Source organism: Mauremys reevesii, linkage group 8 (assembly GCF_016161935.1).
Source record: "Mauremys reevesii isolate NIE-2019 linkage group 8, ASM1616193v1, whole genome shotgun sequence".
Taxonomy (NCBI): Eukaryota; Metazoa; Chordata; order Testudines; family Geoemydidae; genus Mauremys; species Mauremys reevesii.
Window position 1 is genome coordinate 5,986,569 of NC_052630.1, and position 132,574 is coordinate 6,119,142.

Genomic DNA, 132,574 nt, shown 5'->3' on the forward strand with positions numbered 1-132,574 from the left:
TGATTCATTCCCCACTGGGCAGAAATACTTCCTTGGATACATACAGTTGGGCATAGGAAAGCGTCGGAGGGCCTGTGATCTGGGATGACTCACTGAGCCCCAGGAGAGCTGCTGCGTGTAGGGACACAGCTCAGATAGAGGTCACGGCAAGGTTAACACCAACCAAGAGAGGTGTGCTTCATAACCATGAGATTTCACAGGCGGATCGGGAGCAATGCTCTTCGCAAAGACTGAGAACGGAAGCGACCTGCAAGGACAGAAAGCAGAGACACAAGACAGGAAAGGACCAGGGATTGACTCAGTGTGAACAGGAAAGCAAACATCCCATGCCGATCAGCAAGGCGTCTACATCACTCACGCCTACATTCTGAAACGCTGCCGTAATTCCTACCCTAGCCAATCAGTTCGGGCTCTTCTGATTCATTGCACTGGCTTGTGTGTATGCGCACTGCTGCCCACTACAGAATGGGATCAGTGCTGATTAGCTGTGGGTCAGATTTAACTGAGATTTTCCTTTAATTCAAACGGCAGACGCCTGTGTTTTGGGGAGCAGGAGAATGGGCTTTAGCCACATAGTGAAGTTCCAGGTGGCTGTGGAGTTGTTAACATATTTTGAGTACAATGAAAGGCTAGAGAGGGTGGTACAAGCTGTTTGCCAAACCGCCTTGCAGCCAGGGATGGATGAGGTAGCTCAGATGAAGAGCCAGATCCAGTGGCCACTCTGTGCATGGAACTCCTGAGTGGAAGGATACCTCCAAGCCAGCACCACCGGTGGTGCCAAGCTCCCGAGAGAGGGTGGGTGTACAGTGCACCCAGACGGATGGCGGCGGTATGTTAATGTAGAGAGAATGTACGGGCTAAAGATATCAACATAGCCCAGTCATTGCTCGACATTAAACAGTGTTAAACGAGGTCCAGGGTTTGGTATACACAGACCTCAACCTGCTTGGTACCATGGCAAACACACCATTAACGATCCTTTTAACCTTTTATTAAAGATTAAAAAAAAGGCAAAACAGTAAAAACCTTTGAAATGTAAACTATTAAGTCAGGCTTTCATTGTAAAAACATCCCTTGTTCCCTTCTCCCTCTAGCTGGAAAGAGTTTTTCAAAGGAAAAGCCCCTTGTCCGACAGTCTCTTAGGTGGTATCAAAGATGGTGATAACCGTCCTTTGGGGGAAGAGAGATGAAGTTAGTTGAGATGGGCTGGACCTCTTGCTATTGCCTTGTTGTTAAAGTACGATTCTGTTTTATCCCAGGTGGTGTCTGGACTCAGCTGGAGCTGGCAGAGGTGGCAATGGCACTTGGGTCCCTCTTTCTAGCCTGGTCTGGTCAGGACATCTCAGGATTAGGACAAAGAAGGTCCAGGATCCCAGGTGACGATGGGGGTTAGGGTGGCAACCATGACCAAAGCTCACTCCAGCAGCCAGTTTTTCTCCCCAAAGTCTCTTTCTTTAAGGACCCGAAAGGGAGTGATGGATAGAATAGCCCATCCCCTCATTATTTTGTCCACCAATTAGGCCTAATATCCAAGACACTAATTTTGGTTCATGAATTCCGGGTCCCACATTCTCTTGTTTACCAAGCATGATCTCAACACAGTCTTTGAGTTAAATCACTAGGCCTTTTTGTTCGAACTAATTCAGTCTGCCTCCCTCTCGTACCTTTTCCCATCAAGGTATTTGTTATTCTAGATTATTGTGGCATCATGAGAACCTTCACACACTTTTTACAGTGGAGCTCACGATTCAGGTAGATTTGTAGGCCCAATTATTACAACAGTGTCATTGAATCTGTGAGTAGTGGCATCCCACCCCGGGAGACGTTCCTGCACTGCCTCCATCAGGGGTAGCATAGCACCATCCCATCCAAAAAGCTCTCTTGTACTGGGACACTTTAGCCCAAAAACATTTTTCCCCAGATGAATAATGTGTAGAGAAAACGGAGATGATGGAAGAATCCTACATCACAGGGCCAGATTCAGGAGGGATCTATGGTAGATTATGCCAGTATCAACCTTGGCAAACTTCCCTAGTGTGAGAACATCTGCTGTGTGTGGGATCATGCTGTGGCTGCACAAAGCATCCGCCTTCTTAGTTACCTGGAGAAGCCAAGCCCAAAGGGGCTGTTGCTGCACTATAAGTGGGCAGCGTTGGCCAGAAATGGGGTATGGTCGGCGTGGATGGAGATCCCACTGGTTCTGCATCTCTGGCCATTCTCCTGCCAGCGGAGCTTTTATGGATTATTATGGATTCTATGAATGATTATTTAGTGTTTCTACTATGGGATGATCCCCAGTCCTGGGTCTGGATCCCATTGTGCTGGCAGCTGTGCAAACATAGACCCAAATTAGGCACCCAGGAAGTGAGTGGGAATAAAAACACGTTATTGCCATTTCGGCTGCAAAGCAGCTCGCCCTGAGCAGAATTACTAAATGGATTAATGAGCTGAACGGCGCCTGCAAGGTAGGAGGGCTCTCCACTCCCAGAGAAGCTAGTGGAGTCAGTGGAAATCGAGGATGCTCAGGGCTTGCTAGGGAGCAGGAGTGCTAAGACTTAATGTTTGTTTTTAATGTTCAATAAAACTTGGCAGTATCAGGCCCTTAAAGTGGAATTACAGCGTGCTGTGTGCCTGTCAGAGGGGCTGGGCACTCTACCTATGCCCCCAAGCCAATCTCCAGCCTCTCAGTGCTGCTGGGAGGTGGGGGAGTGAAACACCAAGCAGTAGCCATGGAGAAGGCGGCAGCCAGAGAAGGGAAAAGCAGGACTGGAGGAATGTCCTCTGGTCTGGAGATAGATGTGAATGGGGTGGGTGGGATTCGGGGGCAATTCCATCCCAGGGGCTGTGGCTCAAGGTCTGAGGGCACAACCCCGGCACTGATCGAACAAGCAGCATCTGGAGGCCACGGTTGCTGTAAGCCTGGTGGGGTTGCTTTGATCTCCTCTTTGGCTCCATCCCACTGGCTTTAAAACCATCACCCCCCAGGGTCTGGCAGGAGCAGTTCTAAGTAAACTCCCCTCCCTGTTTTAATCACTGCAGTCAGATGACTCTAGGAGACAGGAATCAAAGCAGCCAGCCCAGGCACTGCGAACAAAGAAAGAAAGAGCATTACAGACCCCTCTCCCTGCTGTCCTGTGGTTGTTTCGGGTGGGAAATTGCTCCTAATGAAAGATAGATCGATAGGCCCACGGCTTACTGGTGGTGTGTATGAGCATGTGTGGAAGGACGACGGGAAGTGGGTGACTTTCTGCCACCAACTATTTTTCATTTGTGAGCTAGTTTTTAAGAAGAGGACTCTTTCCAACACCTCTGATCTGTCTCCGGTGCACGCCCAGTAGAGTGGGTCTCCTTCAATCTTCCCATTCAGATATTGTCCAGAAAAAGGGGGTCAGGAGCGGAAAGGAATGTACCCCAGAAGGGAGGTCTCACCTTTAATTCCCCCCGCCATCCCCAGCTATGCTTTGCTAATCTCTGGTCATTTCAGGGGATCGTGGAAAGTGCAGGGCAAAGATATAAAGCAGCCCTACCACAAAAGCCGTTTTGTACCATACCCCCCAGAATATTCTCCAGTGTAACCCTGGAACGCTGGTTAGAGATAGCTCTGTTGTAATAGGAAGTTCACAATTGGAGCACAAGTTATTACTGGAAAACAAAATGTTCTGGCACGCTGCAAATAAATCGGAATTCCTGAGGCTGGTGCACAAAACAAGAAAGTAAATAAACCCAGCATGTTCATTCCCAGACCCACCAGAAACAGAGGGAATAAGACAATATGAAGGTGGAGGGGAATAAGGTTGGTGAGCTAAAGCAATCCCAGGAGGGTATTTCAGACAATGACTATTAAATTAAAGCAATGGAAGACTTTCTCAAAGGAAAAAAGCCATGAATTTTAATGATTGACTGAGAATCCTTAAGACTGAAGCCTTGTACCGACCAGCCATAATATGAACAGTGGTGTTGCAAACAGTCCCAGACTGCATCCTCAGAGGACCCTTTCCATGCCCTAGGAGTGACAGGACTGTTTGATCTCTATACCCATCCAGTCTATGTCTGTGCTGAGCCAGCCAGCCAGGGTAATCACTGTGATGGGGTTTGCCATGACCTGACAATGGGACTGAGCCAACTGGTTCATTTCACATACTGTCAATGCCGGTTCTACGTTTTGGTCACTCTTTAAGCGGGCTAGATATGAACTAGCCATCTTAAAGGAACAGGATCTATAATGAGCCATCAACCTGTAGCGCCCTCTATGTCACCCTCCGAGGACTCGGAGCTACGAAGCCGAGAGTGTATTAGACCCCCCCCTCCCCACACACACACACACATATCCCGTGCCCAATCTACAGTGAATTTGAGTCAACTACAGAGCCTCGGGTTTTAGCTCAAGCTGTAGTGACTAATGATCTGCGCTTGGGACGTCAGTGTTTCAGTCCCCAGTGTCAGCCCAGGAGGATGGCCTATGCAAGAATGTGACCCGCCCCTTTTTCTTCCTCTTACAGATACCGCTGGCTGTCTTTCAAAGTGAACATTTGTTGCACACCCAAGATTTCTTTTTAAAGAAAAGCAATGGGCTATCAGAGCAGAGGGTTTCACTCACGCATCGCTCACCTGGGGATTCTGCGCCTATCCTGTATCATTCCACAGCTAAGCCCTGATAGTGTCTCAATCTGGGACAACTTCCTCAGGGAGGAGAGAGACTTGACATAACTGGATTGCACAGTGCTGCTGCCAGGGGTCCTCGGTGAAAAGTGTCCAGACTATCCCTGCCAGGAATCTGAGTGGATTGTCTGAACAGAAACACCGCTTTGAGGATGATGTGCTATTTCCTGATCCTGGAACTTAATCGAGCCTTTCCTGGAGGTATCTGCTCCAGCCCTCACTTCACAGTAAGTCAGAAAGAGGGACAGGAGAAAGAAGTTAACGGCCTAAGAAACCTGGGCTGGTTTTCAGAGATGCGGAGCACCTGTAGCTCCCACCTGACTTCAGCAGGAGTTGAGGATGCCTGGTACCTCTAAAAGTCAGTCAGCAGATTCATGTGTGGATTCAAATGCTTACTATTCCACATCCAGGTTTGCGCATGTTGGCCATAGGGCCGAGTCCTGCTACTGATGTCAGGGGAGTACAGTCATTGAGTTCGGTGGGAGGTGCTGAACTCCTATCAGAAGCCAAGGGAAGGCTTGACTCCATTAGGGGTGTTTCATGTCCCCGAGAATACCATGAAAGGACTCTCTGCTTGTGAAACTAAACTGGCCCTTCATTAAGGGAACTTATTCACAGAGAAGCTGCAACTGCACATGGCATTCAAACCACCTGTGTACAAGTCCCTCATGCCTCCTCCAAACTCTTCCCTTCTGCAACCTGTGCTCCTCCTCATCAGTTCCATGCAGGTTGCTACAAAGTACATTGGAAAATCCCTCCCTTAGCATTGCAGGGACCTGCTTACAATACATCCCCTCTGCCGCAGCGTGGTTTAGTCTTGTGGCAGACCTGCCCAGGGGGAACGAACGATGTTGTAATTCTGACCCCAGATTCTGCTACCCTCTTGCACTTTGCAGGACTGGAGCAGCTTGATTTGGGCACTTGGCCTATTCCTGACTGCACTGCAAGTCCCCGCCACATTTTAACACTGTCAGAAGACCATTATTTTGTAAGTGGGTTCCCCACCAAGGGCAGTTTTGCCTGGGAGGAAGAGCCCAAGCCTTCACAAAGAGTTTCAGAGTGACCAGGGCCTATCAATGCTTCTATAAACATCAGGTGGCAAGACGCAGCCAGTCAAAGACCAAGTCAATTGCTTAATGGAGTAACAGAGTTATACAATTCAGCCCCCACCTCCAGCAGTCACATTAGCATATCTGCTGATCCCAGATAGAATCATAGAATGTCAGGGTTGGGAGGGACCTCAGGAGGTCATCTAGTCCAACCCCCTGCTCAAAGCAGGACCCATCCCCAGACAGATTTTTGCCCCAGATCCCTAAATGGCCCCCTCAAGGATTGAACTCACAACCCTGGGTTTAGCAGGCCAATGCTCAAACCACTGAGCTATCCCTTCCCTGATACTTTCCTATTGCATGAATACAGCCTCCCTATCTGCACATGTTCACCAATTACTGTATTTATAAAAGGCATCAGCTTCAGGCCATTTATACACACTCACTCTCTCAGGCTGCAGAGCTTGTATTTAAACATAGAGGCTGGCAGACAGTTCTCAGGACAGATGGCTCCCTTGCCATGCAATTAGGTCCCCATTTCCTCTCCTTTGGGGAAACGTTAGCACTTTAATCTATTGCTGCAGGTAGCTGGCTTCTTCACTGAGATGGTCCCTGTAAATAACTGCTAGCTCCTCATCCCATTCCAAAGTTGCTCCTCCTACACCTGATTCATTAAAACACAAAAAACCTTCACCAAAAATATACAGGAACCCTCCCACCTAAACCTTCATCCCTGGCTTGGTTCCATTCAAGGCTCCTTCCCTCAAGACTAAGCCAGTCCAAACCCACCTCCTCACTCCAAAGGAGTAGCATGCTCACCTCCCTTATATCAGGTTGTTAATGACCCAGCTGTACTAGTGATGACATCACTTTCCTTAACCTTTTCTTAGCCAGCTCTCATTCTTTGCTAACAGGGCGGGTATGGTAGGCAATATAGGTCCACACTGAAACTACTTACATGAAACTTACCCCCAAACTTTGGAAGTTCAGATGAAAATAGGACTGTGATCCAAACTATCCCCCCAGGCTTGCTTTGACAAAATCCAAACCAATCAACTCAAAATCAACCAAGGCAGTTTTGCAGAATCAAAACCACCACTTTTATTTCATTTCTGGTTTTTAAAACAATGTCCCCTGGTTTTTCAGAACATCTTAAACACATGCCCATCTTTAAAAAAGGGTAGAAAGAGAATCTGGGGAACTACAGCCACACCTCAGTCCCTGGAATAATCATGCAGCAGGTCCTCCAGGAATCCATTTTGAAGCACGTGGAGGAGAGGAAGGTGATCAGGAACAGTCAACATGGATACACTAAGGGCAAGTCATGCCTAACCAACCTGATTGTCTTCTATGATGAGATAACTGGCTCTGTGGATATGGGGAAAGCAGTGGATGTGCTATACCTTGACTTTAGCAAAGCTTTTGATGCAGTCTCCCACAGTACTCTTCCCAGCAAGTTAAAGAAGTATGGGCTGGATGAATAGACTATAAGGTGGATAGAAAGCTGGCTAAATTGTCGGGCTCGATGGGTAGTGATCAATGGCTCCATGTCTAGTTGGCAGCCGGTATCAAGCAGAGTGCCCCAGGAGTCGGTCCTGGGGCTGGTTTTGTTCAACATCTTCATTAATGATCTGGCTGATGGGACGGATTGCACCCTCAGCACTGGAATGGGTTACCTAGGGAGGTGGTGGAATCTCCATCCTTAGAGGTTTTTAAGGCCCGGCTTGACAAAGCCCTGGCTGGGATGATTTAGTTGGTATTGGTCCTCTTTGAGCAGGGGGTTGGACTAGATGACCTCCTGAGGTCTCTTCCAACCCTAATCTTCTAGGATTCTATGATTCATTTGACAATTAATCTGCTAGGAATATATGGCACCTCTTACACATCAAAGAAAGACGTGCGTGGAAACCAAAGCAGGGGTTGCTGCAGGTTTGGACTAAGCGGTCTTGGCAAAGCTGCATGTGGAGGGCTCAGGGCTAGGAGAGCAGTGGTGCCAGAGCTCAGAGTTGCATTTGCAAAGCAGAGTGAGCGATTCTGCATGGTACCAGCCTGTACCATACCTGTCTTTGGCCAGCGCTGTGAGTTGCCCAGTATCACAAGCATAGAATTCACACACTCCTATTGCATGAAAGCATGCTACAAAATACGGGGAGGGAAGGAATCACGTCCATTTTCTGCCCCACATCTTCATTGGTGTGTTGGAGGAGGACTGTGTGGGCTGCTTGGTGCCAGAACCACCCACATTACTTAGTTTTTTCCTTCAGCATTAATGATAATCCTTTAATGAATTAAATGGAGCAATTAAGCAGGATTTTTTAGAAGTGAACTGGCATAAAAATGGAGGCTGATATTTTTGCCACTCAGGCACTTACTATGATAATTAACATGACGCCTCTGAGCTTTAAGGATTCACCACCCCTCTCCTATCCATCCCTTTATTTAGCTTCTTGGCTGTCTTTATTTGATGAGCTCGGATCCTTTGCTCTCTCATGAGATATCTCAGGGTGCATCTAGATAGAGCAGTGACATTTCAGTGCTCCCGGATGACTCAGCACAGTCATCTAGCAGGGTGCCCCATACCACAGCCAGCTAAGAGATCAGGAGGTTCTGGGGGGAACAGGACTAGACCCTGAATCCACAGGACAGCTGATGCTTCTGCGCTGCCACCCTGCAGCCGTGGTAGGGCTGTCAGCATTACTACATAGACTCTGCAAAGATACACACCACAGGAAGTACTGCCTGCGAAGACTGGACTGACAGCTTCCCTCATGACTCCTGATTGGTCCAGCCCCCCTATTTAAGCCCCGGAGGAATGCCAGGAAATGTCTGTGCAATGAAGTGGATGCTTCTATCAGCTGTAGTGATAAACCTGCATCCTGGCTCACTCTTGGGTGCTGGACTCCTGGTCCTACCCATTAGGCCAGACTGTCCACATCCTGGTTGTGACAGAAAGTGCCAGAACTCAGAGGCCCACTCCAGAGCCGTTGAAGCCAATGAAAAGACTCCCATTTGACTTCAGTGGGCTCTAGATCAGGTTCTAAGGCAGCTCCTAGTCCAGGAGCTGCCCTCACTGTGGGTAGGTCCTCACACCAGGCCTGTTGTGTTTCAGGGGTGGCTGCTTATCCGCACGCGCCTCATGCGCTGGCTGGTAGGGTGTTACGCTTCTGTGTCACTAGGAGTCTCACATGTACACGTCCGTTATCCAGCTCCGCTCGTTAGGAAAGGGCTGAATGTTTTAGTCCTGTTGCTGGGACGAGGTCAGTGAGAGGCTCACAGCAAACCCCTAGGATGTGAGGATTGTATCTCTGCTAGCCAGGCCCTTTACCTCACTGGCAGACTTGTCAGCCTCACACCTGAGCATGCCTGCACTGCCTCATCAGCTACAGCCCCTAGCTAGCCCCGCACCGTAGCTCATAGACTTGAAGGTCAGAAGGGGCCATTATGATCATCTAGTCTGACCTCCTGCACAAGGCAGGCCACAGAATCTCACCCACCCACTCCTGGAACAAACCCCTAACCTATGTCTGAGTTACTGAAGTCCTCAAATCGTGGTTTGTGCCCCTAGTCCCCTGCTCCATAACCTCCCTTCCTCTGCCCCCTCCTGTGCCCCCCACTTTCCTTTCCCCACCTTTGGCTTTAAATATTTCATACTTTATAGGAATCGCTTGGTGCCTCAGTTTCCCCATGGGGATGATTTTTCCCTACCTCAAAGGGTGCTGTGTGAAATAAACTCATTAAGGTGCATGAGATGCTCAGATATCATCCCTGTATCATATCACCCCCATAACAGCCCCTGGATAAGTACCGTGATGCTCTCTCCCGCTCTTGTGACAAGCGATTGGGTCTCTGTGATTCACATCTCACTCAAAGGACGGTGAAACCTAGTAAATGCCACAGCTGCACCCTGGAACAACTAGTGCTGCCAGAACCTGGTACAATAAGCACAAAATGAAACCACAGGAATTGTTCATTGAAAGCGGCTTAAGTGAAGTCTGGTGTTTTGGGGAGAGGAAATTCCCTTTAAAGTCTCCATGTGTATTCTACAGGTAATTAGCAGCTAGAGCTCATTTGCTCACTGCCGGTAATGGAGCAGCCAACATCTGGGAGCCAGCCAACGGAAGCTAAGGTCTTGGCTACTACATTGGGTTGATTTACAGACCAGGGGATGCTGCAGGGACAGGAATCACTGTTTAGACCAATGCAGCACACTGACACCCCAGCGTTCGCTCACATTCTTCCTCTTTTCCGGACGGGATTTTCATTTTGAAATTTTCCGACAAGAAATATATAAATAGATATTTACCAAAACTAAAAATTTTCACCAAAAAAAGTTGTGGTTTTATTTGAAAAGCGTTTTTCATCCAAATGAAAATGTTTGGACTAACCCCACTCACCATATTGGCTTAGGTGTGGGGCCCCTCCTGCCTGCTGCTGGAAGATGACAATGCTGTTCCGGCCAGAGGGTTGCCAACTTTCTAATTTCTGAAAACTGGCCACTACAGCAGGAGAGCTGGAACCTTCCCCCTCCCTACCTCTTCCCCGAGGCCACGCCCCTGCCCTGCCTCTTCTCCCAAGGCCCCACCCCTGTCTCTCGCTGCTCTCCCCCCTCCCCCTTGCCCCATCCTGTCCCCCTCCCGCCCCACCACCAGTTGGGCTCCCTCTGCTCCAGGGCTAGGATGGGAGCCTGCCTGCCCATGAGATGCAGGTAGGAGGCAGACCCAGCTGAGCAGGGGCTGGCATGGGTTCAGGACCCAGCGCCTTCTCCCTTGTGCCCCCTCCCACCTGTGGTAACTGGACTTTTGGTGTCCGGTCAGTGCATGTGACCGGACACTGTACAGGTCCCTCTTCAACCGGACTTTCTGGTTGAAAACTGGACACCTGGCAACCCTAGTTCTGGGGTCCAATAGTTACTACAGTTGTGTGCTTCCCATTAGGGAAAGGCAGGCTTCCTCGCACCCAGCAGTGCTGTCTGCTCGATGTAGGTGAATCACTCTCCCCTTCTGCAGTGCAGTCAGCTGCTGTATTGCTCTCTCCCTGCAGTGGGGCACAACCATAGTTTAAGGCCAGCAGGGGCACCAGATCATCCAGTCTGATCTCCTGTACTTCACAGGCACCAACCCCACCCAGCACCCGCACCCTGAACCCAACAACTGAAATTAGACCACCGTACTATAACCCATGAGGTGCCACAGGGTGTGTGTGTGCAGCCCTGGCTTCTCCTAGCGCAGGAGGGACTTCTGGAGATGTATTACAGTCCCCTCGCCCTGCAGAGTGCTCCAGGAGCTCCCTGAACAGAAACATGTGCTTTGAAAGCGAAGGAAGAAGGTGGGGACAGATTCCACCAGAAAATCAGCACAGCAGTCGCCACTCATTATTACCCTGGGCTGTTCTATTCTGATTGCCTGTGAGAAACTAGTGGTAGCTTGAACAGTTTGACAGGTATTGCTTGTGTTACGGGTGATTCAGGCTACTGATAACGGGTTCCATCAATGTACCCAACCCTGCAGTCCATGTGCTCCCTAAGAAACCCAGCCATTCCCTGTAACGGTGCACAAGGGATGCAGGATGGGCCCCTAAGCATTCCGGGAACAACAATTTGGCACCAGTGAATGAAGCAGAGGAACCGTTCTTTATTGGTGAGTTGAGCAATAGGAACCACTTCTCCCTTTGGGTGGTTGTGCAAGAATCTTCAAAATGGGAAAACCGCTCGGCCAGATTGGGAAACCTCCTGGACGCTCCATCCACCAGTGCCTGCACAATATCATCCACAGGGAGACAATAGCAAGATACCCTGCCCTGCTGCTACGTGTCCAGACAACATGCTCAGAATTACTGTAAACATAACCTGTTTAGTTCTGAATGTTACCTTTGGCTCAAGCATCCCTTATTGTTACTTGTCCCTGCTCAGCGACAATAGCTTCAAGCGAACCATCTTGGTTATTGTATTCCCTGTAATGCACAATGGACTCAATGTATAATTCCTATGGAGCAGGGGCGTTATCCAGCATCTCTTTCTGCCATCAGCTCTGGGCTCCATTCAGAAAGAGAAGAGGGAACTGAGAGGAGAGTGAGAAACTAGGGGGTTGGAGGGACCGATTAATGGGGGCAGATTAAAAGCATTAAATATAAATCAGTTGGCTAAGCAAGATCTTTGGATGAATGCCAAGGAGGGGAGGAATTATGTAGTGCAGTAGCTGAAGATACGACTGAGAGTAGTGGAATGAAGTCGATGAGGAAAAACGTCCTGACAGTGAGACATGCGGGATTGCAGGATAGTCCCCCAAGGGAGATGTCTGATGTGCCATTGCTCACAATTTTTAAAGCTAGACTGGAGAGAAAGCTCCAAAGCATCCTGTAGGAAACTCAATGTCTTGACTGCAGTCATGGGATGGGTGTGACTGTAGTTCGAGTAGACATACCTGGGCTAGCTTTAATCTCGGTAGCTTGGGTCCCAGACCCGGGAAGCTACAGCACCACGCACCAGGAGTAAATAACCAGATGGGCTTGCATAACCCATACTGAAGCCCATGCTACCACTGCTTCACTGCTGCAGGGCCCAAGCTAGCTAGATTAAAGCTAACTCGAGCTGCAGTTCCATCCAGTGATTGCAGTCTAGACAGACCCACAGTGCTCAGGGTGGAGGAGACTCCACATGGGTCAGGTAGCGTTAAGTCCTGCCGGGGAATCCCCTGAGCAGAGCAGGAGAGGGTGCACAGGAAGAGCGGTTGATCCCATGCACCACTCATGCCTGATCCCACCTCAGCTTGTGCATGCAGTGCCCACAGAAGGGCATCCACGGAGTGCTGGGGAGGGGGAAATGATGCCCTCCTCCACAGCTTCCACCACGCCTGGGGCAACCCTGGCCACCCAGCATTCCTGCTGAGCAGCGTCTGGGGCACTGTCCTTCCACTCTGGTGAACTCTGCTTTTTCCAGTAGAAGGAAGGAAGTAGGGCAGGAAATCCCTTCTCCTGAACCACAGTGGCCCATTAATAATCACCTTAGGAAAGGTGCTTAGTTCTGGCTCCATGGGAGAACTGTCTCTCTTGTGGGTGGTGGGGTGGGGGAGGGAAGCTTTGCCAGGGGGCAGTGGTGGTGGAGAGCAAGCTAGAATAACTCCTAACCCAGCCCGCCAAGGCTATCAGACAGACCTATATGCTGATATGGGCAGATGATTGGTGGCAGGGGGCTACATCAGCGTTAGTGAAACAAATGTGCTGTTTTCTACCTCCTCTATTCCATCGCCTCCCTCTGAAGCGACATCTGATCTCATGCTTGTAAAAAGAGACTGGATCTGCCTCTCACCTGACTGAGCACAGAGCAGCAAGCTGGGCAGGAAGAGATGAGTAATGCTTAAGCACAGCTAGCATGTGCCAGATGAAGGAGGAGAGAAGGCCGTTCCTATCTCCAAGGTATCAAGGTCTCCTTGAATCTCATCAAAAAGTGACATCTTTATACAGCCGCATCGCAAAGTCTGGGTCTGAGGCTGGTGAAGAACCAAGCCCTGACGAACATCAAATACATGGCCCTTGAAGACAAGTTTTCCACTACAGATCCATAGAGTCCCTCCTCAGATCCGTTTTGTGCAGCGCGTAGAACTGGGTAAAAATGTTCATATCAATAGTTTTTTTGCTGAAAAAATGCAGATTTGAGTCAATCAAAATTATTTTCAAATTCCAGTCCTATTCAGCAAAGAGTTCTGGCAACAACAAAAAAATCAGAAATGTGTAAACGTTCTGACTTTTTGTTTCGGAATCTACTGACATTTAATTTTTAAAAAACATTAACAATATTTTAAAACCTGAAAATGAAACATAAAAGCCAAAAAACCTCTTTCAGGTCAAGTGAACCATTTTGTTTGATCTGAAACAAAAACAAAAATAGGGTTTTCATTTCATCAAGAAAAGCCCCCAAAATTGTTTCAGTTTGATCCAAAACTTTTTTATTCTTTTTTGGTTCAACCACTTAGACAAAAACCTGGTTATTTGCCCATCCCTAATTGCAAGTCACTGTTCAAATAAGTGTAGCACTGCGCAATAGGTCTGTTGCAGGCCTTTTGCAAGCTGGCAAACTTGACTGCCTATTCCTCTTCTGCTGCATGCTGGTGTCCTGTGCCAAGATCAGCTCAAGATGAAACCCTTAACCAGAGACAAAGTCTTCCAAACATGTGCGATCCAGAATCCCTGGGCAAGATCTTCCCAGGAGACCAATCAAGGTTGAGTTTTATGCACATATCTCCTGGGGTTTACATGTGCTTGCTCATAGGTTCTTCTTTCATTGCATGGGAATGTTCCCCTGCCAGGTGCAAGAGCTTTGTGTTGTGCCACAAACTAATGATCAGACAACACAGTGGATCAGATTGATTCTCTCTTGTGCAAGGTCAGCTGATGGAGCTTTGTGGAGTAGAAGGTTTTGTGAACCTCTCCAGCTCTTGTTTCAGTTTGCTAAGCTACTCTGAATGGCCAGGCTCCCTCCCCCTCCCCTTGTCAGTCAAATTCATTTTTTCCCATGGGCAACTGGCTCTTGGGATGCTATAATCACACTAGAAGAAGTGAAGCAATAATATTTCTAGTGGGAAAAACCAGCAGAAATCCCCACCTCCACCAGCCAGGTGGTTGGTATCTGTCCTAAAGAAGCAAAAAGAGGGATAAACACTCCCTTTGGTCTGCTTTGCAGCTCACTCTGAATGTAACTTGTGCCGAAGAGTAAACCATAGGAGCCTGGGGTGTTTCCAAATCAAATCCCTGCTGCATGTCACATGCATTATCCAGTTCCTTCCTACGCCCTAGAGGGGTGACAGGGAAATCCCCACTTACTGAACTGCTTTGGCAATTTCTCCCTAACATGCATCTTCAGGCCTTTCCCTGAAAAAGGACTCATCAAAGTCATTAGGGTCACAGGTTCTCCTGATCCTCAGAGATCTATTGGCTTTCCAAAGCCAGGGCTGCCACCTGGCCAATCCCTGCTGAGTGAGCTGCCAACACCTAACAACCCAGGGCTTGGGGTTTCTTCATCATCACAGGTGCAAACTCGCATTTCACACCATCCTTCAGCTCAGCTTGCCTCTGCCGTACGCGGAAAGCCCTGGCCAATCGCCTCTCTAGTTTGGTTTGAACCTTTGCCTCTGCAATCAATTTTGTGTCCCTCTACATGTCTTAATATAAATGCTTTCCTCTTAGTTGTATGAGACATTCAGAGAGGACCTGTTGTTTGCAGATGATGCAGCCCTTGTGGCTCATGGTGTTGATGCCCTACAATATCTTATTACCAAGCTTTCTGATTCATGCAAAGTCTTTGGGCCAGCAATAAGCTTGAAGAAGACTGTTACCCTGCATCAAGGCTCTTCAGAACCAGTTCCAGATATCACCTTACATGGTATTCATCTATATGTTGTTAACCAATTTTGCTACCTTGGCTCTACTGTTACCAGCAACGTAGATCTGGATGCTAAGCTTACTAGCAGCATCGGCAAAGCAGCCAGGAACGTTGGTCTTTTGCAAGACAGAGCCTGGAACAATAACACATTGTCAGCTAGAGTGAGAATCCATATTTATGAGACATGTTTTATCCACTCTTCTATATGGCTCAGAAACATGGATGACTTACAGCAAACATACCAAACAACTAGACTATTTTCATATCAGATGATGCTTGGGTAAAATTCTTCGACTAAGATGGCAAGCCAGGGTGACAAACGTGGAAGTGTTAAATTGTGCTGGTATGTCATTCAGGGGAACGTTGATTAGTAAGGTGGCTTGGACATGTCAAGTGAATGCCGGATTACAGGATCCCGAAGAGTGTACTGTATGCTGAAGCTCGCAAAGCGTCTTCAGGATGCTTGCAAAGATGATTTAGTGTCCTTTGGCATCTCTGTGAATGCTTGGGAAAGGAGTACAGAAAGCTGCTCTGGTTGGCAGACGATCAGCTTGTAGATAGAGTGAGGTGGACTGCACCAAACTTTGTGATGACCGGTGTCAGAGGAGAAAAGAATCTGCTGCTCGGATTCAGAGCATTGCTAGTGCGTGGGCATGCCCGAGCTGTGGACGGGACTGTCATTTGCACATCGGACTCGGCAGCCATCAAAGAACTCATCGGCACACACACCATGCTCAGTAAAGAGCGACAGTGTCAATTTATATATATATATATATATTTATAAAGGTTTCCTACCCCCTGCATCCCTCACCCATCACATTTCTAATCCTTTCCTATATTCAATTTATGTTTGTGGTTCAACCCTTTGCTTCCCCCTTTCCTAGTTTAATTAACCCTGACCTAGTAACCCATCATTTCTTCCAGCCTTCCCCCTCTACACTTTTCAGTAGCCATCCCCTTCCCACCACTGTGCCCCAAACCTCTTTCTTTTGCATAAATGGCTCACTCAAGCCTGGTTCCTCTGACCTCAGTGGGATGCTACAAGACACCGGGGGTTATGAAGATACAAAGATTTGTCTCTGCTGCTCCAGCCAGCTCCTCCCAGGGCAACCAGGCCACTCAACAGGCAGCCACTGTGATGTTGGTGATGGGAGTCCTGCCTTGTGGAGTGTCAGGGGGCAACCAGCGTTGAGGTCTGCAGAGGGTGGCAGAGAGGATGGCTGGCGGGTCGTGTATGAATCAGAGCTCCAGTATATGGGTTTATTCATGATATGTGCGTTAGAAATAGCCTTTGTACAGTGCATGCCATAGATCATCTCACAAAAGTTTAAGCTCATTTAAGGTTGGTCTGTGAAGTGGAGGATGTGAGCAAACATCAAGTTTGGACTGGCTAAATTATTGGGTAAAGGACTTCAGGGCACTGACAACAAAAGGGAGTTAGGGATTCGAATGAGCAGTGATGTGAACGCCACGGGCAGCGTGGGTACCAGCAGTACCTGGGGATGGGATCAGAAATCTAACAGCAGGGATCCATGCTCACAAACTCACAGTGAAACTTATTGCAAAATTTGGAGTTAGCTGAGAAGCAGTTTCCACCCGGATGAACTGGAAGGGTCTTTTCACCTTCCTCTGGAGTATTCAGGGGAGACCATCACTAGGACCAGGTGGGCATATTGCTCGTGACCATTTCCCCGAGACTCAGGGAGCTGGCGATCCCTTGTCCTTCCCACTCCTGTCTCCTGCGCGCCGAGGGAACGCCCGCCAGAAACCGCAGCAAGAGAACACTCTGTTTTCAGTGACAATGACTGGAGCCAAAGATGACATAAGCATTCCGGCAATGGATGGAAACCGATTGGCTGAAAGTGAGGTAATGGTTTATAAAGGAAGACTGATGGTGGAGAAACATGCTGACTAGCCAACCCATCCCACAGTGATGTCCACGGTCAAGCTGTGTCCTACCTGGGAGAACGGTGCTCAGGGGTCCATCATCCTGGCACATCTCTGCTTTGAATGGAGGATAAAAATGAGACTGCAATGTGCCCAGATGCCCAGTGCCAGCAGGTCTGCTGTGTGTTTGATTGCATTCCCCACAGAGTCCCGCCTTCTCCTGGGCTCTATTGTGGCATCTCTCTTTCTCTCATCAGGGTCCCATCTGTTTGCAGGAGTGATGACATCCCCCTCAGCATGCTGACATCCCAACCTGCACTAAACCTTCTGTTTCTCCGAGTTCCTGAAGCCGTCATGGTGCCAGATGGCTTTGTCTGCAGATGACTTCATCTCCTTGAAAAGCACAGCATTCCCTTGTGCAGTGCATTGTGGGACCTATTACGAATTTTGGGTTGGATTTAAACTCCTTGCTCATTACACCTTCTAAAAGTCTATGACCTAGCAAGGGAGAAGCTGATCTAGGGAAACACGGTCTAGCAATTAGGACATTGGACTGGGGCTAAGAAGAACTGGGGTTTATTCCCAGCTCTGCCAGTGACCTACTGTGTGATCTTAGACAAGTTACTTCCCTGCCTTGTCTATTTAGGTTGTAAACTCTTTGGAGCAGGGGCTGTCTCTCGTTATGTGTTTGTAGTGCACCTCGCACAGTGGGTCCCGATCACAGCTGGGCCCTGTTGATGCTTCTGCAATATAAATAATAAAGAGAAGGGAAGATCAACACAGTGAGTTTAGCTCCAGGGACCAAATTCATCTCAGTGGAACCAGGATTGGCCAGGGGGAAATTTGGGAGAGTTTGGTTTGCCTCCCATCTCTTTCCTCTTCCAAATCATTATTATTCACTTGTTTATACTTACCTTGCACCCAGCACCTGAGCAGATGTTCCCCAAATTAACCAACTGCTTCCAGAAATCAATTAGCACTAATCAAACCCATCCCCAACCACTAATGAGATCATTCCTGCTGGATCCCAGCCCACAGCCGGAATGAACAAAGGTGCCTAAATGATCAAAGGAGTCTTGCTCTGCATCCTAAGGCATCCCCAAACCTACTGTGGGTTGAGGGAAAATTGAAGGGGATGAATCTCAGAGCATTGCTCTCCTGCCCACCCCCCGACTGGGCCCTATGAGCAATTTAGAGGTCACCTTTATAGGGAAAAAAATGTGTGCATGCCATTTTTGCTCTTCATAATGAATCAGGAGGCACCACAAGTTACCATTTTCTGCTAGTCTTTTACATTAGGAAATTAAGTCTTTTCCTGGAAGACCCTCTGGCGCACAGGGCAACCGGTAGATTTATGGTTTCAGAGACACCCATCCGAGTGAAACCTGATTGATTGAGAAGGGAGCTAAGTGTCAGTGAGCCTCTGCTTTTTGTTTGGCTTTACACTCGGCACGTAGCCGGATCAGGCCCATGGACAGTTGAAACCTCTGTGCCTACACTGTATGGGGAGACGTTTCCATCAGAGCCAACTCCCCAAAGCCCAGGGGCAGGAGCTCCACGAGGAGTGACAGATACAAAGCGCAGCCCAGGCCTACTCTAGCTGCACCTCAGGAGATAAGCAACTGTTTTATCCTTGGGATGTGAGCAGGAAGTAGTGTTACCCTGACCTGAAGCTGTAGAAAAGGGAGGGTGCATGAGCAACAGAAGCTCTGTTTTTGAAAAACACCCCCCCCCCTCCTTTCCCCTTCTTCTCCAGTCCACCACAAAGCTAATCTGTTCCTATTGTTTCACTCAGGCAATGCCCCCTGCCCTGCATGTTCCCGCAGGCTCACACACTGCCTACATACAGAGCAGTAAAGTACACCAGAGGCTGAGGCTAGTAGGCCAATCTGGTAGAAATGATGTACAGCAACAAAGAAAACAAGTTGTCTGTCCCTGAGAGGTAAAGCTCTCCCTGTCTGGTTGGTCTTAGTCTGTCTCTGGTCTCCCTAAATGCTTATCAGACAGCTGACTGCAGCTCCACATGGGTTGTACTACCACGTAAGACATATCCTGTGGGTTTCGGGCCTAGCTGACAGGTCAGCCTTACTAAAGTAAGACCTCTTTGAAGAACAAAAGGACACAGTACCACTCCACAACTGATCCGTTACAGGCAGATCCTGGGTTAAGAAACCAGTTCTTACCCCCAAATCCTGCCGCCCTAGGCGACTGCCTAGGTCACCTAGTGGAAGCACTGGCCCTGGCCCCAGCCAGAATCAGACGGGATGGACAGGCTCTGTTCAGTCTTCCCACTCACAGCCTGGCTAATGCCCTTTGCTTGCAGTCACTGGTAACTTTGCAACCTGCATGTTTCTGCAGACACAGGAAGAAAGAACTCCGGGTTCATTTATCAAGCCAGAGCCAATGGGTGTCACTTGGATTCAGTACTGGTCTTTGCTTTGATAAGAGGATGTACCCAGGGAGGGGAGAAGGCAGAGTCAGATAATTGCAACAGGAACCATAGTCCCACCTGCCACAAAAGGTCAGTGTAACGACCAGACCTCACTAAAGCCCTGGATTCTCTATGCAGAATTTCTCCTTCTCTCCTACAACTCCTGTCCCTGCCTTGAGGACTGGGATATCAATGCAGGGAGACACTAAGGACTGGGGTTCCCCCTTACCGCAAGGGCAGTCTCCAGTCCAAACCATCCATATCTTGGGTCTTGGTTGCCTTTTCATGAGGGATTTCCCTGAGCTGGTCCCCTCATCCTTGTCCAGTGGATACGAGTGCTACTGTCTCTGCCCCCTTTTCACTTGGAGAGAGAAGAGGAGTGGCTGACACTAGTGTTTGCACTGATGTTCTTTGCCTGTGTTAGCTAAGTCAGACAAGGCCCCCTCAGTTGATGTGAAGCTTAGAGACTATCCTCTGACCCATAGCAGGGGAGACAAGGCATGCTGCTCTTTGAGACCTGAGACTAAAACCCACCAGCTGCCCCACTGGGAGCACATGGCACCAGCAACTTGCTCTGTCTGGGAGCCACTGGTTAAGAGTGCGCGGGGGATTCTTGCTCCCTGATCTAGTGGAAACTGGGTGGGTGTCTCAGTGACGTTTTTTGCTTGCCGTCAAGGAAGTCTGTGTGTGCATGTGTGTTTCTCTGAGTATGTGTTTGTATCTGAGAGCATGCATTTGTGTAACATTAATATGCACTTGGGTATGGTGCTAACCTGTGTTTGCCCATGGTGCAGCATGGGAACTTCACGCATGGGACTATTATGCCCAGCGCTTGCTGAAATGGCATTTTAACACAGAAACGTGGCAAAGAAAAAGGACAGAAATAGGGAGACTGACAATCTAGGGTAGCAAATATACTATGCAGGTGTTAGAGTTGAGGGCGGGGGTGTCTCACAGATGGCGCTGCATTGTCCAGAATGGTGTTGCCAGCCATTCTGGCTGAGAGCATATGATTCGCTATACCAGATCAGACCAGTTACCCATCAGCTCTAGTATCCTGTCTCTGCAGTGGCCTATCTCGATGCTTCAAAGGCTGGTGAAATAAAACAATGCACCTGGCCAATTGTGCAAGACTTTAAATGTGGGAAAATCACCTCCCAACTCTTGTGGCAATCAGCTGATGCCCTGAGGCCAGAGATTTGATCGCTCGTAACTTAGCACGTCAAAATACAATGTCAGTATTGTTCATCAAGTGAGCTAACCTCATTGAAATCTAGGCACCAACCCCGGATTCTCTCACTTTCTGTGGCTGTGAGGGTCACAGCTGTGTGCAGTACCGTGGCCTTCCATTTGTTTTCAATATACCTACCCTTATTGTTACTGAGTGAGCCCTTGTTTTCTTCTTCTGAGACATCCCAAAAATGAGGGGCTGATTGTTCTGTAAACCCTGTCATGTTTGTAACCCTTCTTGGGACTTATTCAGTCCAGGCCGTTCCTTAAAGGGCACGATCAACTTGAAATCCGAGTCAGTTTCAAAAACTGAGCCAGAAATGTAAGTTGCAGGGCTCACACCGTCCTCTGCCATTTTTTGTAGCTCTCCACTCACCTTTTCCTGCTCCCATGGTGCTGTGAGAACTTCCCACACAAACAGCAAAGGTTAAGGTCCTGGTCTGGAACTCTTGAGTTCAATTCCCAGCTTTGATGCTCTCCTGTTGTGACCTTGGGCACCTAACTGAGTCTCGCCATGCCTGAGGATCCCATGGGGATAATAATACATCCTTCCCTGCCTCACCAGGGTGTTGTGGGGATAAACCCATAACTACTTGGGAGGTGCTCAGACAGGGCAGTGCTGGGGGCTATATGAGCAGCCAGAGAATTAAAGGTTGGGATCTCCATGGAGGGACTCTTATGGCTCTGTGGAGTCTCCTTGACTTCCTTGGGACTCTCTGTGCGGATAAGAGTCTCTGCTTGTAGGACAGGCCCTTATCTGATTATGCAGGGGAAACAGTGAACCTGGCTATAGACAAATGTACCGCCAACCGCACGTGTTCAGAAATCATGAGTCAAGCCCCCGAAATCATGAGACTGGCTTAAAAATCATGGGATTAAAAAAAATAACATTGACATTCTTTTTATTTGCCTCCTGGCACTGGTTCATTTTCAAGCTTCTCTCCACATCCATGAAGGCCAGAAGTTTCCTTTTTGTTTTAAATGAAAGCCCAGCTGCTGAGGGAATAACCAGATTCCAGCAGCTGGGGCTTTAAGATCCCAAGTATCATGGGATTCGGATAAAATCACAAGAGCTGGCAACAAGGATGGGGTTTTCAAAAGCCCTGGCCAAGTTGTGCTTCCATTGATGTCAGTGAGAGCTTTATGACGGACTTCGGGGAGAGCAGAAGACTCCAGTGCTGAGGGCCTTGAAAAATCCCATCCAAAGTGTTGATAAAAGAGAACTATTTTTCTCTAATCTCATTAGTTTGTAGTGCTGTTTGTGCAGAAAAAAAAAGGGAAAATATCTTCAGACTCCGCTGTTTGTGCTCAGCAATACATGTAACTAAGCTGCGATCAGCATTGGTTGAGCTGATTCTGCCACCACTTTAGAGCTGGTCAGAAAGTGGTGATGATTTTTCACAAAATTTTGAAATTGTTAACATTCTGCAGACAAATCCATTCAGAATTTTTATCAACATTTGCTGGTTTTCATTTTGCAAATTTCAGGTTTTTTCCTACCACTGGTCAGAAAATGAGTTTATTTTTCTGCAGAAAATTTAGATGTTTCATCCCAAAAAAAAGAAAAAAAAAAGGGTTTTGGCTTGAAAAGGAAATTTTCCGAGGAAAGCAGACATAGTTTGTGAAGATTTTGTTGAAAACTCAAGTTTCCACTGAAAAACAGCTTCAACCAAAAATGTTCATTAAGCCCATGATTTTACCCCTTTTTTCCATTTTCCCAGTAAAAGTGATTGAAAGGGGGAAAGAAAGAGGGGGAAGAAGGGGGCAAATGGAATCCAAACATCAACAAAAATTCAGTTGTGGTTTCATAAAAATAATTGAAAATTTAAAAAAAAATACTTTTTTTACTGAAAACCCCCCATTTTTCAAACAGCCATTTTTCAACAACAAAAAATTCACTGAAAACTGCCAGCCAGCTCTCCCTGGCATGTCGCATAGTCAAAAACATGAGTCAGGCATGTGGCCCTAGGTGCAGCTACCCAAGGAAGACTGATAAGCATTTTCCAGCACAGGTGCAGCTGCAATGGTGCGACCAATGGCAAAACCTGTAGCGTAGGCAGGGTGCAAACAGTAAGATAATATAGTGGTAAAAACACCTGTGTCTTGTCAACACTACAGCTTCCATGTTGATAGCCACCCCAATGCTTACAAATTTTCATAGGCCGGCTGTGATCAAAAGGTGTATCTCCCCACTATGGCAGACCAAGGCAGATTTCTCACCTACTGGCAATTTTAGGTTAACAAATTGGTTTAAAAAGAAAAATGAATTGAAAAACTCGGGGCTAAGATCTGCCCTTAGCTGTGCAACCCCGCTGAGATCTAGGGGGATGTCTGGGAGGTGGGGGTGGGGAAATGAAAAGCCTTGGGAGCTAGAAAGATGTAACCTACCCTTTGGCTTCTGTACAGCTAAGACTCATCAGAAGTTCCAAAAAGCTGCCGTTTGTCTCACTGTTTCCTTGTGTAACCCACACTCCTTCTGGGTGTGGCACTTGTAATGCCGACAGATCTTGGTTGTCGGTGGGTGGGGTTGAACCAGGGACCTCTGGAGCTTTGTGCATGAGCCTCTACCACATGAGCTAAAAGCCAACAGCCTGTTAGCTAAGGCTGTAGAGCAGACTCATTTTCTCTCTCTCTCTAAGTGGTCTTGGTGCCACTAGCTAGGACAGAACACCACATCCCAGAGGTCCTGTTGGTACCCAGGAAGTGGGCGGGTTACATACTCTCCGCACTGAGGAAGCACATCCTGAGCTTCAGACAGGGCTGACGGGGGGGAAGCTGGTACAAATTACCAGGGCCGGGCTTCCCTGGCTTTGTCAGCCCTGTTTAGCCGGTCCACCCTTGCTGGGGGGCCCAAAAATTTTTTTTCATGGAGGCCTGAACCTGCTCTCAGTGGCCCTGGCTTCAGGAACTTCCCAGTTGAAATCCTGGATGAGCCCCCACTTGCAATGCTGACAGACCCAGGACATTAGCAAGTGGGACTGAACTGGGGACCTCCGGAGCCTAGGGCAGAAGCCTCTATCGCATGAGCTGAAAGCCAGCTGGCACTGAGCTAAAGCCGTAGAGCAGACTCATTTAACTCTCTCGCTAAGTGGTCTCTGCCCCTACATAGGACAGAACACCACACTCAGGAGGTGTGTGGGTTACACTTGTATTCCGCTGTCCACCTGTTGTATCCCCCGTTGTCTCTTATCTTATGCTTAGCTTGGAAGCTCCTTGGGGCAGGGGCTGTCTTTTTGTTCTGTGTTTGTACAGCACCTGGCACAATGGGGCTCTGGTTCATGCCTGGGCTCCTGGGAGCTACCACAACACAACCCATCAATACCAGTAACGTCCCAGGTGCCTTTTCAGCCTTCAGCTCCTCCATGATCAGAACAGGATTCTCCCCCCTTTCCCCATCCCTCCCCCCCAGCACCTACCTGGTTCCTAGTTAAAAACAACCCCTGCTCTTTTAAGCTGCATTTCTGGATTTCATGGCAATGCTGGCTAATCTAACAGTAAAAAGCTCTGCCATTATTTGGCTCTGAGGCTTGGGAGTCTGCCCAGCTCTGACACACACACACACACACACACACACACACACACACACACACACACACACACACACACACACACACACACACACACACACACACACACACACGTGTTCCTTTCTCCAGAGTGAGAGCAGTGCCTCTCCTCCTCCCCTAGTCGGTCAGGGAGGGCTGGAACTTCAGGGAACAAGTTACACCTACTGCAACGTTCTTGCTAGCTGCTTTCAACCTGTGCTGCAGGGATTTCAGCCAGCAAAATCTCCTCTTGCCGGAACTTCTCCGAGCGTCTCCACTTCACAGCCACCATGGATCTCCTGCAGCTTATGGGGTGCTGCACAGAGACCGAGGACTCGGCTGAGGGGGCAGCAAGAGGATAAATTTCAGGAGAGGTCTTTCCTGCTGCAACAGGTAAGGGCACGCTGCTCACTGCTTTTGCAAACTCAAAATGACTCAGGAAGCCCTGTGCAGCATGGTCTGGGGGGAAGCCCAGGGAGGATGGACAGATCTAGGATTGTCAGAAAACCGTGCTTGTATGTGAGTAAATAGATTTAACCTTCAATTTGAAACAAACAGCCCAAGCCTAAAGTTATATACGTTTAGCAGAAAAAACACCCAACCCAACCAACACCTTTTTGTTATTTCATTCTTTCCCTTGCTCTTGTCAGTCCTAGTAGGAGGAATTGTGAAGTGGGCTAGGGAAAGCTGGGGTGCGATGTTTGCATTTGTTGCCCTGGGTTCGAGCAGGGCAGTACCTTTTCAGTTCATTCCTGTAAACTTTACCAAGAGTTCGGGGCAGACCGTCACATCCGGTGAATGGACTCCGTACAGCAGCTCAGATTGAATCCCTCAGGGAATGCGAGCGAAACGAAAATGATTTAACGATGCATTGTGTGCAGGCTGTATCTACACCATGCTTTTCCTTCTCATTTCCCTGTTACGCTACCACGAGGGCCAGCTCTGCTGGAGCCCTAGTGTAGGCAAGGCACTGGCATTTTTGCTACCCTGACAGCTAACTGCACTCAGAGTGAATCTAGACAGCAAGGTGGTGAAGATGTCAGGGCCCCTCGCACCTTGCCTACCCTGGCGCTCCCACCTCTGTCACTGATAGGGCTGCAAAGGTGGGAAATTAAGGAAAAAGCTCAGCGGAAGCAAGGCCTCGGTGTTTGCTCTGCATTTACGTAGGTGTGGGCACATATAATGTGTGTGTGTGTGTTTGTGTCAATGCATGTATGATTCTTTGGGCATTTATGGAGGCCTGATAGCAATCTACACCTAAATCCATTTGTAAATGCAGATCAATGGACATGCAGCTGTTCTTTCCCCAGCACACATGTTGCACTGCAGAAAAGGGAAAGAAGAGAAAAAGGGGCACTTGTGCACTTGCAGCATGGAGATAATATATGAAAGCCCTTAGCAGCAGCAGCAGCAGCAGCAGCAATCAGGTAATTAACCTCCTGAGGGAATTAAAAGCAGACCAGGTGGAATGCAAGAATCCATAAGGACAAAGATCACCTCTCCAATGACATCTGTTGCTTGGGATAGTTAGAAAAAACCTGACTCAGTGGAGCTTTCTTCTAAAAAAAAAAATGCTATAACATTTACAAAAGTTTGAAAACTCTTTATTTTTCCGTGATTCCACCAATTCACAGGTTGATGGGCACTGGCACATACACCGGTGGCAAGCCCTGGGGCTGCTGCCAGGACTCTAGGTTAGCTCATAGTTATCTGGGCCTAAAGTGGTTAAAAGTGGCACTGGGTCTGAGGTGGGACGGGGAAGGTGTCTGCACAGGTAGTATGGGTGCTTCATGGTCCCAGCAGCATCATTTGCAGTTTGCCGCTTAGAAGCCTCGCTTCTCCCGGCCACTCCTAGATCCAGGAACCTTCCATGCTGCGGAGGGGAAGACGGCCGGGTGACTGAGCCGTCCAGCTTGCGAGCTAGTGAGGCAAGTCCCACTGCGAGGTCAAGACTGAAAAGCAAACACTTTGTATCCCACCTTTGAGGAAAGTTGGGCAGTATCAGCATTTAGTGATGCTGAAGTCATTTGACTTCTCGTTGTGCTACCTTATCACCTCTTAATATCCAGCACTATCTGGCTTATCTGAAGTAGTTCAGGGACATCAGACTTTGAGATAAATGAAGTTGGGGTAATTGGGGGATCTATTGTGTAAAAGAACCAGTGTAAGATTTTATTCTGGAGTTACAGGCTGGATCTATACACTGCCCTAGTTTGCATCACCTACACACGCCCACAACCCCCTGAGAATCCTGAACAGTTTTTTAAAAATGAACCCAAACTGTACGCTCTGCAGGGGTCATTCTTTGCCAAAGCACTTCCCACCCGCTAATATTTTTACTCTGAGGGAACTTTAAAGAGGAAGCTTTGGCAGAAGTTGCTGGGTCTCCTGGCCCTTTCAACAAATAAGCATCATTCTTGGGGGGAGGGGAGAAAGGAGTAACTAACTCACACCTGGAATCAAACATCTATTAGAAACCAATTCATTTTGCATTGTGCTCGGTGGACTCTTGGCTCCAGTGCAAGTCACACAGGATCATCGTGCCAGCCCGTTGTAACCAAAATGGTATTTTTGTTGTGAGCATGTGTTTATTTGTGTTCACCCCCTGTGCATAGGTGGGGTGTGTGTGTGTCTGTGCATATATCAGTGGGTATTCGTAAGTCTCCACCAGTGCAAACGCATAATAGGATTAAGAAGCATCAGACCTTTTTTTGGAAAAGCCAGTGCCCCATTGTCCTGCTAGAAGTCTGATTAGCTGAACAAGCAGTTTGTCCTCTCTGCTGCGGTTTTCCTTGGCAGGCGGGCAGGTTTGTTGCAAAGAAACTTTCCTTCCTGGTTCTTGGAAGAAAGAGCTGGGCGGTGTTCGAAGAGGGCAGAGCAGATTGTGGGGTATTTTTAGGAAGCAGAAAGGTTTGTAGCTAGGAAATATTATGGACTGATCATGGTTTAGATAGAAACTGCAAATAAATTCTTTAGGTAGAGACACTGTAGATATAGTAGGTATGTCATACTTAACAGGTAGGCAGAGACTGCATTATAGTTATCGGTATATGAGATACTTATATCTGTTCCGAAGCAATAGGTCGATGTAGAGAGAGTGTGAATAGATATCTACTGCTCCATATCGATCTACTCTGGATAAATATTGTTGGTAGATGGCTACGCTTTAAAAGCCTATCTTCAGTAGACAGTGCAGAGAGAAGTCCCGAGGAGACACCTCTTGCTATTGTAAACCAGGTTGATAAAATCTCATTAAGACAAAGTGTGCCTGTGACAAGCAGCCCATTGTGACTACCTGCAAACATACCAGTCTCTAGGGTTAGCTTGCTGTCCCCACCACATTTGTCACCGATCACACACTGTCACATACCCAGATGGTGAACTGTCTGGGGCAGGGACTGTCGGTGTTATTTGCTTGTACAGCATCTAGAAATACACCTCTACCCCGATAGAACGCGACCCAATATAACACAAATTTGGATATAATGCAGTAAAGCGGCGCTCCGGGGCGGGGGCAGGGCGGTGCACTCCGGCAGATCAAAGCAAGTTCGACATAACGCGGTTTCACCTAGAACGCGGTAAGATTTTTTGGCTCCCGAGGACAGCGTTATATCGGGGTAGAGGTGTAACTAGTGAGAACGATAGTATTACAGCTCTGCTTGGGGAGACGATCCCCCTGCATTTACTAACGGCATGCAGGCCTGGTATTTTTATAGGCTATCTGGGCAGCTATTCCAGTGACTGAAACATCTGCCCTGTGGAATTTTACAGCACACGTTTCTGTGGAACGGCTCCCCAGAGAGCTGCCAGTGAACCTTTTGCAGTGCGCAGATGAATTTGTTGACTCATCCCCATTACCCTACTTTACATGCACCCTCTGAATGCAAGGAAGCGTCTGGAAGTGCAGTGCAGAGGAGTCAAAGCTGCTGTAGACCGAGCAGAAAATTGGCTTGATGGGGCACGTGTGTCCTGGGACCAGAACTAACAACCAGCAGGTGAATTGGGTTGCTGACAAAGAAAGTCGGCAACGGAGATGGGTCATATAAATTATATCAATCAAATGATATCCCCGGGAGAGAATCAGAATTCTCTTGTGAGTCTGTTTGGGATAGAGAGGCTGGGAAGGAAGCGTCAGTGCTAGCAGGATGTCTGCACGGCAATCGGGAGGTGCAAATACAGCACATACGACGCATACCTGAGCTAGCTGCGATCAGGCTAGCAGCGTAGCTGTGGCGGCACGGGCTAGCCCCCTTAGTGCATGCTGGGGGTCGCTGGAGGGACTGTACTCCGATTGCTCTCCATGCCACCCCCTGCCCTTGCTGCCACGACTAACCTGCTACCCTGCTTGGTCAAAGCTAGCTCAGGTATGTCCACACACGCTGCTGTCACACCTCCCAACCGCAGCGCAGATAGACATGTCCTGGGTTCCAGATCCCTTTTCTGGGGCCAGTCCTGCAGGCAGATGGGAGCTCTGTGCCTAGGCGGTTGGCAGGAGTGACTCCCAAAAGATTCTGGACAAGTGGTTTTTAAATAAAAATAAATATGAAATAAGGTGTTAGCAGCCAGAGCACAGAGAGACAGGAGATAAGTAGCTTATGTTCGATGCACCAGAGAAAGGGGAGCCAGTAGCAGGTTGCAAACAGAAGCGTGACATACTCAAAGTGATCAGCTAAGAAAGTTATCTTTGCAGCAGTGATTTGAATGGACGTGAGTGGGGTGAGATTGCAATTGTTAAGGCTAGAGGACGTAGTAGTAATGGAGACACAAGATGCTGAGCGTTTTAGCTCTGTGGACGGATCAGAAAGGCCATAGCTTAGAGCTGTTATGCAGGACGAATCAGCAAGCTTTAGACACAAGCTGGATGTGAGGCTCTAGCCAAGGGAGTGCTATCACCCCAACCAATTCTCATAGGACTGAGGAAGGCCCTCTGAAGAATAAGGTGGCTGTTGCTTAAATTAAATACCTCCCTAGTAGGGAGTCATTTATCCACTTGCAGGATGTTCAGCATAGCAGGAACAATTATTTAATGGGTCATTCCAACCTCCGTCATAAAATGCATATGCACCAAGTTTTAAATGATCAGCCATGCTGTTCCTGGCTGTTTAGCCATCAGGAAATGATTTTCAGTGCTCAGGCCAAGCTATTTTAAAAACGCTGCTTGTGATTGAAAGGCTGTAGAAGGTAGCGGGATTGTTGTGAAATTAGCTATCCTCTTACAGGGGGAAGGATAGCTCAGTGGTTTGAGCATTAGCCTGCTAAACCAAAGGTTGTGAATTTAATCCTTGAGGGGGTCATTTAGGGATCTAGGGCAAAAATCCATCTGGGGATTGGTCCTGCTTTGAGCAGGGGGTTGGACTAGATGACCTCCTGAGGTCCCTTCTAACCCTGAGATTCTATGATTTAGAGGGATGCTGTCCTGTCAAGTCTGCCCCAAACACACTTTCACATTACATACAGCATTGCTGACCCCAAATGCTCAAAAATCATGAGTCAGCCCCCCACAAAAAACCACAAGATTGGCTTAAAAATCATGAGATTCTAAAAATAATAAAAGTGGGGCTCTTTTTATTTGTCTTCTGGTGGTGTAGTGCTTAAGGTTCACATTTTCAAGTTTTACTTCACAATTATGAGGGCTGGAAACTTTCTTTTCTTTTCTTTTAAAAATGAAAACAGAGATTCTCATGTCAACACATGAATCCAGGAGCTGGTGCTTTAAGAAAAGCCCCAAATATCATGAGACTACATTCATGATAAAATCATGCGAGTTGGCAACACTGACACCTAAGACTAATAGAAATGGTTCCATCACATTGTTTTTATTTTTTAAAGTCCAGTGGAACTTTTTATTAAACAGCAACAACCTGACTCTTTAGCCCTGGTAACTCAGACATGACTGGATTATGCTAGTGCATGAGCACAGGGCAGTGAAACTGACTAGAAACCATCTAGCTACAAGATCAAATTGACCAGCCTTTTTAACACTGACCAAACAGAGAAAATGGCAAATTGTAAACAAACAGCATGAATCGTGAAAAGTAAATCAGATTTTTTTCAAGCCGGTTGAGTGTTAATCAAAGGTGGTGTTAGTGACATGGATAAATGTCCTCTTTAAAAATATATACTTTTTAATCCTACATTTTCTATATAGAACAACAGTAATTATTTTCTGGTTGATTTCATTTTGCAATGTTTGGCCCTAACTGAATTTCTCGTGCTGTGTTCCTCCTGGTCAGGTACATACTGAGCTAGGAGAAGGTGCATTCCTGGAGTCCTTCCCCCCTCAGGCTTGGCTCCCACCTTGCTAAATAATTTGCTCCCTTAGCTCTGTCCCGTCTTCCTTTGTGACCCTTGCACTTTAGAACCACAATAAAACTGACCCTGTCATTTGTAATTTGAGCAGCTACAGGGCTTTCCCCCCCTTACAACCTTTGGCGAAGAGGTAGGCGTGTGTCTACCTGTTTGGCCTGTGAGAAGTCTTCTGGTCGGGCTTTCTGCAAAGTTTTAAAGTGAGTGGGAAATGAAGGGGAGGAGCAGGGCAGGGAGTATATGACACAGGGTGGGTAGATATCCTGCAAGAAATAAAAACGGGGGGGACTGAGAATGGGACTCCCAAATCCAGTCTTTCCTCCAGGTCTCACGGGAAAAGGGCATTTCTAGGAGCAGAGTTCAGGCTGTAGGCAGGGTGCATTTCTAGGAGCAGAGTGCAGTCCAGGCCCTTATGGTAAAGAAAGCAAACAGAAGGTTTGAGCAGACCTTGTGATTTCCTGGACAAGCACATAGTAGTTTATACCTCTGAGGATTACAGTGACAATCATCCTCCCCCTGACTATACAGCCGAGTACCACAAAGTGGCTACGCAGATAAGGCGCCTCCTTTCTGGGGGCGTGGAGTTTGAGACACCTAGGCCCAGAACCTCAACGGTATTTAGGTGCCTAACTCCCATGGGCCTGATTTTTCAGAGGTGCTGAGCAGCCTCCCATCCCAGTGACTCCTGCTGAAGCTGTGGGGGCTCGACCTGTCCAGACGTCAGGGAAGTCTGAGCAGGGAACCCAAAATCTAGGCACCGAAATGAGAGGGGCTGTGATGTGCATGTGTCAAACAGTGGCAAGAGGTGGAATAATGCGATTTACAGCTTGAGAGTCAGGGATCCCTTGTGAATGTTGTGGGCCTGCCGGGAGGGATCATTACTCTGCAATGCACTTACACCGCAATATAGCTTTATTTTTAATTTCTAAGGCTAGAAAAGAGAAAGCGTTGAGGAGTAGAGTTGGTAAAAGAAACATAGGAGGGGGGGAATCCACAGGAAACTGCCACCTTCGTCAACATTTCTCTCGTTCAAAAATAGTCAAGGCAGGCAGCAGAAATGGGGCTCAGTTCGTCCCATAGACTGCAGTGGAGTTCCCTGAGGGATGAATTCAATTCAACAGCTATGTTCAGTGTTAACTTGCGTGGGGTGTTTTTTCCTGCTTCTCTTGGGGGAGGACAGAACTCAGCGGGTTACTTGGCCCTGACCCCCCCTCCTTTCTGCAAGACTAGCCCCACTTTTCTGAGGCACCCCCAAAAAGCAGGCAAGCTCTGTACCCCGCATTATGCCTTCCCTTGCTACTGCAGAAGCACAAGCTAGCATCACTCTGGAAATTACCAGAGGCAGTTCACAACTTTTCTTTATGTCAAATGCTTGCTGTGAGCCACACAGGGTAACTGGGCCTGGCCTTTATCGTGCAGCTATTAGTTATCATTTAGTTTCCGCATATCAAAAGGATTTCCACCTCTGAGCCTCATCACCGCACCAGTTTCTTCTTGGACACGCTTTTAATAGAGAGTCTAAAATGGGATATTTAATTCAGGTTCACCAAGATCGTTCCTCAGTTAAAATGTAGCCTGACTAAAAGCACGATAGAAGGGTTTACTAGGTATTTGAGTCTATAAGACTCAACCCTTCCAGGAATTCTGATCCCCTCTTGGTCCTGGTGAATGAAGCTGAATCGCCGAGGAATGATCTCCTGGCATTCAGCTTCTGGCACTTTAACAGGGAGCAATGTACAGAATGGTAGAATCCCTGCAACTGTCTGTGCAAGGAGGATTGTGGAAGCAGAGCACAGTAATGAAGACTGTAGTGCTGTCAGGCCTTCTGGAGGCAGAGAGCAGAACCACATCCACCTCCCCTGTGCGCCAAGGGACCAGAAGGTAAAGGCCTCAGGAGGTGAATGGATCCTGAGAAGGGAAGTAGGTGAAGGGGAGAGGATGTGAGTTTTGTCTGCTGGGCAATAAACAGCTTCCCTGGGATTGAATGTGAAGTGCCCACTGTATGTCTGGGGCTGAAAGTCATGGTACAGGGTGTGTGATTTAACCCCCATAGACAACTTTTGCCACAGCCAGGTGTACAGCCCAGGTCACCGTATTCTTGTGTCACTTCTTGAGTCACTGCTCCGAAAGACATGGAAGGGATTTGTTTTTTTTGCTTCCTATAGAAAATAACCTGCCAAAAAGCGTGTCCGTTTTGAATATCAACATTTAATAGAGAATAATGTCACTCCTATAGAATCCTATAGGATAATCGAATCACTGAAAAGATTTCATTCTCTATTAATCTATAGGCAAAACCCAGACCCTATGCAGGACGCTACATCTAAATCATGATTCAGGGATCCCTGAACTAGGCAGCAGAAACCTCAGAGTTATGTACTGCCCCTCACCTTAAAGCCTCTTCTCCCTTAATGCCCTACTCCCTCACCAGGCCAGTGCAGTACATCCTGCACACCATTTCCTGTTTATTGTGATATTAAATTCAGTTTATTTTACACCCTTCACATACACAGCCTAATCTGTAGGGTTTCAAAGTCACAGAAACCTCCTACGGTTCTGCAGGGCCTTACTGTTCCATTGCTGTAAAATTCTGTTGATCTTTTCCTAAAGGGTTTTCCGCTGAGTCCTAGGATAGGCCATAACAGACCAGTTTTGCTCCCATGGGCAATTCATTTTCCCCAGCTTTCTGGCTGAGTTTTGTCAGTGCTTTCTTAGGTGTTCTGGTTCCATCTCTGAACCGTTTTTCTTGTGAGTTTAGTCCATGTGAAAGGTATCAGGTAAGCAGTTCTAGGGACAGAAGTCATGCCCGAGCATCAGCAGTGTTGGGGAATCAATCCTTTTGTTTCCCATTGCATGTGATCTGTAGAAACCTGACCCGCGGGAGTGAGAGGGTAATCCCAGCTCTGAGCCCATTGACCTCTGCTGACATTAGGGTGCCAACAGTGGTGGTGGTTCTTCAAATGCGGACACCTGTCCACTGGGACCTGGTGACTGGAGAGCCACCAGATTCATTGCACGTAAGAACCTGTTGTGGAAGAGGAAGAGCCTTTGCTCCTGTGGTCCATGCTCCATGGCGCTAGCCTCAATGGCTCATGGCTCACCTCTCACCCTCACCTCTCCTCTCTCTCTCTAGGCTCTCCTCTCTCTAGGCCAGCCTACTTTCATCAGCTGCAAGGAAGTTGGCAAGAGAGAGAACTCCTCTCTGTCTCCCCTCTCTTCTGTCCTGACCCTGACCCTTCCCCTTCCTCCACTTGTTCCTGTGTAGTGGGTTGGTGGGAACCCCCAGGCCCCCCCCTCTACCTCCCCCCCAGGGACCCTAATGGTAGCAGCAGTTTAGTGGCAGTTTTCACTTCATTCACTGCAGACAGAGTTGCTACATTTCCCCCAGCTCTCTCCTGCTCTTCTCCTTCTTCACCCTACCCTTAGGCTCCCTTTCATGATGTTTGAGGGTGTTTTCTAACAGCCCAGCTTCAGCTCCCCTTCCCTCTCCCTCTCCTCTGGCTCCTGCCTGACTGGCCTGACCCCCTTTGTATAGTATCAGCAGGGCAGGGCCTTAATGAATGCCCTCACCTGACGACTTTTTTAATTAGAGAGAGACAGGTGTGTTCTCTAGGAGCAGCCCCTGCTCTGGTGTCAGGGGAGGAGAAACTGTTAATCCAGTGGCCAGTATATCTGCCTTCTGCTATTCTGCTGTACCCAACTGGCCTGGGTCTATCACACTACCAAACAGCTAATAGCTAATGATAACTTTTGGTCATTACCAGCCTGGGCTTGATTTAAAGCAGCAACAAAGAAGCCAAATGCTCTGTTTCCCATTACCAACGGCCTGTGAAGACCTTCCACTTCTTCAGGAATGAGAAAGAAGGGGACCAGGGAAAACCATAATAGGTGTTGGAAGGGAAGGAAATGCAGCCTAGAGAAATCAGATGCAAAATGGCCACCTTACGGCTGCAACTGCTTGTTTCCAACTCCCAGAAGAGCATGCTGGGAAAGGCTCCTATAAAAGGGTGAACCTACACTAGGGTGTTTAGTAGCCATGGGACAGTCACAGTGATTATAGCTCATAGGAAACCGCTGAAGCTAGAGATCTGAGTGGAGGCATCTTGAGGATTTTAGAGCTGGATTCTGAGATAGTTAAGGTTCTTTTGCGTTCAGATTTGTTTAAAAAAACCTGCTGCTTCCTATGTCTGAAGTTTAGTACCAACGTACCGAACCCTAGAACACACAGTCTCTTCACAACAGAACATTTCTTTTAAGAAGGAGGGAGTGAACTTTAACAGACTTGCAGCACCATTTTCTATTCTATTCTATTCTATTCTATTCTATTCCATGCTCCTCTCTGCAGTAGCTGAGCACCATCCAGTAATACATTAACCAACATGACGACACATCTGTCACCTGTTTGTTTTCTCATCCTCTTTTCCTATTCCCACCTACCCACAAAAAAAAGAAAAAAATCTCCAGCTAGTTCCACTTCATACACTCTGAGGAGATCTTTGCTGTCTGAATTATATGAAAGCTTTGTAAGAGAAACAAAGTCATCCCAGGATGTTTCTGGTTCCTTTCCCTTCCATCACATTACCTAAGTAAAAAATGACCTCACACTTGGAAGCTCCAGGTGCTGGCTTCCTAGGGTGACCAGATGTCCCGATTTTATAGGGACAGTCCTGATTTTTGGGTCTTTTTCTTATATAGGCTCCTATTACCCCCCACTTGCTGTCTGGTCACCCTATGGCTTCCAGAAACCATCTGACTGAACCTACCAATGTGGCTAAAGCCTAAACCTAAAGCCTACCCAGCATTGAGGAACCCAAGGTGCTGTGCCACACCTGAAGGGAGAACAGAATAAATGAAAACTGCATTGAGTCATCTCCTTGCACTGGAAAGCTAGAGCTCTAGTGCAAGGGAAAGGATGGCCCCATAACACTTCACTGGAAGAGGCTGGGTTTTTTAATAACACTGACACCATCTGCTCTTTAAACTCTATGTGTCTCCTTACTCCTGCCCATGAATAAACCAAAAGACAACCTGAGGGTGTGACTAGGTTAGGGAAATAAGAGCACAGCAGTGTTATTCACGCTATGATTTTCCTGCATGCTCAGTTTCAAAGTTTCCCCTTTTGGAGAAGTCTAATCAAATTTAATAAAGAAGACACCAATGGGTGCCATCAATATTTAGTCGGGGTTATAGAAATTACTCTGCAAACCTACTGAATTTGACACAGGATGTTCTCCTTTCTATAGACTTTTAAAGTCACCCAATAGAAGAGATAGGATTCTCCATTCAATTCTATAGAATGGTTAAAAATAACCCCAGAAAGATTACTGCTTTCTAGTAAATTCTATAGGGCTTTGTCCCATATGAACCTTAGCTCGGTAGTTCTCACAGTGTGGTCCATGGATGCCTTCTTTGTAATCCGCAGAAAGGCATTTTCAGGAGGACTAAGCCGTGGGAGCGTGGAGTGTTGGAAAGGCAGGTGGGTCCATGAGCAGTTCTCTTAGGAAGTGGTCAGCAGAACGAAAATGTTAGCGAACCTCTGGCTTCAGTGGCTGGGCTTCCCTTGGGCCCACATGTGGGAGAGTTTGAAAACAGGGATTATTGTCCACTCACAAAATGAAAAGGGGGAAAAATCTATAGGAATTTCATTGCTATTTCAGGAGAGCAGGAAGGGAACATTCTAGTATTGGCTAAGTGCAAAATTCCGCTGTCACATTTGCAAACACAGCTTCTACTGACTTTAATGGGAATTGCACAAACACACACACGGGGTTAGAATTCAGCCACGGTTATGTATGTAAAAATAATATCAGTAGTTGCACACGCTGAGATAAGGGTAATTAAATTGACTGCTTTAGGGCATAGGTTAATAACGGTGGGAGTCAGGAGGAATGTTTTGCCATATGCTAAAGCATTAGGCATTGGCCCTGCTAGAGAAAAGATACCAGACATGAAGGTTAATGGTCTGGTGCCATTTGGAAAATCCTACCTTCTCTCTCACTTTTTCTTTTATTGCTGGCTCACTCTCCTCACGTGTATTGTATGAGACAAAAAACTCTTCCTGCTTTGCAGTCCTATGGGACACACACGCACACTCAAACACACCCACATGTCTTCTTTCTAGGTTCCACCATTAAAACGTTGTGAAGGAGCAGCTTCAGACAAGTCCCTACACGTTACCAGACTCTTTCGCTCTCTTAAGTAGCAAGCAGATCTTTTAACACAGTGCTCAGACTTAGAAGAAACCACACGTCTCCCTTGATAGATTAGCCTTGTCCTCCCAGGACTTTTTTAAGCACACGTGTGTTGTATCATTTGCTCAGGACTCAGTGAGTGTCGAGTTTTTTGGAAATGAAATAATATAGTAGGAAAGATTTTGCCAGCTCTGTACCAAATCCACATGACATTGGCTTTTGCTTCTCATTCTGATATTTGCACTTCCCTGTGACCCATGCTACATATGCAATAGCTAAACTTCAGTTGTCTTGTTCCAGAAAGGAAGGCGCACCAGTCAATTAGACTGCTGGATGACAGACCTTTACTTATTCATGAAGGCTGGGTGTGAATGATAATGTCTAGTGGACAGCCCTTTACTGGCCATCTCAGCAAGAGACGCTGACATACATGCGCACAAACTCGGGTTTGGTTTAACTAGGAAATTGAACCAGTCCCATCTTTTAAAGAGATGAATCTTGAAAAAGCATCTGGAAAAACAAGTCCTTCTTGTTTAAATTAGTAAGGTGCCAAACAAGTGGCAGGTACTTGATATGCAATTTGAATTTAAAAGAGGAAGGGACAGTTCCAGATAGTGATCTCCTGGGATATCCAAGAGAAATAGAGGCACCTAAATATATCTTGAATTATCAGTGAATATCCCCAGTTTCATCCCCTATGCAAAGAGAAAAGCATTCATCTAGCTTTATAAAAAACACCCTGGCCATTTAAAAACCATTGTCACCCTTGCTAATAACATTTCTCCATATTAATTACACATCTGCTGCCCTTCAGTCACATTCATGATGATAATGTTATTAATCCACAGACTCAGGTGTGATGCTAGTGAAGGAACCTGGCAGCAGCGACAGTAGGATTGTACCTGCCGCAGAAACACTCATGTCTTGGTACTCAGCAAGAGGAAGGAACCTCAGAAAGCACACAACAGCTCAGTGAGGTTTCAGTAAAATACAGGACATCGCCTCAGCAGGATTCAAAGAAGGACTGAACATTTATAGGAATAAAAAGATCACCCTGAGTTGTAATAGCTATTGCTAAAAAAAGAGAGTTTTGGAAGGGACCGAAAACCTCATGCACCAGGGTTTAATGCAATCTCTAGCTACTAAGGATTAGGATGAGATTAGGGCAGATTGTCCCACATCTCCCCACGGTGGAGTTTCCATGAGGCACCTGGTGCTGGCCACTGTCAGAGATAGGACACTGGACTAGATAGACCATGGTTCTGATCCAGTCTGGTAATTCCTGTGTTCCTATTTTATGACATTTGCTGGAGAGTGATACTGTTTCTTTAAATCAGGTCCTGCTGGATGTGAGCATAATGCATAGTTCAATTACATCCTTACCTTGTGTTGCATCTTCTTTCGTGCTGTAACATGCGAGATTTAATATAACTGCCCCCATCCATGTTAGCTAACAGACTAATTGTTCGTTCTTTGCCTCCCTTCAGGACCCAAGGAGACACCCCGCCTCACACACCATGGCCGTTGCTACAAAGAAGCGTGTCCTGAGCTCTGCTTGTTTTCTGATGCATTGTCTGGCCTGCGTAGGGAGCTCTGAGAAAGGCAACTCCTCCCCCTTGCATTTTACCCACCCCTTTTATAACGCCACAATCTATGAGAATTCGGCCCCCAAGACCTATGTAGAGAGCTATGTCAAAATGGGCATTTACGTGAGGGACCCAGAATGGGCCGTCAGATACAGAATAGCTTCCGGGGACAGTGACAGTCTCTTTAAAACTGAGGAGCACATGCTTGGGGATTTCTGCTTCTTGAGGATCAGAATGAGGAGCGGGAACACGGCGCTTTTAAACAGGGAGGTCAAAGACAATTACATGTTGATAATTCAAGCCACAGAGAAAGCCTTTGCCTATGAAGCGTGGGCCAAAGTGCTGATCCGCATTCTGGACAGGAATGACTTGAAACCTCTCTTTTCACCCCCCTCGTACAAAGTCACCATCAGAGAAGACACACCTCCGAAAACTGCCATCACTGTGGTCAGCGCCACGGATGCTGACGTGGGTCAGAATGCAGAGTTCTATTACGCCCTCCACACCCGCTCACACTTGTTCACGGTGCACCCCACCAGCGGAGTAGTGATGACGTCCGGGAGGCTGAATGGTACATACCGAGGGAAACACCAGCTGCAGGTCCTGGCTGTAGACCGAATGCGAAAAATCTCTGAGGGCAATGGATTCGGAAACCTAGCTAGTCTGGTGGTCCAAGTGGAGCCATCTGCCAGGAAGCCCCCAGCTATTACCTCAGTGACAGTGACACCAGCTGACTCTGCTGAGGACCTCCTCTATGCTACATTGTTTGTGGAAGCTAGTGGTTCAGAACCCGTGATCGATTCAGTTGATATTGTGGCCGGAGATCCAGGAAGGCATTTCAAAGCCATGAAATCCTTTGTTGGGAGCAATGAGTTCATGATTGTGTCAACCAAAGAGATCAACTGGTTGGCTAACCCCTCTGGTTTCAATCTAAGTCTGCAGGCCAAGGACAAGAGCAAACCACCTCTGTGCTCACAGATTAGAGTTATCCACATACCTCCTTCCAAGTATGTCTCTGCCAGATTTCAGCGGGAAGTGTACAGAGTCCAGCTCAGTGAATTTTCCCCACCTGGGAGCCAAGTTGCTATAGCTAAAATCACTCCAGTCTTTCCAAAACTGAAGTATATTTTGAGACCCACCCCCGACAGCACAGGGTTTAAAATCAACCCTCAAACCGGGCTCATAACTACAGTCAGAACGATAGACTTCCAAGACCAGTCTCACTTTGAGCTTGAAGTTACAACGGCCAACAGTCAGGCCTATGCCACTGTTGCTATTGATATCATTGATTGCAACAACCATGCTCCGTCTTTTACTCAGTCTTCCTACCATGGCACCTTTGATGAAAACATCCTGCCTGGCACCAGTGTTTTAACAGTGCAGGCTACAGACCATGATCATGGGGAGAATGGCTTTGTCACCTACAGCATAGCCAACAAGAAAGCAGTTCCATTTGTTATTGACCCATACTCAGGCATCATCTCCACCTCCAAGCCAATGGACTACGAACTGATGCAGAGATGGTACCATCTGCGTGTGTGGGCATCAGACTGGGGATCCCCCTTCCGCCATGAGACTGAGGTTTACGTTTCCCTTATTCTGAACAACCTGAATGACAATGCCCCAGTGTTCGAGAAGGCAAACTGCAATGGAAGCATCCCACAAGACTTATCTATTGGGCACCCCGTGGTCACAGTATCTGCCATTGATGTAGATGACCTGCAGCACGTAAGATACCAAATCACGTCTGGCAATGAGCTGCAGCATTTTGACCTGAATCCCGTCTCTGGAGTCATTTCCCTTAGAACCTCTCTCAGAGATCTTCCTGCTGGGCAGTCACCGCTCTATTCTCTGAAAATAACTGCAACAGATGGAGAGAACTATGCTTCACCTACATCTGTTAACATCACTGTGGTCAGCCCAGGCTTCCCAGTCCACGTGGAGTGCGAAGAGACGGGGGTGCTGCAGCAGCTGACGGAGAATATAATGCACTCCATCGAGTCTCTGTCTCAGGACCAAGGCTTGGAGGAGGAAACCTCTGTGAACCTGTATCATGTGAATCATCATGCACCTCAGTTTGATGACAACTTTCCAAGGTCTATCGATATCATGGAGACTGCCCCAGTCAACTCAACCATTGTTGACCTCGCAGCTGTTGACCCCGACCCTGGCTTTAATGGCAAACTGGTCTATGTGATCACTGATGGAAATGAAGACAGTTGCTTTACAATTGACATAGAAACGGGTCTCCTCCAAGTTCTCTCCCCTTTAGACCACGAACGAACCAGCTTCTACATCCTTAACATTACTGTGTATGACCTTGGCACTCCTCAGAGGTCATCATGGAAACTCTTGGCGGTGAATGTGTTGGATGCCAATGACAATGCTCCTAAATTCCCACCAGGTGCATATGGGGTGGTGATACCAGAAGATGTAACAACAGGGACAACTGTAGCACAGGTGAAAGCAGAAGATGCTGATACAGATGACAATGGGAAGGTAAAATATTCCCTCCTAGCCCCCACTGATAAATTTGTCATGAACAGTGTCACCGGGGAGGTGACAGTGACTGGTCCCCTGGACAGAGAATTGTGGCCTCACTATGTGCTAAAAATAGAAGCCAGGGACCAGCCTAGAATGGGCCACCAGCTGTTTTCGGTCACTGATCTGGTTGTGACTTTGGAAGATGTAAATGACAACTCCCCACACTGCATCCCAGCCCTGAACCATGTGAAGGTCCCTGAGGACCTGCCCCTGGGGACCATTCTGCTCTTCCTGGAAGCCTTTGATCCTGATGCTGGCTCTGAGGGAGAGGTAAAATATAGTCTTATCAACAACGAGGAGAGGACATTCCACATGGAGAGGCAGACAGGGGCTCTCCGGGTGGAGAAAGAGCTGGATTATGAGACAAGGAACTTTTACAATCTGACCATACAAGTCAGCGATGGTGGGAGGCCCATCTCTCGCTCTTCATTCTGCCACGTGGCAGTTGATGTCCTTGACGTCAACGAGAACCTACACCCTCCTCGCTTTGCCTCCTTTGTGTTCAGCGGCAGGGTTCAGGAGAACAGCCCCGAGGGCGTGTCGGTGATGACGGTAACAGCTCAGGATGGCGATAAAGGGAAGGATGGAGAACTCCAATATTTCATCCGAGAGGGCACTGGCCTGGCAGTCTTCCACATTGAAGAGGATACAGGTAATGATGGGCCAGTGTAAGGGTATGTCAGGGGGCACCGTGAAGATTGGTTTAAATGACATCCTGTGGTTGGTCTGAATTTTGACCCACCAGAACCTTTCTGTATTCTGTTTGCAAAGTCCATGGGCTCAAATCATCCTTGTTTGTGCAGGGAAGTGGAATGTGCAACCCCATGAGTTGGCAGGGGCAGCTGCTCCCAATGGGAATTCACCAATGTGTGGATCTCCTGCCTCCCTACGGGGTTCTGCAAGGGGGAGATACCTTGCAAGAGCAGCCAAAGTCCCATAACAGCCCCACCACCTGAAGCTGCTCAGGGATACTTGGGATTGGTGTATGTCCCAGACACACTTTCCCTGCCCCCTTCCTGGTTTTCATTGCCCACATCCAGGACTGCCTGGGCCAGCCTCAGGCCCCACAGCAGAGTGAGGTTTGCATGCACCTTGTTCAGCTGGACTGATAGGGTATTAAATCAAGAGGCACTTCAGCCGTCAGGGTCTACAGCTGCAGCATTTCACACCTTTTTCTCCCCCTCCTCCACCCAACAACCCCAAGGTGTGCAAGCTTCATGTCTGAGATAAGCCCTCCCCCATGCACCAGATTCAGTGCTGAGACTCAGATCTCTTGCCTGGTAACACAGAACTGCTAATGGACCACACACACATTCCAACCCAGAGTTTCGAAGGGGATTGCGGTGCATGTTTTTTGGAATTCTTGGAATCCATTGAAAGAGCTTTTGGTAACTCTCCTAGGTACAATTCAGACCGTGGGACCACTGGACCGAGAATCTACGTCTCACTATTGGCTGACAGTGTTAGCTGTTGACCGAGGTTCAGTTCCTCTGTCCTCAGTGACTGAAGTTTATATTGAAGTCACCGACATCAATGACAACCCGCCCCAGATGTCGAGACCAGTCTTTTATGCCTCTGTCATGGAGAACTCCCCACTGAATACCTCTGTCCTTCAGCTTGATGCCAGGGACCCAGACTCCAGCTCCGCAGGGAAGCTGACTTTCCACATCGTAAATGGAAACCCTCAAGGGTTCTTCACCATTGACCCTGTCACAGGTAAGGACTAAACAGACTCAGTGCCTCCATCGTGCACACAGAGCATTGCACAGAACATACTCAGTGCAGGAGCGAGCACGGCTGCTAAATTACAGCTGGCCTCTGATGAAGTGGGTCAGTTTAACAGTGACTCTTTCAGATATCCAAATCCCCAGGTACAATGTCTGCTAAGAGACCGATTGTCTGTCACGGGCACTCCCACAAGTGGTCACAGTCTTTATCTGCAGCCGAGTGGCTCTCAGAAAGAAACAAGGTTGTTTTACCTCTTTGATAGCCTCAAAGAGACTCAAAGAAATTGTTTTTAATATTTACAATCAACTGCCCCGCTGAGCAGTGTAAGCCAGTGGCAAGTGTATCAGCACCAGCAGGAAATGTCCTTTTGGAAGGCACTCTTTGGTTGTAGATTAGAATGATCTCCATATGATGGGATCAATCAACACAAATTCTGCTATACCTGGGGACTCCTCTGGTTCGCCAGTGCTATTAGTGCAGTATTGACTCAGCCTGTTTCAGCCAGACTATATCTTTCATCCCAGCATTAGTTGCCAGATCTGTTAGAGCCTTCCAAAGCCCACTGATGCTTAGTGTAAACAGCTTCCCCAAACTATGAGAGTCTGACACGGGGCCAGTCTGAAAATGAAAGCTCTGCCAGGCCTCTCACTATATCAGCTCTTGGGAACTGGGGAAAGGAGGGCAAAGACTCTGAGTATGGGATGGGGTTGAGTAAATGAACCTGGCATGTGCAGCACCACGATAGTGCAACAGGTTAAAGTTTTGAACTATGCTTACTTCCTTGCTCTCAGTATGCTCAGCAGCTGGATGTACCGAAGAGGCATGTGAACTAACAGCTCTTGGCAATGGGTGTCTTTAGTAACCCTTCCCCTGGCTTGTTAAGAAGGGGGACTGGTGGTCTCCAGATGTTGAGATATTGTAGGGTTGACCAGGTGGGGGGAGGGCAGGTATGGTATAGTATAGTAAATGGTGAGAACCTCCAGGTTTCAATAGAGACTCTTTTTGTACTCCCTGTAAGATGGTACTGTATGTTGGCCACAAATGGCGACATGCTGGATAATGTTACATGGTGGGCTCTGGAGTCCTCCCACCCATCTGTCTTCTTCAGCAACTGCAGCTTTACGTTCCTCTGCACCCCCAGTAACTATTCACTCTGCTAGAGAGTTGCAGCATCCACGTAAAAACAATATTCTAATTTTATGTTAGAATAACCAGGCTAAAATCCAAATGAGCTGATTCACCTCTAAGGGAAATGTCTATACACAAACAAAAAATGCATCACTCACAAGCCATCTCCTATCCCTCTCTCTGTACTCTCCATCTCAGAGGTTGTGTGCATCTGATGAGAGGTGACCTTATCACTTGGTGGGAGGACTCTTCCTTAAACTCAGAGCTTGGGAGCAGTGAGAGGACCTGCTTCCAAAATTGATCTAGCTTCCTTTCTCTTCCCCTTTACTTGCATGTCACCCAAAACCAAAACGATTGCCTGGAAACCCTGGCATGCACCCCTAGGTTTACATGCAAGTATCTACAGATATTAAAAAGAAGGCATTGATTGCTGTTGCCAGATAAAGTCACAGCTTGTCTAAATTTCTGGCCTGTCGGCAGTTGATTGTTAACACAATGCTGATTTCACAATGAGGAAGGGAGCGTACTGGTTGCCCCACTAAAATGGCTTCAACAACAATCTTCTTGTGTCTCATCCTGAGGCTACCGATGGCTGAAAAATGGTGGAAGGCAGAATGCTGCTCTTTGTCATCAGTGATGATTTACAGTGTGTTTGACATGGGGATCTACTTGACCATCTCAGGACAGTGAAAAACCATCATAGTTGGGGGGGAGGGGGGGGAGAAACCATTCACCAATGGGTGACTTTACCTAAATTTAAAGAGAGGGCAAAAGGGCTCAGAGAAGTTTCTGGCACCATGAAGCCTCTAGAGCTTTTAACACACTCTGAAGAGGTTTTTCCAACATTCTAGCTCTTCATTCTAAATGCTTTTTCAAAGGCAAAAAATGCCTCTCTCTCTTTCTTTACTAAATGGAGGAAAGACTGTGAAAGATTCTAGAAGGGTTTAAATTCCAGAACCAGCAAAGCTCTAAAAGAGGTTATAAATGATCACTTCCAAATTCTACCACACTTACTCTGAGATCAACCCAACATTCAAAGACAGGAGAATATTTTGAGTGATTGAATTTGCTGAGGCAGAAGTGGCTGTGACTGGACATGACTGGGAGTCTTACTTTCTTTATGTTCTTCAGTTATGAGCTATGAGTAATTTCAAGTGGAAACCACAGAGTCTATTCTTCTTAGTCATGCAATTTTAGCAAATACTGACGAGATGAAAGTCGGCACAAAGGTTTCAGAGTCATGAGCCAACAGCACACTCAGAAGGAACCTTCCTAAACTTGGAGAACACCACAGTCTAGGTCAGGGGTGGGCAAACTACAGCCTGCGGGCCGGATCCAGCCCATCAGGGCTTTGGATCCAGCCCACAGGATTACCAGCCCTATTACACAGCAGGGCTAAGGGGGGCTCCCGGCCTGCCCTGGCCCCGCGCCGCTCCCAGAAGCAGCCGGCACCACATCCCTGCGGCTCCTGGCGGAGGGCAGAGGCAGAGGGCTCTGCACGCTGCCCTTACCTGCAGGCACAGCCCCCCCTCCCCGCCGCTCTCATTGGCTGGGAACAGGGAACCGCAGGCGAGGGCAGCGTGTGGCAGAGCCGCCTGCCTCACCCCACCCCCAGGAGCCACTGCCGGACATGCTGGCCACTTCTGGGATTTGACACGGGGCCAGGGCAGGCAGGGAGCTCCCCCTTAGCCCCGCTGCATAACGAGGCTGTGTGCCGCTGCCACCCCGGAGCCACTCGAGGTAAGTGGTGCCAGGCCGGAGCCTGCACCCCAACCCCCTGCCCTGAGCCCCCAACCCCCTGCAGGTCTCAGTGTGGTTCCCTGTGGACAGAGGGCCCCCTCCCTCCAGTTGTCATTTTGCTGGTGGTCTCAGAGAAATCAAGAATTGCAGGGGCCACAGAGGTTACACTCCACCTCCCAGTCCTAGAGGGAGGTTCCTCTGTTTGGAGTTGAGACACACTGGCAGACGCAGCCCACACTGCAGCTGTTCTGTGGAGCGATAGGAATTCAGTCTCTTTAAGTCAGTCTCTCAAGCCACAAGGCTTTACAGGGAGCAGAAAGGGCCCCCGTGAGACTGACCCCTCAACAAGGGGCTTCCCCAGACAGCATAGAGCTAGCATAAGGGACTCAACCCTGTCCCCCCTCTCGGCTACCTGAGAGAGGGTGATGAAGGGGGTAATAAACAAAAGGTTAATAAGAAGAGGGAATAAACCCAGCGAAGATGAGAGCTTCCTGCCACTGGCCATGGAATATCCCCAGCCCAGCCCAGCAGATGGTACAGCTGATTTTTTGCAGACATCTACATTGGATTTGCCTAGTATTCAGAAGTCATTCTTTGACGTAAATTGTGTTCCAGCGTATGGGGAGTTTGCAGGTGGCGCTGCGGAGGGAACTGAGGATGTCGGCGTTACAGGGTGGTTTGGGTCACTTGTCCTGTAGACAAGGAAATGTAGAATACATGGGATCCACTTTGCCTCAGAAAACTGGTACCTTCTTCCCTTTCATCAACTACTCTCTCAGCCAGTTTCTCTTCCTCAGGAACATCCTCCACCTCTGAGCTCTCTGCTACTACTGGGTTCCTGCATCCGGAGGGGCTACTGCTTCCACAAACCCATTTTTTTTCCCTGTGTGTTTCTTTCCATGGAGGGAACCAGAAAGACTTGCAGAGATGGCTCCCTTCCCTCTTTAAACCCGAGTTCCTCCTTTCAGGAGACCAGGGCTGGGAAACATGCCTGAATGCATTCTCCTTATCCATCACCTATCAGCTGGGCTCCCAGTATGCAGATTTAAGAGTGCTTTGAGACATATGAGCACCTTATTCTCAGGGAGGAAAAGGTCACTTTCTGCTTTACTGCTTTGAGCTCTAATGGGGTGTGGTCTTGTAAGTTAGTTACATTGGCTATAAAAATCCCACAAATGCCAACAGGAGACAGCTGGGAGCCTAGTACCTGAGGATCAATGTGGTTTATGCTTAGAGGTATGCATAATTTTCTCCAGCTCTGCCTTTTCAGAGGCCATCCGCTACCACGGCATTCCCTATGACTTGCAGTAGCCATGTGCCCTCAGATATGTCATGTTTTGTACAACACATGTAAAGCTTTGTCTTGGAGTAGGCGAGGCTGAAAGTCTGGCAGTGAAGCTGCCTGTCTGTAATGACCCTGCAGCAAGCAGCGCCTGATGGCATGCTCAGCATGTCGTCTCCTACAGACACAGTAATCAAGGTCGTTTGTGGATCTTTAGACTTTGATTTTAAGAAGGACATCTGAGCAGCAACGTGCCAGTTGCTCATGGGCTGCTTTGGCATATAACATCCCCAGTCTTTTTCCCTCAAAAAAGGTGGCTCTGTGGCACAATGGATAGTGCATTGGACTTCTAGAGGTTGAAGGGATTCAAAGGTTCTGGGTTCAAGTCCCAGCAGAGTCACATTTTGGGGAGGGATAGCTCAGTGGTTTGAGCATTGGCCTGCAAAACCCAGGGGTGTAAGTTTAATCCTTCAGGGGGCCATTTAGGGATGTAGGGCAAAAAATCAGTACTTGGTCCTGCTAGTGAAGGCAGGGGGCTGGACTCAATGACCTTTCAAGGTCCCTTCCAGTTCTATGAGATAGGTATATCTCTATATATTATGTTGGGCATTGTTTTAACCCAGATCTAAGACACCTGTTTTCTGTTCCATCCCACTGAGCACACCATACCCATCTGACTGTAAAAAATTTAGGAAACCGCAGACTGTTCTAACATCAACTGTGCAGTGTGTTACATGATGCTGGCAATACTTGTGGGGTGGATTTTTTCTTTGTCACCTCTAAACAGAGGGCTGCATACAGTACTGACTTGCAGATGAGACTGGATTTAAAGTCCTTGTAAAAGCTGAAGCCAGAATAAGTCTTGGGTTTCTACCCTCATGCTCCTGCAACAAGCCTTTACATGCTTGGGTTTGTTCCAGCTGCAAATCCTTCGGCTTTTATTACCAGATCTCACATTCCTGAATTTGACTCTTGGAATTAGGAACTGGAGACACAAGCCAAAGAGGTGCTTGTGAAACCACCCCTCACTCGGATCACCTTTGCAGTGACCTCCATTGACCAGAGCACAGGAGATACCTCTCTTCAAAGACAAACCATGGTTCTAAAGAACCCTGGAAAGCATTTGCTTCTTTCCAAATGAATTACAGCAGTGAAGACTATTCACTCCTAATCAGGAATATGCAGGGCAGATCTGATGGTGTCAGGGGTGACCCTGATACCAGGGAAACCATTCTCATCATGGAAAGCATTCACTGCTGACTTCACTCAAAATGCTGAAATCCAGTGCAATCATAATCTCACTTTGTATTCTTAAAGGAACAGTACTTGAGGCTTGTGGAACTCACTTTCTCTGAGGCTAAGAGCTAAGCATGATTCAAAAAAAGGGCTGGATATTTATATGGAGAACAAGCACATCCACTGTCACATTAGATGGAATCATTTTACATTGGATAGACATTCTCATGCTTTAGGGAACAAGCCAACCATTAATGGGTTAGGAAGAAGTGTCCCCTGTATAAGGGACTAGCAACTAGAACCCAGGTCTGCAAAGCCTGGAGAGTTGATATTCCCACAGTGCTACTGGGCAGCCATACAGAAGTATAGCCAGGGAACAGGGTGGAGGCTAGATGCCACAGGAAGTACCGCCCAAGAAATCCAGAGTGACAGTATCATGAGGCTTTCTGATTGGCCAACTGCACCTACTTAACCCCAGGAAGTTGTCTGGGCAACCACACAGATGGTGGCCTGCTGCAATGCCAGACTTCACCTGGTCTCTGCCTCCATCCTGACTTTGACCCCTGATTCCTGCCTCTTGATTCTAGCCCGGTACTGCCTCTCATCTCCAGCCTGACTCTGGCCCTGATTCCTGAAGACCTCAGCCCAGCTCTGACTGCTAGGCCAGACTGCCTGCACCCCAGTCCCTTACACCTGCTGGCTAGCTTTGTCCAGAATTGTCTACTGAGGGGTGGTTCTTGAAGCTTCCTCTCATGCATGTGGTGCTGGCCGCTGTTGGAGAGAGGATGCTGGAATGTATGGACCCCTGGTTACTTCCAATGTCCCCATGTTACTACTGGGCTAATGTCATCCCAGCTGTAACTTTCTAAGGACCAGTTGCACAGCCCTTACTCACCCGGGGGAAATGTGTTTTCCCCCTTCTGGAATATCATATTATTTCCATATGAACTGTCTCAGGCAGCCTTCCCATTCACTGCCCAGGCTGTGCCACTTCCTCAGGGGCTGGCAGGGGAACCTAGGCCTACTCACTAATCCAGGCTCCCGCTCAGGGACCCTCTAATCACCAGCTAACGTCTGCACCATCCCAAACATTGCTGCCCTTTCCCTGAGCCTTTTCCTACTCCATCCCTATCGGGCTTCTGCTCCACCACCCTTCTAGGTAAACTCATCCTTCAGGGCCAGGACTTCCTCTCTACCCCGGGTCTCCTCCTTTCCCTCTCTAAGTCCGGAGAACAACTGCAGGCTTCCACACTGCAGCCCCTTTTTGCTGTAAACTTCCTTGCTTTATACGAACCCCACCTGTATCCTTAATCAGGGCTTGCTCATCAGGGCTCATTCTCCCTCAGATGTGGCCTGTTGGATTACTTAATCCCACCTGGGTCACATTAACCCTTTGTAGTCTAGTGTGGGGAGAACATTCTGTCACAGGGAGATATAAGGAAAGAGGGGACTGTTAGATCATCTTGTCAGACCTCCTGTATGTCACAGGCCATTAACGTTCACCCAGTTGTCCCTTTAATGAGCCCAATAACTGGTGTGTGGCTAAAACATATCTTCCCGAAAGGCATCTACTCTGGATCTGAAGACGACATGAGATGGAGAATCCACCCTTGCCCTTGATAGTTCGTTTCAGTGGTTAATTGCCCTCACCATTAACAATTTCTGCCAAAAGAGGGAGAGGGATCTAATGAGGAGGTGAAATGGGAGAACAGAAAAAAAGGAAGAGGGTGAGGGAGGTAAGAAAGCACATGAGAGGGGGAGAAATGAAAGAAGGAAGGGGACAATATAAGAGAGAGAGGGGATTTCAGGCAAACTACCTCCTCCCTTTTCAGGACCTTGTGGTGAAAAGTTCAGGTGCCCTTGACCTTGGAGCTCCCTGTTTTGACTCTTTGGGTTCTGCTCTTGCCCGAGCTGGGCGTGAGGTCAGAACCCTATCCCCAGCTCTGCCAGCAGAAGCTGCTGTTTTCTGTTGCCTGATACCCGTGCGCTGTCGATTGCTGCTCCTGTTCCAACATGCCTGGCTTTCTTTTTCCTTATTCTGACAATGAGCAGGAGGCATTCTGTTGCTGCAGGCAGAAATGATCTGTTCCCATTGCTCAGCACATGGGCTCGGACAGGCTGCAAGCACAGGGCTTGTGCATTCCTGGCCTTGCAAACTTTTCTTCCAGCTGGAAAAGAACTTTAAAGCCGGTACAGGACCTGAGTTAGTTTGCGTGTGATCTTCAGGACCAGCCTGAAGATTATTCGGAGGAGGAGACGACCTAGGAGTAAATATGTTTGTGTTGGTTCTTGTCTGGGATTTTGTAAAAAGGCCACCCCGCTCAATGATTAACCTGGGCAGTAAAAGCTTGAGGGAGTTAACCGCTCTAATGGCATCTAACCTCCATGTTTTGTGCAGGGGCTGAGTTGACCTCTGGAGCTCCAGCTTCCTGGCTAGTCATTGTGCCTTTCCAAACAGTGACAAGGTACCTTTACCATTACTGAGCACTGGGGCAAAAACCAGGAAATCTGCCCAAAACCCCAGAGTGGATTTCAAATCCCTTTAGAGAGCCTGCTCGGTGGCCAAATGAGAAAGGAAAACAGCAATGATCGGGAAGGGTGCTTTTTTCCAGCGCCTAGGAAGAAGTGGTTCAAACAGCTGTGTGTAAACATCTCTTCAGGGCACAATAGCTAAGGGAAGTAATGGTTTTGCCTTCCACTCTCGCCCTCTGATTTCAGAGTGTGCGTAACAGAATGGCAACAAAGAAAAAATAGGTATTAATTCCATCTGGCTTCCCCTGAACTTCACGTCCGGTCTCAGCCTCTGGGGCTCCGAGTGCTCAGCTGCCGGAGTTGTGTGAACACACTTTGCGTTTGTGTGCCTTGGCAGGCGGGCAGCACTACAGCTCTGTTTGGGACTTGGAGCGATTAACCATTAACCACACGCGCTGTCTGGGCTCAAGGCAGGCTGGTTAACAAACCATGGAGAGGCATCACGAGCTGCGATTGGGCATGGGATGGGGGGCACAGAAACAAGTCTGCCCTAGTGGAGCTTGCCCTGGGGTCAGAAAGAGAAGCCAATGCAAGAGGGACACCCTCCCCCCATTGTACACAGGAGTTATGGACATAAAGCAAAATCACCCGTGCTGGTGAGCAGGGTCCTCCATTATCCACAGGGAAGGTTTAGCATGGACCATGATACGTCTATCACAGAATGATGCTCAGTAGGACCGAGTCCACCCACTCTCTACTCCTTCATTTCCCAGCTACTGTGATGCTCAGCCAGAACCCACCACCAGCCCAGCCCAGAGAAGGATCTCAGGCTGGCCTCCTTTTTGTGACTAACTTTCTACCAGTGTGACAAGGTGGGTGAGGTAATATATTTTATTGGACCCACTTCTGTTGGTGAGAGAGACATGCTTCCGAGCCACACAGAGCTCTTCTTCAGGTCTCGCAAGCCTGTCTCTCTCACCAACAGAAGTGGGTCCAATAAAAGATATCACCTTAACCACTGTGTCTCTCTAATATCCTGGGACCGACATGACTACAACTCCACTGCAAACATTTCACCCATGTTCCCCCTTTCACATCCACTTACCCACCTGGCATCCACCCACCTCTCCCAGCTATTCACCCGTAAGCCATTGCTACAGGATTCAGCAGTCTCACCAGGCGCCATTGCTTATGACTCAGCATTTAGGCCCTGATTCAGTAAAGCACTTAAGCATGTGCTGAAGTGTTTTGCTAAATCAGAGCCTTGCTTGTTCTCATAGATATATTTGTTCCTGCCTCAGCGTGGGGGGAGGCTTAGATGATTTCTTGAGGTCCCTTCTAGCACTACATTTTTATGATTCTATGACAAGGGAAAAGATTCAAAGATTCCTTGATTGCTATATTATTGCTTCTTGCTCTTCTATCTCTGCTCAGATGTAGAAATGATGATTGGGATGTGGGGAGGGGGGGAATCCATCACGTGTATCCAAACGTAGTCTGTTAAGCTACTCTTGCTATAAGATACATTAAGGAGACCAGGTTTACTGTTTGAAATGCATCAGATAAATATTTATAGTGGCAGCTGCCACAGCTGCAGGGTGTTTCTCGCAGCCACATGCAATTTTCCGCTGCCTGTGGCACTTAGACACTTGTACACAAAAGTACCTGTGACAAAATTTAAAACAACAGTATCCATCCAGTAAATGTATTATCCCTTGGAGCAGAAACAGGATATTAAAACATTTGGGTTGTCATTTTTGACACCCCTGCAAACGTTTAATGGCATCTGATGCCTTCCACTCTCTTTTTAAAGGCAAATCCAACTGACAGCAGGTGGGGAAATGAAAGCAGGGATGATGTAAGCACAGCCTTGCCAATGCAAATTACATATCCGTTAGACAGACTGCTGCGACCCAGGCCCACACGACCACCCAGGCACACTATTCAACAATTAGTGTTCAAAAGTCCTAGGTCAAGCCTCAAGAATCATGAGATGAACTTAAAAATCACGAGTGTTTTTAACTATATATTTGGGGTTTACTTTAATTTGCCTTCTGGTTCCTGAGCCTTTGGGGTACACACAGTTGCATTTTCAAGCTTTTATCCCTAACTGTGAGGGCTAAAAACTTACTTAAAAAAAAAAAAGAAAGCTGAGATTCTCACATCATCATTCGACTCCAGGAGTTGGGGTTTAAAGCACCATGTGTCCCAAAATTTCTGATAAAAATCACTGGAGTTAGCAACAGCACCACACACGTGTTCAGTAGCATATGAAAAATACATAGAGTCTATTCCCACATGGGATCTGTAATATGCAAGGTAAAGTCTAATCTTTCCCCATTTATTTTCAAAGGTACTTTCCGCATATGGAGATATTTCACCAGGAGTTGGCATTTGTGTAGCAGACAATGGATGAGATTCAGGGAGGCCAGCCAGTGGACACAGCTGCTGTGTAGTATGGTTACTGAGGGCAGGCAACCCTGTGAAACAATGTGGTTTTTAAAAGGTGCCTTTAGAATCATAGAATCTCAGGGTTGGAAGGCACCTCAGGAGGTCATCTAGTCCAACCCCCTGCCAATCCCTAAATGGCCCCTCAAGGATTGAATTCACAACCTAGATTTAGCAGTGCTCAAACCACTGAGCTATTCCTCCACCCCAATGTGGTTGTTAAGCCAAACATGCACTTTAACAATGGCCTCATCTGGAATCTCTCAAACCCTGTGCTCTCCCACCTCTGCACAGTGGTCATGCCAATAAAGAGAGACAAGGAGAAGAGGACATTTTTGTCATGTTCATTATAAATCATAAATAATAATAATGCCTAGCTTTGCAATGCCAGATCTCAAAGTGCTTTTCAAAAGACAGTGGTATCATTACCCCCATTTTACAGATGGGAAAACTGAGACACACAGAGGGGAAGTGATACCCAATAGCAAAGGTGAGAATAGAATCCAGGTCTCCTGAGCCCTAGTCCAGGCTACTAGGCCACACTGCCTTGTAATAGGGTGTGTAGTCTAATGGTTAAAGCAGGGGACTGTCAGACAGGCCCCTGAATTCTATTCCCAGTTCTGCCACTGACTTACTCTGTGACCTTGTGCATGGTCCTCAACCTTCCCTGCTTCCATTTGTCCATCTGGAATAAGGACATAATAATATCTACATTGCAGAGATATTAAAGGTGCCAAAGCACCTTCATGAATGTCTGGAAAGCTGTCTGGGATTCTCAGATGGAAAGTGGATAATGCGCTATCATAGAATCATAGGACTGGAAGGGATCTCGAGAGGTCATCTAGTCCAGTCCCCTGCACTCATGGCAGGACTAAGGATTATCTAGACCATCCCTGACAGGTGTTTGTCTAACCTGCTCTTAAAAAATCTCCCATGATGGAGATTCCACAAATTCCCTAGGCATTATGATTGGTTATTGTAAGTATTATTATTGGTCCAAATCTGAGGTCCTCGCTCAGTGTTCACACAAATTCCCATTGACTTCAGTTGGAGTTTGCGTGAGTAAGGGCCCTCAGGATTTGACCCATAACGAATACATAATAAATCAAGCAGTGACTGCTGGCCACAGCAGAAACAGGGCTGCGACACAGAGTGCTCACAGGCAGGAGGCTGTTCATTGTCAGAAAGTGATGCATTATATATAAAATTTCCATCAGCTGGAAGAGCTGGTTTTGTAAACAGTGCAGAGCTGGCAGCCCATCTGAACAGGATCACTGTTAAGACAGGAGAGGAGTCACCACCAGGATCCAGCCCTCCTCGGTTAGCCACTTGTGAAATTCATAGATTCATAGACTCTAGGACTGGAAGGGACCTTGAGAGGTCATTGACTCCAGTCCCCTGCCCTCATGGCAGGACCAAATACTGTCTAGGCCATCCCAGATAGACATTTATCTAACCTACTCTTAAATATCTCCAGAGATGGAGATTCCACAACCCCCCTAGGCAGTTTATTCCAATGTTTAACCACCCTGACAGTTAGGAACTTTTTCCTAATGTCCAACCTAAACCTCCCTTGCTGCAGTTTAAGCCCATTGCTTCTTGTTCTATCCTTAGAGGCTAAGGTGAACAAGTTTTCTCCCACCTCCTTATGACACCCTTTTAGATACCTGACAACTGCTATCATGTCCCCTCTCAGTCTTCTCTTTTCCAAACTAAACAAACCCAATTCTTTCAGCCTTCCTTCATAGGTCATGTTCTCTAGACCTTTAATCATTCTTGTTGCTCTTCTCTGGACCCTCTCCAATTTCTCCACATCTTTCTTGAAATGCAGTGCCCAGAACTGGACACAATACTCCAGTTGAGGCCTAACCAGCACAGAGTAGAGCGGAAGAATGACGTCTCGTGTCTTGCTCACAACACACCTGTTAATGCATCCCAGAATCACGTTTGCTTTTTTTGCAACAGCATCACACTGTTGACTCATATTTAGCTTGTGGTCCACTATAACCCCTAGATCCCTTTCCACCGTACTCCTTCCTAGACAGTTTCTTCCCATTCTGTATGTGTGAAACTGATTGTTCCTTCCTAAGTGGAGCACTTTGCATTTGTCTTTATTAAACTTCATCCTGTTTACCTCAGACCATTTCTCCAATTTGTCCAGATCATTTTGAATTTTGACCCTATCCTCAAAAGCAGTTGCAATCCCTCCCAGCTTGATATCATCTGCAAACTTCATAAGCGTACTTTCTATGCCTGTATCTAAGTCGTTGATGAAGATATTGATTCATCGATTTAAAGGGCAGGAGGGACCATTATGATCATCTGGTCTGACCTCCTGCATAACACAGGCCAGAGAATTTCACCCACTAATCCTGCAACAGGCTCACACTAGAGCATATTTTTTAGAAAGCCATCGACTCTAGAGCTAAAGACTTCAGATGATGGAGACTCCACCATATCCCAATGGTTAATTACTGTCACTGTTTAAAAAAATGTACCTCATAGCCTGGATTTATCTAGCGTCAGCTTCCAGCTGCTGACTGGGAAAGAGATTCTTCCCCTCCATAAAAAGGAACTTCAAACTTTTGCCCAAAATACTGTAACATTTAGAGATCAGTGTTAAAAATGGAGAAACAGGAAGCAACATTTCCACATTGTAAAACCACTTCTACTCGCAAGAATGGGAAGTTTGCTAGTTTGAAGCCAGGAAATGTTGTCTTCCCACAGTCCTCTTGCTTTTTTCCATCCATTTACTTAAGCGGTAATGTCGGCATTGGAATCTCTGGCTCTGGCTGGCGAGTTGGAAGAGCAATTTGTGCCATCCCCTCCTATGAGGCTTGGAACTCAAAGATTATTTCTCTCTTGGCAGGTCTGATTTCCACCACTTCTCGGCAGCTGGATCGAGAACACAAGGCTGAACATATCCTAGAGGTGGGTAATGACGAAGCTGTAATTAGCTTTATTTACCTACCAGTGTTTCAAGTCCTCAAAGAACATTGCCTTGCAAGTTGGCGCACAGAGAAAGAGGCTCGTACCATCAGCTCCCAAGCGCTGGGAAAGATAATTAAATGTTCTGCTTTTTTTTCCTGTGTTGCTCCAAGTGCCAGCTGCACAATGTTTTTGAAAAGTGCCTCAAGATTTCCTAACGGAAGAGCAGAGAAATATGAGGCCTGTTGCCAAACCATGGGGAACAAAGGGTGGGAATTACAATTCTAACCTCTAACAACATAGACAATGATTCATTTGTAAGAGGTCAAGCCAGAGCAATTCACCCTTATTTGTCTTAGTGTATGACATAATCTGGGCCCCGTCCTCAGCAGCACTGACCTGCCGTTGGATTGGAGGGAAGGGAAGGGGGCCTCCCCAATCCTGGAACACAGCTGCAGCCAAACTAACCCCCAGTACAAGTTAGAGAAGGCACAGCAACCCTATGGGCCATTCCACAGCCCAGGATTGCCACTTGGCTCCTATGCAGAAAGGAAAGCAAGGGTGGTACAGAGCAACCTATGCTGCCTTTACATCACCAGGAGATTCCTCTACAGTAGGGCAATTCCCATAAAGCTAAAGGAATCCCCAGTTGCCCTGAGGAACCAGCCCCCTCCTCCCTAACAATAATGTTTAGTAATTCTAGAACACTCTACACACAAATACCTTTTCAGTGTCACAGCATCCCCAGAGATCTGATTATACCCATTTTATAGAGGGATAAACTGAGGCACAGAGAGGTTAAGTGACTTGCCCCAAGACTTGGGGTGAGTCAGTATTAGAACTCAGAAGCTCTTGTCTCCAGTGCCAGTACTCAGTCACATCAGTACATTTGTCAGCATCTTCCTTATTTCTAAATACTCTACAGTTCCAGGTGAGGGGGAATTTTCTTGCCCCTTTTCTATATTTCTGTGGATTCCATGGTCATTTGGGACATATTTCAGCACACTATCTATTCTGCAGTTTCAGGACCTTTGTGTTCCTTTTCTCACACCCTCCAAGAGTTTCACAAACACATCAGTGAAAATGGCCAAATCCTAAACAAAGACAAAGAACCTCCATCCCATTTGTTACAGTCCCTATATACATTATCAATAACTTGTCACACAAAGATCACAGGTCTGCTCAATCTAGGCTAAGTCACTTTTTTAATGGCTTTTCGCACAGAGCTTACATACACCATGGGGAGGTCATGACTGCCTGTTAATGCATCCAGAACCCTGGAAGAATGTATATATTTGTGTAGCAAGATTAGGACCGGATTCAACCACATCCATTTTACTCCACTGATTTCAATGGAATTACTCCTGATTTATTCCAGTGTAAATGAGAGGAGAATCAGGTTCTTAGAGTTTATATCTATAATGACCCATGGCCTGAACTATTAGTGGGATTTGAACCTGGGACCTTCAGTGGTAAAAGCAGGTATCTCTAACCCTTCAGCACAAGGTGTCGTTGTAGTAAATGCATCTCTTTTTATGTGGACCAGCCCTAGACAATACCACGTTGTGTGACTTACACAACTTCTGCAAGCTGCAGACCCCAGAGAACAACTTGGTCACATGCAGTTGGATAGTTTTGAAATTTCATCCAGGCAGGGGAAGTGACATTCAGATCATGTTGACGGACAAATACACAGACACACAACAAACACCGTATATTTTCACAACTGCCCTTCATGATGAGGGTTGGCTGTTGTGCCCTGGGTCATGACAAGATGCTCCTTCACCTAGTCCCCTGGTTTGCTTGCAGGTTGCTGTTTCGGACAACGGAGATCCAACCCTGAAGTCCACCGCCAGAGTTGTGATCCAGGTGCTGGATGCCAATGACAATCCTCCCAGCTTCCCCCACAAACTCTTCATGGTTCAGCTCCAAGAGAGAGCTGCCTCCGAGGCTCCACTGCCAGTCTGCAGGCTGATTGCCTCAGACCGTGACGTGGGACAGAATGGACAGGTCACCTATAGCATGGAGGAGTATGATGAGGGGATATTCACCATCAACCCTGCAACAGGCATGGTGCTCTCCAGAAAGGCTTTCCCTGCCTTGGAATACAACATACTAACGGTGAGAGAGACACAGAGAGAGAATGCACATGAAGGGAGAAGGGTAGGGAGAAAGAAGGGAGAAAAACAGAAATAGGAGGGAGGGAGAAAATGAGAGGAGAGAAAGAAGATGGATAAGATGAGAGGGGCACATGGAAGAGAGAGAGAGAGTGAGGAGGGGGAGATGGACACAGAAGGAAGGACAAAGAGAACCAGTGAAAGTGAGATGGAGGTATGAAAAATGGAGGGAAAGTCTGAGGTGGAATACACCACATTCTTCCAGGGAGAATATCATGTTCCACATGATCTCACCTGGGCTTGGATCTGAGTCTGAGCTTTCCCATAGTTTTAGAGGTGTTTAGATTTGGGGTTCTGGTTCAGATCCATTGCGGAGAGGAGCTGGGACCCAACTCACAAAGTTTCAATTGAGGTTCAAACTTCTGCCAATTTCAGGGGCCTTTGGATCCAGGCTCCTGGCCCAGGTCCCTCTCTGCTTTGCCGCAAGCAAGGGTCTGATTTGGAGTGAGCCTGGGAAAGTATAAGGGTTTGCTTCGTGACCAACAGGAATTTGGTTTGCATGACAGCACCGTGAAAGCAGGTGAAACTTTGCCCATATGAGTGAGGTTTGCTTTGTGGTTTATGGGTGCGTTCAGGCTTAAAACTCAAAGAGAAACTGCAGGGAAGTATCATGCAGAGCCGGGCCCTGAGAACTTCAGCCCAACCTGATTAGTGTGCGAGATTGCTAAACCAGCACTTCTCTCTGAACCCGGCCTGTGTATTCATTGGCAGGTCAAGGCGACAGACGGCGGCAGCCCCCCACTTTCCTCCAGTGTGCGGCTTCACATCAGTTGGGTCTCTAGCCCAGGCCCGTCCTCAGAGCCGCTAGCTTTCGACGAGCCCCATTTTAACTTTGCTGTGATGGAAACGGACCCTGTGAACCACATGGTGGGAGTGATCAGCGTCGAGATCGGACCCAGCCAGCTCTGGTTTGACATCACAGGTGAGGCACCGATGGGAAACTAGTGCTGTGGTGTCTAAGAGCAGGAAGAATTTTGCCCCAGTTCCGTTGGCATTCAGCACATACATGCCCTGAGCTAACAAAGCTGTTAGCTAAAGATTATAGGAGAAGCCTCCATGCATGCATTGAATGGCATTCAGGCTGACTGCACAGTAAACATAGCTGCCCCACTAAAAGAGTCGGTGCCCAAGAACAACTACCCGTCAGGTTTTACAGTGACATTTCTGGCAGTTGCCCATCTCTAATGAAATCTCCTGCTCTGGAAGATGCCGAGGGTGAGACAGACTCACATGGCTCATGGGAAATATGTGGCAATCCCGGCCCTGCGGCCTGGTAAATCACTTTTTGGGCGTTCTGATTGGCTGACCCGGTTACCAGGCTTGCTTTGCTCAGGGCACTGTATGATTTCTCTGGAAAACAATTCCTTTTGGACTCCTCCTCTTCTTCCTCCTCTGAGTCTGCTCTTAAATATCCTAGGATTTCCATCAGATCAGGTTTGATATAGACCAGGGGTAGGCAACCTATGGCACGGGTGCTGAACGCGGCACGCGAGCTGATTTTCAGTGGCACTCACACTGCGCGGGTCCTGGACATCGGTCAGGGGGCTCTGCATTTTAATTTAATTTTAAATGAAGCTTCTTAAACATTTTAAAAACCTTATTTACTTTACATACAACACTAGTTTAGTTATATATTCTAGACTTATAGAAAGAGACCTTCTAAAAACGTTAAATTGTATTACTGGCACGTGAAATCTTAAATTAGAGTGAATAAATGAAGACTCGGCACAGCACTCCTGAAAGGTTGCCGATCCCTGATATAGACGGCGTATCTTTCCCTTATTTCTGATGGAGGTGCTTACCCATGACGGTTCTCCTTTTTAGGACTCCCCTCTGGGACAACTTTGTGGGAAGGCAGACGGTGAAGTTGGGGTGAATTTGTCCCTGGATCGCACTGGGCAGAGATAGTGAGTCAGAACTGTCATGCCCTTCGGTGCTCAGTATGCACCTAGTAATGGGACTATGGCATATGCCTATTTAGACTAGTCCCCAGTCTGTAGGGATTGTCCTTCGCAGGCGAAGCTTTAAGTGTGTGAGTAAATCCTTCTCCCTCCTTTGGGCAAGGATAATGAAGTACAAATACAATTAACAATGGGAGTCGACATTGTGTAGTGTTGTAACGGGGCGAGACTCACCCGGCGGCACCTCCTGCTGGTCATCCAGGGAATTAGCGTTCCAGCCTCCGGACCACTCTCTGTCGGCTGGTGTCTCACCCCCGCTGGGCCCCCATGTCCCACCCAGACCCCAGTGCCCCTTTTCACTGGGGTGCTGCCCCCTGGCAGTACCCCCCCAGTCTCGCTGGGTCTCCCCACCCAGGGGAAATCCCCAACTCCCTATCCCCACCTCGCCTCAGTCATGGGCTACTGCCAGTCACCCTCTAGCCCCCGCTCACTGGGGCAGACTGCAGTGTGAGAGCCACTCATCATAGGTGGGGAGGGGGGTTGGACCTGCTGCCTCTGTCTTCCTGTGGGCTGCCCCTTTGCACCCCAGTACCTTTCAGGCCTTTAGCACAGCCTGCAGCCTGGGGCTTTCCAGGCCAGAGCACCCCAGCCCATCTAGCCTTTCCCCAGCCCTGCTTCATTCTAGGTACTCTGCTCAGGTCCCTGCAGCCAGGTCCCTCCCTCTCAAAAGCTAGAGGGAGAGTCTCCGTGCCTGGCTCAGGGCCCTTTGATAAGGGCCAGCTGTGTTCTGTTTGGGGCGTGGCCCCAGCTGAGGCTGCTTCCCCAATCACAGCCCTATCCTGGGCTGTTCTAAGCCCTTTAAGGCGGGAGCGGGGCGACCACCCTGCTACAAGCGCTGACAATGCAACGTTTCTCTTGCTTTATTACCGCTCGCCTGGGTTTTATAGCCCCAAGGATATTTACTCTGAATTTAATCACAGCGTTTATCTTCCCTTACCGTTCACACCCTTTCTGACCTCCTGCATGCTGAACACCAGATTCAGAAAAGGCAGTTGTTAATGCATTCGAAGTGCTGCCTCACCATGCATCTGAATCCGCACTGTTTAATTTATTTTCTGCTGCTGATGAAGTTGTGATTTGCAGCAGAATGCAGCACTGCTGATGCTGCAGAAATCAGGCAGCCTTGGTGCATAATTTGAGACCAGCCTTTCACCGATATCAGGGTTTTTCTCACTGGAGGCAGGGGCGGCTCCAGGCACCAGTGCACCAAGCGTGTGCCTGGGGCGGCAAGCCGCGGGGGACAGCCTGCTGGTTGCCGTGAGGGCGACAGTCAGGCTGCCTTCGGTGGCATGCCTGCAGGAGCTCCGCCGGTCCCACGGTTTCAGCGGCAATTTGGCGTAGGCGTGGGACCTGCGGACCTCCCGCAGGCATACCGCCGAATCCGCATTACCAGCGGGCCTCCCACAGGCATGCCGCCGAATCCGCGTTACCAGCAGACCTCCCGCAGGCATGCCGCCGAATCCGCGTTACCAGCGGACCTCCCGCAGGCATGCCGCCGAATCCGCGTTACCAGCGGACCTCCCGCAGGCATGCCGCCGAATCCGCGTTACCAGCGGGCCTCCCGCAGGCATGCCGCCGAATCCGCGTTACCAGCGGGCCTCCCGCAGGCGTGCCGCCGAATCCGCGTTACCAGCGGACCTCCCACAGGCATGTCGTCGAATCCACGTTACCAGCAGACCTCCCGCAGGCATGCCGCCGAATCCGCGTTACCAGCGGACCTCCCGCAGGCATGCCGCCGAATCCGCGTTACCAGCGGACCTCCCGCAGGCATGCCGCCGAATCCGCGTTACCAGCGGGCCTCCCGCAGGCATGCCGCCGAATCCGCGTTACCAGCGGGCCTCCCGCAGGCATGCCGCCGAATCCGCGTTACCAGCGGACCTCCCGCAGGCATGCCGCCGAATCCGCGTTACCAGCGGGCCTCCCGCAGGCATGTCACCGAATCCGCGTTACCAGCAGACCTCCCACAGGCATGCCGCCGAATCCGCGTTACCAGCAGACCTCCCACAGGCATGCCGCTGAAAGCTGCCTTACTGCCGTGCTTGGGGTGGCAAAATACATAGAGCCACCCCTGACTGCAGGCAGGCTTTGACAGTTGAGAGGATGGGAGCCGTCTTCAAGGGGGTAGCCGCTGAAGAGAAGGGGAGGGATTTCACATTTTCCCTGGGGGGCTGTGAGCAGCTCCTTTCCTCTTCTATTTGGTGTCTTTACTTACCTGGTTTCCTCCTCTCCTCTGGCCCCATTTTCCCACCGAAGTGAGGTTAGAGTACTGATCTCTTATGCTGGTGGAAGGGAATCCATGTGTCTATTTCTTTTCCTCAGCCTCGGCTTCTTTCGTCTCTCTCGCACTGTATCAATAGGATTTTCCCACATGCTCTGATAGCTGCACCATTGGATGCTCATAGGAAAATAAGCCTGATTCAGAATGTTGGGGACTCTGGCTGCTGTCTGGCAGAGGCGTTGGGGCACACGATAAATAACCGAAACAGCCTCGAACGGTCTGTAAACCAGATTATTCCAATGGCATTTTGCTTGTCATATGTACATAACAAGCAAATAGAGTGTGAGATGCAATGAAGGGGCTGTCATCCTTGGGCTGCCTGGCAATAGCATGAGGAATGACTCTTCCGCTGTGTTCCTCACGGCTGTGCTATGCGGCCATCTGGGCTGAGGGAAACGGTCTTTGCCCACACTGCGAGCTCCGTCTGCTTCTGCAGCTGTTCAGCGCTGGGCTTCTCTGAGGGCTCGCAGGCTCCCTGCCGAGACAGGGAAGGACACCACAAACTTACTGTCAGTGCAAATCCACTGCAGCTTTCCCTTGTGCTAAGTCACCCCCTTTCCCATAGGTGATAAGCCTGTAGCTCTAGAAATCTGGAGATCTGATGCAAATGAGGAAATGCATTAATTTTCAAATTTGAATATCCATGACATCATTTGAATAAAATCACTCTTCTTCCCTTCTGTCTCCCAGCTGAGATTTCCCTGTTTCACAGCGAGTGTTTCCCCTGGCCACCTCTCTGGCCTACTTTCTCCCATCTCCACCGCCTTTCTGGTTCCCCAATTTGTCCCTCAAATTTCCCACTGCTCACCCACAATGGGATGTCCTGACCATAGAAACCCTGCCTAGAGTGTAGCCCCCAAACCGCCCAGGGCCACAGAAGTACAGCTAGAGCTGAATAGAATAGTACCATTCTATTCACTATCAGTCCTCGGTGGCTGTGAGTGAGCTGAGGGTTATGGTCCTCAAGGCCAGATCTTCATGGTTACCATTCTCGAGGGCTCGTAGGGGTCTGTATGGTTTAGATCCCTAATACTTCCATCCAGGGCTCTTACCATAGAGATGCGGCCTATAGCTCCTTCCTCCAAACCACTCCCCTGCTCTCTCAGTAAGGGCAAGAACTAAGAGATGGTGCTCAGCGACGGGTGCCCAGACTTGGGAGTCTCTAGCCAATCTGGGGGACTTAGCAGCTCTGCCTCCCCCACCCAGCTCTTGCAGTGAGGGCTAGAGGCAACCTGGGGACTGGGACGGGGGTAAAGAGAGAAAAATTCCCGCCCAATATGAAGCCAGCACATTCTGTCTCCCCTGACAACTCTAGCTCTGGGTCACCTTCCTAGTCCTTCTCTTCAGCTGGAGATGCTCCAGTGTTTCCTCTGCCTCCGATCAGGCCTTTTAGATTTTATACCAAAACAACAAGAAAGGGGCTTTCACTGAGTCATCCTCCCCGTGGGACCTCCCTCCTGTCCTACCTACATACTTCCCTCCATGTCCTGGTGGTGGGACACTTAGAACGCCTGCCAGCTGCCAAGCTTTAATTCACACACACCCCAGCTTCCTCGGAGCAAAATTCTTCTTTTATACTATAGTATGATACTGCTTCCCCCCGGCCCACCTCCGTTTTATTTCTCTTCCCCATCCCAGGTGGTGATGACGACATGGATTTTGATATTGAAAAGAGCACAGGCAGCCTGGTCATTGCGAGAGCCCTAGATGCAAAGAAGAAGCCAAGCTATAACCTTACAGTCGAAGTCACTGATGGGTCGAGTTTCATCAGGACCCAGGTAAGTTCCTGAAGGCTGTTAAAGTCGCTGATCTTTCCATTGTCTTCAACAGGCTTTGGATCGAGCCCTAGCGATGCAAGTCTCACTGCATTGTGCCCATTTGGGCTGGGCTATAAATCCCTCTTACACTCCCCGGACTCAGGGTTTATATATTGCCAGAGAGTCACATGATGCAGGAAGATGAGGCCTGTACACTCTCATTTAAACTCTTGAGCTCAATCCCTTAGTCATTTATATCAGAAGAGTAGAAGCAGAAGAGTCTCCCAGGAAATCAACCTAAGTGAAAGAAGGGAGTTGGGAGGGATGAGTAAGAAGGAGGCTGTTTAATCCTTTTATCCGGGTGCTTTGCTCAGCTCTTCCGGTTGGAGGAGCGAGAGTGAGATGTCAGAGAGGACACGTAGCATTGGAGGATCAGGATGTGTACACAGCGGAGACACAAGGCCCTGAGAACCGAAGGGGAAGCAGTGACTGATTTAGGGGGGGATACACCCATTTAAATGTTATTCCCATTTCTTCCCTGTTTGGCACTGCAGCGACCTCTCTCATTCTCAGCACAAAGGGGACTAGCCGCAGGCTGGTGACGTGGAGAGAAGGCTGGGGAACAGAAAGGAGGAGGCCGGGGCTCTCTGCTCTACCCCTTCCTCAATTCTGTATCCAAAGGCACAGCCCCTCTCCACCTGTACAGGATGCTCCACCCTGAGATGGATCGGCTCACTCTTGGGCCATTACCCTGCAGAGACAAGGAGAAGTCAACAATTAACAAGCATTTTCCAATGGGGTTCTAACTTTGCCTGACCCATCAGTGCGGCTTGTGGTAACTCGTGGTGGGGAATTCACTGGGGTGGTTTATAGCGGGAGGTTAGCAAGGATGTTAGATAGGCAGAGTCTGCCATTCCACCGAAATTCACTGGTGACCACCTCCTATCTTCAGTGTCACAAACTATCATTCCAAACAAACAACCACCACCACCTTGGCTGCAGTAGCATAGCTAGGGGAGGAGCAGGGGGAGCGGCCGCTCCCACTGAGCACATTCCCCAAAAGTGACGCCTTTTTAATTTTTACTCACTCGGGGGCGGGGCGGCACTTCGGCGGCGGATCCTTCAGTCGCTCCGGGTCTTTGGCGGCAATTTGGCGGTGGGTAACTCGGTGGCGAGTTCTTCAGTCTTCGGCAGCAAGACTTGGGTTTTTCTTTTTTATCCTTCTTTTTTTTTTTCTTCGCTGCTTCGCGGCGGGCGGCACCTTTTTTTATGTGTTCGCTCCCCCTGCTGTTAGAACCTGGCCACACCTCTGCTTGGCTGATGCCCATTTCCGGCCTCCCACAATCTCATCATCGGTTTATTTTGGCCCTGGTGGGCCCTGCTGGTTGTCAGCAAACTTGCTGTTGCAAAACACCGTGGCATGTTTGATTTTGTTAAAGGGAAGCAAATTATTACAGTGGGCTGGGTAAGATGTGGGCAAGAGGTGCAGAGGTGGGGGTGTAATGGGGAGGGGAAGAGAGGGATTCAGGGGGATTGGACATTGGAGAGAACCAGCCAACCTCCCCAGCAGAAATAGGGTTTGCAGTCTGCAGGCTTTGCCATAAAATATGCAAGGGGATTATTATTTTTTTTTAAATAAGTGCAAACTGCAACACTTGTTTTTGGAGCCATATTTTCACGCTGCTCCTGATATGTACAAGCACCTCCGACCCACCATTCCCACTCCCTCAGTTTCCCAATGTGAAATTAACAAGAAGCAGCGTGACATTAGCTAGCAAAGCTAAGACCAGTGGCTGCATTAATGTTTTCAGGGCAAACCGTGAGCGTTTCTCCATACACCAACAGCAGCCACTTTCAGTCTAAATGGCTTTTTAGATTGAGAGATCAGCAAGACTACAGTGAGCAAAGATAAAGTCTCAATGAAAAGAGCACAGTGTGCATCTTCTTGGACAGCCCGCACTGAAATGAGTACAAAATGGCTGCTAATCTCTGCAGAGTCCTAGGGGATTTAAAGGTGCTGTATTCAGCAAACCGAGGCACAAGAGTTACATACCTAACTGTACCACACAATATTTACTGGTCAGGCTGTGTTTTTAATTTTTCCTGCAACCCTTTGATTAGTAAGTAGGATTGGCCCCAAAACAGGATTCCCCTGCATAATATACTACTTCCTCTGCAGGCCTACATCCATGTGATTGACATTAACCAGCACCGCCCCCAGTTCCGGGAAAGCCATTATGAGCTGATGATTCCTGAGGACACGCGCCCTGGGACAGAAATCCTTCGGGTCAGTGCAACAGATGAAGACAAAGGGAAGGGTTTGATCTACACCCTCCATGGCAGCGTGGATCCCAGAAGCGCCCGGCTTTTCCAGTTGGATGCGAGCAGCGGAGCCATCGTGATTGCAGAGGGGCTCAGTTCTCAATCCATGCTGCAGCACGTCTTAACAGTGATGGTATGTTAGAGCAAAAGCATCAGACTGCTGAGCTGGAACATGGTATGGGGTCCCTTTGTCCATCAGAAATACGGCTGGGTGACTTGAGAAGTTTAAACTGGGGCCAGCGTTTTTAGAGGGGAGGGAAAGGCAGGCCTTTCGCTTTCACCATGGAACGCACCAGATAAACGTGCTAATGCCTGATCCACATCGAGGTGGAGAGCCTATTGCTGCTGCCAGCTAACAAAGTTACTCCTTCAGCTCAATTGGTAGAGGCCTGTGCTTTGGCTCTGAAGGGCATAGGTTCAGTCCCTGCTGTGGATAGTACAGGGTTATTACAATCAAAACATCTCAGTCTTGATGAGCATTTGGAAGAGTAACTGAGAAGCACTGCCCCGTAATGGCCCTCCCCTCACTGAGCATAATGTTAACCTGCTCTTCCTCTCTGCCATTCAGGTGAGGGACCAGGAAGTCCCCATCAAACGGAACTTTGCCAGGGTTGTCGTCCACGTGGAGAACTGCAACATTCACCCTCCACAGTTCACCAGGGTCCACTATGAAGCAGAGGCACTGGACTCAGCGGCAGTAGGCACAGAGGTTGTACAAGTCAAAGCCCTGGATCAGGACCAAGGAGCTAATGCTGAAATCCGCTACTCTCTTCAGGCAGGTGAGGGACGTGTTAGTAAAGAACATGTGTGCAACATGGATCCAGACTCGGGAGCAATCTTGTCCAATTCATGGGATCCACCATTCGGTAGCTGGTCCTATTTCTATGTACCCTCAATATTACCACGGCTGAGCTCTTGTGATCTGCGGAGCTGAAACAGAGCTATCTCCCTGGCTGAGGCAGCAGGAGCCAGGCTGAACTTCTTTCATTGGGACGTTGCTTTTGCATTCCCCCTTGTAGAAACAGACCTGTTGACCTCTCCTGATGTGCACAGCCTCAGCCTCACCCAATGTAAAAAGTATCATTAGGAACCGTATATAGTCGTGGTTGGTCATCCAATCTCATTCCTCTCGGGTTTCTGGTAGAAGGAGACAGGCAGCTCCTAAAAAATGGAGAAAGTGCCCGGAAAATCAGCCCTGTTGGTGAACTGCAGGAGAAGGCTTGCTAGGAATAATACCTCCTGGCATTTCTTCCTTGCGCCCAGTCCTCCGACTCTGACTTCAGTTCAGCACAAACTCACATTATTCCCTATCGCCTCATATCTTCAAGCCACCAGAGCCTAGCTGCTGCATGAACATTCTTCCAGGGCACACTTAACGTCTCTAATTGATGTGCAGTCAGCCTGTACAGGGTCAGCAGAGCTGAACGAGCTCCAGATTCCTGAATACCTTAAAAAGAGCCATAGCCTGCTGGACAATCACAGCACATTATGCCCTTTCTAACAGCTATATCTATCCCCAACCTGTGTTGGAAATGGGAGCAGTACATGGATGCACATTTAGAAATGGTTCATTCCTCTATCATGTTACAGAATATTAACATACTTTCTTAGAGACGATAATTTCACCCCTCGGCCACAAGTTCAAGTCTAACCTAAGACGTTAGTGATTGGAACACTGGGACCAGCTGCAGCAGTCTCCAGACTACTGTTTGATGGCCTCTAGGGCCGGTTTCGCGCCCTAGGCGAAACTTCCACCTTGCTCCACCCCACCACCCAGCTAACCCAGCCCCCCACCCGGGGAGGCCCCCGCAGCAGCAGCTACACCCACCCCCACGCGGCAGCTAACCCCGCTCAGGGAGACTCCCCCCCCACGCGCGGCAGCTAACCCCGCTCAGGGAGATTCCCCCGCCCCCCACGCGTGGCAGCTAACCCCGCCCAAGGAGGCTGCCCCAGCTCACCTCCACTCCACCTCCTCACCTGAGCAGGTTTTTAGGCGCCCCCAACCACTAGGCGCCCTAGGCGGCCGCCTAGTTTGCCTACATGGTTGCACCGGCCCTGATGGCCTCTGTGAAATAAGTGGATGGTCTCTGTCCAGCTGCTAATGATCCCCAAACTTATCACCACCTTTCTTGCTGGCTGTCTCTGTAGAGGCGCCAAGGAATTAATTGCTATAGAAACTGAAGTACCTCTCTTCAACTCCTAGTGATGGTCCCTCCAGTTCAAAGGTGCCCACAGACTGCAATGGTCATGTCTTTTATCACTTTGGCTGCTTAGATTGTCAGCACTTTGGGTAGGGCCTGCCTTTTTGTTCTGTGTTTGTACAGTGCCTGGCACATTAGGATCCTGGGCCCTGACTGGAGCTCATAGGTTCTACTGAAAAACACAAATCATAATAATAATAGTAATGGCAGAGGGGGTATGGCACAGCCCACTCTGTACCTGTTCAATACAAAAATAGAAAACTTCAAGTGCATATTTCACCAGCATTAAATTCACCGGAGTTAAAGAATAATTTTTTTAATAATCCTTATCCTTTATTTACAAGTTTGCCTATAGTTTACAGCAGAATCATTATGTTTAAAGGAAGACCAGCCTATAGGTGCTGGAACTAGAGGTGCAGGGGCTGCTGCTGCACCCTCTAGCTTGAAGTGGTTTCCATTATATATGGGGTTTATATATGGCCTTCAGCACCCCCACTATACAAATTGTTCCAGCAGGCCTGGACCAGCCTATCCATTAATATAGATTGTTATTTCCCAATGAAAGAAACAGACAATGGTTAGCACAAGTCATTTGCTATGACACCAGGAATGTCCCTGGAAACAATCCAAGAGAACACAGCCAGAGAGTGGAGTCATCTCTTGATTTTGCCATTTCTTTTATTTCAGGTAACAGTGAAGGGTTCTTCAGCATTGACTCGCTGTCTGGAATTATTACAGTTGCCCAGAAACTTGAGCAGTCCAAGCAAGAGCGGTTAACGCTCATTGTAAAGGCAGAAGATCAAGGGTTCCCCCAACTTAAGGACTCCACTGCTGTCCACATTCACATTAAACCCTCCGACAGCACCCCTCCTAAATTTCCAGAGGTGGAATACGTCGCAGAGATCAGCGAATCTGTTGCTGCTGGCTCTCCTCTTATCCTGGTTTCAGCCACAAGTGTGTCACCTGTCAGCTATGAAATAAAAGAAGGAAATGGGGATGGTGTATTCTCTATGAATTATCAATCAGGCCTTATTTCCACTCAGAAGAACTTAGATTTTGAGCAGGTCTCATTTTACCAGCTGAAAGTCCGAGGCACCAACATGGGGGGAGCATTTACGGACGTAACAGTGCTTATCTACGTCATGGATGAGAACGACAATGCACCTGCCTTTGTTAAGCCTTCCTTCGTCGGCTGGATCAGTGAGAATGCTCCATTGCAAAGCATGGTTATGGATGGAAACAATGCCCCACTGGTAGCACATGCAACAGATGCTGACCAAGATTCGAATGCCTTGCTGGTCTATGAAATTTTAGAACGGGAGGCACTGAAATATTTTAATATAGATCCGAGCATGGGAACACTTACCACTTGTGCCGACATTGATTATGAGCTCATCCCAGTTTTCTACTTCAGCATACATGTCCATGACAGGGGCAATCCCTGTTTATTTGCATCCACGCCTGCCAAGGTCATAGTCCACGTCAAAGATGTGAATGACTCTCCTCCGGTATTTTTAAACGACACTTACGAACTTTCTGTCTTGCTGCCTGCCCACCCAGGCATGGAGCTTTTGGCAGTGCAAGCAGAAGACACAGATTCGGAGGTGACTTATAGCATAGCGGAAGGCAACCTTGACAATGCTTTCTGCATTCACCCACTCACCGGTCTCATCTCCGTGCTTAATGCTACCCTCCTGGGAAGTTATCGTGAGCTCACAGTCAGAGCTGGTGATGGCTCGTATAAGAGTACGGCTCTGGTCAGGATACATTTAATGGAAGCCCAAGTTACTGCCTTAAAATTTGATCAGGACTGGTACACAGCAACAGTGCTGGAGAATGCTACAGATCAAGAGACTCTGATTGTTCTTGGAGTCAGGGGGAATCAGCTAAATGAGCCGCTCTTTTATTCCCTCTTAAACGGCACGGAGAAGTTCAAAATGATCCAGGCATCAGGAGTGCTGCAGACGAAGCGTGTGGAGTTTGACCGTGAAACACAGGATACGTATGAGGTTGCTGTGGAAGTAAAGGACAGTAGAAACCCACCCAGAGTGTCTCAGGCTACAGTCAAGGTTTACGTGGAGGACGTCAATGACAATCCACCACAGTTTGAGAACATGCCATATTACACATCAGTTCAGGATGGTACGGAACCGGGCGATGTCCTTTTTCAAGTATCTGCCACGGACAGAGACGTAGGAGACAATGGAGCCATTACTTATTCATTAGCAGAGTTCTATGAGTATTTCTGGATTGACCCCTACCTGGGGGACATCTCACTCAAGAAACCCCTCGATTATCAAGCTTTAAATAAATACACCCTTAAAGTTATCGCTAGAGATGGTGGCGAGCCTCCCTTGCATGCTGAAGAAGAGGTTTTAATCACTGTGAGGAACAAATCCAATCCTTTGTTCCAAAGCCTTTACTATACTGTGAAAGTGCCGGAAAATATCCCCCTGTACACACCTATTCTCCACACACAGGCTCGTAGTCCTGAAGGCTTGCGACTCATCTACAACATCATGGAAGAAGAGTCCCTTAAACTGTTCAACATGGACTTCAAGACTGGTGTCCTTACTGTCACTGGGCAGCTGGACTATGAATCAGAGACAAAACATACATTTACCGTGAGAGCCACAGACACAGCGTTGGGGTCCTTTTCGGAAGCAACAGTGGAAGTGGAGGTGGAGGATATTAACGATAACCCACCTGTATTTTCTCAGATGCTTTACACAGCATCTGTCTCAGAAGGCTTGCCAGCTCAGACCCTCGTTGTCCAGCTCTTTGCTTCTGATAAGGATTCAGGACGAAACAAAGTAATTTCCTATCAGATCTTGGATGACAGTTCAGATGCTACCAAGTCCTTTGATATTGACCCTAACACAGGAGAAATCACAACGGCCCATGTGCTGGATCATGAAACAAACCACCAGTTTCTCATGAAAGTAAGAGCTACAGATCACGGAATGCCCCCACTTAGCAGCGAAGCCCTGGTAATCATTGACGTGGCAGACATAAATGACAACCCCCCAGAGTTCAGCCAACCTCAGTATGAAGCCAAGGTGAGTGAAATGGCCACCTGTGGCCACACTGTGGTAAAGGTTCAGGCCCTGGACCCTGACAGTGGAGACATCACCAGACTGGAGTATGTAATACTCTCAGGCAATGACAAAAGACATTTCGCCATCAACAGCACTTCTGGAATAATTTCCATGCTCAACCGCTGTAGAAAGGACCTTGAGTCATCTTACAACCTCAAGGTCTCTGCTTCAGATGGGGTTTTCAAGACCACTGTGCCCGTGTACATCAATACCACCAATGCAAATAAATACAACCCATCTTTTTGGCAAAATGTGTATGAAGCAGAGCTGGCTGAAAATGCTGAGGTAGGAACCAAGGTGATTGAGCTTCTGGCTATTGACCCAGACGATGGCCCATATGGCACTATAGATTATACTATCATAAACAAACTTGCCCATGAGAAGTTCTCCATCAACAGTAAAGGCCACATTGCCACGCTGCAGAAGCTGGACCGAGAAAATTCCACTGAGCGAGTCATTGCTATTAAAGTCATGGCAAAGGATGGTGGCGGGAAGGTGGCTTTCTGCACAGTCAAGATAATCCTTACAGATGAGAATGACAACCCACCTCAGTTCAAAGCCTCCGAGTACACCCTGTCCATTCAGTCCAATGTAAGCAAAGGCTCCCCAGTCATACAGGTCCTAGCTTATGACGCCGATGAAGGCGGGAATGCAGACGTCACCTACTCCGTTGATTCAGTGGAAGGCATTGCAGAGGATCTTGTTGAGATCAGTGCTGCCACTGGGGTTGTTAAAGTCAAAGAGAGCCTCGTTGGGTTAGAAAATAGAGCATTTAACTTCAAAGTCAAAGCTGAAGACAGCAGACCCCCTCACTGGAACTCTCTTGTCCCCGTGAATCTTCAGATTGTCCCCAGAGAAGTGTCCTTGCCAAGGTTTTCTGAGCCATTGTATACGTTCTCAGCATCTGAGGACCTTCCAGAAGGATCAGAAATAGGGTCAGTGAAAGCTGTGGCAGAGGAGCCCATCATATACAGCCTGGTGAAGGGAACCACTTCTGAAAGCAATAAGGATGAGGTATTCACACTGGACAAGCAAACAGGGGCTTTGAAAGTCAAGAAGGCCGTGGATCACGAGAAGACCAAATGGTACCAGATTGATGTCATGGCTCACTGCTCACACCAGGGGACCGAGCTGGTCTCGTTGGTCTCAGTAAGTATCCAAGTGAAAGATGTCAATGATAATAAACCGGTTTTTGAGGCGGATCCCTATCAGGCTTTTGTCACGGAGAACATGCCATCAGGAACCACAGTAATTCAAGTTACCGCTAATGACCAGGACACAGGGAGTGACGGGCAGGTGACCTACAGCCTGGAAGCAGAACCTGGCAACATCAGAGGACTCTTCACCATTGATGGTGAGAGTGGGTGGATCACAACACTGAAAGAGCTGGATTGTGAAGCTCAGGAGACCTACCGTTTTTATGTGGTAGCCACAGACCATGGCAGGAAAGTCCAGCTGTCTTCCCAAACTTTGGTGGAGGTCACCATCTCAGACGAAAATGATAATGCTCCACAGTTCACCTCAGAGGTCTACAAAGGTTCGGTGACTGAGAACGCTGAGCCTGGGCAGATCATTGCCACACTCAGAACCACAGATGCTGATATCTCAGAACAGAACAGACGCGTCACATGTTACATAACTGGTGAGCTGCTATTAACTTTAACTTTTGAGCTGGCAAGAATAGTTAGCGTATAATCTTAGGGACAGATTCTGCTACCTTTAGTCACACTGAATAGTACCTTATTCTGCAAACAGTCCCATTGCAATACTTATTCCATGCATCGTATTAAGTGCTTTCCAACAGGGGTGTTGCAGCGATCTCAGAGTGAGTCATAATATTTTATTTCTTGTGGAGAGCTCTGATATACATACATACATACACACACACACACACACACACACACACACACAGAGTATGTGCCTGATTTTCTGGTATTGAACATGTTCAGGATGCAGTCAATGAGATCTATGGGCACTCCGCACTTCTGAGAATCAGTCCTTATATGTCTTGTAATTGCATACGCTTACCCAGTGATGTAGTTAGCCCATTGTCTGTATCAAATAATGTCCAATATTGTAGTTTCAAACATACTAAAGTTTTCCACTATTAAGAAACAATAAGGAGGTTATTGCACACCCAGAATGGAAGCCAGGCCAATCAAAATTAACCACAGCCTATAAAAAAAAAAAGTCAAAAGATGATTAAAAACTAAAATGTCCATACTTTATTTCGACAAGTAATTGCATGATTTTGTAGTATGTTTTGACTACAAAGGGTCTTTCTCAACAGTGAAACAAATGCTTAAAATTAAAATGTTTGTTCCAGCTCAGATAAAGACCCTCCAGGGTCAAAGCATTTAGCCAGATCATGCTGTAGCCTGTGATCTGTTACAATCTTTTAAAACAGAAGAAGTGTGTCTGGTTTTTCAATCTCTTTTTAGCCTGTTTTTTGAATGCCTGGTTATTTTTAACTCATCTGGCTGAGTAAGTTAGGCTGCTTTTGTCAGAACATTTCTGGCTTCTTTAAGATCTGGTTTCAGATTACTTTACGCCCTGGAAAATGCACTTTGATGTCGTTTGGGCTTTATTTATGTTTTCACTATTTTGGGTTGGGCGGCTCCATATGTAGTTAAAATTCTAAACAATAAATGTACTAACCCAGGCCCTACAAACTGTAGCAAAATAACACAGAATGCAATCAAGAAGCACTTATCCTTTAGGATCCATAGAAGAGAAACCATTCAGATCACTATTTTAGGGGGAATCCTCTCATGCATTCTTTCCCCCTTCCCCCCTTAACTGAACTGCCTGTTTTTTTAGCTAATGGAGAATGTGCATCAGAAAGAAAAGTGGGGTTAATATGAGGTAAGCTGATGCCCGTCAAGCACTGATGAACTGGATCATGGGACACAACACATGCTATGTTGAAGTAAACTTATAGAAGGGGTTCATCATAAATATGCTAACAAATCCAGGGCATCCTAGGTCTTGGTGGGTGTCACTCTTCTGTATGCCAAGGCCACTTGGAACTTCCTGGGGTTGTGGGGATAGAACTCTGAACCCACAACACAAGGATCTGTGCTGCCTCAGGTAATGGTGAGTTTCACATTGTGAGGCCTGCAGTTTTGTAGCAGGAGGATCTGGGTGCTATTCCCATTGCTGCCATGAAGTTCTCAGGGGCCTAGTGAATAGCATGACAGCTGAGGAGGCCTAGGTGGCCACTGACTGGTCACTAGATATTTTAAACCAGTGGCTCTCAAACCAGGGCACTGGAATTGTGCCAGTGTAAGCAGAGGGTGTATCAGGTGAGGGGAAGCAGTGTGTGTGTGTGGCATAGGCCAGGTTCCTCACTTACATCAGGCCATGAAGCACTGTACGCCAGCAGCATAAGTTCAAGTCGCCTCCTTGCAACTTTCATTTACACTGGGGCTGGAAGGCTGAGAAGCAGGGATCCAAACTGGCTCCTTCCATTGCACCCCAGGAAAATCAAGCCCAAGCATTTTTATTTTTAACGGGGACTGCAGGAGGGGGGGCCAACACATTCCTGGGCCTGCGCCACTTCCCACAGCTCCCCATTGGCCTGGAGCGGCAAACTGCGGCCTGTGGGAGCCGCGATTGGCTGAACCTGCGGACGCGGAAGGTAAACAAACCTGCCCAGCCCGCCAGGGGCTTTCCCTGAACACGCAGCGGCCCTAGTTTGAGAAGCACTGTTTTAAAACACAGAGCAAGTTAAAAATAAAAATGCTTGGGCTTGATTCTCCTGGGGTGCAATGGAGGGAGCCGGTTTGGCTCCCTGCTTCTCAGCCACCCAGCCCCAGTGTAAATGAAAGTTGCAAGGAGGCGACTTTAACTTATGCCTCTGGGGTACAGTGCTTCATGGCCTGATGTAAGTGAGGAACCTGGTGTAGCAGCGCCTATGCCACACACACACAGACCCATTACGTCCCCTCACCCAATACACCCTCTGCCTGTGCTTACACTGGCACAATTCCAGTGCAGGCCATCAGTTCTTTGCCACAGGAGATTCCCGCAATATGGGTGAATTCTCCAGGAGTAGTCATAGGTGCTGGAACTAAGGGTGCTGCCGCACCCCCTGACTTGAAGTGGTTTCCATCAGATGCAGGGTTTGCAGTTTGGGTCAATGGCTCTCAGCACCCCCACTATACAAACTGTTCCAGCACCCCAGGGGTAGTTTCTGGCCACTTTAAAGTTCACTTTCTGTCATGTTAGCAGCACAAAGCGAACTTGGCAGACTGGAGAATCTGGCCCGCTAGCGTTTATGCAACCGCCTCGATTCACTTATTATATCATTATACAGGAGATCAGTTGCACTAGTACATTTTAAAAAAAATATTTTCTTGCACTGCAATAATGAATAATCAATGTTTGCATTTCAATGTATGTGTAGCTTCCAGGTCTCTTTAGCCACGTATAATTCTATTGTGTTTGGAGAGCGAGAAAGAAGTGGATGGACTTTTGGAAATGGGATACAGTACGTGCTTTTGTGCTGGCTCATGGGTATATCGCTGGGACATTTCAAAGCTGTTGAAAATAACCTTTTGAAAACAACTTGTTCTTCCCGCAAGTAGCTCATGTAATATTTAAGGAACTGAGGCATAAATGGTATTTCCTGGGGCTTAAAGTGCAGTGGGGAGGAGTCAGAGGTCTCAGATGGAGCCAATAGGACATTCCTGCCCATTTTTCCTTACAGCTGCTTCTAACACATGCAAGTTCTGCAGCAGGTGGCATGGAGTGGGTGAGGTGGTACAGGAGACAAGCAGCATAGCCGTCCCCAACCCCTGTCCCTTCACACTTTCAGTGCTCGCTGGACACTGTATTTACTCACTCTGTCTTCTATATCTTTCCAGAAGGAGACATGTTAGGACAGTTCAGTGTTAAACAGGTTAAGGAAGACTGGAAAATCATTTCCAAGAAGCCTCTCGACAGGGAAGATATAGAGAAATATCTCCTCAAGGTCACAGCGTCCGATGGGAAATTTCAGGCCATCACGGAAGTGGAGATTTTTGTCCTCGATATCAATGACAACAACCCTGAATGCAAGCAGGTAAGGCGAGGGGAAAAGGCAATGGAAGTGGAACTGATGACAGAGCTGGCACAAGTGAACGTGGCTTGGTCTTCTTGTAATTCTTGTACAGAGCTAGCTCCTTGTTACTTTGACCATACTCACCATCTTTTAATTAAGCAACATGGTAACTAGAGGGTCAGACCCAAACTCCAGATGAGTAAAATAGCTGTGGGTTACAACACGAGCAGTGTGGCGGATAACATATAGAGGCAAAGGGTGGGGGAAGCTTTCTGGGTAGGGGAATGAAAATCAACAAGCCAGGTCTCCCGTTAGGCTAAAGGGTTTCCATCACAGGGGACGGCTAAGGGGTTTGGCAGTAGTGACCTCCAGGGTCACTGGTATGAATCAAGCTCACGTTGGGAATGACCAAAAGTTGTTACTCTCCAAGCGATGTTCAATGGCCTCTGTGAAATGAGTTTGCTGACCTCAGCCCAGTTTCCAATGGGCAGGTTTCCTCATCACAAAAGACACAGATGCTAATTAACAACCTTGAGGCACTCTCAGCAAAGAGACCAAGGAGCAGACATTAAATTATCCTCTCCCACCAGAGGTGGTCCCCCTGGCACAGAACACTGACCGGCCACATGGAGGCACATTGATCTGTGCATAGTGGATTGAGTCCCCGGGCCTATCATTCTACCACTGGTTATGAGCACTGTAATACACACCCACACATATATCATAAAACAGATTTCCCTTTGTATCAAATGGAAGCAGCAGTGAGACCTGAAGGAGACTGCTGCAGCTGAAGCTGCAGGACCCAATTCACTGGCAAATCTGATAGCCTCGTGTTTCAGAAAACTCTGCTAAAGGTTCACAAAGACAATAACAACCCACTCAAATTGCCATAGACATGGCCTCCCCATTTCCATCTGCTTGGAGAAGAGGTGGGAGAAAAGCAGGAGAAGCCTGGACAATGTCAGTTTTCTTTTTACCAGCTCCCCGCTCCTTTATTTGAAATCACAACATCTAGCAGTAAAGTTTTGTTATGTTGGCTTGAGCATGCACGTCCTGTACACAGAATGACACCGAGCACGTCTGAGCGCGGTAACTTCTCTCCTTTCCAGATTCTCTACACAGGGAAAGTCTCTGAAGATGCACTCCCTGGGTTTTTCATTTTGAAAATATCAGCCACTGACTCTGATGTTGGCAGCAATGCGCAGATAACGTATAGTCTGCACGGTCCTGGTGCCGAGGAGTTCAGACTGGACCCACAGACAGGTAAGACCTTCACCTGCCATATGGCAGTTGGCAGAGAACAGCGAGTTTATGGTCTCTTCCCCACCCACTCAGTTCGGAGATCAGTTGCAGTTGCAGAGGAGGCACCCTGGTGCTGCCTGCCCCTTATCTCTTGTTGAATAAACAAAAAAGCCTTTAATTTCAGCTCTGTCAAGGTAGCAGGGAAGGGCAAACAGGGAGCCTCCTTCATTTATTGCAATATCTTCAGAATACTGGTTCTTTTCCTGAGTTAACTGAGTGCTCTTGTCACTGACTTCCTTTAAAAATGTTTGGAGTTACCCGGGTGGGTTTTTAGTGCTTGGGGAAGGGGAAGGACTAATGTTACAGTCTACAGCCGGGCATAAGAGGAGAAGGTGGATTTTAGGGGGCAGGAATGAGCCAAGAGCTTTGAGCAGGGGGTTGGACTAGATGACCTCCTGAGGTCCCTTCCAACCCTGATAGTCTATGATTCTATGAAGAGACATGGGTTCCATTCGAAGCCGTAGCAAGGTCTTTCTGCATGACCTTTGGCAAGATTTCATCTCCCTGGGTCTCAGTTTCTCCATCTCTAAAAGAGAGATAATACTTATCTGCCTGGGGGTGATTAACTCAATGTTTGCAAAGACTGAGATCCTGCTATCAAAGTGCAGTTTATGACGGCTCAGACACATCCTGTGCAAACTTCCCTTGTGTAGCGTCCTGCCTGTTCTGGGCCACTCCTGTGCAAAGGCGGACAGTGATATCGGAATAGCTTATAGCACTGAGATGGGCTTTTTCTCGCTGCTAACTGGGCTGGAGCTAGCTTTTGAACCCAAGTTTGCTGTCTCCCAAGGCTAGTGCATTGACAGAGTGTGTCGTATAGCCCTCTTTACCAAAATTCTCTTAGATTGCAGCCGTTGCCGTCTCTTCTTATTTCACTAGGGGAGCTGACCACTTCTGCACCTCTAGACCGGGAGCAGAAACCTACGTACCATCTTGTCGCCAAGGCAACAGATGGTGGAGGCCGTTCCTGCCAGGCAGATATAACCCTAGTCACAGAGGATGTGAACGACAACGCTCCAAGGTTCTTTCCCAGTCATTTTGCCGTAGCTGTCTTTGATAACACCACAATGAAGACACCCATTGCAGTGGTCTCTGCCAGGGATCTCGACAAAGGTGAGTCAGTACGGGATTTCTAGCCAGAGTTCTTTTACGTCATGGATAGAATTTCTCAAAATAAAGGGAAGGAATGCAGCAAAGGGCATAGACGGCTGTGACTTGGTGCAAAGGTGTCTGGCTCTTTGAGCCAATCTCCTCGTTGCTTGCACATGCTGGAAGACCTTCTAGACCCTATAGGAAACTTGATACATGTGTAAACTTCAGAAGATATCAGCTGAGGGCATCTTAGTAGCTTAGAAGTAGCATTATGCACAACCAGGTAGAAGACTGAAGTTCCAGTCTCTACTGGCCTCTTTCTCATTGGGCCAGTATTTGCGGGAGCACTGGAGAGCTGCTGGATGCAAATATCACCGCTGATGGAGAATGGGAGCCAATGGCAGGAGTGAGGAAGGCATATAAATGGGGTGGGAGGAAGAGAAGGCGAGGGAAGGAAAATGATCTTTGGGAAGTTGCTTGGATTTTTCTTGTGACCCTGGGTTTCCTGAGCCCTGGATAAGGCTCCTGGAAGAGCTCCTCTGTGAAGGTTTTTTTTTTACAGTGGTGATTGTATATGTGAGACTGTGATCTGCTTTTGGATGAGGGTGAAAATAAAAATAATTAATTCAAAAACTAGGGAGCAACAGCATATTAGAGAGAAATATCTGATGGATGGCTGCAGGGATGGATAAAAGGTTGGATCCATATTGGATGGATGCACACGTGAACTGGGACTTAAATGCAACCAAAAGACTCAGTGTGTCTCTGGGTTTAAGTTCATTTGGGTACGCATAGTTCTACTGATTATAAACTATGAACCCATGTCAGTGCTGCCCTGTCATTAATCCAGTCTGCCCCGTTATCCTTCCAGGCTGCAATGCAGACGTGATCTATTCTCTCACTGACTCAGCTGATGGATACTTTTCAATCGAGGAGACTACTGGGGTAATCCGGCTAGAGAAGCCCCTAAAGGACACTCATATTTCAGCGTTTGAGCTGACGGTTTGTGCAACAGACCGGGGCTCCCCACGCCCCCTCTCCGCTCTCACCACCGTCACTGTCTCTGTGGTGGATCTGACTGAATACCTGCCGGTTTTCCTGAGCACCGAATATGTGGCCATGGTCACAGAAGACGTGGCTGTGGGCACTGAGGTCCTCCGCCTGTCCACGCTGACCAGGGATGGTGCTGAGAACACGGAGATCAAGTACGAAATCGTGAATGGGAATGATCACGGGAAATTCCAAATCAACTCAAACACAGGTAGAAGGTCTTGTTCCACGGCACGTCCTGCTGGACTGGCAGTGACACCGTCCTAGTCAGTGCCCATTTTCCTGGTTTCTCTGTGTCTGCCTCATGCTGCTTCTCCCTTTCTCCTCCATATTCTAATTCATGTCGTTGGTTTGCATTCCATAAGCTCTTTACCTGACTTCCCTCTTTTATTCTAGCCCCTTCTCATGATTCTTAAAACTTTCTTCTCCTCTCCTCATCCTCCCTTCCACACACACAGACCCCTTATCTTTCTCTGGAGGTCTTTTCTTATCTTCTTTCATTCCCATCTCTCTCTCCCCTTCCCTCTCCTTTGATCTTTCTCTCTCTCCCCTCTTATCTTCCCTGCCTTTGTTTAACGTTTTTCCTCCCTCTCTCCCCAAGTGCTTTTTTTAAAACCATGTTTCATATTTTAAAATGGCTTCTCTCGACTTTCCCAGCTCGACGGCTCCCCACCCCTATTTCCCATCCCCTACGCTCAGCCCTGTGCTCTTTCTTGCCCAGATACGGAGTATGATTTGTGAGGAGGGAGGGATATGTAATTCTCCGCTATCCTAAATACAGACACCAGATTCTCTGAGGGAACAATCCAAAGTCCATTGAAGTCAACGGAAAGACTCCTGTTGACTTCAGTGGGCTTTGAATCAGGCTTCTGGAGGATGATGGATAAACATAGAACAGAGTGTGGAGATTTTTCCACTGTGAATGCTCAGGATGGTTTTGTTCCCTTGTTGTTTGGTACGGGAGGAAAAACACTCCACCCTGATCCCACAAGGAATCTGATAGGGCAGAGAGTGCTACAACAGGTGGTTTTATTAGGTAGCTATTCAACAAGCATGGATAAAAATGGATTATTACTCATCCAGCAGCTGCTGAGTCAGCCCTGATGAGCTAGCATAATGTGCCATATTGTTTACCCAAAAAGATGATAAAGGCTGCCTATTGCAAGAACAATGTCAGATTCCCTGAGACAGCCACTTCAGTGTGACAATGGAGGCCTTCAGCCCTTCGCTAGATCATCCCAATCCAAGATGCCGTCCTTATCTCTATCATCCCAGCCCCAGCACTCTCGCTAACTTTCCCACAAAGATCACATCTTCAGAACGTCCATCCTAATAGACTTGGAGCAGAGTAATTCCTAGTGAAAGGTTAATATGGGATTTTGGTAATAATCTCATGACGACTTGATTCGAGTACATGGCAACATTCTATCTCCCTCTTTGCTTTCATGTAGACCTCGGTTTCTTGCCAATACACTGAGACATACCCTACCCTTCTGCTTATATACCCACAGACAAACCCAGACACTCATGCCATCACTTTCAAAGGGGACAGCTAGTGATCTCCAGCTGATACCTATCTGCCGATTGTCTCTCATATGTCCACATAGGCTTCAACAAGCACCTTTTCTTTCCTGCACATGGCACTTTTGATTGAATACCTATCTTGTTCTGGTTTCACCATAACCTAACCTTATCACCTTATGTAGCTTTCTACTTTACCGCAAGATGCTATTGGCTTATATTGTCCCAGATCTGATCTTTTCCACATACGAATCCAGAAGCTGTTGTGCCGTGAAAGGATATTTTACTTCTTCACGCATTTGACAGCAGAGTTGGGCTAGTTATGAAAAGAGTCTGTCTGATTAGAGCTCGTTTTATGTGATGTCACAATTTTTAGTGGCCTGGTTTGATGGAATAGAGCTGTAGCCACCATGGCTTTATCTGCCGGTGGTTTGCCAGTCATCTCCTTGATTGATCTGGGGGTCTCTGTAAGATATTACATGTCCTGCATTCAAAGCATCTCCTGTCTTTGCTGTCTGTACACATATACAGGTATCTTGTACGTTAGCGGGAGCCTGGATTTTGAAGTGAGCCATGAGTATTACTTATCTGTTGAGGGCACAAGGAAGGGCTCTGCTTCTCTCAGTGACATCACCATGGTGGTGATTAATATCACCGACATAAATGATAACATGCCAAAGTTCACCCAGGATCCTTACATCACCGAAATCCGTGAGGATGCAGCTGTTGGGGAAACTATCCTTACGGTAAGACAGAAGGGATCAACTCTTGCTTAGCAGCCTAAAGCCAGGTATCCACCCACATTCTCATTCACATTGTGGTAGAGCTTAAAGGCCTCAGTCAGGGGTTGACGCTGTACACACACATTGATTAGAAGATCCCTGCCCCACGGAGCTTACAGGCTAACTGTATTACCAGAGACAACAGGTGGATCCAGAAAGTGCGGGGCCAGGGGTAGGAAGCACAAGGCAAGAGTGAAACTGTTACAACTGTGTGAAAAGCAGTGGTCCCGGCACACCGGCTGCCAGGCCATTGTTGAGTGTTTTGTAGGCACCATGGCAGAAGTGAGTTTTAAGGAGGGACTTACGAAGAGAGACTGAGGGAACTGGGCTTGTTTAGTCTGCAGAAGAGAAGAGTGAGGGGGGATTTGATAGCAGCCTTCAACTACCTGAAGAGGGATTCCATTGAGGATGGAGCTAGGCTGTTCTCATTGGTACCAGATGACAGAACAAGGAGTAATGGTCTCAAGTTGCAGTGGGGGAGGTCTAGGTTGGATATTAGGAAACACTATTTCACTAGGAGGGTGGTGAAGCACTGGAATGGGTTACCTAGGGAGGTGGTGGAATCTCCATCCTTAGAGGTTTTTAAGGCCCAGCTTGACAATGCCCTGGCTGGGATGATTTAGTTGGGGTTGGTCCTGCTTTGAGCAGGGGGTTGGACTAGATGACCTCCTGAGGTCTCTTCCAACCCTAATCTTCTATGATTCTATGATTTGAAGGAAGATAGCGGAGTGGCCTTGCAGAGTTTTCTCTGTTCCTACCCTTGGCTTCTGCAAGGTGCTCTTAAGCCTTGTACCAAAAGCAAACAGTCCATCTTCCCCTCTCATGCCTTAGTCAGAACCTCCCACCCTCAAACAACCAGCAAGACATTGCCTCTGAGACAGGAGACATTTGTTCAGGAGCCCTCCCTCTTATCGCTCCCCCAATAGGTGTCAGCTGATGACCTGGATGGGGCGATGAACAATCAGATCACATACTCCATTGTGGGAGGGAACCTCCTGGAACACTTCACCATCCATCCTAAGAGCGGACAGATCTGTATTGCCAAGCACCTGGACCGGGAGGAGGTGAGTTACAGTCCTAAGATAAGGGCCACCTGAGGCTTGATGCTGTAGATGGGCGAGTTAGAAAACAATGTTACGTCACACCACGAGGAAGAGGCTGAAAAAGACTGGGGAAGCGCACAGTGCTCATCTGTCAGCCAGGTTTTGAATGATCCATTTAAAACATTGCACTCAGCAGGCCAGGGTAATCAGTTGCCATGCACATGAAGCCTTTGGACCCAAGAGATTGCTGAAGGGTCAGGACCACATGTGATGGGGGGCTGGGCTAAAGCAGAGAGAGTATGGTGTAATGGTTAGCGCACCTGACTAGGAGCCAGGAGACCTAGGTTCTCTGCCTGGCTAAGCCACTAGCCTCCTGTGTGATCTTCAGCCAGTCAGTTCTCATCTCTGTGATTAAGTTTGTCCACTCGCAAACAGGGGACGATGATATTTACTTTCTTGGTGAAGCACGTTGAGACATACGGATGGAAAGCTCCAGAGAAGGGCTAAGTGTGATTATCATTAAACTGCCCATTATCCTGTGCTCTTTAATAAGCCTGCACATGGGGAGAATACAACATCGGGACACGAATCCCAGGCTTTCCTTCCGCTTCTCCCAATAATCAATGCATTCCGTACACCGTCTAGGTTCCCAGCTATGCCCTGACGGTCCGAGCCACAGACAGCGGCCAGCCCGCACTGTTCAGCGACGTTGCAGTGCGCGTCCAGGTGACGGACGTCAACGACAACCCGCCCAGGTTCTTCCAGCTCAATTACAGCGTGGTGGTGCAGGTAAGGCAGAGCCTCTGCTCAGCGGAGACACTGTGTTGCCTCTCTTTCACTTCAGGACACCTAAGGGACCCTCAATGAATTACATCAGGGTTGGGGGGGATGGTTAGCTGTGAAGGGAGATTCTGCTTTGTGTCTGTGACACGATGAACGAATAGCCCTGGGGTCCTGCCCTGCAGCACCCTCCTCCCTGCCCTCTTTGGTCTACATGGCAAGAGGCCAGGCCCTGCACGTCTTCCTGATCCTTCCGCAGGCTGAGCCCTCTCGCGCCGCTACACCCACAATCCGGTCACATGTCATTATGAAGGCATTTTCTTGCCCTAGATAACCTGGATTCCCTGGTTAAAAACTGTCCAGGGCTTTGGGTAATTTGGGGTGTTTGGTGATGGGTATAATAGGAACAGTTTAAGAGCTACAAGTATGATTTGTGGTCTGGCAAAACGGCCTAGTCCCCTTAGTTATCAAAGAGAAAGTTAAGAGGCAATTTAATCATGGCTTATAAATACCTACTCAGGCAGAAGACATCTGATAGTAGAGGGCTCTTTAATCTTTCTGACAAAGGCACAGCAAAAGCCAATGGCTGGAAGTTGTATCTATAGATTATTAATTAATTATTTTGATTACTTGAGAATTCCCAATTATCATTCTGAGGTTTGACAGGTTCTTGTTCCAAGATCAGGCCCGTTATTATTTAGATAAATAGATAAGAGAGATATAATTTACTGCAGTCGCAAATACTCCAACTCAGTAAAGTAGATAGAGCTGCTACAAAGTTGAAGTCAGCAAAGTTCAAACAGGAAATACGATGCACATTTTTAACAGTGAGGGTAATTAACCATTGGACCCTTACCTCGAGATGCTGTAAATGCTCCGTTACTTGGAGTCTTTAAATCAAGAAGGCAGTTTTAGCCATTGGTAGTTGGGCTAGATGCAGGAATGCCCGGGGTGAAATCTATGGCCTGGGTTATGCAGGAGGACAGAGTAGATGAGCACAATGGTCCCTGATGGCTCTACAGCCGTGGTGGCCAACCTGCGGCCCATCAGGGTAATCCACTGGTGGGCCGCAAGACAGTTTGTTTCCATTGACCATCCGCAGGCACAGCCGTCTGCAGCTCCCAGTGGACGGGAACAGCGAACCGTAGCCACTGGGAGCTGCAGACGGTCGGTGTAAACAAACTCTCTTGCGGCCCGCGAGCGGATTACCCTGACGGCCATGTGCGCCCGTCTGCTCACCACTGCTCTACAGACTATTGAACCTGCCCAACTGACTCCAGTGAAAACCGTGAGAGCTGCCGAGCCCTGGGCTGTCGGAGAGACTAAGAGAGCCAACGCTGAGCGACAAGATTCACACAAAGGCCAAACCAACAAAAGCCCTCAGGAGGCAGGGGAGGTTTCTACCTCCTCCCAAAGTTACAAGGAACCACAGCAAGTCAGAGAGTTAAATGGATTTTCAGCAGTTAGCTGCAGCCTTGCATCCAGTCCTGCTCACTGTTCTTCCCCTGGCACAAGTGGAGTTGTTGTCACAAGAGTTGTAGTAACAGGTATTTGGAATGTAAAAACAGGGGTAACAAACCCATGCCCGAGCTGCTGGCTGTTTCCCCTTATGTTCCCATAGGCGTCTGCTCACGTCACCACAACCACCCTGTGCCTTCTCGGTGCCACAATCAAACAGCAACCCTAGAGGCAGAGAAATTCCACCCTTATCTTGGCCAGGTGTCTTCCCTCACTTTGCTCAATCCCTTTTCTCCCATATTTCAGGAGGTCGCCCCAGTTGGCACAAGTGTCCTGCAGCTGATCATGAGCGACAGAGACTCCCCTGAGAATGGGCCGCCATATTCATTCCAGATCACTGAGGGAAATGACGGGAAAGCCTTTGATGTCACCCAGGACGGTCTCTTGGTGACCTCGTCTGTTCTGGATAGAAGAACAAAAGAGCAGTATCTCCTACAGGTCCAGGTAGATCCTGCCTTACCCCTTTAAGATATGAATTCACCAAGGCCTGTACAGTAACAATGAAGGCAATGGAAATTACACCCTAAAGCCCAGATAGAAGCAACTCCAATCTTTGGGAAGTTTGGATCCAGATCCAAATTTTGAAGCCTGGATCCATCTGTAGAGCTCACTTCCCAAGAGCTGTGTCTGCACAAAACTGGGGCCAGCTTTTCCAGCAATAAAACCTGCTGGTGTAGTCATGGGAACCTCTGCGGTGCAACTGACCCTGTATGATGCTTTCCCCGATATAATTCTAGAGACCTTCCACTTCGGGAGAGACTCGCGTCTGTTCCTGAAAGCTTCACCTAAGTACTCCAGCAAGGAGCTCTTCCCTACTATTCATGCTCGCATCAAGTAAACAAATTAGGGGAAAATAGCTTGTTTTCAACCTCAACTGAAACTGGGGGAACAAATCAACAGGGTCGGGAAATTATTTTTTTATTTGCAAGTTAAAAAGCCTGAGCAGGCCTCACCCCCACAGCCCTGCCAGTGCACCTCAGCCCTGTGCTGCAATGCTCAATGCTATTCTACCCTTGAGCTCCACACCCAGCTCTCCCAGTGCCTCCTGCCAATCTACTTCTGGAGCTCTGCTGAGCCCAAACTGACAATTTTCCCAAACTACATGGAGGTGTTGTGATGAGCACAAAGTTAGGGATTCAGATGAGATCCATCAAAATCATATTGCCTGGTAAATAATGAAGAATATAAGCCACAGTCTCCAGAGATGCACTAATCCACTGTTCCACCCATAGAATGAGAAGAGGTAACAAGATTAGAGAGCGTGATCAGGCTCCTACTGAAATCAATAGCAAAGGTCTCATTGGCTCAGTGGTGCAGAACCAGAGCCTAGGACTGTATATAGCTTGAAGAAAGAAGGATTTAGAGGTGACATGAGAAAGAAATATGAAGCATCGTAGCCATGTTTGTCCCAGGATATTGGAGACACAGTCCTGGACTGTAGATGAGCTCTGTGTAGCGCAAAAGCTTGTACCGGCTTTCCCCCCCACCCCCCGTCGGCCCTGCATACACTCCTAGTCTCTCGGGACTTTTGCTTCAGCCGTAGAGACTAGGAGTGGGTGGGCCGTGGGGAGCATAGGAAACTGGATAGATCAGGATTGAGGTGTGTCAGCAGCGCAGCGTGGAAAGCTAACCTCGCACCTCAAACACAAGCAGTGGCACCTCCTCTTGATCCCCAGCCTGGCGCAGTGCCAATGTAACTCAGCGCAGGCCTGTAATGGGTCCTTTTGTTTTCCTTGACAGGTCTCGGACAGTGGCATCCCTCCTCTTTCGTCCTCTGCCTTTGTAAACATCCAGGTGAGTGAGCCGAGCCAATATGCACCCTCGGCGTTGCCCCTGGAGGTATTCATCACTACTAATGAGAGCGCCTTCCGAGGCGGTGTTCTCGGCAAGATCCATGCTACGGATCGAGACCCCCATGACACCCTGGTGTACACCTTGGCAGCAGAAGTGCCCCAAGAGGGGCGCTTCTCAGTGGGGACAACGGATGGCAAAATCATCGCTGGTGAGAAGCTTCCCCACGGCCACTACGCCCTGAATGTGTCTGTCAGCGATGGCACATTCAAAACCACCACCACCGTCAACGTCCATGTGTGGTGTTTCAGCCAGGAGGCACTGGACAAGGCCGTGGTGTTACACTTCCAGCACCTCTCCCCCGAGGAGTTTGTGGGTGACCACTGGCGCAACTTGCAAAGGTTTCTGGGAAACACTCTGGTCACAAGACGTCAGAACATCCACATGGCCAGCTTACAGCCCACGGCAGCCTCTAACGGCGTGGAGCTCCTCTTGGCCGTCGGAGAGTCCCCCGGTGCCTTCTATGAGCCCCGCGTCCTAGCAAACAAGATTTCTCTGTCGGCTGGGGAGATGGACCAGCAGGTGGGGCTCCAGCTGAAGAAGGCCATTCACGTGCCATGTCATGGGCCAGCTTGTGCCCGGCGTGTCTGCAAGGAGACAATTCAGCTGGATCCAGGCATGGTGTCCACCTACAGCACTGCCCGACTCAGCGTTCTCACGCCCCGGCACAGCTTGGAGCAAATTTGTTCTTGCAATGGTGAGAAATCCTCCTTATTGCTCTTGAATTTTCCCCCTTGGGAAAGCAATGCCAACCTCTAGTGTGGGGGATTATCCCTTCAGCACATCGCGACACTCAGGGAGTTCTTATGCAATTACACTGTTCCATTAACTGGCCATTCTGGCTTCGCTTTCAGGGCCAGACCTAGCGTCCTTGAGCTTTAAATTCCATCTGGCCTGTAGGAAGAATTCCACTGGATAATGCTAAGCTCTTATCACGTGTCATTAAATAATAACAGGATCTCTATTGCCCCAATGAGAGTAAAGTCACTCATATGTGGAGCAAAATGGTCTGGGCTCTACGGGTAGAACTCTGGGTTCCCATGCTTTGCTCCTGTGCCCAGCAAAACACAGACTAGTTAAAAGTGGTGAATTCAAATAATAGAATCATAGAATATCAGGGTTGGACGGGACCTTAGTCATCTAGTCCAACCCCCTGCTCAAAGCAGGACTGATCCCCAACTAAATCATCCCAGCCAGGGCTTTGTCAAGCCTGACCTTAAAAACCTCTAAGGAAGGAGATTCCACCACCTCCCTAGCTAACCCATTCCAGTGCTTCAAATCAAGCCAAAGAATTTGTATTCATATTTTAGGTACAGTAGCATCCACTTAGCAGCAACCCGGCTGTAGTAGGAAGAGGGCCTGAAACATAAGGCCTTGTATTAGAGGCCTGGTATGAGGCCTGAGACTAAAGTAATAATCAAAACATCTCTATTCATCATGCTGTCATCCTGACCTTATCTTTAGGATGGGTCAGCGTGTTCCTGTTATGTTTGGGGAATGTGCTGGTATCGAGGTGTTCTGGTACCACCTTTCTGAAATGTGTTTGTGTGTATATTCTTAGGCCTAACACCACTTAGGAATGTGTGTTTCTGCAATATCAATCCTGTTCTTGCCAGATTCTGTGAGCAGGGGCTGCCTCTTGCTCACAACTTAACTTTGCTTTATATTAGCAAGTTTTGACCATTACTTTAGCCCAGGCCTCAGGCTTCCCACCAGGCCTCTAATACAAGGCCTCATGTTTCAGGCCCTCTTCCTACTATACCGGCTATTGACAACTTCCTGTTAACAGCAACATTTTGCCAGGCACCAGTCCCGGTCCCATTGACTTTAATGTTAATGGGATTCGGGTCCTGGCAACGGTTTGCTGCTGATTACCAACGTTTCTCAGAAGCCTGACCCCAGCTGCAGCCCAGGTTTGGGAGGGAAGCTGCAGCCGGGGAAGGAAGTGCTGGGACCTGCGACTGGTGCTCAGCCCGTCCCGTCGCTTCCTTCTGGGACTGCAGCCCGGCAAACCTGCTTGCACAGGAACGCCCATGACGTAAGGGGCTTTGGGCTGGGAGGGGAGGCTCTTGGCAGGGCAGATGCCTCTCCAGGCTGTGCCCTGTTGGGGAACTACACACAGGGAAAGAAGTGCTGGGGCATGCTGTGCCCCGAAGAGTGCAGGGAGAAGCATTGTGCAGCCCCAGGGGTCCCCAGTGCCTCTGTTCCCCATAGAACGTCCCAGCATCCGGGCTGCAGCCAGGGAAGGCATGGCCCAGTGCTTCTGTCCTGGCTGCAGCCCCGCAAACCTGCCTTCTGCTTATTAGTAACTGCTGGGTAATAGCAACTTTTTGCTGGTGACCGGAGGGTTACTAATAAGTGGAATCTACTGTATTTCCACATTGCCCACGGAATAGCAGGGGTTGGTAGGTTGGGAATGAGCTGTCCTGGCAAAGCTGTTTGCAGCCCCCTAACAGGAATGTCCAGGACAGGACTGAGCTGCCTAGGCAGAGCCACATGTTCAAGAGAGGCTGCAGCTCAGGACTGAAGTGCATTGATACGAGTTAGTGAACTCTCAGGACAGGAATAGGAGGGCTGCTGCAGGTCAGGACTGGGCTGCAGGTCATTATGGTGGAAGAGCTGTTGGGGAGGCTCAAAATGTGAATAGCCAGGGGGCACTGCAGGTCCTCACAAGCTTCACTGGCAGAGCTATGTAGAGACCGGGGGCAGCAAGGACTCCTGCAGGTCAGGCTGGAGTTACGGTGCCTGAAATGGGGGAAAGCACAGGGCTGGGGAAAACACTGGATGCCGTAGGTTGACCGCAGTCCAGAATCTCAGACTGTTTTCAGATGACCTGCCTTGCCTGGTTATATTTCTAGGCACGGCTGTGAGATTCAGTGGACACAGCTACATCTGGTACCATCACCAGGAGAGAGGGGACTGGCAGATGCAGTTCCGCCTGAAAACCCACCAGCTGCACGGTGTTCTGCTCTTCATCAATGGGACCAACACTGCTGTTCTGGAGGTAGGGTTTGCAATACCTAAGGATTTATTTCTGCATTAAGGAACAGTTCCATTGCATGTGCACTGGGAAATATCACCAAAGGAAGGAACAGACTGAACAAAGATATACCCACCTATGTGTAGGTGTAAGCCGTTCTAAAATACCATGTTGTGAAGACCCGTTGGTAACCTGGGTACTGTGAAACTTGGTATGTTCACCTAGGCGGGTGACACGTGATTACAGCATGACACGTTGTGATTACAGCACGACTGCTTGAGATGGGCTTTTTGCACCGACGGATTGTGCACGCAGCCAGTCTGTACTAAAGCAGCCTAATGCTACTACCTCTCTTCCTTTACCCCTCCTTGTTTGTTTCATCCTTCTGTTACATCATGTCCATTTGACTGTTGGCTCCTTGGAGAAAGGACTGTTACATACCAGTTGGGGTTTTCAAAACCACTCTCCTCCTGTTTAGCCAATGCGAAAATTCCCACTGACTTGAACAAAAACACAAGTTAAACTGATGCTGAGCATCTTTGGAAATGTCACCTTATATGTTCGTACAGTGCCAGGTACAATGCAGTCCCTAACTAATAATAGTCCGAACAGCCCAGAAGACAATTCCGGGATGATATACGCACAGAGTTCCCATATACACACAGGAGTCACTCGGGGAGCACGAGGAGCCAGATTCTCAGCTGGTACAAATTGACAGTGCTCCGCTGACTTCAGCAGAGCTGAATGGACTCACACCCGCAGAGGATCTGGCCCATGGTACCTACAGACTCACAAACAGGTCATTCGAGGGCCTGTGAACATGGTGTTTCCACCAACCCACAAGCTTGTAAGTGAGCAACCCAACCCCATTTATCCACCAGGGAATTAGTCAGAAACCCCTAAACATGGTGTTACCCATTAACTTACCACAGGAAACAACAGCTGCTTCTTCTAGTTTCCTCAGTGGCTGAGCTGAGCACAGATCCAGTGGCCACCCAAAAAGATACAGAGAAGGTGTCCAGATGGACACCAATGGATTAAAGTATCTCTGTTTTAATGGAGGGCAGGGAGAAGGTGAGGACAGAAGTCTTATAAAATGGTTTCTCACATCACTTACTATTTTATGAACGATCCAGGCAACTTTAGCCAGTGAGATGGGGGAGAACCCATTCAAGCTTAAACTTGCAGGCCTCTTAGCTTATGTTTCCTGCAGTGGGATTCGTCATTCCGGACAACTGCCAGAACCAGGAACATCTTAATCTGATCTCTCCCCTTTCTTTGGCTGCACTTGCTGAATCTATAAAGAACTCAAAGGAGCATGTGTCTGCTCCATTCCACCTTGGCAGCAGAAGGAAACGAAGAGCCCTCCAGAAAAGGGTTTTACTGTCTGTGCCTCATTAATTATAATGGGCCTAATTTAAGTTTCATATCTTATAACTCACTTATTGACTTACTGGGTTTTTTCCCCTGACCCCATCTCTGTGTAATCTAGACTTATGACATAAATGAAATACAGCATCATGCTCATTTAAAGGAACACAATTTTTTAAACTGAGTTTAACAATACTGTCAAGTGCTTCTCCGGCCCCTGAATCCCCTGCCTATTTCTCTGGTGTTTTCCGATTGTAAAATGTTTTTCTCTCCGCTGTTTTGGCATAAAAGACTCCCACAAACAACAAGGGAAATGGGCTAGCAGGGGAATCAGTGCAATACACCAAGTGCTGTTAAATGAACAAACTGAAAAAATACAGGGAAATATGTTTTTTCTTCTCTCATTTCTTGCAGCTTCAGCAATCATAGGGCATGGCTGGAACACTGGTGGGGGAATAATATTCAGACAGGAGGATGGTTTTTAAGATGACAGTGTCCATTTCAAACTGCTCAGAAGAGGCAGCTCACACAGTCCCCACCCCTGAGCCCCATGGTGGGGTAAGCCATTGGCTGCAGAGCACTGGGGGAGATGGGGAAAGGTCTGCTTACCAGCAGGAGTCCCTGGAGGAATTTTCTCAGCCAGAATTCCTTCTTGGCCATGAGGAGGCGCTCGCTGGAGCAGCAGCTAGAGGGCGTGACCTTGCACAGCTGCTCAGATCTGCTGGCCCCTCTGGCTGGGAAGCAAGACTGGTGCTAGCCTGCACCGGTCATTGAGCACAGTGAATGCAGGGACTGCGACTGTATCTGCCCATTGCCCCTGACCATTGCACAGGCTCACGAAAGCTGCAGAAGGCTCTTGTACCCTCTTCTGCACCTTGCACAGCCCCGGAGCGCCCTCTCTACTGCCCCAGCCAGCCCCAATAAACCATTCAGGGAGCCCACATCTGATCTAAAAGGGGTGCCTCAGACTTCGCCCTGAAGGCCGGCAGAGTTAGGCTCCAGCTTGGAACAAGAAAGTCACATAACCAGGAATGTTCCACTGGAAGCCCCTTGCCTCCAAGTCTTGGAGCAGCTCAGAGACTGGTCAATAAAATCACCTCAACTGATCTAAGCCCTCAGGAAGGTGCTCAGGAAAAGAGGAGGAGGCCTGCATAGTAACCAAAGACACAACTTATTAGCCAACCCCGACACATAGGGCCTGGTGACAAAAGGCTAGTTAATGACTGAGTCCAAAGCCCCAGTCGTTTGGCTATAAATAGACAGCTGTGCCTGTCCAGTGGGTAAGTCTGCCCTGCAGCTGGAGGGGCAGCAGTGCCTTTGACTCGTTTCTGTGTCACGCTGTTTGTGGAGTGCATCAGAGGGACCAAAACATTACCAGGACGTGTTGTCTGAGAAACTCTGGGTGCCCTCGAGTTTTTAGTTTTGCAAAACTAGGCAAATAAGCACAAGTCAGTAGCATCTGTTATTTATTTGCTTATTGTCTCGGATTTGTAGTTCCAGTGTTTGGAATAAATTCCTCCCAGGGTGAACATACCTGCCTTGTCCTCATGATCTCCGCGCACTGCACCCGAGCTGAAACGGCTTTGTGCACCAGGAGGAGCAAAAAGACAGGCTAGTTGGAGGAGACTCATAAAGGACGGAGTGTCTTTTTGCTTCAGGGGCATTGAATCCTAACTTGTCCCCAGAATCTGAACAAGCCAGTTACTGATGCTCAGCTTGTGTTTAAAACAGAAGGGAAATGGCAAAACCTTCTCTGATATTCTCACCCCACTGTGCAGAGATTCACACGCACAGCTCCCCCAAGACTCACCCAGGGGAGATCATCCACCAGCTTCTACGAGTCCTTCCAAAACAGATTTCCCCTTATCTAGATAGATAGATGGATAGATAGATAGATAGAGGGGGTGTCTGGGGATAGATAGATGGGGGGGTGTCTGAGGATAGATAGATAGACAGATAGATAGAGAGGGTGTCTGGGGATAGATAGATAGATGGGGGGGGTGGGTCTGGGGATAGATAGATAGATAGACAGACAGACAAACGAATGTTTAAAATTCTACCTGTGCATTCTCCCTATTCATGGCCCCCTGGGTTCTATAGAAGACACTCCCTTACGAATCAATAGGGTAGGAGAAAAGAGGGGTTTTCACCTGAATTCACCCTGAAACCACATTTCTCTCTCTTTTCACTATCCCACCAAAGTTTTTAAGAGGAGTCACAGGCAATGGACAGCATTTTCCCCCCACTGCCCCTCCATTATAATTCAGAGGACGTTTGTGTGGTTAGTAATCAATGATCTGATTGTGTCATTCCCAGCCCCTGGTGCTGGAGAGGGAGTATTGGATTGCAGAGGATATTAGCAGCTTTGGCCCTGGTTTCCAATGTGCTGATAAAAAGCTGGGGACTACAGCAGGTCTCTTTCTTTCTTCTTCGCCCCCTTCACCTGCTCCTACAATGTAGCCCTGCCAGCAGCTCTTGCTTGCCTAGATTCTTTCAGCACTTCTCGTTAATGCCAACAGAGAAGCTCCAGCATGGGCAGCTTCCATGCCGGTAACAAGATACCAAGTAATCACGTGGCAAATGGAGTTCACTTGTGCACAGGCATCCTGAATGCCAGCACTATGGTGATCCAGATTAAACCCCAATGCAGCAGGTGGGGGCTGCAAGCAGCTGGGAAGTAAAGTCATTCAGCTTCTGCATGCTGCCCCGTGGCGGTGTGGTCTGGGGCAGGCACAGAGTGTGGAACTCGGGGTCAGAAGATGGTTAGCGCCTTAGGATGGCAATTGTCTCACTGTGCCTACGTACAGCACCCAGCGGGGCCCTGATCTCTGTTGTGGCTTGTGGGTGCTACCACAATCCAAATCATACCTATTATAGCGTGATGAATCACAGCACAGAGATGATTCCTTCCCACCTCCCACCTCTTCACCAAGGGAGGCAGGAGGGACTAAATCCCGCCTGTCCTAGCATGCACTCTGAACCCACAGGGTGATGCAAGTAGCAAGTTAGAGCAGAATTTGGCCTTACATATTACAGGAGTCCTGGGGGCAGCTAACAACGTATCTTTGGCCGACTGAAAAAGTGACAGGAGCTGGGTTTTGGTTCAGAGCCATTTCTAGAGAGAACGAAAACCAAAGGAAATAATGAAATGCCGTTAGGTTTGTTCACATTTTCTCCTGCCCTGCCCTCTTCCTCCCCATTGTAACTCAGGATTGGAATGGTCCAGCAGTTAGAAGGAGGTGATCCTAGAGCAGCTCTCTAGAGACCTCACAGCCCAGCATGATCATTTATAGAAGCAGTTCCCATCTAGCTGCTGGGGAGGGCACAGAGTCCTTCTGTGCACTGTCCCAGCTATGCTGATTAGTGCACGATCTGCTAAAAATGGAGCAGAGCAGAGCAGCTCCTGGCTTTACAGGCCATCTCATGAGCAGCACTCTCCACCCACCAGTCAAGGGCTGCAGGAGAGGACAGGGATGGAGCTGCGGGAGCAAGATGAGACGGACTAGTTGTTTTCCAAAATAGCAACGTAAACCTAATTTTAAAGTAGGTTTGACTTCTTGGGTGCGAAGTTTAATGCTGGCGAAAGGCCACTGCCTTCTCCAGGCCAGCACCTACCTACTCCAGCTTCCCCCAAGACCGCCCTGCCAACTGGCAAGAGGAGACTCTTGGTTGCAAGGCTCATGCAAGTCTTCAGCTTCCTGCTGAGGCTGCCAGCCGAGTTAATGGTGAAGGTGGTAGTTCAGTCCACCAGGAACTGCAGTGAGACGCATTGTAATTTAAAAGATACACACAGTCGTCCCCCAGCATGGACAGTCCCATGGGCATTTCATTTCTAACGCAAGGCAAAACCTCAGGAGGTTCAGTTGGTGGAACGGTCCTATTGGCTGAATGTTCTTGGGTCCTGGAAATCCCAGGTGTTTGCCTCTTGCCTTGCACAGACGGGGAAGGAGGGAAGCAGGGAGCATTGAAAGCCCAGCAGCACAACGGTGTTTGTATCGCTGCTAATTCTGGCTGTTTGGGCATGTTTTGCAGCTCGTTAACGGGGTGCCTCATCTCGGACACCGATGCCCTGGCAATATCAACGGGAACCTCTCCTCCCTGCGTTTTGTGAGCGACGGAGAGTGGCACTCGGTCCTTCTGGAAATGAAAAACACATCCCTCCTTTTGCTCGTCGACAGCTTGGGAAATACGTCTCTCCGGCTGCCCGTGGCCTGCAGCATCTCCGCTTCCAGGAGAGATCTGCTCTTCGGGGGGATCGTCCAGTCCCGACAGCCCCAGCGGGTCACTCGGGGGTTTAGAGGTTGCCTGGATGGTGTCAGAATTGACAGCGAAGACGTGATGCTCCTGCCTGGGGACAGCCAGGCGAAGGGGATTGTGGAGGAGGTGGGAATAAAGCAGTGCTGCCCACACACCGGCGCCTGCAGCAGCAGCCCCTGCCTCAATGAGGGGATGTGCGCCGAGACTCACGGAGGAGGTACGTGCATGTCCCGCCATGACTTTCTGGGCATTTAGAAATCAATAGTCTGGAGGCGAGCATGGAAAACAGCTGAGCTGAATGGGCCAATTTAAGGGGGCTTCCCCAGAGGAAGGGAAGTTCTGGCTTTTCACAGCGCTGCGTCTCCCAGCAGGCTGTCAGGGGGCAATGTCCTCAATCAGTGAAACAACCCATGGGAAGCATTATGAGGCAGTCCTTGGCAGATCAGACTGGGTGCACCACTGTTTCTGGGTGGAGTGAGCACAGGGCCGTGGATTCAGTTATATTTTCATTCAAGCTTTTACAAAGCCTCAAGGAGCTGGAATAATGTGAGGTCTGGTCATCCCCGTTTCAGCTTCCGGAAGGTGGAAACACTGTGGGAAGACGAGATGTGGATTTGTTCCCATCCTATAAGTGACTCCCGGGGGCGGGGGAGGGAACCTGTGAAAGTCATTAACACAAGCTCATGCCTGCAATTCTCGGGTTCATCTGAACCTGGTTGCCCAACAGTTATTTGTAGCAGGATTTCATCCATGTCACAAACACGGGTGTATCTATCTGTGCACCTCATCAACTTCATAACTCCCCTGTGAGGCAGGGCAGTGCTATCATCCCCATTTCACAGATGGGGCACTGAGACACAGAGAGACTAAGTGACTTGACCAAGGCCTCACAGGAAACCTGTAGCAGAGTTGGGGATTAAAGTTGGGTCTCCCAATCCCAGGCTAGCGCCCTAACCACTGCACTACCCTTCCTCTCCAGAACATCTTGCTCTGATTTCTGTGGGTGAACATAGTGTGAGAGGAACTCATGCGGATAGCATAACATTACAGCACTGAGTCTCTTGAGACAGCCACTGCCCATGCTCGGGCTTTCCTGCTCTGACTTCCATTCCCCTGTCTTGGGGGCATCTGGAGGCAGCTCTGATACAGCTACATGGTGATGGGAGACATGCACAGGGGAATCCTTTGAACCCTGTCTGTGCTTATTGATGCTTTTGTTTTTCTGCCTGAGGTCTGCTGCAGAGTCCCACGCCCTATTGGGTTAGCAGCAATCAAAGGGCTGAGAGCACACTTCCCTCCATCCCTCCCTGCCTGCCCCCTCGGGCAACAGGATTTAGATTCCTGTCAGCTAGGCAGCAGTTTAACTCAGGTGAACTTGTTCAAGGTAAAGTGCAGAGACACAGGGTGTATGAGTGTGCAACCCTGCAAAATGGTGCATGTGTGTACAGGTGGACGTGTGCACGTATGTGCAAATGTGCTTGTGCAAGTGTGTGTGTGTGTGTATGCTGGAGTGCAAGGGCATGTGTGTTTGTGCAAGAAAGTGTTTGTGTAAATATGCTTGGATCTCATGCAAATGTCACAATAATGCCAATCAGCCAGTGACAGGATCACGCTCAGGGAAAATGTGTGTGAGCACATGTATAAGATTGAACGTACATGTATCTGTGTTTGCATGGCTGGCTGGTTGTGCCTGCCATGTGCACGAGTGTGTGCACATGTCTCTACTAGTGACGCTGAAGTGAGCCGGAACTTGCCTGAGTTCCTCTGTGCACAGAGGATGGAGAGGTTTATTTTGTGGGTCATAACCAGGCACTTTTCTAGGATGCTCCAGGGTGGAGGGGCTGCACTTCCCCAGCGCAGCTTGCTGTTGCATGGTGCAAAAGAGCTCAGCAGAGCGGTTGCAGTTCCCAGGATCAGAATTTGATTTGGCAGATACCAGAAAAACAGAACCCCAGCCACCCAACCCATTGGCTTTTCTCTCCTGCTGTTGACATGACAACTCCCACGGGGAAGTGGAACAAAGCGTGTCTGGACAGGAACTGCCTAGCACATGGCCTTTTGCTGGGCACTCGGCGGGCTAAAGACTCTCATCTTTAGACATCATGTCTAAAAGAGTCATAAAAATCTGCAGCTGGTGGATCAGCTTTGCCCTCCGGGGAGGGAGGGGGCCACCGGCTACATTTAGAACCTCACTTGAGCTGTACTTTGGCTTCCCCAGTACTACAGGACAACACCTCTGTGCTCTTCAGATGGCGCATTCAGGAGAGGCTCAGCGCTGGGCGGTTGTGGTGTGTCTTATGATGCAGCCTCAACCCCAAGTTCACCTCCGCTGCTAATTCCCAAGGTGTCAGATTCCATCTCCAATACCAGTTCCCACCTAGCTGGTGCAGCAATCTCACAGCTCTCTATCGCCCTCGCTAGGTTACACTTGCATCTGCCCGGTGCTGTTTTCTGGCGACCGCTGCGAGCTGGGGGACAGCCCGTGTGAATCCAAGCCCTGCTTGCATGGGGGCACCTGCCTCCTCTCCGAAACAGGCTACACCTGCCACTGCCCAGATTGGTATCTGGGGGAAAGGTAAGACCAAGGAATGGCTTTTTGACTGCATGTTCCCCTGTGCAGAGCCCTCAGCTTACAAGACACGTTTAACTTTGGGTGCCGTTTTTCATGGCCGAGGTGAATACCCAGGAACTGCATGTTCCTGCAGTTTACCTGGTCACAAATCTTAATACCCCAGACAGCCACTCCAAGATTGATTGCCACGTTACATGCACTTTTTGGATTGCATTCTCAGACTCTAGGAGGCAGAAGGAACCAGACAATGAATTAATCCCCCTGCGATTGCATTGTCACTAGCTAAGCCATGTACTCACAGTTCTTAGAGCCTGAGAAAATAATCTCCTTTAGTCAGCATTTCGCTGGTGCCTGTGAATGTTTTGTTTGGTGCCGATTCAAAGTGTCTTCTTGTGACAGGGCTGTTCCTAGAACTGTTCTTTTAACAAGTACTCACTTCGCTCGGCTGTGTTACAAATTACCCCTGACATGTCAGGGCTCCTTCGCAGAACTGAGAGGACGAGCACAGAGGATGCATTGTTCTGGGGAAGATTGATGACGGCTCTGTATCTGATACCTGTCGAGTTTTACAGCTGAAAAGCAAGTTGGTTAATATCAGCCAAGAGTCAGATCTTTACAGTTACCAAGTCACTGTTGGTGGGAATATTCCAGGGACCACATTTGTCAGACACCAGATCTGCAGTGCTAAGGAACATAGGAATGTCTACATTGGATCAGACCCAAGGGCCATCCAGTCCAGTATCCTGTCGCTGATAGTTGCCAGCACCAGATGCTTCAGGGAAAGGTGTAAGAACCCTACAGCAGGCAGATATAGGATAATCTGCCCCTATAGTGGGTTTCATCCTGGTCTCCAATAATTAGAGACTGGCTTAAGCCCTGAAGCACATGGTTTAAGGCAACTTCTCAAATTATTGTTGTCATTAATTTTGATAATTCTGGATATTCTTCATAGCCACATTAGTGCATGTTCAGAATATGCATTCAGCACTGAAAGAGTTAACATGGCTCCAGAAGTAGATTTCACTGTTCGTGCCACCTTGGGTCATCAGTAAGGAAGCAGTTACGCCTGCCGTAACCACATGTCCCTCTCTGGGCTCCTCGCTCCTGCCTGCCCCACAACATGGCCGAAAATAGCCCAGCTCAAGTGGAATGTGAAGTGAATCTAGCACTATACTGCCTTTCAGTTAAAGCTGCCCAACATGTAGACAGGCCTCTTGGGTGAATATGAAGGTTGAAATTATCCACTCTATTTTGGGGAAGATATGCAACTGATCACCAGGTGGCACTGCTGCACCTGAAACAAGCTGCACCTGCTAGTCAGACAAGGTCGGTGAGGTAATAACTTTTATTGGACCAACTTCTGTTGGTGAGAGAGAGAAGCTTTCAAGCTCCACAGAGCTCTTCTGCAGGTCTGGGACACGTACTCTGAGCGTCACAGCTAAATGCAAGATGGAACCGATTGTTTAGCACAAGGAGGTAGCCTTAAAAAGTGTGCGAATGTCTCCCTTAAATAAATCGTTATGCCCGAGAAGGCACTGAGAGGAAGCTGAAAAAGAAAAGTAATGTGATAAAAAAGGCACCCGTTCAGGGTGGGAGGGCTGATGCTTCTGGATGGGAGGATCCCAAATCCAACTTTTCGAGCCCTGAAGGAGTTCAGAGTTCTAGAATCATTCCGAAGTTGATGGGATTCCTGTTCTATTCAGGAATGGGAGAGTATCAGGTTTTTAAATGGGGGTGGGGATTTAGATCAGTATTTTGGTCTTGATTCCTCGGACTTTTCATAAAATCTCTAAGTGCCTAAGGGCTGGTCTTTACTGGAGCTTCTAGAAATTCATGCATTTGTCAAAGCTACTCTGGACACTCCCCAGACGTTTGCTCCAGGCAGCAAACATCTGTAGCTTCCCTTGGGGAGACAGCCTAGGGTAAACTACATCTGAGGAGGTTTCTTAAAGATCAATGCAGTTCAAAGTGTCCCTGGATTTCCTAGCCTGATTTATCAGAGACTGCAAGAGTGGAGAGGTTCCAAGCACCCAGTTCTCCCCAGCAAAGGAGAGGGGTGTACTGGAGAAGAATCTTCCTCTAAACTTTGGAAAGAGGAGTTTTGTCCCTTGGCCTTTGGCATCGCAATGATCTGTTTTATGTCTCTGTGGTGTGGCGAAATGTACTGGGTAATGGCTGAGGGAGGTGGAGGCATTTTCAGGGTTGCTTAGCTGGCATGACAGGGGTAGTGCCTCACCCTGCAGAAAACCAGGGAGAAGGAACTTTATGGTAGCCAGTGCTACCATGAAAGGACTAAAAATGGGGATAAAGCAGCTGCTCCAGTCCAAGTTTGCCTTTAAGAGCTGGCCATTCCTCTGCCCCACCCCACAAATCTCCTGCTAGTTGGCTCCTGTTCCCTGAAAACTATCATTTAACTTATTGCCAGGGACATGTCCCTGTGGGCCCCGCCTCACCTTCACCACTAGAGGGAGCAACACACCACATTCCAGAGAAAGGCCCGTTCAGAAATCAACCTCACAGGTTCCCCAGCCTGGCCCCACCTCCATCCAAGCTAGAGAACTTGGGAGAGCAGTGGACAGAAAAGTCCCACAAAATCCCCTGGTGGCAATACACCATCTCCTGAACCGAAGGGCTGGTTCTTGGCTGGCAAGCAACCGAGGCCGGGCATAATTTTGGGCTAGCGGTTGCTGGGGCTCTGAGAACAGTTGTGTGGAGCAGCTTCACTGCTTCAGCTGGTTAGAGCTACTAGCAGGTGTCCCCAGCTCTGATGGCCGGTGTCTCCCTTCCCCTTCCCCACTGCAGGTGTGAGAAGGTGGCTGAGGAATGTCAGGACAACCCCTGCCGGAACGCAGGGCGCTGTGTGAACGCCGGCGGTTCCCTCCGCTGCATCTGCACGGGGGAGTACCAGGGGACATTCTGCACGCAGAGGCTCGTTACCCCCGACATCGCGCCCACCAAGTGGGGGATGGGTCCCGAGGAGATCGGCGAGATCGTTGCTGGGGTGCTGGGCGTCGCCATCCTGGCGGCGGCCTTTGCCTTAGTCCGTAGGCGCTACTGTCGCCCCGCCAAGGCTCACAAGCCGGTGGCCAGTGAGGACCCAGACCTGCTCTCCAAAAGCGAGTTCTCCAAGAGTGTGGGGGTGGCCACACACGCCCCGCCACCCATCGAGCTCAACATCCTCAGCAACGGCCCGCACAACAACCTGGACAGGGGCACGCCGGAGCAGCGCAAGCCCACCCCCACGCCGGAGTTTGTCACCTTCAGCTCGGGCAATGCCCAGAAACCCCGGGGCACCATCGTGTGCAGCGTAGCCCCCAACCTCCCGTCTGCCGCGCCCTCCTCCAACTCCGACAACGAGTCCTTCATCAAGAGCTCCTGGGCCAGGGAGCAGATGGGTCAGTGCTCCCCCTCCACACGCCCCTTCCTCCTACTAGAGATGGCTCCCCAGTGCGTTCGGGCTTCAGGCTTGTGAAGGGCCAACAGCACTGGCAAGAGCCAGCATAGTGTGGGCAGATGCTGTCCAAGCCTGTGCCACAGCCCTCCCCATGCAGTTTAGTCCCTACTGCTACACCCAGCTATCCCCCCCCCAGCCCCCATCACTCCTGACCTGCTACATCCCTCACACCTGACCAGCTACAACCTGCTATTCACCCCCACAACCCTACAAACACCCCTCAATCCTCACCTGCTACACCCCTGACACCCTGACCAGCTACACCCAGCTATTCACCCCCACAACCCTGCCAACACCCATCACGCCTGACCCACTACACCTGGCTATTCCCACACACACAGCCCTGCCAACACCCCGCACTCCTAACCTGCTACATCCCTCACACCTGACCAGCTACACCCAGCTATTCACCCCCACAACCCTGCTAACACCCCTCAATCCTCACCTGCTACATCCCTCACACCCTGACCAGCTACACCCAGCTAGTCACCCCCACAACCCTGCCAACACCCATCACGCCTGACCCACTACACCCGGCTATTCCTCCCACCACAGCCCTGCCAACACCCCTCACTCCTAACCTGCTACATCCCTCACACCTGACCAGCTACAACCGGCTATTCACCCCCACAACCCTGCAAACACCCCTCACTCCTCACCTGCCACACCCCTCACACCCTGACCAGCTACACCCAGCTATTCACCCCCACAACCCTGCCAACACCCATCACGCCTGACCCACTACACCTGGCTATTCCCACACACACAGCCCTGCCAACACCCCGCACTCCTAACCTGCTACATCCCTCACACCTGACCAGCTACACCCCCCTATTCACCCCCACAGCCCTGCTAACACCCCTCAATCCTCACCTGCTACATCCCTCACACCCTGACCAGCTACACCCAGCTAGTCACCCCCACAACCCTGCCAACACCCATCACGCCTGACCCACTACACCCGGCTATCCCTCCCACCACAGCCCTGCCAACACCCCTCACTCCTAACCTGCTACATCCCTCACACCTGACCAGCTACAACCGGCTATTCACCCCCACAACCCTGCAAACACCCCTCACTCCTCACCTGCCACACCCCTCACACCCTGACCAGCTACACCCAGCTAGTCACCCCCACAACCCTGCCAACACCCCTCAATCCTGACCCACTACACCCGGCTATTCCCACACACACAGCCCTGCCAACACCCCGCACTCCTAACCTGCTACATCCCTCACACCTGACCAGCTACACCCAGCTATTCACCCCCACAACCCTGCTAACACCCCTCACTCCTGACCTGCCACATCCCTCACACCTGACCCACTACACCCCTCTTTTCTACTTGTTCTCTCTTCCTTTCTCTCTAATATACCCAGATTTGGATGGATGGAGAGAGAGGGAAAGATGGCTAGAGAGGAAGAAGAGATAAAGAGCTATTGGGTGACTAGATGTATACTTACGTATACTTAATTCTGTCTCAGCATGGGGGATAGACTAGATGGCCTCTTGAGGCCCCTTCCAGCCCTACCTTGCTCTGATTCCAAGTAGGAATGGCTATGGACAGCTGCTAACCTGGTTCTGATTTATTTCCAGTATATCCAGCAGAAACCACCTACTGGCCTCCCAGGTACCACCCATCTGACGTCCAGGACCATCCCCACTACGACATTATTCAAGGCCCTCTTCTGCCATCTCCCCATCCTCCTCCTCTTCCTCCTCCTCCCCAAATAGACTCTGAACCAGCTGGTCTTTACGGTGGCTTTCCCTTCCCACTAGACCAGAGCAATAAGCGGGCCCCCATCCCTCCACGCTACAGCAACCAGAACCTGGAGGATTTCCTGCCACCTGACCCAATGGAACTGCCCGCCTCCCAGTGCCAGAACGAATACACCGCCATCAGCTACTACCCTTCCCAGCTGCTGCAGAGCGAGGGGACCCCCTACCCGCCGGACACTGGCTACAAAAGAGTGAGCATGCGCCTCAGCGTGGCCCAGCCGTCCTACGCAGACTGCGAGGTGGGGCACCAGCCCGGCACCAGGGCCCAGCCAATGCCACCCCCAAACTACGAGGGCTCTGACATGGTGGAAAGTGACTATGGGAGTTGCGAGGAGGTGATGTTTTAATGGGGCCGTGTGCTCAAAACGAGAAGGAAGCAGCGTGAGCGGTGACTGGGACATGTATGGAGGGGGAAGTTACCTTGTTTTAGTCCCCTCTCTCCTGGGCCATATAACGCTCCCTGTCCCCCATTAACAGCTTGCCCGTGCTCAGTCGGGCTGTAATATAGCATGGACTCTCCTCCCTGGCATTCTAGAAATCGCTCCTGCTGCTGCTCCGGACTGGATCTCAGCCGGGCAGAAAAGACAAAGGCCAGTGCCAGGGAACACAAAGGGGATTCCTCAGATGCCAACAAGCACTGATGGCAAATCACTCTTCATGCCCAGAGCTTCCTTAGACAGGGAGGCACCACCTCTCCCTGCCCTGGGCATGGAGCCTGGCAGCAGGAGAAAGGACCACGGAACCTTGGGACAGTCGGTTGCCAGGGTAGCAGAAGGTGGGACTGGATTGGTTCCTCACCGTAGTCCAGGGAGATGTGAGCTATGTCTCTAAGCGGTCTCTTGTGCCTGGCTCCAAGGGCCTCAGGTGGGCTAGTCATTCTCCAAGCAGAACTGTGGAGTTTTGACGACAGCCTGCCCCCGATGCCGTCCATCCTCAGGGCATGGCCATGAGGAGGGAGAGAGAAGGGGGAATTTAGCCTTTACATTAGTTCATTCCTGGGCTTGTCTCCCTGCAACTGTAAAGAGCCCAGAATGTCCATTTCTACAGGAGAAACTGAGCAAAGAATCCTGCCTCCCTAACCCACATCATGAGGTACCACAGGTTGCTGGCAGGAGAAGGCACAAGATATACAGGCAGGCCTGAATTCAAAGTAGGTAGGTGTTTGACTGAACAGTTACTTCAGCACCTTCCCATCTGGAAATCTGCCAGGCTACATCTGCACTGCAAGTGTTACCGGTCATCTATCCACATCTACAGCATCCCTCGTGCTGGAGACATGGCGCCGTTGTCGTCGTAGAAAGGGGGATTCTTCATAAAGGCTGCTGGGTTCAGAGGGGAACCGGAGGTTCTCGCTGGCTCTCTCATGCCCAGACTCACACAGCCTATGCTGCTGAGCATCTCCACCCAGGGTCTGCCCAAGTCCTGGCCTGGGGATCAGGGACCCAGAAAGAACTGCTGCCTATGCTACAGCAGCTCACTATGTGCAATGACCCACAGACATGTGAATGCGCGTCCTGTGCATGTGCGAGTGTGTGTGTGCGCGTGTCAATGTGTGTATGTGCAGCCATGAATATCCGCACGTCAGCGGAGGAGGAGACTGTGTGCTGGTTCCTCCCAGGTCCCCTCCCGGTGAGAGAGGATTATTTAAGATGGGATTTGCCTGGATCTCCTTGTGCTTGGGAACGGATTGTTTCTCTGAGAGAGTTTCTCTTTTTTTGTTTGGTCGGTTTTTGAAAGCAATTAAATAAGAGGCAGTTTTGTATTATTATTTTACTTGAAAACTGACTGGGGCTCCTTTGTAAGCGTCAGGCAGCTGCCTAGCTCAGAGGAAAGACAGGCGTGAGGTGCAACATTTGGATCTGGATGTCCTACATTTCAGGTGCAATCAGATTCTGGCTGTTGACTGAACCCGTTCTAAAGACAGAGGCCACCTGCACATTTTGGCTCTGGATCCGGCTCAGATTTCAAACACCCTCAAAGTCTGCAGGCCTTTGGATCCATGGATTTGGGCCCCGGCTCTAGAGGGTGGGGAAAGTGTGAGCAGTTTGTGCTGGGGTCACACACGACCAGGAGCAGAACTCCAGCTTCTGTACATGTTTTCCTAACGATGGGCGCGAGAGCCCCCAGTGTTACCTGGGGAGTGGTCAGGACTCACGCCCTTGGTAAACATCCCCGCTTCAGTCGGAGGAGAGTGATTTTTCCAAGAAATGGGATGTTTCACACGAGGCTCCCTTTTCATTTCATTTATCAGTCAGCTTGAAGCCCTGGCATGTCGGGCATGGGGGGGCATGATTCAAGCAATGTGACCCCCAGAAGCAACCCCAAGTTGCAAACCCAAAGTCTCGCACCACTAGACAGTCGGTCACAAACCTGAGATGCACCAAGGCCAAAGAGATCCGCAAAGCAGGACACGTACAGCCCCCCACGCAAAGGAACATTCATTCTCTCCCACTCAGAAACAGGATAACTGGGCAAAGGGAGAGAAAGGTTGTCCAGGGTGCTCACTGGCTGGCATTACGAGACCCTATCAAGTCCTGAATTGATATATAAATGATTTTGTATTAGGAAGGCAAGTGACGATGACCCTACCCGTTCTCAGACTCACATAGGGTCAGTACTGCCCATATAGGAACCAATTGTCCCCATGGGGGCAGAAAAGTTTGTATGGAAAAGAGATGCACTCAAAGAAGAAATGCAAACAGCACTCTGTTGTCCCCTGACACCACTGGAGACCTGAGTGCATCCAGGGTTAATGATGTCCTAGGAGTGCATCATGCCCACACAAGGGCACAGGGAGGTAGAATTATAGCTGCATACATAGCTCAGGGGAGCAGCCATCCCTGGACAGAGAAGGACATGGCAGGATCAAGGAGTGGTGCAATAGGTAGGCTGGTGTAAAGGAAGCGTCTGAGCCACAGGTATTAGATGGAGCAGGCCTGGCAGAGCATGCCAGGATCAGGAGAAAGACCACTCTGGAAATGCAGCAGAGACACCCCCAAGGACACAATGAGGCACCAGGCTTTACTTGCAATACCAGGGCACAATGCAAAAAAAAACAGCACCCAAAGTCAGGATTACCCCATAAACCACTGAGCACTGGATCGCGGGCAGCGGCACTGCGGTCTCAGCCCACAGGCCACTAGATCCTGTTCAAGTGGAACAGGAAATACGGGACACGTATCAGCGTGGTCCCGTGCCCCATTTCCAGTTGACAGTGTTATGCCACAGGGGTTATTTGGGGCATGTTTGCCAGCAGGTCCAGTGTTAACTGAGGGAGGATATGCAAGATTTCAAGACGGCAATCCAAGAGCTTTCCATTGCCACAAGTCTCCACCTGCGCAGCAGTCACGAGGATCCGGATGACTTGTGCTTTCCATGTGTAAAACACCCCCACATGTAGAGATTCAGGGGAGTAAAGGCCCAGAGCAGGCCACACTGATCAGAACAGATTTGCTTTTTTATTGGAACCAATATTGGGGGATGCTTGTTTGCACTATTCAGCCAGCTCCTCCCAGTGCCCGTCCAGGTGAGCAGAGAACTCCCCCTCCCCCAGCCATGCCAGCCTGTTGGGCTGCAGAGACTGACAGCATAATGATTGGAACGAGGCTCTCCAGCACAGACGGCTACGCTGGGTGCTCTGTGGGTGCGAATGAGCAACCCAGGGATACAATGGTGGGGATGTGAAGCCCTGAGCAACAGCCGGGCATTGGAAGGTTTCACACAGAGATGGGGGCAAAAAGCAGAACCATCTATCCAAACCCCTCCCCCTGCTGCTCTCCTACATAGCATCATAGAATATCAGGGTTAGAAGAGACCTCAGGAGGTATCTAGTCCAACCCCCTGCTCAAAGCAGGACCAATTCCCAACGAAATCATCCCAGCCAGGGCTTTGTCAAGCCTGACCTTAAAAACCTCTAAGGAAGGAGATTCCACCACCTCCCTAGGGAACCCATTCCAGTGCTTCACCATCCTCCACATCAGAACTCCGGTGCCTGATTCTGCTCTCTCCACAGACCCTATCGTAAGTAACCCCATTAGAGTCCAGGGAGGCCTCACAGTGTCAGTGAGTGGACAGGCAGGCTTTTGGAGTTCAGACAGCATTCACCGCAGCATCTGAGCACCGGCCCACAGCACATTAAGCAAAGTGACTAAAATGTGTCCTGTGTGGTTGGTTCTCTCTCTGTCAGCTCTGTGTTCACAGTAAGTCTCCCCATCAAATAAAAACACAGCACATTCTAACAGGGACAATTTGTCGCAAGCAACATGAGTTACTAAATCTTTATTGCAACAGCATACAAACGTTCGGACTAGAGCCAGCAGCGGTGAGGCGCTCACCACGTGGCAATGGCATTAGGACAGTCTCTCAAACGAGCCAGGCAAGAATTAAGTGTAACCCTTTAAGCATATGCACCGTAACCCTTCCAGACTGCACATCTGTGCAAGCAAAGATGGGAACATGATCTTACATACCAGCCTCAGTTTGGGTCAGCTGAAGAGTTAGAGGGTGCCAGGCCCTCCTTTGGGTATACATGGATGGATTGAGACCATTTTGGCCAACATCATGGTATAAGAACATAAGAACGGCCATACTGGGTGAGATCAAAGGTCCATCCAGCCCAGTATCCTGTCTTCTGACAGCGGCCAATGCCGGATGCCCCAGAGAGAGTGAACAGAACAGGTAATGATCTAGTGATCTCTCTCCTGCCATCCATCTCCACCCTCTGACAAACAGAGGCTAGGGACACCATTCCTTACCCAGCCTGGCTAATGGACTTAACCTCCATGAATTTATCTAGTTCTCTTTTAAACCCTGTTATAGTCCCTGCTTCACACCCTCCTCAGTAAAATGGCAATAGTTAGATCTCTAGTGCCATGCAAATAAAACAAAGCCCACCTAAAACCTTTCCTCTAAACGTCCCTAGGCAACACAAGAGGTTCTGGGAGGCGTGAGCTGGCCCGTTCTGCTCCGTGGGATGGTCTCAGCTGAATGAGAATGCCCCATGGGGAGGATACAGCCTAAAACAGCAGCTTTGAGACCTCTGAACTGCTCCACTCAGCTCAGCCGGTGTGCCTATCCCCCCTCCAGAGTGCTGTAGAGCCTGTGGTGTGTATGCAGCATGCCTGTTCTCAGCTCCCCCACAAAGGGACAGGCCTTCCCGGAACCTGGCTCACGTGGGGGCAGCAAGAGGGACTCAGACAGCCCCAGAAGGGTAAGGGGCCCCATATCCCAGCCCCTAGGAGGGGGACAGGGAAGTGAGCTCAAAATACCCAAGTGGGGCAAGAGCCCCCCAGATCAGGGCACACACATGGGAGGGGAGAACGTGGGCTGAGAGGTGCCCCTGCCCCTACTCTCCCCCAGTTACTCTGCCACTCACCCTTTCCCCATGTCCCAGCTCTCCACTCCCTCACCTGAGCCCCCCAAACCCTCTCCCCTCCCCTGTACTACTCATTCCCATTTATCCCCTTCTCATAACCCTGTCCCCTCACTGAAGCCCCAAGCCCCCTGCCTCCTACTGCCCCTCGCTTCTGCCCCCTGATACCTCTCCTCTCCCAGGAAGCAACCATGTCTCTAATTTCCACCCAAATACTTGGATTACTCCCCACCCCCCTCCGTGCATGACTCACATAGCGTAGCACTCTCCAGCCACTCACTCCCAAACTCCTTTTGTCTCAAGTGGGGGCTTGTGATTAATTTATCCTTAGTTATGTCAATTGAAGGGTGAATTCACAGCTATCAATCTCAGTGAGGTCTGACTCATCCCATCACTACTATCTAGTCAAACTATTGATATTTAGAATGGTCTCAAGCTGTTGAGTTTTACCAAAGGGATGCGTGTGTATAATTGGTTGGAAAATCATTCCCAGAGAGTAGTTATCAGTGGGTCACAGACATGCTGGAAGGGCATAACCAGTGGGGTCCCACAGGGAGCAGTTCTGGGTCCAGTTCTGTTCAATATCTTAAGTCTGTGATTTAGAAAATGGTATAGAGAGAACACTTATAAAGTTTGTGGACGATACCAAGCTGGGTGGGCTTGCAAGTGCTTTGGAGGATAGGATTAAAATTCAAAATGATCTGGACAAACTGGAGAAATGGTCTGAAGTAAATAGAATGAAATTCAATATGGACAAAAGCCAAGTACTCCACTTAAGAAGGAACAATCAGTTGCACACATACAAAATGGGAAATGACTGCATATGGAGGAGTACTATGGAAAGGGAGCTGGGGGTCATAGTGGATCACACGCTAAATGAATCAACATGTAACACTGTTACAAAACAAAGCAAACATCATTATGGGGTGTATTAGCAGGAGAATTGGAAGCAAGACACAAGAAGTAATTCCGCTCTACTCTGCACTGATTAGGCCTCAGCTAGAGTACTGAGTCCAGTTCTGGGCACCGCATTTCAGGGAAGATGTGGACAGATTGGAGAAAGTCCAGAAAAGAGCAACAAAAAATGATTAAAAGTCTAGAAAACATGACCTATGGGGGAAGATTGAAAAAACCAGATTTGTTTAGTCTGGAGAAGAGGAGACTGAGAGGGGACATGATAACAGTTTTCAAGTACATACAAGGTTGTTACAAGAAAGAGGGAGAAAAAATGTTCTTAACCTCTGAGGATAGGACAAGAAGCAATGGGCTTAAATTGCAGCAAGGGCAGTTTAGGTTGGACATGAGGAAAGACTTCCTGTAAGAGTGGTTAAGCCCTGGAATAAATTGCCAAGGGAGGTTGTGGAATCTCCATCATTGGGGATTTTTAAGAGCAGGTTAGACCTGTCAGGGATGGTCTAGATAATCCTTAGTCCTGCCATGAGTGCAGGGGACGGGACTAGATGGCCCTTCGGGGTCCCTTCCAGTCCTTTGATTTGTGCCTCCCAGTTTAACAGTACAAGACAGTGCCACATCCCCATGAGGCACACCATATTTCAAAGCAATCTGAGCAGCTATTCGGATTTCAGAGCCCTTACAAGAGTCAAGTTGCAAAGCATAGAGAACAATGGGAATGGAAATTCTCTAGCCGTTTTTTTCTACGTACCTGTCTGTGTAGAAAGGTACATTTTCTGAAACCTGTTCTCAGTTTGGGTCCCCCAAAGATTTAGGGGATCCACACACACCCCTTTGGTAAAACTCAACAGCTTGAGACCATTCTGACCGGCATCATACCAAGAGTTTGATTTCTAGTTCTGTGCAAACGACACCCTAGAAACTAAAAAGGCTATTTTTTTCAGGGCTTATATCTCTGCAACCTCTAACTCAAACGACCCCAAATTTGGGACACAACCCCTACCCTGCACCCTTCCGAGGCACACCAAACCTCAAAGGCATCTGACTAAGTATGTCAATAGAAAGGTCGCCCTTTGAAAAGAAGCAGTGATGCAGCCTTAAGTACAGTCACTCTGATGTAGCCAGCACTTCTCATTAAGGAAGGGTGAAATTGAATTTCACCAGAGTCAGGTTTGAATGAGTCACACAGGGGGCCTTAAGGATATGGGTCTTGCTAGGAAAAAAAAATCAAAGTAACACCCCTCCTCCCTTTTTCCATCCCTCCAGTCCCCCCACCCCAGCGTGCTGAAAATGGGCTTGGAGTGGGGGTGGACAGGTTTATTCTGCCAAGCAGCCTTTGTTAAAGAGAGCAACTGCCATTTATTACTGTCCCCCGGCTTTCGGTTAGTGCAGAGAAAATAAATTGTTCTTTTTTAACAGCCGCTTCCAAGAAGCACTGTGTATGAGTGTGATTCCTCCCCCCGACCTCCTCGCTTTAATGTAAAAAATGGGGCTGATTTGTTGGGGGGAGGGGGCCTTTTATAGCTCAGTGCTCGGAAATCTTTCTTTGTGCCAAGATAATGAAAGTGGGACCCCAATCAGAACCTCTGGTGTCTCTTCAGGATGAGGCCCATGGACACAGAGGTGGGGTCTTAAACGATCTCCCCCACCCCCTTTTTTAAATGGACTCTCATTGGAAAAGGGAGCACTCTCTTCTCTCTCTCCCCCCACCCCCAAAGGAAGAACCCACCCACCCCCATCAAACACCAGGCGAAGAACCATGTAACTTTTAAGCGGCAAGTTCCTACCCAGTTGCAGCAAAGACCGTCAGAACTAAAGGGAGGACACAGTGAATGCGGCTCAAAGCACCCGGCCATTTTCAGTCCTTCCTTTTTAGAAGGCAAGGCAAGAGAAGTGAAATGTTAGAGGCCCACCTGCCCCTTCCCATGGGAGGGGCTCTCAAAGGGGGAAATTCTCCCAGAAGGGTCTCAGAGGAGAACAGGGGGTTGTCCAGGCCCCCCATCACCACCAGAAGGAAGAGAGGTTCTAGCCCCAAGGCTCATAGTCTCACAGGATGTTCTGGAGCTAGTCATCTGCCTGGAGGCTCTGGGCTGGCTCCCAAGCATGCAGCCCATGGGGTCCCACTGACCAGGCTTATTCCAGGGGCAGATGTTCCCATAGCACCAAGCAGAGGCCTAGGCTGCATTAACTCTCTTGCATTGCTTGGGGGGAGGAAGGGGGAGTGGTGCATGTCCCCACTAGCCCTGCATCCAGCCCTTCCAACACACTGAGCTTCTGCCTGACAAAGGCCACTTGGTGGGGGATCCAGAACTGGACCCCGTTTCCCGCAGGTGGCCGACCCCATTACCACCACTCCCGGCCTGCAGGATGGAGGGCAGCCAAGTGGGAAGGGTCCCTTCTGCACACTGCTATGTGGGGATGATCCCGCTTTTGGATTGTTTCCTCTTCCTGTGAGCCAGAGGGCCAAACTCCACCTTGGTGGAAGTGGCCACAGCTCCAATACCTTCAGCGAGGTCCTGCAGAGAGTGGAGGGTGCTCCACAAGCCAGTCTGGGGGTGGCCGCTGTGACTGTCCCCACAAAATACAAGAGAACTGGCTCAGCACAGGACAGCAGTCAGACTGGGTTTGAGACCTTGGCCTTCTGATTGTGAGCAGGGACCGAGCGGGTGGCTCCAGCCCCACCTTCCCCCTCCATCCACACCACTGTGCCCCAAAATCGGAGTTAAAGACGGACGTCCAGCAGAGCAGCTAATGCCCTGGTGCCGATGGCTGGAGCAGATGGTTTAGCACCTCTGCACCTCTCCTGGCCCACTGTGCTTCATTGGCTGGCCTCTGCTTTCTTCCCCAGCTCTGCCTGCTCAGAGCTCCCTATTGCTGGCAGGCATGCACCAGTCTTAAAGGTCGTGCTGGTTTTTACTGGCCATGGGTTCACTGCTGCTCTCCGTTACACCCTGGTCAATCAGGAGTCACTCCACTGACCTCCCAGCAGATTTACACCAGTATCAGAGACACAGGATTGGGCCCCATGAACTCAGCTGGTTCTGAATCTCCCCAACAACAGGGGGTGACATCAGCACTGAAGCCCTTCGGTGTCAGTGATGTCATCAGCAGTTGCCATGGAGTCAGACAAAAGGGAGAAATGTGGGGGGGGTTGGGCTCACGACCCAGGGCAAAAAAAAAAAAAATCACCAGTGATTTAGATAATGCCATAGAGAGTACACTTTGCAGACAATACCAAGCTGGGCAGGATTGCAAGTGCTTTGAAGGATAGCATTAAAATTCAAAATGATCTGGAGAAACTGGAGAAATGGTCTGAAGTAATTAGGATGAAATTCAATGAGGACAAATGCAAAGTGCTCCACTTAGGAAGGAACAATCCGTGGCACTCATACAAAATGGGACAAGACTGCGTAGGAAGGAGCATTGCAGAAAGGGATCTGGGGGTCATAGTGGACCACAAGCTAAATATGAGTCAACAGTGTAACACGGTTGCAAAAACAGCGAACATCATTCTGGGCTGTATTAGCAGCAGTTTTGTAAGCAAGACTCAAGAAGTAATTCATCCGCTCTACTCTGCGCTGATTGGGCCTCAGCTGGAGTATTGTGTCCAGTTCTGGGCGCCGCATTTCAGGAAAGATGTGGACAAATTGGAGAAAGTCCAGAAAAGAGCAACAAAAATTATTAAAAGTCTAGAAAAAATGACCTATGAGGGAGGATTGAAAAAATTGGGTTTGTTTAGTCTGGAGAAGAGGAGACTGAGAGGGGACATGATGACAGTTTTCAAATACATAAAAGGTTGTTACAAAGAGGAGGGAGGTAAATTGTTCTCGTTAACCTCAGAGGATAGGACAAGAAGCAACAGGCTTAAATTGCAGCAAGGGCAATTTAGGCTGGACATTAGGAAAAACTTCTTAACTGTCAGGGTGGTTAAGCACTGGAATAAACGGCCTCGGGAGGTTGTAGAATCTCTATCACTGGAGATTGTTAAGAGCTGGTTGGACAAACACCTGTCAGGGATGGTCTAGATCATACCTAGTCCTGCCGTGAGTGCAGGGGACTGGACTAGATGACCTCTCGAGGTCCCTTCCAGGCCTATGATTCCATGAAAACTGAGCCCTGGATGGCAAAGTCTGTCACTCATACTAAAACCCGCTGCCCTCAAACTAACACTCAGCGCTTTGTGCCTAGTGAAGGATGGAAGGTCACGCCTCTGCTCACCCCTTCTGAGTGCTACTCCTGCTGGAAGAGCACAGAGGCCAAACCGACATGGGGAGGGGACACTCAGGAAAGTGGAGGCAAATCAACTACAACCGATGTGAAGGCAACGCACATGAATTAAGGCCCCTTAAACCCCAGGTGGATGTTTTCAGTTCACTGTAACTTAACTCTCCAGTTGGCAAGGCCACTGCGCTCCCGAAAGCATCTGCACTGGGGGGCAATGGCGAGGCTGTGAGACATTTCACCAGGCATGCAATGCTACACATGTATGCAAAATAGCCTCCTCCGCGAGGCGAATCCTTGCACATACGCTGCATGCCAGGTCACGCTGTGTGGAGGAGGCCATATTGTCCTAGAAAATGGTGTCCTCCAGGCACACGTCTAGGGGCTGGAGGGATCATCCTTCAGGCACAGTTGGTCCTGGGCCATGTGTTGCATATGCAGACAGCAAGCCACTGCTGGGGGCGGTGGGGAAGCGGGTTAAGCAATGTGCATCGACCTCACACCTTGGGTTGATTTTCCCCTAACTTTCCTGAGCATCCCCTTGTAGAGGAGCCCCCAGACCAGGTGGAAAGTGGCTCATACAGCTGCCCCACCCCCCAGGGCAGCAGCATGCCATGACCACACCGTCCTCTCCAGGCATCCCAGCCTGGTGCCTGTAGGATGGAGAACATTGGGGCAGTGCTGCTGCTGCTGCTGCTTTGGCAGTTTGCTCTGTGATGTTTGCCTTGGCCTCCCTCTGGCTGGAAGAGCAGAGAGCGAGAGAAACTTGTGGGAGATCAAACTAGGAATCCTGGAGCCAGGCTTCCCACAGCGACCAAGCCCGCAATGCCGGGACCGTTACCAAGTGGCCAAAACAGAGGCAGAATTGAGGTCCCGCTTCAGACATTGTTCACGGGGACTCCTTTGCTAGTGGGCTCATTGTACCGGGTCGGACAGGGGGCAGCATAGCTGGCCTCGCTGTGAGGGGTTGAGTGACTGACCAGCTGCCTGCAGGGCTCCCTGCCTTCCCCTCGCACCACAGGGACCCGTTCCCCACCTGCGCGCACCCAGAGCGTGGTTCAGTACGCGGGGCTCAGTGCGCCGCTGCTCTCCGCCCCGGGCAGGGAGGAGTTACCAGCCCCTAACCAGGAGCGAGCAGCGCACCCAGGGCAGGTGCCTATAAATGCGCGAAGGAGACGGCTGCGGTGCGGAGGCTGAGCCTCGGGAGCTGCTTCACGGGGACTGGGAGACACGGGGCTCTCCTGGCCCAGAGCCGCAGCTCAGGGGGGGCTGGGAGAGGCGATGGAGGGGCCAAGGGCAATGAGGGGAACGTGACCAAGCGCCGCTGCAGGAGACGGGGACTGGAAGGCGCAGGGCAGCGGCAGGGCTCTGCCAGCCGGGGCCCCGGGGGAAGCGTGGCGCACGGGCAGCCTGGCGCACGGCTGCGCGGCGGTGTCCGGTTCTGCCGCAGGCTGCAAAGTTTCTCCCCACCAAGGGGAACTTTTCCGGAGGAGCGCACGGGACAGCGCGGAGCGCCGGCTGCCGAGGGAGCCCGGGGACGGGGCTGAACGGAGCCGAAGGGATGAACGAGGTGGGAAGAGCATCAGCGGGGCTGGAGAGGTGCCCGGAGCCCGGCGCTTGGCACCCAGAGCGCGGCACCGGGAAGGGAGCGCCCCCTGCAAGGGGCTGGCTGCGCTGAGCTCCCCCGGGCTCCTAGCGCTGCCTGCGCTTCCCCAACCAGAGCCACAGAAACCACTTGTCGCGTGTGGGGAGCGGCCCCCGTCCGCCCCCCAGGCACGGGGCTTTGGAGAGAGCGCCCCGCGGAGCGGCCACAGCGCCGGTCGCAGAGCCGCGTGTGCGCAATTCTTAGCTCCCGCCGGGGGCCCGAAGCGGTGATCGGCCGGGGAATCCCACCTCCCCGCGGGGCCTGCGGACAGGGACAAAAGGCGAGACCCCGCCACGCCGGCCGCGGGAGCGAACCCAACTTCCAAGGAACTTCTCCTGGCGCTTTGAGAGGGGCACTGACCCTTGCCTGACCTCCTGGCTCAGGGCCACTGGAAACTGCTAGTCCTGGCTGGCTGAGGACTCTGCTCCGCCCTGGGAGGCAGGTTAGATGACCCAGGATGGAGGAGGAAGGTTCTCTGCTGCAGAGCCTGTCTGCTGGCTTGGGAAGGGAGGATGGGCTCTACCCCACCTGGGTGGTGATCACGCTGGCTGCCATCCTCATCGTCACCATCGCTGTGGACATCCTGGGCAACCTCCTGGTGGTTGTCTCGGTCTTCAAGAACAAGAACCTGAGAAAAGCAGGTAATGGCCTTGCTGGGACGGGGTGGGTTCGCTCTCCAGGCTCCCAGGAGCAGCTCTGCCTCCCTCCGCAGGGCCCAGGAGCAGTAAGCCAGCCTCCTGCCCCACCAGTGCAGTGACATGCCAGTGCTAGCAGACTCCACCTGTGTGTCCGTCCGCACGTGTGTCTGCCTGTCCGTCCATCTCTGGGTGCAAACTTCTCCCACCCAGCACAGCTGGGATTCAAGGCAAATTCCTAGTAGATGTGGAGTGCCTGGAGTTGGAAAGGCTAGTAAAGCAGGCTACCAAAGCTTAGAGGAGAAAATTCCATTGTCCATACTGACTCGGGCTTCCATGCCCGAGATACATTGCACCCGTTGGCTTACAATCTCAACCAGATCTGCGGCCAAGTGACTAGGGATTTTGGCTGCTCAACTTGGGACACCCTAAAAAAGGGCCCGATTTTTCAGAGGGTGGGTACTCAGTGCTTTCTGCAAGCCCTTTTTAAGAAGTCTCAGCCGGGGCACCCCAAAAACTGAAACACCCCAAATCACTCATCACTTCTGAAAATCTTGACCCAGATTCCACCAGCTGGCTTCAGGGCTCATCAACACCCTCTCCGGGGGAATTCTGGCCAAGTTCCTTGTAGGATTTAGATTCTTCTTAGCTCAATTAAGGGGTTTGGAGGACCTAAAGCTTCCCCCTCTTAGCCTGTCTGGTGATTTTGTAAGTGCATGGGTAGAATAGGACACAAAATGAATGGTAAGAATTGTTCCAGCCTTCATGCAGGAGAAAACAGCTATTTTCCATTTGCACAGCCTGATTCTAGCAGCAGCTACTGTTCAGCTGGCATTTAATAAATCCGGGTGTTTTGTTTTTTGTCCATCTTAATGCACTAAAAAAGTTACCAGTAACTCCAGGTTAGGTTGTTTCTGCTGCAACAAAGTGGAGAATTTTGCTGACCTCACGCTCTGCTTGCAAGCCCCACATAGGTAGAAAGTTTTCTGTCTTCCCTTGCCTATAATAAACCCAGGATACAAACCAAGGTCTTGGTCAGTAATAATTAGCCTCCATCTCTGGAAAAGCCCTTCAGTTGCTTCATGTAACAATACTTTGTCCTCCTGCAGCATTGGATCCCGAAGCATTTTACAATAAATCTGACTCTCAGCGCCACTAGAAAACTATTTTAAGGGGGGGAAACTGAGGCAGCAAGCCGGAGGCTTATATTGTCAAGGATGTCTACTAGCTTTGGGTGTCTAACTGGAGACAAATTGGGTCTGATTTTTCAGTGGTGCTGAGCATCCAAGAATCCCAAGTGACTTCAGTGGGAGCCAGGCAAATCCCATGCCTCTTAAACCAGGCTGTCTTTCTCCCCAGAATTCAGTGATTCAAAGTCAGCATACCTTGGAAAGCTCAGGTCTAAGAGGCAAAGCCAGGAATGGAATTCAGGACTAGGTGTCAGGACACCTGTTCAGTAACTGCTAGACACTACATTTCTAGTTGTCACCTCCTTATCTCTGAATGGGTCCTCTCCCTTGCTGTGCAGGGACAATGGAATCCTTACGACATCACAGTCTTTGCAATGGGAGCAGTAGCAATGCTATTATGCTCCAATACGCCAGGACTTCGCTGGCATGAGTAGGTATACAAGCATGGAGGGCTCTCAGGCTTGGCAGAAGTAGGTCCGTGACGGCCAGGGTTGGGTTCCAGGCTGTGTCCGGGGTTTGATCCCCTGCATCCCAGCATTCTGACTTCACTGCCGGGAAAAGGCAGGAGGGGCTGGGAGAGCAGACAAATAACTTTGATAGGAGTGTGTGCACCTGCATGTCCCTTACCAGGGGGCACCTAACCGCTGCTTCATTTATGTTGCCTAACCAAATTCGAAGTCAGTGGCTGGGGATAGTCCGGGTGCGACTGGTGCCATCTAACGCCAGGATCAATCTGATCCTACAAAGCCGAGAAATGTCAAAGGATGTTGAAAAGCACAAAGCCAGAACCAAATCGGTCATCACAGTAGGACTGACTTTAACATGGTCCCCAGTGTCAAAATCCAGAGCCCATCCCAAGCACCTGAGTATAACCAAGCCTCCCCCCACCCCTCCACCCGGCATGGAGTGGCCAATTCCACATCCCTGCTGAGCGGAGCCGTGGCGAGGGCAACTTAGTGCAGCCAGCTTGAATGGACCCATTGCATTAAACTGAGTGGTTACCATCTGCTTTGGCTTCAGCTGCAAGTGCCACCCAGGAGAACACGTCTCAGTTGTATTGTCTCCCGGGAGAGCAGTGATTTAAACCCCTCGCCTGCTCTTTTCTTTCATTGCAAGCCATAGAGGGGCCAGGTTGGGTACAGAATATTGCAAGCTCGCTGCCTCTTCCATCACACAGTTCCATCTGAATGGTGTCCCGCAGCCAAGACATGGTATTGTATTCTCTCACCTACCACCGCACCACCCAGTGCACCATTTCCCTAGAGCTGCTCCAAAGAGAGGGAAAACCCTACCTCTCGCCTGTCACGGCGAGGAAGAAAAAAGATCCCTGTGTGAAAAGACACTGCCGATGGCTCGGGAGTCCTCTTGTGGAAGAGGAGGCGCAGATAGCTCTGGGCAGCATTATCCCCTTTGGGGCTGTAATTCCCAAATCAGCCCAGCAGAGAGCAAGCACACTATTGTGGACCAAAGAACTGCAACGCATCCATTTGCCTTTCCTTGCCCAACTGCTAGATGCGCAACTCAAATTTGGCCCAGTGGTTAGGGCCTGACACTGCGGGAGACCCAGGTTCGATGCCTGGCTCTACCACAGACATTCTCTGCGATTTTGGGCCCGTCACTCACAGCCCAATTTTCAAAAGTGGGTTTCACTTTAGAAAACAAATCTAGCCACTAGCTCGTCTGTTCCTCAGCTCCCCATCTGTACTAATAGCACTGCCCTGCCTCCCAGGGTGTATGAGGATAATATATTAGATAGATGGTCAATGTTTTTTAAATTGTGGTAGCACCTAAAGGCAATCAAGGCCCCGTTGCACTAGGTGCTGTACAAAATGAATAAAACAGACAGTGTCTGCGCCAGGGAGCTAAAAATCTAGGATTGTGACAAGATGCAACAAAGGGATAAACAGACAAACAGGGTTGGGGGTTACAAGGTAGCGATGAAAGGAAGCAGCCATGGTAGTTAAAGTGGTAATAAGTTAAGTATCAGAGGGGTCGCCGTGTTAGTCTGGCTCTGTAAAAAGCGACAAAGAGTCCTGGGACACCTTGTAGACTAACAGAAGTATTGGAGCATGAGCTTTCGTGGGTGAATACATCTGACGAAGTGGGTATTCACCCATGAAAACTTATGCTCCAATAAGTTAAGCTACTCTGTAGCTGATGCACGAGCCAGAACAGAATCCAGCTCTCAGAGCCATCTCTGCCATGCAAAGAGAAGTAAAAAGACAGTATGGCAAGCAGGTGTAATTTGAAGTAGGCACAGGAAGCTGATCTGTTTGGCAAGGAGAAGGCGTTTTCCTGGCTGCTGCTGCATTCCGATCATAGGTTCTAACTGTTTTTTTTGTGTTACCCTCCCCAGGCAATGCCTTTGTGGTGAGCTTGGCCATTGCAGACCTACTAGTGGCTTTTTACCCTTATCCCCTGGTCCTGATGGCCATTTTCCATGACGGCTGGGTGATGGGATACCTCCACTGCCAGGTCAGCGGCTTCCTGATGGGCATCAGCGTTATCGGCTCCATCTTCAACATCACTGGCATTGCCATTAACCGCTACTGCTACATCTGCCACAGCCTGAAGTACGACAAGCTTTTCTCGGGCTCCAACACCGTGTGCTACGTGGGGCTGGTCTGGGCACTCACCCTGCTGGCCATCGTGCCAAACCTCTTTGTGGAGTCCCTGCAGTACGACCCGCGAGTGTACTCCTGCACTTTTGCCCAGTCCGTCAGCGCCCTCTACACCATCGCCGTGGTGGTCATCCATTTCTTCCTACCCATCACCATCGTCAGCTACTGCTACCTGCGGATTTGGGTGCTGGTCATCCAGGTGCGGCGCAGGGTCAAGCCGGACACGCAGCCCAAAATCAAGTCCCACGATTTCTGGAACTTCCTGACCATGTTCGTGGTCTTTGTGCTCTTCGCTGTCTGCTGGGCACCGTTAAACTTCATCGGCTTAGCGGTGGCGATCCAGCCCACACTGGGTTCCTTGATACCCGAGTGGCTCTTCACGGCCAGCTACTTCTTGGCCTACTTCAACAGCTGTCTGAACGCTGTGGTTTACGGGGCGATGAACCATAACTTTAGGAAAGAGTACAAGAGAATCATACTGACTCTGCTGCAGCTGGCTTACAGGGCTGATGGAGACTAGCACCCATGTGCTGAGACAGACGGGAGGAGGTTTTACCGTAGTCACACTGATTCCCTGCTCCACTTTTAAGTGAAGTGCAAAGAATGCAGCCAAAACAGCGAGAGGTCGGCAGAGGACACAGCTCCATATATAAGCTGTCTGCAACAAGAACAGTGCAGTTCTGCGACATACTATCCTTTTTAGAATGCAATGAGGTTTGAAAACGGCCCCTCCTCGCTTAATCGCCCTGCCATAGTCTCCCCAGCCTCAGTCGGATAGGTATGCTGGAAACAGCTAGAGCCAAGTGATTCCTAGTAAATTTATTCAGTGAACTATCCACAAACTTCTCAGCATTTTCTCTAATTTCTGCATGATTCGCCAGCTAATTCTGTGCATCTCAAGGATGTTTGTGAACAGCTAGCTGAGTGTTGGAGACCCCAAATCCAACTGGTTTCATTTGGACCCATGAAACAGTTACTGTTCCACAATTGGATGAGCATAAGTCCTAGCACTGAAGTTTCCCGTGTGAACATTCACCTCTATGACTTGGGATCTGTCTTGCCTAAGTATTCTCCAGTATTCACTGACTATTTGCACTGGCCACAAGGTTACCCCAGAGTGAAAGCAGAAAGGGGTGCAAACTCAGCCAAAGGGAATTCAATATTTTTATTGAATGGTGGGATTTTCCAGAAGCTCCCGAAGGAGACAGGTGCCTCTGAAAGCCCCACCATACATGAATATACACAACAATTGTAGTGTTTGCTAAGTCATGTGATTCCCTTGAATGAGCTGAGGTAGTGAACTCTTTCCCTTCTCTTTGGAGCCAAGGGTGAACCCATCACCAGAAAACTCAATCCACTTCAGAAGAAGACAATTGTCAGTGAGACTTGACTGCTCCTCTGATGAAAAACCATCACAATGGGAAGTGGAAACCATCACAGTGAGGCTGAATCTAAAAAAGTCAGAAGATAATCCACAGTGACGACAAGTCCTTTGCAAATGCCAGCGGCTTGAAGAGAGCACATTACTTTTAAATGAGACCAGACCTGGAAGCTCTTGACAAGATATTTAGAACACAGGTGTGAATACTGGTCCCATGCTGAGAGGAGCTTATGGAAGCCAATTTTTCTCTTTTTTGGTGTTTAATTCAAGAGATATTTTGGCTAGAGGAAAGGGAGTTGGGCCCAGATCCTTAAGGTATTTAGGATTCCAACTTCCATTGATTTCAGTGAAGAATCTGGGCCTTGGTCCCCAGTGGTCCCAAATGGCAATTTGGGCTTGAATTTAACAGATTGTGGGACTGAGGAGAAGGGAATAAGAAAGACAGAGCCACGGTGGTTCAACAAGTCTGACCAGCAGTAAGAAAATGATCCACTTGTCGTACTTGCATATGCAACATGTTCCATTGTGCAATAGGAGGTGGCACCACAGAACAAATTTTGCATGAGATTTTCCTTTGATCCCTGGAGATGTTCTGATCTGGTTACCCCAGCATGTAAAGCATAAATCTGCTTTTGTGCAAGGCCATCCAGGAAGACACGAAAATATGTTTTAAATCAGTGATACTCAGACTGAGGCTCTTGAGCTGCAAGTGGCTCTTTAATGGGTTTCCTGCGGCTCTTCCCAGCACATGCTATTAAAACACTGTGTGATTGAATTATTACCCAATCAGGAGGCTTTTACTATGTTATTAACCAACTGCAGTTTATAAAATAATACTACTTGGTCAGTCATTTTGCTGTGAGAATAATAAACTAAATATTTCCCATCACACTGTTTAAATATGACTGTATAGTAAATGAAATAATGAATTCACACAATCATGGCTCTTTTGGGTAATGTTGATTGCTAATTTGACTCCTGAACCACTGAGGTCTGAGTATCACTGTTTTAAATGCAAGTTTACAAGTGTGAGTATGTCTGTAATGTATTATGGGTGGGATTTTCAAATGAGCCTAAATTACTTATAAGTGTAAGTCCCATTGACTTTCAATGCAACAAAAGCACCTCTCTCTATGTGTGTGTGTGTGCACACACACCCTTACCTTGATTAAAAACATCATCTTGTCTTCCTTGATAGGCATGAAAGCGAAAAAAAATCAATGTTTTTTCCCCAGATGCAGTCATTGGTTTAATGAGGTTATTTTCACGTGGGTTCAAAAAACAACACAAATACCCAAGTGAAAAAGCTTTGCTGTAGATTCAGTCAGATCTGATTCACCTGCACTTCACCTGTTGCTCGGAAAGAGCAAAGGGATAACTAGGCTTACAACAGGTATGAACTCTCCCTGCTCCCAAATAAAAATGATGTTTCCTGAATTGTGGTTATAGAATCTTTGTTGCAACAGCACTAGAAAGGCAACAAAAAAGATTTAAGAGATTTAAGTCACACAGACCCCAGAATTGCTCTATGCCACCATAACATTGTGATGAATTGGCAGGGAATGTCTTTGGGACACTAAATAGCCACCATACCATTGCCACAAATAAAGAAGTCCCTGCCACCCCAAGCCACTATCTTAGTACATGCCACCAAAAAACCCACAGTGTAATAATTCCCTTGTCGGATTGTGCATCAGCACGTGAACTACAGCCTCACTGCTGTGCACCTCACTGCAGAACTCAGAGGCCACGCACAAGCCAGGAAACAAACAAAAGGCAGCAGTGCCAGCATCTGATCCAAGCCTGGCCATGCAAGCCGTTTTGACAGAATATTGGGGGGCTGACGGAACAATCATGCTTTCACAGCAGTCTCTGCTTTCCACAGAAAATTTTGACATATCATCAAAAATGAAAAAAGATTTTGGTTGAAAACCAGAACTTAACAGGTTTTGAGTTTTTTGACCAAAGGAAAAAAAAATCCAAATTTCCCACAACCCCCCTTCCTGAAAAATAACCTTTTCTCTGACTAGTTCTAATCGGCTCCATTAGAAACACCTGAGTGCAACAGAAACGTTACCTTGTGTGACAGATTCCTAGGGAGTCTGTGAGCTCACATGGACACAGCCATTCACTTGTTGGTCGGGACACCGGTTTGATGGAGCTCGTGGAGATTATTGTGCCTTCCATGTAGCACAGAAACCTCTAATTTGTGCTAAAAATAACAATGTCCCTGCACTTTATTTCAGCTGAATGCTTTGTGCCACGGTTCCTCAGACCCTGATGGGAAGGCTCAGACAAGCCAAAGGGAGAATGAACAATGCTAATCTTCTATTCATACCGACCCTTTCAGCCGGGAGGATCCCAAAGCACTGCTAAAACTGATCCGTGAATGATGCATAGGGATCGCTTCATCCGTCACTGAAACGCAGCCACCTGTAACAGTGCCCAGCAATACTACCCAAAGATGTGGGACACAAGATAAAAGAGAATATTGTGGCCGAGGAATCTGCAGCCAGAATATAATTCCAGAAATTGAGCTGGCTAGGACAATCCAAAGAGCATTATGGGATCTCTAATGATCCCCAGTCACTCAGGCCATCAGGTTTACATCTCATTCTAGTTAACGGGGTTGAAGAACCGCTCTCAGCTTCCGTGGTGTTACACCAGGGATACGTTTTCCCCCCTATCTCCAGTAACTTTGTATTTTCACTTATCCCAGCACTGAAGAGACAGTTTCCAATGGGTTCTGTCCAAAGTATAAAAATCCCATCAGTAATGGAGCGATGAACAGCCTGCCTGCCCCCACATTTAACATACACACGCCCAATCATCGCATCAGGGCTTTTCTCTAAGAAAGGTCCTTCGCTTCCACATGCCCCAGCAACATGTTTAAAATAGAAGGTGCACATTCGGCCAGGCCACTGGACTCCGGGCATAGCGAGGAATGTTTGGGGTACTTGCTCTGCAGCTTTGGATGGTTTGGTCAGCAGCTGCTGAAACCTGCTGTCAATTCACTGACAAAGCCCAATTCCTGAATGAGCTCCTAGCAGCACACTCCGTGATGACACAACTGAGAGCTGTGTTCATCTGGCCTGGTTACCAGATGCTGGAGGTGCTGCCATGTGGTGTGCCTGGCTGGTGGTCAGGACAGAAATAAGAAATTGAGCAGGTGAACTCAGGGGCATTGGAACAATTTGTACAGTGGGGGTGCTGAGAGCCATTGAACCAAATTGTAAACCCTGGATATAATGGAAACCACTTCAAGCCAGGGGGTGCAGCAGCACCTATGGGTGAACTAATGTTACAGGGAGTTACTTGCTCAAAGCAAGGCTAGTGACAGATTCAGTAAAGGACTTTATTGAGGATCAGGTTAGTTGTCCAGAATCCCAGTCGCTGCCCTGGAGTCTGGTTGGTATTTTAGCTGTTTACATAAATCAAAGAGACATTTATGATATAAAATCAGTCCGAGTCATCTTCATGTCTCAATGCTAGATCCTTCCTGGTTAATCCCTATGGTGCTGCTAGATTCAGATACCAAAATGTATCTATCACCAGAGAAGAAACAGGCAGTCCCACCACTGGTCCGCTGCATCTCCCACTATTCACAGGTTGAGAACCCAACCCCAGGCACATTGTTCTAGCTCTTGAAAGAATAGCGGCCTCTAGATCTATGCAAGTGTCACAGATCATCCTCTTATCTTTGTACATTACTCCTAGTGGTGGCCGGAGCCCAAAGCCGGAGATGGGGATGGGGGTTGCATCCCCTCGTGACAGAGACCTCTGACGTTGGTAGGTGCTCAAACGTTGTCGCTCACATAACGTGCAATTAAAAAGCAAAACAGACTCGCTTAATTGATTTTATTTTTACCCAGCATTTTTTGTTTGGATTATATTAGCACCCAGAGACTCTCCTCCTGTCCGATAGCCTGAAGAGTGACCACACACTCAGGCACAAAATCAGTTCAGACTTGACCAAACAATATAATTTCTGACCAACTAAACAAACAAACAATCAAGCAATGGTGGACCCTACCCTCCAATGAAACAGTCGTGACTCCACCAAATTAAAAACCATTTCTGACATACACACGCCACAGTCATTTCTGTCACCTTTACACACACTACTCCCCAAACCTGTCTCACACAACCTTCCCCACAAAATCACTTCAGACACCTTCACACAAACTCCTCCCAAACAAAAAGTACTTAACACCCCCCACCCACACAGGAAATCATTTCTGAGCAAAGGCCTAAATTGCTGAGCAGCAAAACAGCTGTGCCTCCAACACACACCAAGCGAAATCCCAGCTGATCCCCCACAGTAAAACCATTTACAACCCACCACATGAACCCAGCTGCAAGTCCACCCCACATGTACACACATAAACCCACTTCTGGTCCACCCCCTAAAAAGCAGCAATTCCCCCAAACTGCAAAGGAGATCCAGTCTGAGCTAACCCCCATCGCAGCTCCTTGCCGGCCTCCTGAAGCTGCTTTCTCAACCCACTAGACCACAAAGGGAAAACACTCCTTGAGAAAAGACTGTTCAATCCCCTTCCTCAATCCCTGAACACCGAGGCCCCACCACTGAGCCAGGAGGACTCTCTGTGGACCCCCTGCTGGGCAGAAGAGCCCTCCTCCATGGGCCAAAAGCATCCCCCAGAGGCCCCACTTCCTACCTGGTTCACTTGCTGCCTGGGATCTTCCAGTTCAAAGGGTGGTGCTGGCAAACTCCTCCACCTGGTGCTCTCCCATTCAGCTCCAGCAAGGGGCGGGACGGCGCTCTGCCTTGAGTCCGCTCAGACACCCAGCTGCAAATCCTTTGCCCCACAGGGGTAGAAGAAAGCAGCCTGGGAGTCTGCGCTGACCTCAGCCCTGCTCCATGTTTTCAGTGGTGGGAGGAGCTCTCTCAGGGGCTGGAAATCACCTGCCCTACCCAGCATGAGCTCCATGGGGCAGCTCCTCCCTCCCAGGCCTGCACTCAGAGAGCAGGAGAGCACCTGTCGCGCCATCCACTGTGACCCAGAATGCACTGGGAAAAGGCATTGAGCAGAAAGGGTGTTTCTGAAGAAGCCAAAAGTGGGGCTGAGCCCCTTAGACCCTCATTCCTGGCTGCCCCTGGGTCCTCTGCACTCGGTGACAGCGGCCAAGCATGCCCAGGTGTTCTGTGGGCAAGTCACTCGCTTACAGCCAGGGCGCATAGGCCTCGTGCATTGGTATCATTCTGGTGCAGCTGCCCTCTCTCCTTCCCCACCTTCATGCCAACATGAGGAAGGAAGGGTCTGCGTGACAGGCACCAGGTACAGGCAGGGTCAAATTCAGCAAAGGCCAAAGGTCAGAGAAACGGGGGGGCTGCAGCAAACCCAGCCCCTCCCCCATAAGGGGCTCTGCTTGAGGTCGGAGGGGAAGGAGACTGACTGTTCTGGGGAGAACAGTCTCCTGTAATTCAGTGCTGCAATCAGGAGTTAACAGAGCTGGGAACTGTCCCAGAGGGACTTAGCCCGGTGGCAGCACCATTCCTCTGCATAGCTTGGATGTGGGGGAGAAAAGGCAGCTGTTCTCCAGGAGCAGCCATGCAGCTGGTGCCTGCCTCCCTGCAGCACTGGCTGAGGCAGGGGCCTGCAGTAAAAACCAGCGCACGATCACGTCGTTCCAGACTCTATGATAAGGCACAAGGGGGCAAAATGAAAGTTCCACCAGCCCCCTGAATTCTGGCATTTCCTAACTTTTCAGTGCTTGGCTTTGCGACCTTAATGTTCTTTTAATTCATTTTTTGGATGTAATTTCCTATTAAAAAAAAAACACGCAGCCTGGAAAAAACAAAATGTTCACCACATGGAGCCCATCCCGAGTCATTTGCAGATTCACAGCATAGCCCTCCACCACCTCTTGAACTAAGAAAGTAATTGGTAGCAGTAGAAAGTTGTTATCTTCTATATGGACCTGCTACTGGAGGGGGATGGAGAAACACACGAAGCTATTTACTAGGCAGCAAAGGAATGCAGGCACTCAGGAATAATGGGCTCCATTCCAGGTTCTGTGGGAGTGTTCCCTAGTGGTAATAGATTCTCCTGCCCTGCTTGTATCCCTCCTCCTCTCCTCTCACTAGATTATGCTCCTGTCTGCCTCCTTCCCTATCTCCTGCCCATGTTTCCCCCTCCTCATATCAGCCCCCCTCCTCAGCTTCCGTCCCCACCCTCTCCCTCTCTGTCCCTGTTCTATCTTCTGCCTCCCTCTGCTCCTGCCCATATGTCCCCTTCCCCCACCCCTCTCCATTTGAGTCACTGTCTCCTCTTTTTCCACTACCTGCCTGGGCACCACCACGGAGAGACAAGGTGCCCAGTAACACAGCAGCCCAGGTCTGTCTCATCTTACGCTGGGGTTACGTGCCGCAGTCAGCGCGTGAAGCGAAAATCGCTTATAGTCAAAATTACATTGAGTGCAATGGTGGGAGGAATCGCCCGCACTACAGAAACAGTGTTTAAATTGTTATTTCTCTCTTTTTTGTTTTTTTTTTCTTGTTTTTGCCGACCGCGTAAAGCTGAAATCGTGCATGTTAAATGCGCCTAAGATGCGACAGACCTGTATTGCAAGGAAACTTGCAGCCTGGGATGGAGCATGCTCAGTCACTCTGGGAGGAGGGCACAGGAGCAGCTCAGTCACCCCATACGAGTGTGCAGGGGCTGGAACACGCCCAGTGCAGGTGGACGGTTTGGAGATTTTAGCTGTGAAGCTTTAACAAGCCTTCATGGCTTATGTCTGAGGAGATTATTCAAAGGCTCATAACTGGGCCAAATTTGGGCGTTTTCTTACGGGAACAGTAAAAGGCACCTCACTGACACCCCGGTGACACACCTGCCCATTTTCAAGACCCTGCTCTCAAGCGCAGTGGCACGAGGGCTTCTCAACACAACAGTTAAGAATATTTTTTTAACCTGGCAGAACGTATTTTTTACCCAATCTCATTCTCAAAACCAATACAGCTGGTCTGGCTGAAATTTTCAGAACGCATCAGCCTGAGGCAAACTCCCAGCATGGAAAATTTCAGCCCCAGTGGGTAACATTGGACAAAGTTATAAACAGCTGGAACCAGGGGCTTATAATGGGAAGTGCCAGGACACCCTAATTATAGGTGTGTCTACCTGCACCGCCTATAAATAAGACCCAAATCCTGCAATTCTCACATTGAGCAGAGGCTTACTGTGGGAACTGTCCCATTGAACTGAAAGGGACCAAGTGTGTTAGGGAGGAGGACAAGAAACAGAGGCAGAGAGAGAGAGAGGATTTAACAGGCACTGTTCTACAGGTGCACACCCACTGATGCAGCATAAGAGACGCTTCGGGAGAGAGCAGGCTCTGGTTCTCAAAGGAGTCAGCACTCATCCACAGAGAATACCGAATCTTGGTTGATCTCTTTAAAAAAAATGCTCCCCCCGTCATTGCTAATATGCTAACACCCCAGAAATGGGATTTTAATCAGTTTTATTGCCATTTGCCAACTTCAAACAGCAGTGGCTGGCTGCTCTGTGAATTCCAAATGGCAAATAATAGTTAACAAAATGCGAGGATCAATTTCCAGCCTTTTATGACAGTCCACGTTCAAGAGTGTCTGAAGTGCTTTGGAAAATTTAGATTAAAACATAATGCCGGCACTTGGGGATGATGATAGAAGGTGACACGTGTTCTATTAATATAGCCAACAGGCTCACTCACAACCTTGAATTGTGAAGTGCAGTGTCACGAACCACAGGGAGGCCACATCTCCTCAGAGGTGATGTCACAATTGGGACTCTGACCTTCTTAAGAATTAAAAGTCAAGCTGCGACGAAACTCTACAAGCCTCAAAGTGGCTAGAAAGAGAAGACATAGGACCAAGTTTTCCAACCCTGGATCAGACTTTACTCACTGTTTGATGTCAGATGCTTAGAAAGAGACTACAATCTGTAATGCATCTGGCAGATTGTTGTACAATAGTGTAAAAAAATCCTTAATACCCATGCTCTAGCAGTGATGGGAGCTATCGCCTGAGTGTATTTTGTAGGTGTCTTTAAAAGAATTATTAAAGCTTGTGAAATAAACCTGACATCGCAAGCCATTGGAGAGAGGGCAAATGCCAAGGGGATAGTCTGTGAAAGGGTCAAATTGGTAACAACTATGATCTGTAATAAAATTCCCTATTGAAGCTCAGGGAGATACAGTGAAACAGAACTCAACTGCGGGGGTGGTTTCCTCTTTCGAGATGCGCTGATCTTGAACTAATGAAGCCTTTGGAATTGTTATCATGGGGTAACATAATGGTGGAGTTTTCTTTGGAGCTGAAAGAGATCCCTGTGTTTGCAGCTGGCCATGACATTCCATTTTTGGGTCATGTGGAAGGAGCTGATTGGCTAAAACCAATCAGGGGGAGAGAGAGCTCAGTGGTTTGAGCATTAACCTGCTAAACCCAGAGTTGTGAGCTCAATCCTTTGAGGGGGCCATTTACAGAGCTGGGGCAAAAAATCTGTCTGGGGATTGGTCCTGCTTTGAGCAGGGGGTTGGACTAGCTGACCTCCTGAGGTCCCTTCCAACCCTGATATTCTATGATGATGAACTCCAGCTGGGAATACCTCACTGCAGCCTGGGAGCTCAGTTTAGTCAGACGTCTATTCCAGCCCTTCAACATAGTCAGGAACTCGGTCCAACCTGGAAATTTAGCACAACTCAGGACCTTGCTCCAGTTCTGGGAGCCTGTCCCAGTTTCAGAAGCTTAATGCAAGTTAAGCACTCAGCCTAGACTAAGACATAGAGCTGCTAGATTTTACCTAAGGGTTTCAATTAAAAGCCTTCCCTCCTTAAGGTCATCATCATCATCATCCATGCCCGTCACCCCAACCGGGGTATGGGCCGCCAACCACAGATCTCCAGAGTCTTCTATCCTGGGCCATTCGCTCTAGCTGGTTCCAGGTATAGCCCATAAGGTGGGGGGATTTATTTCTTAAGAAGCTGCTAGTGGAATATTGTGAATTAAATGAACAGATTTTGTGGGCTCGGCTATTAGAAATTCTTTATTTTCTAATGGACCTCTGGCTTTTTAACTTGACCCACAGCACATATGCAGTGACTAGTGTAAGGGTTGCCAGGTGTCCGGTTTTCAATCAGAACACCCGGTTGAAAAGGGACCCTCCCCAGCCTGGTGAAAATGAGTGAGTGAGTGAGGGTGGGGGAGAGCGAGTGATGGAGGGAGGGAAGATGGAATGAGTGGGGCAGGGCCTTGGAGAAAGAGCGAGGCAAGGGTTTTGGTTTTGTGCAATTTCAAAGTTGGCAACCCATTGCATGGGGGGAAAAATCAGCTCTCCTTAAACTTTCAATAAAGCACGTAGAGGTAACGAACAGAATGACACAAGCTCAACTGATCAACTTCAGTGCATGCTGAGGACACCCAGCACTTCAAATGAAAGGGCCCTTAAATTAGTAAAATCAGATAGAGTTAGAAGTGCTCTAGTGCTGGTAAGTTGGCCCTGAAGAAAATGAGATGTATTAATTTGCAGTCAGTCTGAACCCGGCTTGGCCTAGGGTAGCACCTGCTTTACTAGAGAGGAGGACTTGTAATTGAAACCTACTGGTGAAAGCAATGGCCATACTGAATACCAGTGGACTGGTTCTCAACCCACAGCCCAATTAGCACACAGCTGGGCTGCAGCTGTGTGCTAAAAAAATTCATAATTTGCTGCTCCCATCTGGCAGGGGGCAGGGCTGGCTGAGGAGAGGGTGTCAGACAGCCCTGCTGGGGCCTGGCAGGGTGCAGGAGAGAGGGGCTCTGGGGAGGTTTGAGGGGGACAGATAGTGGGAAGTGGGGGATTTGGTGAGGGTGCTGGGCAGCATAGGTGCAGGCACTACAGGTGTGGGGATGTGCTGTAGCACCCCCAGGTTTTACATGGGGCTCCACTCCTGGCCCTGCACCTGGGGTCCTGTCTGCCAGCCCCGCTCTGTGGAGGGGTGTTTGGGCATTGGGGTTTGTGGGGGGGGGCACCAGGCATAGGGAGTCAGGGAGGCACTGGGCAGGGGCTGAGTGCAGCACGTGGTGCGGGTCTGCCCCCGAGGAGAAGGGGCACCCTGGCAGCGCAGGGCTGGGCGGGCCAATAGTTCTCAACCTGTGGCCCACCATGGGAAATAGCCGTATCCACTTTGTGCCGGGAGCTGGCTTCAAACTGCTTAGTTGGCTCATGTCAACATTGGAGATTTATAATCTCTGCATTAATACTGAGCTTGTGCAAGAGGGTAGCAGCTTTGTCTTGCTCCCATGCCTGGCACCCAGGACAAGGCACTAGTGGACTCTCCTCCCTCACAATGCAGAATTCACTCTGAACTTGGAGATTATCCCCCCCCCATTCCCCAAAGGCAAACCGGACCCCACTCTGTTCAGGGATTTGGGTTGGTCGCTCTGAACTCCATCAGCTGACTGAAGAGGTGATCCTCCCAATGCCAGGTTCCCTCAGCGCAGTGCAAGGAGGTTCCCTCTTCTCCCACTACCCACACAGCTGCTGGAGAACGGTGCCACCCACCCACCGGATCGATTTGCAAAAGGCACAAAGGGCAGTTAGGTGCCCAAACTGCCAGTTGTGTTTTGGAGCGCTCTTTTGTAGCGGTTTCCCAGGCTGCATTCTT

At 49.0% G+C, this 132,574-nt stretch overlaps 2 protein-coding genes and 1 non-coding gene across 4 annotated transcripts; all 3 read left to right on the forward strand.

Annotated features, from left to right (window-relative positions):
- The first annotated feature begins 24,401 nt into the window (after window positions 1-24,401).
- On the forward strand, window positions 24,402-104,404 carry FAT2 (FAT atypical cadherin 2). 2 transcript variants are annotated; one of them, XM_039485495.1, is made up of 25 exons: window positions 24,520-24,567; window positions 25,454-25,601; window positions 38,159-41,453; window positions 42,203-42,517; window positions 55,705-55,766; window positions 57,573-57,884; window positions 58,652-58,862; window positions 63,818-63,957; window positions 66,116-66,391; window positions 66,827-67,037; window positions 69,147-73,199; window positions 76,426-76,622; window positions 77,711-77,864; window positions 78,783-79,016; window positions 79,867-80,256; window positions 82,098-82,312; window positions 83,275-83,412; window positions 84,037-84,180; window positions 85,936-86,133; window positions 87,430-88,237; window positions 90,399-90,544; window positions 95,924-96,365; window positions 98,570-98,723; window positions 101,523-102,115; window positions 103,772-104,404. In XM_039485495.1, exons 2-25 carry the CDS (start codon window positions 25,560-25,562, stop codon window positions 104,299-104,301), a joined length of 13,260 nt encoding a protein of 4,419 aa, XP_039341429.1. In that variant the 5' UTR covers window positions 24,520-24,567; window positions 25,454-25,559; the 3' UTR covers window positions 104,302-104,404. The 2 variants fall into 2 exon arrangements, with proteins under 2 accessions (XP_039341430.1, XP_039341429.1); XM_039485496.1 differs by lacking the exon at window positions 25,454-25,601 and having other exon boundaries at window positions 24,402-24,567.
- Window positions 46,995-47,079, forward strand: TRNAR-UCU. The gene is given in 2 exon segments: window positions 46,995-47,031; window positions 47,044-47,079. It is a non-coding gene; the product is annotated as a tRNA-Arg (tRNA).
- A 12,156-nt stretch (window positions 104,405-116,560) lies between the features above and the next one.
- Window positions 116,561-121,069, forward strand: LOC120370596 (melatonin receptor type 1A-like). The gene is made up of 2 exons (XM_039485609.1): window positions 116,561-116,744; window positions 120,285-121,069. Exons 1-2 carry the CDS (start codon window positions 116,561-116,563, stop codon window positions 121,067-121,069), a joined length of 969 nt encoding a protein of 322 aa, XP_039341543.1.
- The last annotated feature ends 11,505 nt before the right edge of the window (window positions 121,070-132,574 follow it).

Bases quoted from the DNA above. Each gene is read 5' to 3' on its own strand.
- FAT2 (XM_039485495.1), top strand. From the start codon at position 25,560: ATGAAAGCCCTTAGCAGCAGCAGCAGCAGCAGCAGCAATCAG. The intron at 98,724-101,522 runs GTAAGACCAAGG...TCCCCACTGCAG, and splicing joins GATTGGTATCTGGGGGAAAG to GTGTGAGAAGGTGGCTGAGG. The intron at 102,116-103,771 runs GTCAGTGCTCCC...ATTTATTTCCAG, and splicing joins CTGGGCCAGGGAGCAGATGG to TATATCCAGCAGAAACCACC.
- LOC120370596 (XM_039485609.1), top strand. From the start codon at position 116,561: ATGGAGGAGGAAGGTTCTCTGCTGCAGAGCCTGTCTGCTGGCTTGGGA. The intron at 116,745-120,284 runs GTAATGGCCTTG...TACCCTCCCCAG, and splicing joins CAAGAACCTGAGAAAAGCAG to GCAATGCCTTTGTGGTGAGC.